This window comes from Heloderma suspectum, chromosome 4 (assembly GCF_057233095.1).
Source record: "Heloderma suspectum isolate Gila_16-S chromosome 4, 16-S_ref, whole genome shotgun sequence".
Lineage (NCBI taxonomy): Eukaryota > Metazoa > Chordata > Lepidosauria > Squamata > Helodermatidae > Heloderma > Heloderma suspectum.
The window spans coordinates 278,426,718-278,570,896 of record NC_139461.1 but is presented as its reverse complement, the minus strand read 5'-3'; positions in this window follow the sequence as shown (position 1 = coordinate 278,570,896).

Sequence of the window (144,179 nt, the reverse complement as noted above, 5' to 3'; positions counted from 1 at the left end):
AGCTCCGCGGAGCAGCCGGCCAAGCCCAGCCCAGTCCAGAGCCGTCCGCAGCCAGATTTCCGGTCAAGGAGGGCTCTGGGGGGGGAAAAAAACGCGTACGCAAATGGCGGCGGCTACAGCTGCTGCCATTTGTGTTCCTTATTTTTGGCCATCTGAATCTATGTAAATATTTACGTAGACTATGACGTAGGGATGGACGAAAGTCCCTTACCTGGTCCCGCAGCTTGCTTCGCGGTGGGGGGGAGGTGCTCCATCCCTCCCCCCAAAATTCTGGGTGGGGGGGAGGCGCCCTGTCCCTCCGGCCGAAATTCTGGCCGGGGGGGAGGCGCCCCATCCCTCCAGCCGCGAAACCTCTTCTCCTGCCGTAGCTGCCGCCATTTGCGTCCCTGCAGTCAGCCGTGATAGGCTACGTAAATGTTTACGTAGCCTATCACGGCTGACTTTGGAAAAAAGAAAAAAAGCACATATGCAAATGGTGGTGCCCATGGGCGCCGCCATTTGCGTTCCTTATTTGGGCACGTGTAGTCTACATAAACATTTACATAGCGTTGCCCTTATTTTCGCTGTAGTCTACGTAAATGTATGTAGATGGGCGCCGCCATTTCCCATGGGCGCCGCCATTTGCGTATGCGCTTTCCCCCCCCCAAAGTCAGTCGTGATAGGCTACGTAAACATTTACGTAGCCTATCACAGTGTTTTTTGAAAATCTAGCCGTGATAGGCTACGTAAATCTTTATGTAGCCTATCACATTTGTTGTTGTTTTGTTTTTTTTACTTGGAAATGGTGGCGGCAGCAGCCAATCGGAAGACTGGCCGCCGCCGCCACACCGCCACCACACCGCTGCTGCACCGCCACCGGGAGCTGCCGCCGCCAGGGACATTTGCACAAGGTAAGTCCCATCCCAGGGGGGTAGTGGGGGGGTGGCGGACCATTTCTCCACCAATTTCGGGGTGCCGAATGCATTGGCATTCGGCCTCCCAGAGATTCGTGGAGAAATTCTCCGACATCCCTACTATGACGGTGAAAATAAAGGGGAACGCAAATAGCGTAGTGGGCGTTGTTTGCATCCCTTTTTGTTTTGCCATTTTAGCCTACAAAAATCTTTACGTAGGCTAAAATGGTTAATCAAAAAGGGACGCAAATAGTGCCCACTATGCTATTTGCGTTCCCCTTTATTTTCACTGTCATAGTCTACGTAAATATTTACGTAGACTAAGAAGGCCAAAAATAAGGAATGCAAATGGTGGCGCTGTAGCTGCAGCCATTTGTGTATGTGGTTTTTTTTTTAAAACCACCCAGCCATGATAGGCTACATAAATCTTTACGTAGCCTATCATGTCGTGTTCTCTTTTTTTTAAACTCAGCCACGATAGGCTACGTAAATCTTTATGTAGCCTATCACGTCTTTTTTTTTTTTTTAACAGACTGGAAATGACGGTGGCAGCAGCAGGTCAGAAGACCAGCCGCCGCCGCTGAAGCCGCCGCTGGAGCTGCCGCTGCCCGGAAGATCTGCCCCAGGTAAGTCTTGTCCCGGGGGGGATCCGCGGGGGGGTGGCAGGCCGTTCTGCCACAGAGTTCGGGGGGCCAAATGCACTGGCATTTGGCCTCACTGAGATCCATGGCGGAATTCTCTGTAAGATAGATAGATAGATAGATAGATAGATAGATAGATAGATGATAGATAGAGTATATATTAGGAGTGCTCGAAAGTCACTTACCTCGTCTCGCAGCTTGCTTCGCGGTGGGGGGGAGGCGCTTCGCTTCTCCCCCCGAAATTCAGGCCGGGGGGGGAGGCGCCTCGCCCGGCTGAAATTCAGGCTGGGGGGGAGGCGCCTCGCTTCGCCTGGCCGAAATTCAGGCCAGGGAGGAGGCGCCTCACCTCGCCCGGCCGCGAAATAAAAAGTAAAAAACAAAACAAAAATGCCCCCATGATAGGCTACGTGACGATTTACGTAGCCTATCATGGCTAGATCTGCAAAGTTAGCCGTGATAGGCTACGTTAATCATCACGTAGCCTATCACAGGGGCGTTTTTTTTTTTTTTGTTACTTTTCTTGGAATGGTGGCGGCAGCAGCAGGTCGAAAGACTGGCTGCTGCCCCCGCCCCTGTCGAAGCCCTGCCAAACCGCCGCTGGGACCCACCACCGGAAGCAACATTCGGGAAAGGTAAGTCCCATCCCAGGGGGGGCAGGGGGCGGAGAATTTCTCCCCGAACCTACTTCGGGGGGCCGAATGCGTTGGTACTCGGCCCCCCGAAGTTTCGGCAAGAAATTCTCTGACACCCCTAGTATATATATGCACACAGAGAGACAGACACAGACACAATCATTAGTGATACTAAACATTTTATTAATTTGGGTAGGGATGGACGAAAGTCCCTTACCTGGTCCCACAGCTTTTTTCGGGGGGGGGAGGCGCTCCATTTCTCCCCCCGAAATTCTTGGTGGGTGGGGAGGTGCCCTATCCCTCCCCGCCGAGATTCTGGCCGGGGGGGAGCGCCCCACCTCTCCGCCCGTGAAAGAAAAAAGTAAAGTAAAAAACCCCCCACAAACGTGATAGGCTACGTAAATATTTACGTAGCCTATCACGGCTAGATTTTCAAAAAACATCGTGATAGGCTACGTAAATCTTTACATAGCCTATCATGGCTGACTTTGAAAAAAAAAAAAAGCGTGTACGCAAATGTGTTTCTTATTTTGTGTTTGTGTTTCTTATTTTGGCACGGGTAGTCTACGTAAAGATTTATGTAGACTACGGCGAAAATAAGGGCAACGCTATTTGCGTTGCCCTTATTTTCGCCGTAGTCTACGTAAATCTTTACCTAGACTACCCGTGCCTAAATAAGGAATGCAAATGGTGGCGCCCATGGGTGCCGCCATGTGCGTACGTGCTTTTTCCCCCCCCCAAAGTCAGCGGTGATAGGCTACGTAAAGATTTACATAGCCTATCAAGGTGTTTTTTGAAAATCTAGCCATGATAGGCTACGTAAATCTTTACGTAGCCTATCACTTTTTTTTTTTTTTACTTTACTTGGAAATGGCGGCGGCGGCAGCTGGTCGGAAGACCGGCCACTGCCGCACTGCCGCTGCACCGCCGCTGGGACCCACCGCCGCAAGGGACATTCGCATGAGGTAAGTCCCATCGCGGGGGGGGGGGGGCGGACCATTTATCCACCAATTTCGGGGGGCCGAATGCGTTGGCATTCGGCTTCCCGGAGATTCGTGGAGAAATTCTCCGACATCCCTAAATTTGGGTGTGTTTATGTTAGGGATGTCACAGAAATCTGTAACAGATTGAAATGCATTTGGATTTCTATGAATATGACCTGCAAATTCTGCAGCAGTGTGGCTTTGTCCAAGTTATACAGTTTCTGCAGACTTGTGGACCATTTTTTCTAACGAGGTGGGGGAAATTCGCCCAAATGCGCATTTGCAAACAGGAACAAATTTCTCATACCACCTAAAAACAGCCGGATTATGGAACGAAAGATACTAGACAATCTGCAAAATGCCGACAAAATGGATTCAACAAAATCCATACATCCCATGTGTGTGTGTGTAAGTCCTTTGTATTTGTGTTGATTTGTCAGTATTTTATTGTAATACTTCGTATTTTTTAAATTATTTATCCCTATCAGACCAAGTCAAGTTTGGTCTGATAGATAAAAATGTAAAGCTGAAGCTGGAGTCTTGTATTCAAATTACATCCTTCTGAGAGTTATACTGGTGGATTTGTAAATTGGTGAGCAAATTACACATTAGGAGAGAATCAGTTCACCCATCACTGGTCACAACCAGCAGGAATTATTTGCTGCTTTTCAGCCCAGGCAAATCCTCCATGTGTACAAGTTGCAGCTAGGGATGCTGGAGGAACTTGAGGCAGACTAAAATGAGTTTGGAATTCCAAGAATCTGACCTATAGAATCCACTGCAGACCGGCCTCCTCAGGACATGTGGGGTCTGTGGACTTTCAGATCTTAAAAAAAAACAAAAAAACATTTCCCCAAAATTTACACAAATTCATTCATAGGAAAATATGTAAATTTCTGCTGAGGCTGAAAACTATACCCAGGGAAAAGTTGAATGGAATGGGGGACAATACACTAAATGTTACATACTAACGTAAATTATGTAAATTGTTGCAAACCCCCTTACAGAATTATTTGTGTATTTTTTCACATTAAAAAAAATCTGTCTGACTGTGAACAGATACTGGAACAAACCACACAGCACAATCCACAAAACATGCATGGGATGGATTTCATAAAATCTGGGCATCCCTACTTCCAGCCATATCAATGGAATGATGGGTGGTCATCTCTCTGGGAGTCCTTTCCAGTTTAGATTCCATCCATTTTAGCCTGGGAGATTGAGACCTCCTGATTTTTAATTTCTGCAGAGTTGGAATAGCATTGATATTTGCTTAATTATAAGTACAAATGTCTGTAGATACAATGTTTCTCTTTAACATTATAAGAAAGTAAAGAGTCCAAGGCAAATATAATACCAGGTGCTATGGTATTATGGTAAGTGGATGGCCAGCTAATCAAATATGGGCTCAAATTATCATACTGGTTTTTGGAGTTCTTTTAATGTTATAATTTAGTCAGTTTTAACTTCACTGAAGTTGATGCAAATCGTGCCCATTTACGGAATCAAAAGTCATGGCCTAAGAAATGAAGGGCTGGGGGAGAGTTCATAGAGCAAAAAGAACGCAAAGGAATCATTTCAACATCCCCTAGATAGTATGCACCTTCCTAATAACCTTTGAACTTTATCGATGCTTTTATAATGGATATCCAAGACCACAGGATCAAAAGGAATATGTGAGTGTTATTGCTTTCGACCATTCCAAGTTGATCTGGGCTTTTAAGTTAAGAAGCTTCAGAGCGATGGCTTTTGTTTATTTTCCATTTCACCTAATCATATGGTGAGCAATAAGAAGGTGAACCAAGATCTCAGTCTCTGTCTTTCTTAGAATACATTTCTTAGAATAGAATTCTTAGCTGGATTTTTGACTGGTTCTCTGGAAGGGTCACATACACAGAGGCTACAGGTGTTTCTGGGCTCACCAGTTTTCTCCAAGCCCCTAGCTCAGCTTTCATTTGTGAGCCAAGCCAGGGGCTTTACCCCCAAATCTAGAAACTTTCGCATTTTTTTCCTCCTCTAAAAAATTGGCATTTACTAAGGCTGTGCACTGCTACAGTCTGAAGCTCAAATAACAAGTTGAAACGGGCTGCTTTGAGGTGCCTTCGTGTGATATGAGGCAGAGCAGAACAGCGACGAGGTGCCCCAAAGTGAAGCAGTTTGTATATAGGGATGTCGGAGAATTTCTCCATGAATCTCCGGGAGGGCGAATGCCAACGCATTCAGCCCCTCGAAATTGGTGGAGAAATGGTCCGCCAACCCCCCGCCACCCCCGGAATGGGACTTACCTTTGTCGAATGTCCCTGGCGCTGGCGGCTCCCAGCGGCGGTTCGGTGGCGGTTCGGCGGTGGCGGCAGCGGCGGCGGCCGATCTTCCGACCAGCTGCCGCCGCCGCCATTTCCAAGTAAAACAACAACAACAAATGTGATAGGCTACGTAAAGATTTACGTAGCCTATCATGGCTAGATTTTCAAAAAACACCGTGATAGGCTACGTAAATGTTTACGTAGCCTATCACGGCTGACTTTGGGGGGAAAAAAGCCCGTATGCAAATGGCGGCGCCCATGGGCGCCGCCATTTGCATTCCTTATTTGGGCACGTGTAGTCTATATAAACATTTACGTAGACTATGGCGAAAATAAGGGCAACGCAAATAGCGTTGCCCTTATTTTCGCCATAGTCTACGTAAATGTTTATGTAGACTACACGTGCCCAAAAAAGGAATGCAAATGGCGGCGCCCATGGGCGCTGCCATTTGCGTACGCGCTTCCCCCCCCCAAAGTCAGCCGTGATAGGTTACGTAAGGATTTACGTAGCCTATCACGGCTGACTACAGGGACGCAAACAGCGGCGGCTACGGCTGCCGCCATTTGCGTCCCAGCAGGAGACGAGATTAGCGGCTGGAGGGATGGGGTGCCTCCCCCCCGGCCAGAATTTCAGCCGGAGGGACGGGGTGCCTCCCCCCCAGAATTTCAGGGGAGGGACGGAGCGCCTCCCCCCCACCGCGAAGCAAGCTGCGGGATCAGGTAAGGGACTTTTGTCGATCCCTACTTGTATACAAAGCACTTCGTCTGACTCGGCTATTAGTTCTGAGCAGCCCAGACAGCCTGGTGCCAAAAGTATCAACTTGAGAAAGTTCAGTGAGGGGTTGAAGAGGAGAGAGGGGGGAAGGGAGGTGGCAGCGGAGGAGGAGGAGGAGAAGGGAGCTTTGGTGAATAGAAACTCTAGTTGCCAAATCAGGGCTGAACATAACCCAGCAATCGCCAAACAGTGACAGTGGTGGATGGGGGGGGGGGACCGAATTACTGGAGAAAAACAACTGCATTTCAGAGACAGGGATGATTCTGGTGATGTTACTTAGGGATGTGAGAACCCGCCCCCCATCTGGGTTCTCCAGATGCCCACCCAGCCAGCCCCTGCTCCACTTGTCAGTCCCTCTGCCTCTGCCATGATTTTATATGGTGGGTTGTACATTGCCCAGAGTGGCTGGGTGACCAGTCAGATGGGCGATTAATAAATTTAATACATAAATAAATAAATAAATAAATAAATATGCAAAAAGTGCCATGAATCTTGAGTACACAGGCAATTCACAGCACTTTTTGCATTTAAGTCAATGTGCGCACATAGATTTATCTGCAAAAAGCACCGTGAATCGCCCAACAGGGGGAAGAAGTGCAACACATGCAGCAGCCACTACCCACCTCATCCTTGAGAGCAGGAGATGGCTAGCGGTGGGGCCTGAGCTGTGCCTACTTGGGTGGCTGTCAAGGGCAGCTGATCAGCAGTGTGGCACCCTCCCCAGCCTCTAGCTAGCTATCTCCTCCTCATAAGCAGGAGATGACTAGGACTCCTGGACAGCCAAGCAAGCAGGGAGGAGTGGAGGGAGGTGTGGGGCTGAGAGTAGGGATGTCAGAGAATTTCACCATGAATCTCAGGGAGGCCGAATGCCAGTGCATTCGGCCCCCCGAAATTGGTGGCGAAACAGTCTGCCCCCCCCGGGACGGGACTTACCTTGGGCGAATCCTCCTGGTGGCGGCGGCTGCGGCGGCGGTTTGGCAGTGGTTTGGTGGCAGCGGCTGCGGTGGCCGGTCTTCCGACCGGCAGCTACCGCCACCATTTCCAGTAAAAAAAAACCAAAACGTGATAGGCTACGTAAAGATTTACATAGCCTATAACAGCTAGATTTTTAAAAAATACCGTGATAGGCTACGTAAATGTTTACATAGCCTATCACGACTGATTTAAAGGGAAAAAAACCGCGCGTACGCAAATGGCGCCGCCATTTGCATTCCTTATTTTGACATGTCTTAGTCTACGTAAACTTTTACGTAGACTAAGACGGCGAAAATAAGGGGAACGCAAATAGCGTAGATGCTATGCTATTTGTGTTCCCCTTATTTTCGCTGTAGTCTACATAAATGTTTACGTAGACTAAGACGTGTCAAAATAAGGAACACAAATGGCGGCGTCCATGGATATGTTTTTTTTTCTTTTAAATCAGCCGTGATAGGCTACGTAAACATTTACATAGCCTATCACGGCTGACTGCAGGGACGCAAACGGCTGCGGCTATGGCTGCCGCCATTTGTGCACCTGGCTGGCCAGGATTCGGGGGGGGAGGGACGGAGCGCCTCCCCCTCGGCCAGAATTTTGGGGGGAGGGACGGAGCATGTCCCCCCCACCTCGAATCGAATTTCGTTAAACGTAAGTCACTTTCGTACATCCCTAGCTGAGAGGTACAGCTCTTTGCTTTGAGAGTTTTTCTGGGAAAAAAATCATATATATATATATATATATAGTACATAGATACATTTGTTGTTGTTTATTTGGTCAGTCGCTTCCGACTCTTCATGACTTCATGGACCAGCCCACAACAGAGCTTCCTGTCAGCCGTCACCACCCCCAGCTCCCCCAAGGCCGAGTTCGTCACCTCCAGAATATCATCCCTCCATCTTGCCCTTGGTTGGCCCCTCTTCCTTTTGCCTTCCACTTTCCCTAGCATCAGTTTCTTCTCCAGGGTATCCTGTCTTCTCATGATGTGGCCAAAGTACTTCAGTTTTGCCTGAATACATGCATGCATACATATATATTGCTGCACCTAGCACAAAAAAGTACATACCAAACTGCCTGAAATTTGGCAGGTGGGATCCCCTCTATTAGGGCAGAGAGGCTGCCTGGTTTCATGTATTTTTCATGAAACTGAAAAATGTATGGCCATTTGTGTTTTCCCATGCAAGTCAATGGGAAAATGCCCAAACTGAGTGATCTGGATATCCTAATCTCGCTTTTGATCCAGATCCGAGTAGAAGCAGAGGGGGAGCTAAATCAGTCTGAGTCAAAGTGGGGCTGATTTGGATAGGGGTGTACGAAACCCCACTTACCTGGCTCCACTGGGTTCTGTGGGGGGGGAGGAGATCCAGTCCCCCCCCCCGAATCCTGCCTGGTCGGCTCCGCTCCGCAGCCAGTCCGCAGAACCACCAGCTGGGCCGATCTGCAGCGGGGCCTCCATCTGCTGCTGGGCTGCTGCAGCCACAAATGGCATCCTGTGTAAAAAAATATTTGCGTAGCCTATCACGGCTAAAGCGGGGATGCAACTGGCAGCTGCTAAGCCATTTGCGTCCCTGTCTTTTGCTGTGATAGGCTACATAGATACTTGCGTAGCCTATCACGGCAAAAGTGGGGACTCAAATGGCATAGCGGCTGCCATTTGCGTCCCCGCTTTAGCCATGATAGGCTACGTAAATATGTACATAGCCTATCACGGCCTAGTGTAGGGATGCAAATGGCGTCCCCTATGCCGGACACCATTTGCAGCCGCAGCAGTCCAGAAGACGACCCAGAGCCGCCGCTGCCACCAGGTAGGCTCTGTCCTGGGGGGATTCCATGGGGTGGTGGTGGGGATTGCCCTGTTCTGCCACGGACTTCGGGGGGCCAGATTCTAAAGAATCTGGCCTCACTGGAGTCCGTGGCAGAATTCTCCAACATCCCTAGATTTGGAGGGTCTGAAACGGTATCCGAAGCCAAGTGGGGGATCCATGCACAGCCCTAGCATTTTCACAAATTGTGGCTGCAAGTGGTAAAAATTATGCAAATTTCGGCTGTAAATATGCTTAACATGCGCCGATTGCACCTGCAATTTGCTCAACTTGGAGGTGCGATTTGTGCAAGTTAAGCATATTTATGCATAATTTGCACAAATTACAGCCAAAATCTGTATAATTTACACAGTTTTGAGAAAACAAAAAACCCACCTGAAAATCTGCGAGTTTACCTGACTCAATACAGATCAGTTCAGACCAGCTCATGAGTAAGCGCATTGCAGTCCGGCGGGCAGGGGCTGAGCAGCTAAAACCTTAGCATTCCTGATCCCCCAGTCTGATTTATCTGACATCCCTAGTTGGCTGGTACGGACCTGGAGGGAAGTTGAGCAATATCTTGGTAATGAGAGTTCAGAGACTCCTATAGAGGAGTTTCCCCAGATCAGATGTTTCAGTTTGGAGACAAGGTGGCTTGCCCTACCTCTTCCCAGCTAGTGTAGATTAGGGTTGAACAAAAAAAAAGAAGAAAAGGAGAAGAGCTCATTGAGGTTGTTTGAATCCCTGGTTTCCACTCTTGTCCATATCAGATTATTAGTTTTGTTTGTTGCACAAAAATTCATGTGTATTTTGTGCACATTTTCCCAAAGGTACACAACATTTGTGTAGTTTTGAAATATGCATGTTTTGTTTAATTGATTCCATGGTTGTGTGCAATTTTCAAATGTATACATTTTTTAAAGAACATATTTTTTTAAGAAATTCTGTGAACTGCATCAGAAGCTTGGAAATGTATAGGCTTCAACTGCAGATTGTGTTTCCATCTGCATTCAGGGGAGTGCACAGTGGGTAAATTCTGGTTCAGTTCAAAAATGAACTGAAACAAATTTCTCATGCCTCCCTACTTTAGATGCTTCCTGCTTCTCTCTTGGACTCACTTTCAGCTCTGCCTGTACTCTGCCTCTCCCAGTATCCTGACACTGCTCTTTCTATGGGGGTTCTTGTTGTGTGTGGAGGTGCCAAATGATCCACAGCTGCATAACATCTTATATAGGAATACAAAAGTGAAGGATTAAAAACACTTCGTGCAATCAAATGCATAAGAACATAAGGAGAGCCTTGCTGGAATCAGATCAAGGGTCCTTCTAGGCCAGCATTCTATTCACACAGTAGCCAAGCAGCTGCCTGTAGGAAACCCACAAGTAGGACATGAGTGCAATAGAGTGTATGTATAGGATTACCGCCACAGTAGTGAACTGCTGTGTGGGGCTTTTGTGCAGTTTGATCTCAGAAACGGGTGCAAACTAGATGGGTAATTTCCAAGAGAATTTATTGCATTTCATAGTGTCTAGGAAGTGTGGGCTCCTGGAAATAAATATTGTGTTCAGAAAGATATGGACACTTGCATTACTTCGTTTCATCTTCTATCATTGCTGCTGTTGTTGTTATTTAGCCTTTATGCCATAGATTAATTTCCTTTAAAAACTAGATTTTTAGTGCTGCACAGTGTTGAATGTTCTCTATTCTGGGGAAATCCTGACTCTTTCAAAAATAGGGATGTCAGAGAATTCCGCCATGGATCTCGGTAAGGCCGAATGCCAGTGCATTCAGCCCCCCGAAATCTGTGGTGGAACAAAGCCCCCCCGCCCCCACCCCATGAAATGGGCCCTGAATGGAGCACCTACCTGCTGCCGTCCATGCTGACGTGAGAATGGTGGCCGCATCTGCGGCCACCATTCGCTTCTTCCATGTAGCTGTGATAGGCTACGTAAATACTTACGTAGCCTATCACGGCTAATGCAGGGATGCCATTTGCATCCCTGTGGAAGCTATGATAGGCTATGTAAGTATTTATGTAGCCTATCATGGCAAAACTAAGGGAACACAAATGGCGGCGGCTACGGTGGCCACTATTTGCGTAGCCTTTTTTTTTTTTTGCCGTTTTAGCCTACGTAAATATTTACATAGGCTATTATGGCAAAAAAAAAAAAAGTGGTGTAGTGGCTGCCATTTGCGTTCCTTTTTTTTTTTTTCCGTAATAGCCTACGTAAATATTTACGTAGGCTAAAACGGCAAAAAAAAGGGAATGCAAATTGCGGCTGCCGTAGCTGCCGCCATTTGCGTTCGCTGTTTTGTTTTGTTTTTTGTCGTGATTGGCTACGTAAATATTTATGTAGCCTATCATGGCAAAATACAGGGACACAAATGGTGGTGGCTATGGCAGCCGCCATTTGCATCCCTGCAGGCTGCCCAGTGGCCGGATGTCCGGCTGCGGGTGGCCCCGGTCGGCGGTGCCACAGAATCTCCACAGAGTGGAGCCGGCTGGAGAGAATTTCGGATGTCACCCTTCGAAAAGGTACGTAACTTTCGTACATCCCTATTCAAAAATAGCACCAGCAGTCAAATGAGTTCCAGTAGCACTGGTAAATGATTTACCATTTGCCTGTTAGGAACTAACTAGTTCTGCATACACTGTTGCAATCTCACACTGTGGGCCGATCTACATTGCACCCGCCATCGCAATGAATTGGGTGTCCCATTGGGTTAAACACTCTTGCATTAAAACATGATTATTCACACTCACCCATTTTCCCCATTGCAGTGCTTCATTGAATGCGCAAGCTCAGTTCACACTCAAGCGCTGTGCTGTTTTCCTGTGCGCGCTTGTCTGATCTCGGATGCTAAGCGGGGTCAGCCCCGGTCAGTAGTTGGATGGGCGACCACCTGGGAATCAAGCTTCCTGCATTGAGCAGGGAGTTGTTTTATCCCTTCAAATGAGACTACGTTTTACCCCCTCCTATCCCCTGCTCCGGATGTTTTTTTTAAAAATTAAGGCATTATCCTCGCAGAATCAGGGCTTTTCCGCGATTTTTTTTCTAATTCAGGCATGATCTTCGAAGCTTTGAAGTTGTGAAGCTTCACAACTTCGAAGCTTCGAAGATCATGCCTGAATTAGAAAAAAAAAAAACATTGCGGAGAAGCCCTGATACCTGAAGTGGCCAACCCCACTTAGCATCCGAGATCAGACAAGCGTGTGCACATCCAGCCCTTTGCTTGTTGCTGAAGAAATGGGGGCTGCTGAGGAAGCTATGCAATCAGTAGCCAGGAGAAGACATGGGGCCGTCGAGAGCTGTGATTGGACAGGAGGGAAATACAAACACTGCCGCATATGGACAGGCGGGGGAGGGGACTACGACTGGATATGATAGTGAAGGCAGAAAATCAGAGCACATTAAGGGGAAATACCGGGATATTAGGGTATTGAAAGCGGGAGCATGGAAGTGGGAAATTCTGGTTCCAGTTCGAGGTGGCCACTGCGTAGTGTAAAAGGCAGGCGGTGAAACCTCATTGAAAGTGAAAAAAGGCGGTAAGTGTAGATCCAGCCTGTGGCTTTAGGCCTCAAGCAGTTGAAACAGTGTGGTGCAGTAGAATGTTGGTTTTAGGCATAGGTATTGTTATGGTCTCCACACTTCCCTGAGTGGTTCAGACTGAGTTCTACAGGCAGCACTGTCTGGATTTGTATAGCATAGTATAGCACAGGCGACAAGCAGCAGCATACACACTCTGACCAGGCAGCAGATCTCCTACCTCACTTGATCTCTAAAGAGAGGCATCCCTCACCACAACATAGTTCCAGCTTTTTTGCCAGCTCTCTGCTACCACGATGTCTCTCTTTGTTGTAAACCAAAACTGCTTCTTTTTGTTACTTTACACACTTAGCCCCAAACATTCCAGAAGGAGTCTCTAACTCCCAAACATTAACTCCCATTAAGGAAACATGTAACAAGCACGATGAGCCATTAACAAGCAATCTCCCGAAACAAGCCAAAGCTGCCTGGTCACTGTAACAGTATTTTTTCACTGGAAACAGAAAGTATGAGCTGATGGTTTCACTCCCCTAAACCATCACATCACCATAATGGAACTCTCATATTAGATGGCCATGTCAAGATTTACTGTAATCTTGGTAGGGGTGGATGAAAGTCACTTACCTTTCGTCGAAGCTTGTTCGCGGTGGGGGGGAGGGGCTTCGCTGCTCCCCCCGCGAAGTTCAGGCCGGGGGGGAGGCTTCCCGCCTCGCCCCGGCCGAAATTCAGGCTGGGGGGGGGAGGCTTCCCGCCTCGCCCCGGCAGAAATTCAGGCTGGGGAGGAGGCTTCCCGCCTCGCCCGGCCGCGAACTCGGAAGTTTTTTTTTTAAAAAAAAACGCCCCCGTTATAGGCTACGTGACGATTAACGTAGCCTATCAAGGCTAGATCTGCAAAGTTAGCCATGATAGGCTACGTCAATCGTCACGTAGCCTATCACGGGGGCTTTTTTTTTTCTTTTCGTGGAATGGCGGCGGCGGCAGCCAGTCGAAAGACCGGCTGCCGCTCCCGCCCCGCACGAACACCCGCCGAACTGCCGCTGGACCCGCCGCCGGGAGGGACATTCGGCGAAGGTAAGTCCCATCCCGGGGGGGTGCGGGGGGCGGGGGGGTCCAGAGGATTTCTCCCTGAAACTTGTTCGGGGGGCTGAACACGTTGGTGCTCGGCCCCCCAAAGTTTCGGGGAGAAATTCTCCGCCATCCCTAAATCTTGGATGTGTCCATGAGAGAGATTCTGCAAGCATGCAGGCTATTTGGCTTTGCTTGGTCACTGACTAGTCAAAGGTCACATTAACAAAAGATTTGAAAAGACCATGGAAACGAAGTGAAATCTTGTTTCTCATTGTTTTCTCATCAAAGGACAAAGCCCTGGTATGGGAGAAAATCAGCTTCACTGACGACGATCGACCATGGACTTGCAGAGGCCCACAGTGAGCTCCCCACCCAGTTAGGGAGGCATCGGTGGTAAGGACCCAAGATGGAAGGAGTTGCAGAAAAGGAATGCCTTGATTGAGGTTGTTGGGATACATCCATCAGTGAAGAGATTGGGCAATGTAGTCCGGAATCCTGAATCGGGTACGACGAGCATTGATCTTGTTGTGGAAAACACAGATGAACCAGTTTTGTATGGGCTGCAATCTCAGTTGGGCCCACTTCACTACAGACACCGTTGTTGCCATATGTCCTAATAGGCATTGGATGTTGTATGTGGAAACAAGTCTTTTTTGGCACAGAGTGCTTGTCAATTCTACTAACTGAACTACACGGTCCCGAGGGAGATAAGCACAGCCCATAGTGGCATCCAAGAGTGCCCCTATGAATTTTATAGTTTGAGTAGGGAATAAGCTCAATTTTTCTTCATTGAGGAAAAGTCCCAGGGCATCCAGAAGACTCCAAACAAAAATGACAGAATGACCCATGGCCTCTTTGGAAGTGTCATCCAGGAGCCAGTAGTCTAAATATGGGTAAACTTTGATGCCCTTGAGCCAGAGGTATGTACAGACTACTGCCACGCATTTGTAAATACCCTCGGTGCTGTTGCAAGGCCAAAAGGTAGCACAGAGAACTGAAATCATCCTTCCCCAACCTAGTGCTATCCAAATGTTTTGGACTACAGCTCTCAGCATAACTGGCCAGAGGCCATGCTGCCTGGGACTGGGAAAAAGGGAGAAGGGGAAGCTAAATTTGTGTGGCATGAGATTGGTGACAAAATCAGGATCTTCACAGTGGCTGCAAAACAAGGGTGGAATTGAAAGTTGTGGACGAGCCTTAGTGGAAGACTTGAAGCTGATTTTCTTTTTTTCTTTTTCTTTTAGGAGACAAAATTGCTGTCCTAGGTTTGAGGAAAGGCCTGTTTTTATTATTTCTCAAGAACAAAGGAAGTGCTGAAAGTTGCACTTGGAAAGTATTCAAACAAACTGAGGGTTAGCAACAGTTCTATGCCAGTGAGATCATATTTGCATAACGCTGCCAAAAACCTACCTTATGAGAGGTTTGGTTTTTTTTAAAAAAAAAAAAATAACAAGACATGATTAGGTGAACAGGCAGGGGAAGATCTACAAACACCTTGGGTGCAATGAGGCAGAAGGTCAAAGACCAATTGTATTTTGCAACCCGAAAGTTCATAAACTGTAAATTTACAGAATGCCTTAACTCCCTGGGGTGGGGTAAGTGGAGTGGGGGTGAGGGGTTTCCATTCAGAAAACAGTGAGCTGAAGAGGCAAGGTAAAAGGGGAATTTGTGTAAAAAGCGGTGGGGGGAGTTCTTAAAAAGTGAGTTCTTAAAAAGAAAATGAAAAAAAAAGTACTAATTAAAGTAAGATGTTTTATAAAAAGAGAGAGCCACAGGTTTAAGGACCAGGATCAGCTGACTGATTAAGTGTGTTCTGAGTGTCTGGCCACCAATTGGCAAACAAGCAGCCGTTACTCTATAAAAAAACCTATTTCAGGAACACTTTGAAAGCATTGCCCAATGGTATTCAGCTCACTTGGGATTCATTATAATCTCATTAGGCAGGATTATATCATTTGGTTTAATGTCAATTGCCTTTCCATATCGTGTCCGGTGGTTTTATGGTGCGGACAAATATTCCTCTCAGGACTATGCTGAGGTCATCAAACTTTTCCTGAGTCACACTTGGCAGGGGTCCCCTTCTCAACAAGGCATCCAGCTTTCAAAATTCTCCTTTGGAAGCAAATGGGGAATAAATGCAGTGGAGCAGACACAACTTTACACCATCCTAACTGATTGTTCCAACAGTGATTTGTCTTCAAGAGTAATCAAAACCTGACCTCTTAAGCATCTGAGTCAAGTGCAAAACCATCCCTTGTGTTACTTTCAATCAAGGCAGTGTATTCTTTGCACTGGAGCACATACCCAGGTAATTCCTACAATAGTCAGACCAATATGGAAATTACTACTTTGAAAAAGGAAAAGAAAAAAACAACAACAATAAGGGGGGATTTTGTAGTGGTGGAAAAGTCCCACTGCCATTGGCTGAGCAGCTCTGATGGTAATAGAGGGTTTAGGGAAGAAACACCAGAGGAAGGTGAGGCCTAGGAATGTACGAAAGTCACTTACCTTTTCGCAGGGGTGCTTCGCAGTGGGGGGGAGGCACTTCGCTTCTCCCCCCAAAGTTCAGGCGAGGGGGGGGAGGCTTCTTGCCTCGCCCGGCCAAAATTAAGGCCGGGGAGAAGCGCCCCGTCTCCCCGACCGTGAAACAAAGTGTAAAAAACAAAACAAAAAAACAAAAAAACCGTGATAGGCTACGTAACGATTAACGTAGCCTATCACGGCTAGATTTCCAAAGTCAGCCGTGATAGGCTACGTAAATCGTTACGTAGCCTATCATGGGTGACTTTGAGGGAAAAAAAAGCGCGTACGCCCATAGGGCGCCGCCATTTGTGTTCCTTATTTGGTCCTGGTAGTCTACGTAAAGATTTAAAGAATCGTTACGTAGACTACCGGGACCAAATAAGGAACGCAAATGGAGGCACCCATAGGGCGCTGCCATTTGCGTACGCGCTTTTTTTTTTTCAAAGTCACCCGTGATAGGCTACGTAACGATTTACGTAGCCTATCACGGCTGACTTTGGAAATCTAGCCGTGATAGGCTACGTTAATCGTTACGTAGCCTATCACGTTTTTTTTTTTTTTACACTTTGTAATGGCGGCTGCTGCCCCCGCCCCCGCTGAAAGGCTGACGAACCGCCGCCGGGACTCAATGCCGGGAGGGACATTCGCCAAAGGTAAGTCCCATCCCGGGGGGGGGGCAGGGGGGCGGAGAATTTCACCGCCGATTTTGGGGGGCCGAATGCGTTGGCACTCGGCCCCCCGAAGATTCGGGGAGAAATTCTCCGCCATCCCTAGTGAGGCCTAGGAAATGAGGAGGCGGCAAGCTGAGACCTGAAAAAGGAGTGGTCAACAGCACAGCAATGAAATAAAGGAGTAGGGATTAGGGTGACATTCATTCAGTTTGCATTTTGTGCTTTCAAACTACTATGTGAACAGAAACTCAGCTTGTTTTTTGTTTGTTTTTGTAATTTGCACTTCTCTGAATTTTGTACTGGAGTTCTCCAATCAAAAACTCTATACAAAAATACATATATTAGGAGAAATAACATTAAAATGCATTATACTATGAACACTGGTTGTTAAAATGTGCATAATAGGCAAAATGCATATAAAATATATATATTAGGAGTAAGATGTACAAAAATGCTTATGAGTTCTCATGCAAACTTAAAAAAAAAAGAAATTTCAAAGTTCGAAATTAACCAGACACGAGACTGCAAAGTTGAGAAACTGAGAGAAACTGGAACTGAAAGATGAAGATGATGATGTTGATGATGCTTTATTCAATTTATAACCAACATATATACAAAATACTCAAGGCACTGTACAAAGTTAAAAATAATTTAACAAAAAAACCAACAATAAAAATAATACAGCATGAAAACAGTATATAACCTAGAGTTTTTAATTTCTGCTTAAAAACCTTCAAGGAGGTCAGCAGGCACATTTCAACCAGCAAGTCATTCCACAGCTGAGGGTTGGCAAAGAAAAAGGACCTCTTGTGCATGGCTGCCAGTCTCACATTAGGAAGCCGCAGCAGATAGCTCTCAGAAGACCTTAGGTGGCAGACTGGGACGTAGGGGAGGAGGCGCTCCCTAAGGTGCCTTGGACCTAGACCATGTAAGGCCTTAAGATTCATTCATCCCTAGAAAGGAATCTGTTGGGTGATTGAAACTGGTGGTAACTGTAGTCTTAGGTCTTTAGAACTAGCATATTACATTGAACTATAAGCATCTCAACCCTTTTAAAGAGGTAATTCTGCATGTTGGACATGATTTGTAGCTTTGTGTACCTTCTATTTAAAGGACTATTTTGTTCACCAGTTCTTCATATCAGCTTCTCTTTTGTTGGTTGGCTTGCAAGAGTTAATACGTTCAATTGAGCTTTTGCAATCTATAAACTTCTTAATGTGACAGATGGAAATAATATAGCTAAATTAGTCACAAGTCACATTTAATTATTTGGTGGGTGTCATGTGGATGGTGACAATTCAGAACATGGGATAGCAATCTTGATTTCAGTATTATGGGCTAGACACTTCCCTGCCCTCCTACTTAGAGAATAGATTCAGCCCAGTCAAATGTAAAGAGCTCTCATGTATTTACTTACTTCATCAATCCTTTCTATTACCTGGGCAATTAACATGATTGCTCCTGAGCATCTGCTCTCCACTCATACAGCTAAGATAATGAAACTGGTGGGGAGACAACTAGAACAAGAATAGAGGGAGACTTGCAATTAATTTGATCAACCTGGACTAGAACTCATTTTTGGAACAACTCCATGGTGCTGATGGTGTTGAAGAAAGCTTACTTCTCTTCTACCATTGCATCCATACAGAGTCACCCAGTGGAGTTTGCCAGGTGTCCCATGGTCTTTTACATCAAGGTCTCCAGGAGTTGGAGGATATCTTGGTTAGGAATGGCGGAGAATTCCGCCACGGATTTCAGTGAGGCCGAATGCACTGGCATTCAGCCCCCCGAAATCTGTGGTGGAACGGCCTGCCCCCCCCTGCCCCCTGCAGATTCCCCCCGGGACGAGACTTACCTGGGATAGATGTTCTGGACAGCGGCAGCTCCAGCGGCGGCTTTGGTGGCGGTGGCAGTGGTGGCTGGTCTTCTGACCGCCACCGCCATTTGCAGTCTGGTCTTTTTTTTGTTTTACATAGATGTGATAGGCTACGTAAAGACTTACGTAGGCTATCATGTCTGGGTTAAAAACAAAACAAAACATGTGTACGCAAATGGTGGCGGCTATGGCAGCTGCCATTTGCGTTCCTTATTTTTCCCTGTCTTAGTCTATGTAAATATTTACATAGACTATTACGGCGAAAATATTTACATAGGCTAAAATGGCGAAAAATAAGAAACGCAAATGGCGGCTGCTGTAGCTGCCGCCATTTGCATGCGCGTGGTTGTTGTTGTTGTTGTTGTTAACCCAGACGTGATAGGCTACATAAATATTTACGTAGCCTATCACGGTTGAATACAGGGACGCAAATGGCGGCAGCTATGGCAGCCACCATTTGCATCCCTGCTACCCAGCGGCCGGATGTCTGGCTGCTGGCGGAGCCGGCCAGGCAGGACTCCAGGGGGAGGGACGGAGTGCCTCCCCCCCATCGAGGATTCCGGGGGGAGGGACGGAGTGCCTCCCTTCCATTGAGGATTCCGGGGGTAGGGACGGAGCGCCTCCCCCCCCCCACTGCGAAGCAGATCCATGAAATGGCAAGTAACTTTCGTACATCCCTAAACTTGGTTAGGGATGGATGGACTCACCTCCACCCAGGGTGCGGGGGAGCTCAACAAACTGCCCCCCCACTTGTGTGCCTTGCCTCTGCTCACTGAGCCCCCCTGCTTGCCCTGCTCCCACCTGCCGAGCCGTACAAGCCACCCCTTCTCTGTGCACCAAGGACTCCAGCAGTCAAGCCCTTATGCTTTATGTGCACAAGGGCTTGACTGCTGGAGTCCTTGGTGCCACGCATGCCCCAAGCATCGAGGCCTCGTCCTGCCCCAGCCAGTTGTTAATGGCTTCCTTGACAGCCAGCAGAAACAGGATGAGGCCTCAGCACCACACATGCCCAGGTGCTCTAGCCATCTCCTCCTCACAAGGAGCAGATAGTGGGAGTGGTTGGAGCATGCTCAATGACAACTCCAGGCTGCTACCAGCCATTCACTGAGCTCCAGGGCCCTCGCTGGGTGAGTCCATCAGCACCCTATGGCTTGGAGTGCAGGGGCTGGGGGGCCAGGGGTGGGGGAGTCTGCCGGACCCCTGGACCAACCCAAGCGAACATGACATCCACAATCTTGGTAGCCCACTGTGACCAGTTTGCGAGGCACTTTGTGAATAAAACTGCTTGCATCCATTCTAACTTAGACACTCCATATTAACAGAGTCAGATGGTGTGCCTTCTGCAACTGTTGTCCAAGTGGTTAGGGATCCTTTTCAGTATGTGCAACCAGAGGTAGACCTGCTGATTGGGTGGTGCAAATTGTCAACTCTTCTTTATGTGAGGGTTCTGTTCCATCCTGCCTAAAAATTGCAGTAATTCATCCCCTGTTAAAGATGTCATATTTGGATCCCACTGTTATAAATAATTATAAGCCAGGGTCAAATACTTCAATTTAAGGGTAAGGTGCATAGAGGCATTCCAGTTCTAAGAATTCCTGGATGAAAATGATCATCTGGATGTATTTCAGTTTGGCTTCAGGCCGAGGACTAATTTTGGGATGGAAATGGATTTGGTAGATGATTTTTGCTGGGACTAGACAGGAATACTTTGTTCCTGTTTATTCGGCTGGAACTCTCAGCAACTTTTGATACCATCAGCCATGGTATCCTTCTCGGCTTCCTTGCGGGAATGGGGATGTGGGGGCTGTTTTGTGGTGGCTCCAGTCACTCCTTGTGGGTAAGCTTCAGAAGTGGATGTTAGGGGACTTGTACTTGACTTTCTGGCCTTTGGCCTATCTAATTCCATTTTTTGGGTGGGGGGTTCCCTATATTCTTCAACATTACATGAAACAGCTAGAAGAGATAATCCAAGGGGTGGGTTTTTTTCATCAGTAAGCTGATGATACTGAGTCTATACTTCCTTTTCAACATATTCTGAGGGAGCTGTGGATGTTCTGAATTGTTGTTAGGAGTCAATGATGAACTAGATGAGGGTAAACAAATTGAAATTAAATCCAGACCAGACAGAGGTGTTATTGGCTAGATAAGCTACCAGCCCATGGATACAATATCAGCCTGTTCTGTATGAGGTTGCACTCCCCTTAAAAAAACAGGCCTGTAACTTGGGAGTTCTTCTGGCTCTGGCCCTGTTATTAGATGGTCAGGTGTCAGCTGTTGCCAGGAGTGCTTTTATCCATCTTTAGTTGGTGTTCCAGTTGCATCCATTTTGGGTATGTATGGTCAGACCTGGCCATGGTCCTACATAGATTAGTTACTTCTCAATTAGGATGGAGTGTATATGGGGGCGGATGCGGAGGCTCTGGTGGCGGCAGTGGCGGATGCAGCGGCGGATGCGGTGGCTCCAGCAGCTCTGGCTGGTTTCCCATCCACTGCCGGGCTGCTGAAGCTGCAAATGCGTGGCTGCAGCTGCAAATGCGTGGCAAATGCAAACACAGTTTGCATGGCTGCCTTTGTTCTTGATAGCTACGTAAATAGTAGCCTATCATGGCAAAGAGCAGGGGCGCAAATGGTGGCTGCTACGCCATTTGTGCCCCTACTCTTTGCCGTAATAGGCTATGTAAGTATTTACATAGCCTATCATGGCAAAAGACAGCCACACAAATGTAGGGATGGATGAAAGTCCCTTACCTTATCCCGCAGCTTGCTTTGTGGTGGGGGGGAGGCGCTCCATCCCTCCGGCCGCGAATCTCATCTCCTGCTGGGACGCAAATGGCGGTGGCCGTAGCTGCCGCTGTTTGCGTCCCTGCAGTCACCCATGATAGGCTACGTAAATCCTTACGTAGCCTATCATGGCTGACTTTGGGGGGAAAAAAAAAGCGCATACGCAAATGGCGGCGCCCATGGGCGCCGCCATTTGCTTTCCTTATTTGGACATGTGTAGTCTACGTAAACGTTTATGTAGACTACGGCGAAAATAAGGGCAACGCTATGTAAATGTTTACGTAGACTACACGTGCCCAAATAAGGAACGCAAATGGCAGCGCCCATGGGCGCCGCCATTTGCGTACGCACTTTCCCCCCCCCCAAAGTCAGCCGTGATAGGCTACGTAAGGATTTACGTAGCCTATCATGGTGTTTTTTGAAAATCTAGCCATGATAAGCTACGTAAATCTTTACATAGCCTATCACATTTGTTGTTGTTGTTGTTGTTTTACTTGGAAATGGCGGCGGCGGCAGCCGGTCAGAAGACTGGCTGCCGCCGCCAAACTTGCGCCGAACCACCGCCAAAGGTAAGTCCCATTCCCGGGAGGGTGGGGGGGTGGCAGACCATTTCTCCACCAATTTTTGGGGGCTAAATGCGTTGGCATTCGGCCTCCCGGAGATTCGTGGAGAAATTCTCTGCCATCCCTACACAAATGGCGTAGCGGCCGCCATTTGCATCCCTGCCTTTTGCCGTGGTAGGCTATGTAAATACTTACTGCAAGGATGCAAGTGGTGGCCGCTATGATGGCCGCCATTTGAGGCCGCAGAAGCCCGACAAGCTGGAACTCCGGCTGTGGCTGGCCCAGGAGGATTCCGGGGGGAGGGACAGAGCACCTCCCCCCCACCACGAATGCCTTGGACCAGACGGGTGAGTGAGATTCATACATCCCAGTATTATCATATCAGTAGCACTGGCTGGTAGTTCATTTGCAACCGCAATTCAAGCAACTTGTTCTTACCTTTAAACCCTTAGTTTGAATTGTCTGTGAATTTTTCCTGCTGGCTCCTTGACCAGATTATTTTAAGTTGACTGGTTGTTTTGTATTAATTTTACATTTTTTTTAATGCTTTTGTTACTCACTGTTTGTGCCAAAAGCTGCAGCAAAAATCTAAAACAAACAAATAAGGGTATGGCCCAATCAAAGTTAAGCATTTCAGTGTGAGTGCTTAGGGCGGCAATTGTACACACAGTTGGCTGTGGGTCAGCCCAGGCTGAACTCAGCGAGACTTACTTCTGAGTAGACATGTATAGGATTGCACTGCATCCTTTCAAGTATTTAGGTTTGGCCAGATCATGCCCTAAATAAATAAAAGCTCTCTCCATGTGATCACTCTAGCTCATAACAATGGGCTCAAATTGCTTTTGAGCATGAATTTTAGTATTAAATCATTTAGGCACTTCTGAAAAGAGAGAGAGAGAGAGAGACAGAAAGAGAGATTTTCCTCACAATGACCCTTTGGGATCCTAATTGAGACAGCTTTGTAAATGTCAGCTACATTATAAATAAAATGCATGTGAAAATAACACATCTGAAGGAAACGGGATTATTTCCCACATGGGAAAGGCTTTAGGTTTCTTTTAACCTTACAGTCATGTTATTTGAGAACCATGTTGGTTTTCAGCCACACTCCAGCATTTCTTGTTGGTTGAAATTGCCATAAAGTACTTGAGAGAAAACACAAGTTAAGAAAAAAAAACTAAGTAAGTACAAAGGAACATGATTATTTAAAAAATCAATTCTCTGTGCGTGCCTGTGTGCACGCCTGTGTATCAGCATATGTGTGTTATATTATATTACACACACACACATACACACACTGTGATTATTACTCATCTTCCAAACATGCCTGTATTTAATTTGCAGATATTTTCTTATATGTACAATGAACATATGCATTAAACAGGCATCTCATACATTCTGTGGTTAAATGTCTCTTGCAATGAAGTCAGGTGTTAGAGCATTTGTTCTTGATTATATAATAATTGCATTCAAGATGATAAACATATGAGGAAAAATATGAAACTGTGAAATGTGAGGTTTCTAATAGAACTATGGAAAAGCCCTTGCATTATTTTAAATGTACAATGTGTTCCTTTGTCATCTCCACTGTAGTCTCTGAATGAATGGTTCCAAGAAATTTGGCAGATAATTTTATGTGCAAGTAAAATTGGATTTGGGAGGAAAGCTATGGCAAACCTAGACAGCATAGTAAGAAGCAGAGACATCACCTTGCCGACAAAGGTCCATCTAATCAAAGCTATGGTTTTCCCAGTAGTAATGTATGGCTGTGAGAGCTGGACTCTAAGGAAGGCTGAACGCCGAAGAACTGATGCTTTTGAACTGTGGTGCTGGAGAAGACTCTTACAAGTCCCCTGGACTGCAAGGAGGTCAAATCAGTCCATCCTAAAGGAAATCAACCCTGAGTGCTCATTGGAAGGACAGAGACTGAAACTGAAGCTCAAATATTTTGGCCACCTAATGCGAAGAGAAAACTCTCTGGAAAAGACCCTGATGCTGGGCAAGACTGAAGGCAAAAGGAGAAGGGGACAGCAGAGGATGAGATGGCTAGATAGCATCACTGATGCAATAAATATGGACTTGAGCACACTCCGGGAGAGAGCGGAGGACAGGAAGGCCTGGCGTGCTATGGCCCATGGGGTCACGAAGAGTTGGACATGACTGAATGACTGAACAACAAACAAATGGATTCTCACTTAGCTTGTGCAGTTCTGTATGAAAGTGAGGAATGCACTCATTATTTAGAACAGTAGGGAAAGTGGGTTACCTCTAAAGTGGGCCACTTTACCCTAATTTCTCAGGTTGGCAAGTGAATTCAGACAAAAGCAATCAACTTTGGATACAATGTTTTGTCTAGTGTACTTCTCATAAAAATTTTCTGGTTGGCGTTGGCCTTCTCAAGAGGTTTTCATGAGTTCTCATAAGCTGCACTCATGCACTGCTGCAAGCAAAAGTTTGGCAGACCTCATGACTAGGGATGTACGAAACCCACTTGCCTTTTCACAAAATCTTTCATGGTGGGGGGGGATGGGGAAGGTGATCTGGTCCTCCCCCCTAGAATCCTCGATGGCCGGCTCCGCTCCGCGGCCAGGCGGTGGAGCAGCCGGCCAGGGCCGTCCGCAGCCGGATTTCCAGCCGCGGACGGGCTGCTGTGAATGCAAATGGCAGCTGCCATAGCGGCTGCCATTTGCGTCCAGCCAGGCAGCCGTGATAGGCTACATAAGAATTTACATAGCCTATAACGGCTGCAAGGATGGCAATGGTGGCGGCAGCAGCCGGGCCGCGGCTGGCCAGGAGACCAGCCACCGCCGCCACCGGAGCCGCCGCATCTACCACATCTGCCCCAGGTAAGTGCCATCCCGGGGGGATTCCGCAGGGGGACAGGGGGCAGGAGGCCATTCCGCCACGGATTTCGGGGGGCTTAATGCACTGGCATTCGGCCTCACTGAAATCCGTGGTGGAATTCTCCGCTATCCCTACTCAGGAGAGCAATGAGCTATAAGTTGCCCACTATTGCTTCAGTGCAGTGGCTATCGAATTGTGGCAGTGATGTGTCTAGCGTTGCCATGTGTCCTGCTTTACAGAAGACAGTCTTCTATTTGAAGGATTTGATGGCATCCTCTATTTGAAGGGCTGCCCAGTCCAAGAGCAGTTTAAAGATAAAGAACTCTAAGAAGGGTGAGCCCAAGGTCCCCAAGTGCCCCATCAACAGTTAGCATGGACACCAGCCTGGGCACGCACATAGATCACCTGGTCACAGTCTTTCCCACTATGGTGAGATGAGATGTCCCAATTTCTATTTAAATTACAGGCATTCGTTCTAAATTTGCAGCTACACTTACTAATACATATAAATACCAGTATTTCTCCTCTACTGTCCTCTTTTTTGGTTGTGCTTGTCCTCTTTCTTTGGTATTGTGTAAGTGGCCACCCTAGTGATGACTTATGAGGGTAGGGTAAATTGCCATAATGAGGCATTTTGTGAAGTACAGAATCATAGAATCATAGAATAGTAGGGTTTGAAGGGGCTGACAAGGCCATCGAGTCCAACCCTCTGCTCAATGCAGGAATCCATGTCAGAACATCCCTGACAGGTGGCTGTCCAGCCACGTCTTGAATGCCTCCAGTGTGGGAGAGCCCACCACCTCCCTAGGAACCATTGTCCTATTGCTCTGACAGTCAGGACATTTTTCCTGATGTTCAGCCAGAATCTGGCTTCCTGTCACTTGAGCCCATTATTCCGTGTCCTGCACTCTGGGATGATCGAGAAGAGGTGCTTTCCTTCCTCTCTGTGACAACCTTTCAAGTACTTGAAGAGCGCTATCACATCTCCCCTCAGTCTTCTCTTCTCAAGGCTAAATATGCTCAGTTCTTTCAGTCTCTCCTCATAGGGCTTTGTTTCCAGTCCCCTGATCATCTTCGTTGCCTTCCTCTGAACCCTCTCCAGTTTGTCTGCATCCTTCTTAAAGTGAGGTGCCCAGAACTGGACAGAATACTCCAGATGAGGCCTAACCAGTGCTGAGTAGAGGGGAACTAGTACTTCCTGGGATTTGGAAGCTATGCTTCTATTAATGCAGTATTTGGACCTAGGATATTTCCTGGTTCAGCACAGCAAGTAGATACAATCAGGCAAAACAGAAGAAAAAGTGGGCATACCCTTGTCCATATGATGCTCTGCACTGTTAGTGGAAGAGGTATTGTCTACCAAAGCACATGTCAGGTCTCTTTGAAAAGGGTACTAGATCCACTGTGATTCTGAAAGCAAAGATCAGCAATAATGCATGTGATGTTTTCATTAAGTGTCATTAAATGTTTTTATTTATAAAAAGAGAAATATAGCTGTTTCTAGGAAGCACGGGCTAAAAATAAGCAAACAATAAATCCAATATACTACTTTTTATAGTAAATAGCACTAAATTATATTTTAACTTTTCTCAAACAATCATTCCATGGTATAATTACAAACAGTGGTTACACTCCGGGTAAAACTCTTGTGTTTTGAGAGGTGGCGGGGGTCGGTGGGTCTGATTTTGTTGGCTAAGGGCAAAATCCTATGCATGCTCAGACAGAAAAAAGTCCTACAACTCCCAACATTCCCCAGCGAGCACTCCAAAGTATGTTGTTGCTGGGAAAATGAATTTTTTCACTCTTGGAAAATGGAAGTAGGGATGGTTAGTTTCACTTTCTCCTGCATTCAGATTTTGAAAAATCTCAAGTTCTTTCTCTTCCAGTAATGAAGAACTTTGCAAATTTTGGTACATTCTTATAAAAAATGAACTGAAACAAAATTCTCACCCCTCTGCTCTTAGGTTTAGCATTTTCCCACTTGTTTTTACTTAGAGCTGTGCTGAACATTTCTCTCCACATCTGCCCCCACCATTCTCATTCAGTTTGATAGAGAAGAAATTTCTTTCAAAAATAAATTCAAAGGAAAATAAAATTTCAGAGAAATTCTCATGGGCTGGGTTCAAGTTTCTTGTGCTTACCTTACTTAGGACCTGGCCAAGAAGTGTGAGGGAGTGTCCTGTCTTTCATTGTACAATCATCTCCCCAGCAGCCTATAGCCTCCTCAATTTCCCACACAGGGGAACAAATAAGAAGAACTTTGCAAAAAACAAAACTTTGCAAACTGTTCCAGTTTGACACAGGAAACTGTGTCAGCTTTGTTCTTTGGTCTGTCAAATCCTTCCAAGCCCAGGTTTTAGCTAGACTTTGCACTGAGTTGATGGAGTTTGGGAAAGATTGATTTAGGATTGAATTTGTTATTCTTGTCTTAAATTAAATGTAAAATACCTTCACATTTTTAAAAATTTGTCTTAATAACATAGTGAATTTCTCTGATTAAAGGGGATATCCAAACATTTCTATTTGCCAGTGCGACCCTCCCCCCCCGCCCCCACAGCAAAATTCTGAGGCAAATTTGGATGATCCTGAACAGGGAAAAAATAAACCATCTGCAGACATTTTGAGGAAACTCAAATTTAAATAAACTGGATAATTTTAACAAAATAGTATGTTTCACTCATTTCTGCTGTGCAAGATAAGCAAAGCCTTATGTCCTGTTTAAAGGTATGACACTGGGACATTTTTAAGTTTTCAAAATCTCAGTACACTTCAGGGTGGCTCAAATATTTTAGTTAAAACTTGGGCTTGGAAGGACTCAACAGACCCAAAGAACAAAGCTGACTCAGTTTCCTTTATGATGCTAAGCATTGGCTTCAGAATGAAAGCAGTGTAATGCAATATCTACATGTGGAAAGAATGAAGAGATGTGCCATTAATTCCTGGCAGTGTCAAATAGAGAAGCCAAAAAATTGAAAGTGAGTCACTGCCATCACCTCTCACCTAACAGACAGATCATACAATGGAAGGAGCTGGAGTAGTGGAGAAAGTTTGTGACCAAACCAGAAGTACTGAGATGAGACAGAGACACATGTTAACTAGGTTAAGTAGGGCCCCATGTTTATTTAACTTTAATACAGTAGGAACTGCAACAGTTAGACTGTGCAGGAAACTCCCAAAGCAGGAACATTCTAGCAGTTATCCCTGTCTTGGCATAGGGCAGCTGGTTGGCCACTGGGTGAACAGAATGCTGGACTAGATGGACCCTGGGTCTGATCTAGCATGGGTCTCCTTATGTTCTTATGCTCTGAAATTGTGGCTCTCCAGATGTTTTGGCCTAAAACTCCCATCATCCCTCAACATTGGCTATTCTGACTAGTATTGTTGGGAGTTGAAGACCAAAACATCTGGAGGATCAAAAGTTGCCTGCCCTGATTTAGAGTGAACAGCACCCGGCCATGAGTTGGAAGAAGTATGATAACCACCACCACCCCTAGGTGGCCCTTGTTCCACAAAACTGAGCGGCTCTGAGTGGCAGGTCTTGGGAATCCTCAGTCACTTTAAAAGTGCCTTGGAGTGCTTGCCAATGTTCTCACATGTCTGTGTTACTTTTCAAGTACAACCTCGTCACCATGACTGAATAACTTAGAGGCATGCATGAAAGGGCTTTCGCCTGTGTCACTCCCAAATTTTGGAATGTGGTCCCCAAGAACTACAATTGGCCCCCACTGTCCTGGCTTCTAGAGGGAGTGAGAAGGCACATCCTTTTCATTTACCCTTTTAAATTATGTAATTTTGATGTTTTAATCCCTTACTGTGTTTAATGTTCTTTATTTGTTTTAAATTATTTTAAAATGTTATTGTTTTAAAGAGGCTATTCAGACAATTGCAGGGGGGAAAGAAGCCATTGTGGCTTCCCACCCCCCACCCCCATGCATGCCACACACATGCCTGTCATTTACATAATTTCCTGTGCTACAGCGTGGGTTAGTGTGTCATCCGAACCTAGTGCATGATGTGGTGGGGATAGCTTCATACCCACCCTACAACACCTAATGCAAGTCGTGGGTTATAGGGGAGGTATGAAGCTACCCCTGCCATGCTGCACGCTGGGTTCAGATGACACCCCAACCCACAACAGCAAGTAATTATGTAAAGAACAGGTGCATGTGCAGCACACATGGGGATAGGGGGAGAAGCCATAGTGGCTCCTCCACCCCCATGATCATCCGAACCCATTCAAACTGTTGTGTGCAACCTTGATGACTTCTTCTCCTTCTCCTTCTCCTTCTCCTTCTCCTTCTCCTTCTCCTTCGTGAATAAGGTGGTATATAAATGTTAAGAATAGTAATAAAAAATAATAAAGAATTTAGACAAGCATAATTCCCTAATTGTCACCCGTCCCCTTTGCTGGGCAGCATAGAGAGACTAAAAAATCTGCTGCCCTATGCCAATCTGTACAATAGGCAAAGATTAGTACTTGACCCTGAAGTGACTGTAGGCTAAGCTTACAGTGTAACCTGAGGGTTTTGCTGACACAGGTAAAGAGCCCTTGCTTGGGGTGGAGCAGACCTAAATAGCCTGCCTAGGCTTTGTGCAAAGGCCTTTATTGGGATGGAGTGTTCAGCCACACATGGGCTCCCTCATGTGCCCCACATCTATCTATGGCTGGCTGCAAACCCACCTGAGGCTGAAGGTATCTGGGTTGGGCTATAGGAGAAGCAAGCAATTGGATGATATTGCTCATTTTGTAGCTACTATGGGGAAGCATGGCAAGATAGCCTGTGTTGTGAAGAAATGTGATGTATATAAACAACCCTTTACATGGTGTAATGTTTGGATGCTTTGTGCGGCCTCTGAGAGGCTATAATGTATCTTAGTAGTCCTGGTGGGGCCTAGAGTTGTTGTTTTGTCAAAGTAAAGTGCAGGAGTAGTGCTTGATGAAAAGTTCTGAAGGGGAGAAAGAGACAACCATTTTTAATATTTATAGATTGGGGGCTGGATCAGGAATTTCAATTTTGATTGGTCTCATAAACATCAGATTCTAATTGGCTAGTGGTTATAGCTAGATGAAAAAGAGCAGTTGGGAAATGACAGTTGACAGTTAAAGAGTGGACACTTAGTCAGTTAGTGGAGTTAGAGAGAGGCTATGGGTTGGTGTGTGCTTTCCAGGGACCCTAGGATTGCTCTCTAATGGCATAACCCTATGCATATTTAGACGGAAAAAGATCTACAACTCACAGCATTCCCCAGCCAGCCATGTAGGACTTTTTTCTGTCTAACCATGCATAGGACTGTACCCTAGGAGGCTTGTATTAGAAGCTGGGTCTCCTGAGTCCTTAAGAAGTGTCAGAAAGCATTCTTTTGAAAACCCCAGAATAAATATTCCCTTATGTGTGAAATATCCCTGTAGTAAACCAACTTGGGAATTTAGGGATGTACGAAAGTCACTTACCTTTTACGAAATTTGATTCACGGTGGGGGGGAGGCGCTCCGTCCCTCCCCCCCAAATTCTGGCTGGGGGGGAGGCATCCTGTCCCTCCCCCCAAAAATTGTGGCTGGGGGGGAGGCACCCCATCCCTCCCCCTTGAAATTCTGGCTGGGGGAGAGGCGCCCCGTCCCTCCCGCTCCAAATCCTGGCTGGCCGGGTCTGCAAATGGTGGCGTCTGTAGCCGCCGCCGTTTGCGTCCCTGCAGTCAGCTGTGATAGGCTACGTAAATGTTTATGTAGCCTATCACGGCTGAGTTAAAAAAAACAAACCACGCGTACGCAAATGCATTTTAAAATGCAAAATGCCTTTGCATACGCGCGGGTTTGTTTTTTTTTAACTCAGCCGTAATAGGCTACGTAAAGATTTACATAGTCTATCACGGTACTTTTTAAAAATCTTTACGTAGCCTATCACATTTTTTTTTTTTTAACTTGGAAATGGCGGTGGTGGGAGCCGGTTGGAAGACCGGCTGCCGCCGCCGCACCACTGCCGAACTGCCGCCGCCGCTGCCGCTGCCGCCACCGCCAGGGAAATTTGCCCAAGGTAAGTCCCATCCCGGGAGGGGGGGGCTGGGGGGGCAGACCGTTTCGCCACTGATTTCAGAGGGCTGAATGCGCTGGCATTCGGCCTCCCCGAGATTCGTGGCGAAATTCTCTGACATCCCTAGGTATGATAAAAAATGGGTATGATCAAAAACAAAGATGGAAAGGGCCTAACAGAAGCAGAAGAGATCAAGAAAAGGTGGCAAGAATATACGGAAGATCTGTATAGGAAGGATAATAATATCGGGGATAGATTTGACGGCGTGGTCAGTGAGTTCGAGCCAGACATCCTGAAGAGTGAAGTTCAATGGGCCTTAAGAATCATTGCTAATAACAAGGCAGGAGGAGATGACGGTATCTCAGCTGAACTGTTTAAAATCTTGCAAGATGATGCTGGCAAGGTGATGCATGCCATATGCCAGCAAATTTGGAAAACACAAGAATGGCCAACAGATTGGAAAAGATCAAGTTATATCCCCATACCGAAAAAGGGAAGCACCAAAGAATGTTCAAACTATCGAACCGTGGCACTTCTTTCACATGCCAGTAAGGTAATGCTCAAGATCTTGCAAGGTAGACTCCAGCAATTCATGGAACGAGAATTGCCAGATGTACAAGCTGGGTTTAGAAAAGGCAGAGGAACTAGAGACCAAATTGCCAATATCCGCTGGATAATGGAGAAAGCCAGGGAGTTTCAGAAAAACATCTATTTCTGTTTTATTGACTATTCTAAAGCCTTTGACTGTGTGGATCATCACAAATTGTGGCAAGTTCTTGGTAGTATGGGGATACCAAGTCATCTTGTCTGCCTCCTGAGGAATCTGTTTAACGACCAAGTAGCAATGGTGAGAACAGACCATGGAACAATGGACTGGTTTAAGATTGGGAAAGGAGTACAGGGTATGGCAGGGTTGTATACTCTCACCCTACCTATTCAACCTGTACGTAGAACACATCATGCGATGTGCTGGGCTTGATGAAGCCAAGGCTGGAGTTAAAATCGCTGGAAGAAACATTAACAATCTCCGATATGCAGATGGTACCACTTTGAAGGCTGAAAGCGAAGAGGAGCTGAGGAACCTCATGACAAAGGTGAAAGAAGAAAGTGCAAAAGCTGGGTTGCAGTTAAACCTCAAAAAAACCAAGATTATGGCAACCAGTTTGATTGATAACTGGCAAATAGAGGGAGAAAACGTGGAGGCAGTGACAGACTTTGTCTTTCTAGGTGCAAAGATTACTGCAGATGCTGACTGCAGCCAGGAAATCAGAAGACATTTACTTCTTGGGAGGACAGCAATGACAAATCTTGATAAAATAGTTAAGGGCAGAGACATCACACTGACAACAAAGGTCCACATAGTTAAAGCAATGGTCTTCCCCATAGTAACCTATGGCTGTGAGAGCTGGACCATAAGGAAGGCTGAGCGAAGGAAGATAGATGCTTTTGAACTGTGGTGCTGGAGGAAAATTGTGAGAGTGCCTTGGACTGCAAGAAGATCAAACCAGTCCATACTCCAGGAAATAAAGCCAGACTGCTCACTTGAGGGAAGGATATTAAAGGCAAAACTGAAGTACTTTGGCCACATAATGAGAAGACAGGATACCCTGGAGAAGATGCTGATGCTAGGGAAAGTGGAAGGCAAAAGCAAGAGGGGCTGACCAAGGGCAAGATGGATGGATGATATTCTGGAGGTGATGGACTCGACCTTGGGGGAGCTGGGGGTGGCAATGGCCGACAGGAGGCTCTGGCGTGGGTTGGTCCATGAAGTCACAAAGAGTCGGAAGCGACTGAATGAATAAACAACAACAACAAACCAACTTGTTTAATAGTTCATCTTGTAGTTCAACCTCTCCTTTTGCATTCAAGGCCACAGGAATAGGTAAAGTGTCATTTACATGTTAGGTAAATGACACTTGATTCCAATGATATATCTGAGCAAGCTGGATAAATTCATATTCCAAGCCAGGGTATTACACACTTTGGCAATGTAAGCCAGAATCTATCCTCTCTGATATAATCCCTAGGCTTCTGGTATCAGCGTAGTTTCCTGTCATCCCGAAAATTCAAGGAAGAGTGATGGGGGTTTGGTTAGGGCTCAAAGTTCGATGATTTTTTGCCAGCTTGGCCCTCCGAATGCCAGTCCACAGATCCCCATGCTTGCCCAACTCCGCATGCACCAAGTTGGGCAAGCACGGAGATCTCAATCCCTTGCCAAACTGCCATTTAGCATAGAAATGGTGGTTCGGCCTTTCATGGAAAGGCTTATTTTGCATGATTGGCAGCCATAGAGCCCATTTACACAAATTTACAGGTGTAAATGGTCTATTTAGACCATGTAAACCTGTAATTTTGCGTAAATGGGCCTCTGCACCATTTGTACAAAATCAACCTTTCTGTAAAAGGTCAAGCCAACATTTTCATGCAAAATGGCAGTTTGGCGAGGGTGTGGGAGGCTGTAGACTGCTAGCTGGGCATCCATGGACTGCCCGGTGGCTCACCATTTGCGATGAGCAGGATCAGGCAGCCAGCAGGGGTCTGGCAAGTAGGGATGTACGAATCCCTAACCTTGCTCCACTGAGGGGCACCTACGGTGGGGGGGAGGTGCTCCGTCCCTCCTCCCGGAATCCTGCCTGGCCGGCTCCACTCCGCGGCCAAGCCGCAGAGCTGCTGGCCAGCTCCAGCCACCTGCAGCTGGACATCCAGCCGCTGGGCAGCCCTGCAGGGACGCAAATGGTGGCTGTCGTAGCTGCCGCCATTTGCGTCCCTGTATTGAGCTGTGATAGGCTACGTAAATATTTACGTAGCCTATCATGGCGGGGGGGGGGAACCCAGCCTACACAAATGGCAGTGGCTACCACCATTTGCGTTACCTGGGTCCCCCCTGCCCCCGCTGTGATGGGCTACATAAGTATTTACATAGCCGATCATGGCAGGGGGGAAAAAAATCCAGCGTACGCAAATGGCGGTAGCCGCCACCATTTGCGTATGCTGGGTTCCCCCCCCCCCGCTGTGATAGGTTACGTAAATACTTATGTAGCCTATCACGGCCTCTGCAGGGACACAAATGGCATCCCTGCATTAGCCGTGATAGGCTATGTAAGTATTTACATAGCCTATCACAGCTTGAAGAGGAGGAAGCAAATGGCGGCCGCAGGATGGCCGCCATTCACAAAGCAGCGTGGATGGGAGCAGGTAAGTGCTCTGTTTCACGCACCTTTCGTGGGATGGGGGTGGCGGGGACTTGGTCCCGCGTGCCTTTTATGGGTTGGGGGGGCGGGGCTTCGTTCCATGATGGATTTCGGGGGACCAAATGCACTGGCATTTGGCCTCACTGAGATCCGTCGCAGAATTCTCTGACATCCCTACTGGTCTGGCAAGCAGCGCATGAGGTAGGATAAGGTGAGTTTGCCCATCTCTAATGTTGCTAGGTATGGCTAAGAATTCCATTAAGTCTGGGTTGTTTTAGAACTTAATTCATGAATTTCTTCATAAATGGGATGGGAAGAACTTGATTTAAAAAAATATGAATGTGGGAGGAAGTGATATGGTCAGGTTCATCCATCTAGGCAGAGGGTTTTGAGTGCTTTAGGACCTAGGTGCATTGGCCTCTGTTAGTGGCTTTGCCAGTTTCAAAAGGAGCGTTGGGGTAATTTCACATCATTCTTTCACTTTTAGCATGTGAAGGTGAATTTGGCCCTTAGTCTTTGCTTTTTTTGTGTAATTGACCTGATTTAACAGAACTTACTGAAAAGTGCTAATTCGCTGTTATTCTAACAGTGCTGAATCATACAAGGAATGGTAGGTGAACTCCCCCCCACCCATTACACACACACACACACACACACACACACACACTGGAGCTCCTCTTAAAGGCAAATACTATCTCAGAATAGCCTGAAGTATGCTTTCTTTGTGAATTTCCTCCAGCTGGTCTGATGCCAATAATTTCTTACTTGAGAAACAAACAGCCAATGAATCTTCCCAGATCAGTACATTCAGCTAATCAAAATGTATGTAATTGATATTTTATAACTATACAGAGAATGGTTTTCTTTAAGGACTTTAATGGTATTGATTGGATGAGAGAAGCCAGAGAGATGTTTCTCGGCTTCAGTGCGAGAGCTCTAAAGTGCCTTTGGATCAAGAAATGTACACTGGTTTAAAATTTGCCACAAATTTCCATGCCATTTGCAGGTTTTTAATGCCATTTCACAACCTGACAATTAATAATGGATCCACTCCAGTCAACTGACTCTCTTATTTCTGATCAATTATCAGTGTCAAGACCTCTCATTGTTAATACTGATTGGTATCAGGGCTATTGAAAGCATTAGGAAAAGAATCCAGGAGGATGTTTTCAGTGCATGCAACTCCAGTTTCTCTTCAGTTCCAAGGTTTTCCAGTCATGTGCATCAACTACAGTTGTCAGGTGGTATGGAATTTGAGATTTATTCTTATTAATGGGTTTTTACAAAGAAGCACATTTTTCAACATGTAAGGTTTAGGGGTGGACAAAAGTCACTTACCTTTTCTCAAAGCTTGTTCGCGGTGGGGGGGAGGCGCTTCGCTGCTCCCCCCGCGAAGTTCAGGCCGGGGGGGGAGGCTTCCCGCCTCGCCCAGCCGAAATTCAGGCCGGGGGGGAGGCTTCCCGCCTCGCCCGGCCGAAATTCAGGCCGGGGAGGAGGCTTCCCGCCTCGCCCAGCCGCGAACGCGAAAGTTAAACAAAAACAAAAACCCGCCCCCTGATAGGCTACGTGACGATTCACGTAGCCTATCACGGCTAGATCTGTAAAGTCAGCCGTGATAGGCTACGTCAATCATCACGTAGCCTATCACGGGTGACTTTAAAAAAAAAAAAAAGCACGTACGCTAATGGCGGCCCCCATAGGGAGCCGCCATTCACGTTCCTTATTTAGTTGATGTAGTCTACGTAAATGTTTACGTAGACTACAGTGAAAATAAGGGCAACGCATAGCATTGGGAATGTAATGGGTAATGAGTAATGGGAACGTGACAGAGCAGGCGGGGCCAGTGAATGTGGGCCCACTCTTCCCAACATGCATTTCTAGTTGTGTGAAGAGTGAACACCTGAACAGGGCTATGGTAGACACTTAAACATGTAAGGTTCACTATGGAGGAGGTGGATTGCCTGATCTGGAACTCATCCCTGTTGTACCTTTGATGGGCACTATATTACATGCACAGTTCTTGATAAAATATTGTGAACTGAAGTGATGCTAAATGCATCTTTAGCAACAACAGCAACAACAACAAGTGTGGAGGGTGATTTTTAGAGATGGATAAATCTGTTAGCTTCACTTTGTCCTGCATCAAATTTTTTAAATCTTAAATTATTTCAATCTCAAATATGAAGAAATGTGTGAATTTTGGTAAATGCTTAGAAAAAACAGACCAAACTTAAATTCTCACCCATCTGTACCAGCGGCTCCATGTACATGGAGAGGGTTATGTTGCACCTGTCTCTCATATAGCTGTTAAAGCTGAGGAGCCTGTCAGAAAAAAGTGGTGGCAACCCTAATTCAGCACTAACATGGTTGAATACACAAGGATTCAAACCCAGACTATTTATTTATTTATTAATTACATTTCTATACTGCCCGACAGGCTGTCTGGGCAGTTCACAACAATTAAAACCATAAAGTACAACATGATGAAGGGGATAGTGGGCTTACCTAGGGAGGTGGGCTCTCCCACACTGGAGGCGTTCAAGACGAGGCTGGACAACCATCTGTCAGGGATGCTCTGACTTGGATTCCTGCATTGAGCAGGGGGTTGGTCTCAATGGCCTTGTAGGCCCCTTCCAACCCTACTATTCTATGATTCTATGATTCTATAAAACGAAATATAAAACTTAAAAGTTTAAAAGTAGCATGTAAAACCAAAGTAAAACCCAACAGCAGTTATAGCCCAGGGAAAGCCTGGGTGAATAGCTGTGTTTTTAGGAGATGTTTGAAGGATGCCACATTTTCTGTCTCCCAAATTCCACAGGGAAGGGTTTTCCAGAGGTGGGTGACACTACAGACAAGGCCCGCTGTCGGGGTTCTTCATGATGACATTCCTTCATTTTGGAATGACCAGCAAGGCCTCCTCTGATTAACTTAAATGTTGCCTGGGTATATATACAGGATGGTGGTCTGCTAAATTTCCTGGTCTCAAGTTGTTTAGGGTTTCATATGACAATAACATACAAAACATACCCTTGTATATGGCTTGGAAACTAATTGAAAAGCACTCAAAGCCCCAGGGCTAGATGGACGAGTCTGTCAATTCCAGTTTTCCAACATTCATTTTTTTTTTTTTTTAAGATCTCTAGTTCTTTCTAATCCAAATATGAAGAAATTTGTAAATTTTGGTAAATTCTAGACAAGAATGAACTGAAACAGAATTCTCACTGTTTTTTTTTCCCCTTGTAATGTTTGAAGATCCAAGTTCAGTATATGGACCAATCTTGCCCATCATCAACTGCTGATGTTCTTCACCAGTGAATGTATAATGTGTCTTCTCCTAAAATGAAAACAGTAGTTTTTTCTCTCATAATAATATGGTCCACTTCAGGCATCAGAAGCCACAATGACATTTTTTGTATGATGCAAGTCAACATGGGGTTTCAGAAATGTGCATGTCTGCCCTTACTTGAATGACATCATGTGTGGACTAGGTGAATTGATGTCCAATGTGCATGAACCTTCTGCCCTTCCCAAAGGGTCAGAAGGATCACACAGGTTGGGGGAACTGCATTCTGACCAGCTCACACATGGCCTCATTTACATGGGGCTTAAATGCATAAGACTGCTGAGAACTGGTTTTTGTCCCCATCATGTTCCTGCAGTTCTGAATATCTATGACAGATAAGACATTGTTCACGTGGTACCAGGCATCATGCTCCTGAAGCCTGAAGTGGGTGTAACTCCTTTCAAGGTTCATTGCTCTAGGATAGGGATGGACAACTTGTAGGCCTCCAGATGTTTTGACTTACAACTCCCTCACCATTGGCTATGCTGGCTAGGGCTGATGGGAATTGTAGGCTAGAACATCTGGAGGGCCACAAGTTGCCGACCCCTGCTCTAAGATACCTCATGTGAACAGTCCTCCAAAAAAGCAAGCCAACTGATGCCTAATGCAGTGTTGTGACTGCTGGCTCATGTCTTAAAGGTACATGTGAAAACAGTAACAACATATCAGTTTTCAAGAGCACTCTACAAGTATGAATGGCTGTTCTGACCATCTTACCCAACAGATGTTGAACTGTTGGGTAAGAACAAAATAATGTACAAAGAATTTTAACACATATTGTTTGTTTTGGTAATGAGTTCCAGAAGTCAATTGTGTACTATGAGAAAATAAACTTTTTGCCTTGTTAATGTGATTGGATAAACACCTGTTCCCCTGTTACATTTTCCAAGCCTGGAATAGTTTTATATTTTTCATAGCCCATCCTAAGTTTTCCTCTTTTTTTAGGCCATTGAGATACTGGGGGTGGGGGGTGGGGGGTGTCTTCTAATATGAAACACTTTCAGTGCCTAGGAATATTTTATAGAGTTTTCTTCTGTACTTTCTCCAATTCTACTCTTTTTTTCCCTTTGCGGGGGATTGTTTGTAAAAGATGAGGTGACCAGAAGTGAACATGATACTCAAGGTTTAGATACACTGGTGATTTATAAAGGGACATAAAGATAATTCCTTACATTCTGTTTATGTTTTTGATGCCTTCCCAGTGATGACACTGGTTTTCCAAAGTTCAAAGGGACTCTTAATGTTGACTGTTCCTGTCCATTAAATCACATTATGAATAAAAAGAGAGAGTTTCTAATAGCCAGTTTCACTGTTGTTAATTTTGTGTCTTCATTAAAAGGCTCCAGATACAGATCAGTAAGATTTACACATTGTTTAGTCTTTCATCTGCCCTGAACTGAGAACATAGGATGACTTTGATAAGTAGATGGAATGATGTCTGGTTTCAATAGACCTTCCACCATATGTATTCATGAGGTGAATGAATCTTCATTTTCTTTCAGCACAGCTTTCATGGTAGGTGGCAACTAGCGATGCCTGAGGAATTTGTTCTTTGTGAACTCCAATATGAAATTACCTGAACCACTCCCCTAGACTAATGTGCAGAGGAGGATGCACCAGTTATCCTTCAGAGTTTGCACTGCTCTGAATTTTGTGATGCACTTCTCAGCTCAAAAAAAAAAAAAAAAGTACTAAAATTCCCCATGCCGGCCGGGGAATGCTGGGAGTTGTAGGATTTTTTTCTGTTTAAACATGCATAGGATTGTGCCCTTAGAAATGCACATTTTGAGAGAAAATATGTTTAGAAATTTATATTTCACAAGGAAATGCATTCAAAAATGCACATCTAAATATAAATTTGTGTGCAGATTTTTTAAAAATCACAGATTAATGTGGGAATGGGATGGAACTGCCTGATGAATGATCACATTCAAAACTGACATGGGCCAGAAATAGACTGAAAAGTTCATCCCTCATTAGTGGGACATGAGTCTGACAAGGGATTATCCTATGCAGGACTCAATGAGCACGCCACTTGTAGCAGAGAGTGGGTCAAATGAGTTATATGCAGGGCTGTGTGTAGGGAAGGCGGAGAATTCCGCCACGGATTTCAGTGAGGCCAAATGCACTGGCATTCGGCCCCCCCAAATCTGTGGTGGAATGGCCTGCCCCCCCCGCCCCCCAGCGAATTCCTCCTGGGACGGATTATGCAGACTGGGCGGATGTTCCAGATGGCGGCAGCTCCAGTGGTGGCTGCAGCGGTGGCAGCAGCGGCGGCTGGTCTTTCAACTGGCTGCCGTGGCCGCCATTTGCATTCTGGTCTTTGCCATCATAGGCTATGTAAGTATTTGCGTATAGCCAAGCAAAAAACAAACAAACGGTGTACGCAAATGGCAGTGGCTACGGCGGCCGCCATTTGCATTCCCTATTTTTTGCTGTTTTATCCTATGTAAATATTTATGTAGGTAATTATGGTGAAAAAAAAGGGAACTGCAAATAGTGTAGTGGGCACTATTTGCGTTCTTTTTTCCCCCACCGTTTTATCCTACGTAAATATTTATGTAGGCTTTTACGGCGAAAAAAAGAAAGAAACGGAAATAGTGCCCACTACGCTATTTGCGGTTCCCTTTTTTTTCGCCGTAATTGCCTACATAAATATTTACGTAGGATAAAATGGCGAACAATAGGGAATGCAAATGGCGGCTGCCGTAGTCGTCGCCATTTGCATACACCGTTTTTTTTTGGGGGGTTGGGCATGCCATGATAGGCTACATAAATACTTACGTAGCCTATCACAGCAGCCTGGAAGGACACAAATGGCGGCCGCTACGGCGGCCGCCATTTGTGTCTGTAGCAGCCCGCCCGTGGCCGGAACTTCGGCTGCGGATGGCCCTGGCCAGCTGCTCCGCGGAGCCACTGCGGAGCAGAGCCGGCCGGGCAGGATTTTGGGGGGGAGGACCGGATCGCCTCCCCCCCGTCGAGGATTCCAGGGCGATGGACGGAGCACCTCCCCCCCCAGCAGATGCCCTGACCGGAACCAGGTAAGAGATTTGTACATCCCTAGCTGTGTGTGTCTCATGGTCCTTCATGAGCACAGCATGTGATAGAGGATACAGAATTTAGCTTCCTAAGAATCTCCACCTTCATTTTTTTAAGAAGTAAGTTTCTAGCTCTTATGGCTGTGAAGACATGCTTGTAGGTGTGTGGGCAATGCTTGCTAAAGCCAGAGGTGGCTGAATAAGATTGTCAGGGTTTGCCCCTGTCATGACTAGCAAAACTAGAAAAAAATATGCAAAACATCAAGAACTGAATAATAAATTATGTGAGTGTGCTCAATTCCATCCTTTATACAGATTGCAGATTTCTTTTAAGATAGCGTTTTATGTACATGTCTTGGTTTCTTGATTTTTATTACTTTTCATGCCATGCCTGATCTTTGAGTTACGTTATGCAGACTTGTTGCTGGGAAACATTTGTTTACACATTGCTGAGTTATTTAAAAATATAGCACATTATTTGCACCCCACAGTATCTCTCTATTACAAACGGTGATGCTAAATGGAACATTCCCTCCTCCTTCCTTTGATTAAATAATATTAAATATCACCCTGTATGGCAAAAGAAGCAAAGAATGCAGTAATATCTGAACTGCTAGCTAATTTATTGTAGCATATGCTTTCATAGGCAATAGCCTACGTCATCACATGAATGGAGTGGACCACTCACACCAATAATCAGTATATCACAAATTCGATCACATGTTGTAAGTTTGATGTGGGGGAAAAGTCTTCTTACTACTTGGTAGGATGATATAAATGAGTGAACATATGCCGGTGCAGTATGGCTGTTTGTATGAGCTCTAGGTGGCATTGATGCATTCCTTTAAGTCCCTTTAAGTTCATTAATATCCCATCTTCCTTCCATAATGGAAAATGAAGCAGTGTACATGGGGTTCTTGGGTGGTCTCCTATGCAGGCATTGACCAGATCCTAATCTACTTAGTTTCAGCAGGTGGCTACACATGGGTAGAAGACAAACGTGTTTTACAAGGTGAGACTAACAACAAAAGTGGCACATCCTCATAGAAGAATTCCAATGTGTGTGATACAGTCAACTGGAGTCAAAGAGCAGAGGAGAGTAAAGCACACTTGCAACCAGATGACAAGTATGCAATTTCTTGGCCCCCTATTTTAAAAGAAAATGCACACACGCACACACAAACACACACCAGAGTAACATCAAAAGGACAGATGTTAGAGCCAGTTTCCATTAGATAATAAATAGCTATTCATAAAATGAAGAGGGGGAGCTTGGGGGAGTGTTCAGTCCCTAAACACAAATGAAACTCCATCCACAAAACATCTGGGACTGGGAGGAAAAGAGATGAACCTACAGCAGCTGCTGCTCGAAATCTGAAAAGCATTATGGAATTAGCATCAAAATATCCACCCACTTCCCTTTTCCATAAACTGATGAACCCATGTAGACCCCCCAATGTATTATGCAATTTACTGACAGTCCACCAATTTGACCTGAGACATTCTTAGGTGTGTTAATGCCATTTTTCTACTGTACTGTAAAGTTTATGGTGATTGAAGTTGCTGATTTTTTTAAGGGCTCAGTTGCTCTGTTTTAACAGCTTAATGTGCAGAAATGTAGCAGAAATGTAAAGTTTTCACCACCACTTTAGCTCCATGTAGTGTGTGTGTGTGTGTGTGGGGGGGGTGTTGTTTGGGGTCTCTTTCCTAGAGAGATCCCAAAACACTGCATTCTCCTTAAGATCAAACATGTATTCTGAGAAGATATGTTTAGAAATGCATATTTTGAGGGTAGATACAAATATTCACGTGGGTTAAAAATAATTTGCAGATTAATGCAGCAATAAGACAGAACAGACTTATGGGGAAAACATATGGAAATATGGCAGGGGCTGGAAATAGGCTCAGATTGCAATCCTATGCATGTTTATACTGAAAAAAAGTTGTACCACTCCCAGCATTCTCCAGCCAACCATGAGTTTTTCAGTCTAAACAGGCATAGGATTTCTCCCTAATTTCCCTATCGCTACTCTTCGCACATTACATTGTTCATATACATTGTACTCCTTCTGTCACCAGATGAAGACCTTTTTATTCTCCCACTATTTTAGCATTTTAGGTTCCTAGTCTTTTAGCTTTGGTATTTTAAATCTATATTTTAAATCTCTGCATCGCTGCTAGTTTTTATTCTGGCTGTGAAATCAATAGGCCCAAAACAATAGGCCCCCACACAGGGCCTTTTCTGCTCTGGCACCCCAGCTGTAGAATGAGCTCCCTAGAGAGGTTCACCTGGCACCTACATTGTACTCCTTCTGGTACCAGGTGAAGACTTTTTTTTATTCTCCCAGTATTTTAGCATTTTAGCTTCCTAGTCTTTTAGCTTTGGTGCTTTAAATCTGCATTTTAAATCTTTGCATTGCTCCTAGGTTTTAATCTGGTTGCACTGTTATATTGTGGTTTTAAGCTTTCATGTTTTATATTGTTTTATGCTGCGCTTTGTGGTTTTGATTTTTGTGAATTGCTCAGAGAGCTTCGGCTATTGGGTAATAAATAAATAAACAAACAAACAAACAAATAAATAAATGCCAGAGTTGGGGAAACTCAGCCCCAGGGCCCAAATCTAGGCCAATCTGGCCCTCTGTGGTTCCCTAGATGGCCACCCCCTTTCTTCTGGCCCCACACCTTTCCTCCAACCACCGATTGGTGGTTTCCTGGCTCTTGTGCAGTTTTTTCCCCTATTCTGAAAGGTTGAAATGCTTTTAAGGCTCAGTTGCCTGCAGTAAGAGCTTGAAGCTACCATATGCTGGTAGCATGGGTAGTTTTGATCCTGTCCCTTTTGTCTTCAGCCCCACCCACCACTGGGATGCACCTCCCCAAAGCTTCTCTAGAATTGACTTTGGCCCTCAGGCTGAAATGGGTTCCCCCACTCCTAATATATGCACTGAAGATGTTTTTATGCATGCACATGGAAGTACAAAGTGTAAATGAGACAAGCACATTTGTTAACACACATATCGTACAGGTAGACTTTGGGGGGAAATGTGAGTGGCTGCAGCTCGTGGTTTGTCTCACCATAATGGATGGGATCTAGATTTCAGTGCACACAACTGGGCTGGGGAGAGCAGACCTCCCCACCTCCTCCTCCCCATGGTGGCCTCTCCAGCCCCCTGATGATGCTAGACAGAGAGTCAGGAGGTACTGCTGTATGGGTTTTGCTGCGCTGTGCGGTAGGGAGGGGGATTCCTGAAGATCGGGTGGTGGCACCTTCTGTGAGCTGAGCCCTTCCAGCGATGGAAGGCAAATCCTGGATCTAACCCATTGTGTGCAATGGGTCTGGGAATCTTTGATCACCAAAAATCTCCAACTGAACTGTGGCTGGGAGCCTAACTATTTTTCCAGAAATAGAAAAGGTTCTTCTGTACACATATAGGCTTTTTTTGATCCAGTGGAGGCTCCCATCGATGGAAGGTGAGGAGGGGATTTTTGATGATTACTCCCTTCACTGCAGCCACCATCATGAACCTTGCATGGTTATGGATGGATGAGGAGAGACTGAAAGAACTGGGCATGTTTAGCCTTGAGAAGAGAAGACTGAGGGGAGATAGGATAGTGCTCTTCAAGTACTTGAAAGCTTTCCACAGAGAGGAAGGCCAGGATCTCTTCTCGATCATCCCAGAATGCAGGACATGGAATAATGGGCTCAAGTTACAGGAAGCCAGATTCTGGCTGAACATCAGGGAAAATGTCCTGACTGTTAGAGCAATACGGCAATGGAAACAATTACCTAGGGAGGTGGTGGGCTCTTCCACACCAGAGGCATTCAAGATGAGGCTGGACAGCCATCTGTCAGGGATGCTTTGACTTGGATTCCTGCATTGAGCAGGGGGTTGGACTCAATGGTCTTATAAACCCCTTCCAACCCTATTATTCTATGACTCCCAACCTTCATTACAAGATTTTTGGGGGTGCAGGGAGAAGGGGTAATTGGCAAAAAAAAAAACCAAACCATATCTCCACCCTTCTGCTGGTGGGAGTGTCCCAAGAGAAGAGTCCTACTCATGGGAACTCATGATCCAAGCTTGTATTATTTATGTTAACAAATGTGACAAAGTCCTATAGTTGCATTTTTATATTTAAAAAATCTTGCATAGCAATCTCATACATATGTTACAATTTCCTTTTCATAAAGAAGAACAAATGCAAGTTTCTAAGTTCCCCTACCCTTCAAAAGGCTAGTTTGGGGGGCTAATTTTAGACTTGGCATCTCCACCCATGAACGTCCCACATGTGGTTAACGTTACAAGCCAGGTCCTGCCACCAGCTGGAGTTACCAGAAACAGTAGGCAAAAAAATAAAATTAAATTAGAAACATTCCAGTAGAACAGAAAAAAGAGCTGCAGCAGTTCCTGTTCTTCTGCCAGGGTATTTAATTTGCAAATATTATTAGACTTGCCAGCTCTCTTTAGGCAGAGAAAGAATACAGGGGGCTATGAAGGGGTAGGAGGGGAAATTTACTAGTCCAGAAAGGCTGTGTATGTCTAAGTCAGCTCAACTACCTTGCTATTAGCTGCTCTATTATCTAGACAGATGTTCCTTTTAAACAATAACCTATCTTCCTTTCTTTCCACTTCTGCTGTTCAGACCTTTGCAAGCATCATTATTAATTCATTAACCTCATTAAGCAATGATAATCAAAATATAATTGCATGTATCTTAGTAAAACACCAAGGCCTCCAAGACCTCTACTAAAACGATGTTCTGAAATAATTCTAGGGTATTTTGAGGTTCAGAACTTTTGCTTGCATAGTTCTGCCAGCAATGCAGATCCCCAGAAAGTAGAGTCACAGTGCCATCCTATGTATGTGTACTCAGAGGTAAGTTCTACTGCATTCAATGGGTCGTGCTTCCAGGTAGGATTGCAATGTTTAGGATTGCAGCTTTAAGGGCTGCAATCGAGCTCTATGCATGCACAGCAGCCAGGGCAGGATGCACTTAACTTGACAGCAATATATACTCAGAATATTCATATATTGCTGAGCATCATTCTGCTATGGAGGACAGTGCAGGAAAGGCAGATTATATCCAAATCCTCATCCCAAAACAGCTGATTGGTGCTATTCAAACTGGATCTACAGCCCCTAATGGTGGATGGGCTAGTTTAGCTTTCCCAACCTGGTGTGCTTCAGATGTCTGGGACTACAAGTCTGAGCATTCCTGAACATTGGCCATGATGGTTGGGAGTGGTGGTACATAACGTCCAAAACATCTGGAGGGCACCAAGTTGGAGAAGGCTGGGCTGGGGCATCTGTTATTTGCATGTGCAATTCCCCATCTAACAGGGATACCCATTCAGAAGTGTACTTCTATGTACACGTTGTCCCTACCACCATTACTGTTCATTTCTTGTGTTAAATGACTTACCACATTGCCATTCACATGTAGACCTAGTTGAGTTACAGATATGAAGGCAAACTATAGCTATGGAAGTACGAATTTTGTTAAATCAGTTCCGTCTGTGTTTTGCAGATTGTCAGGAATCTTTTGTTCGGTAGCCCGCTCATCACCGGAATCAGATTTTTTTTAAAAATATGAGAATTTCATTCCTGTTTCAAATCCCCACCAAAAATAACAACAACAACAACAAGTCCGCAAGTCTGTGGAATTCACGCAACTTGGAAAAATCCAGTCCACTGAAAAATCTGCAGGTTGGATTAATAGAAATCTAAACTTATTTGAATCCATTGCGGAATTCTCCAGACTCCCTAATTACACCTTTATCCTTTTAAATATGATCTTATTGTCATGTTTAGGAAGTTACTGTGGTTTTAGACCCATGTTCAGAACAATGTGCTTTAAATAAATCTTGGAATGCAACAGAGGAAAAACAAAGTAACCGGGGGGGGGGGGAGTTGGCTTAGGTGGATTGGCAGAGATATGCTGCTGTGTAAAGAAAGGAAGGGAGCAAGAGGTCTGTTAAAACAGAATTATTTCGGTCAATGTACTCTTTCACATGTGATCACTCAAACTAAAGCACCACTCAGTTCAATCAATGCAACATGCTCTTAAATAAGAAGTTCTGGTCCAAGACATTTTGCTGCTTAAGGCAGAGCCCTAATGTCCCTTTCCTCGTACAGCTAGGGCCACCTTTAAAAAGTCTTGTTGCTGCACCAGTTCCTGCTTTCATCTCTCCCCGCTCATGGTGCCACCTGAAGCAGCCAAGCAGGTCACTTCACCCCTGCTGCATGGCAGGCCTGGCCCTGTAAGTAAGGCCAACAAATACATTACTTTAAATGTGTGTCAAGCAGCTAGGTCTCTTCCCCTCTTTTCATTCTAGAATAGGTGCAGGGCCCCCAGTCAGGATCTTAAAAGCCCCCTACTTCCCACACTAGGGTCCTAGTCTAGATTGTGGGCTCTGTGCCAGCACTAGAGTAAAAACAATTTTAAAAGATGCAGATGCTAGCCACATATTAAATTAATGGCTGTTTTGACCCTAAGTGGATGTAGGAGTATAGGCTTACAGCTCAATACTATGCTTTACTCAGACATTAGTCCCCCTTGAGTTCAATGGGATTTATTCCCAAGTAAATGGGCATAGGATTTCAGTCTTGGGATGCATTCAAATAATCATCCAAACTAAGGTCTGGATGATTCAGAATTAGACACAGGCTCAAACACTGCCTCCTCTCCCTTTCTCTTCCCCTCAATGGTGTGGATTAATGGCATCCTTCCTGGTTTGATCAAACCATCATTTGCCATACTTTCTGCACTGGCAAACTATGGTTTGAGTTGGTGGGGTGCAGATGACTGCCCCATCCATTGAAAGAACACCTGCAGGGGGGGGGCATGGGGATGTTCAAGGTAGCCCCACTGCTAACAGGCTCAGTGGCCATCCCATCACCACATTCACATTTGGAACACCTTGAAAGGTGCTCTGCACATATACCAATATACATGTATGTAAAGCTTTTTCATGCAAGAGGGAGCTCTGACTGGGACACGCCCTCCCCTCACATGGAGAAGCTATACATATGTACACTCATAGAACCTCTTTCATGGCACTTCAAATGTGTGGATGGTGACATAGTAGCAGGATGTGTCAGCAGCTGGGAGTAGGATCAGCCTATGCAGCTCCATGATCCTCTTCTCACATTATTTCAATGTGTGGGGTGAGGGACTTCTACCCTCACCCCCCACCCCTGTGAGGCCTTCACCAGGATCGCAAACCATAATTTTCAATCCTGGTTTGTCAAAAATAGTTTGTCTATTTGCGTAGACAAACTATTTGTCTACCCAAATAGCGTAGACAAATAGTCTATGCTATTTGCGTTCCCCTTATTTTCGCCGTAGTCTACGTAAATGTTTACATAGACTAGACGTGCCAAAATAAGGAACGCAAATGGTGGCGCCCATGGGTGCTGCCATTTGCGTACGCACAGGGTTTTTTTGTTTTTTTTTTACTCAGCCATGATAGGCTACGTAAACATTTATGTAGCCTATCACGGCTGACTGCAGAGATGCAAACGGCAGCGGCTACGGCCGCCGCCATTTGCAGACTTGGCCGGCCAGGATTCGCAGCGGGAGGGACGGGGAGCCTCCCCCCCAGACAGAATTTTGGGGGGGAGGGACAGGGCGCCTCCCCCTCACCTCGAATCACATTTCGTCAAAACGTAAGTGACTTTTGTACATCCCTAGTTCAATTAAAGCAGGAGGTAATCTATTAAGCCATGCATAAGCAGGGAGGAGGAAAGCCCAGGGGGTGGATGGAGAATTGTCTGAATGCAGCCCAAGGCTGTAATCCTAAGCACACTTACCTAGGAGTAAGTTTGGAGTGGATGAATCTATTAAGTACAATTCTGATCAGTTTCTGATTTTTCTAACATGAAGTTTGTTCCAACCCATTTCTACATCAGGTTGTGAATTTCTTTCATGCACATTTCTCCTAATATATCCATGTTTGTATGCCATTCTCCTAATGTACACACTTTTGCAAGCAAGATTGCCTTATATAATGCATTTTGTGTGCATTTTTCCTTAATATACACAATTTTGATTTGCATTGCAAAATGTGTGTAGGTTCAACTGGAGTGAATGTGGGAAATACACATCAAAATGTGAACCGAATGAATTTCTCACCCATCCCTAGGAGTAAATCCCATTGAAATTAGTGGGGCTTCCTTTGGAGTATGCATGTTTAGGACTGTGTTGCCAGGCTTTATAAGCAATATTCAAATTATTCAGTTTGCTATTAATGTAATAACACCCAGCTCTACCTCTCTTTCTCATCAAAACCAGGTGAGGCAGTGGCTGTTTTGAATCAGTGCCTGGGCACGGTAATGGACTGGATGAGGGCCAATAAACTGAAACTCAATCCAGACAAGACAGAGGTACTGTTAGTGGGTGGTTCGTCTGCCCGGCTAGGTGATAGTCAACCTGTTCTGGAGGGGGTTGCATTCCCCCTAAAGGATCAGGTTCTTAGTTTGGGGGTGCTCTTGGATCCAGAACTGTCACTTGAGGCACAGGTGAACTCATTGGCACGGAGCACTTTTTATCAGCTTAGTCTGGTATACCAACTACGCCCTTATCTGGACAGAGATAGCCTAGCTACAGTGATCCGTGCTCTGATAACTTCTCGTCTGGATTACTGCAATGCGTTATATGTGGGGCTGCCTTTGAAAACGGTCTGAAAACTTCAGCTGGTCCAAAATAGGGCAGCAAGATTGTTAACAGGGACTGGCCTGCGAGCTCATATTACGCCAGTACTTTTCCAGCTGCACTGGCTGCCAGTCCATTTCCGGGCCCGATTCAAAGTGCTGGTGTTAACATTCAAAGCCCTTAACGGCTTGGGGCCAGGTTACCTGAAGGATCACCTCCTCCCATATGTGCCTGCCCGGACCTTAAGATCATCATCAGCGGCTCTTCTCCGTGAGCCCCTGCCAAAGGAAGTGAGGCGGGTGGCTACTAGGAGGAGGGCTTTTTCTGCTGTGGCACCCCGGCTCTGGAATGAGCTCCCTAGTGAGGTTCGCCTGGTGCCTACATTGTATTCCTTTCGGCTCCAGGTGAAGACCTTTTTATTTTCCCAGGCATTTTAGCTTTCTAAATTTTTATCTTTGCTGTTTTGAATCTGTAATTTAAACTCCTGCACTGCTGCTAGATTTTATTGTGGTTGTATTGTGTGTTTGGTTTTAATTTTTGTGAACCGCCCAGAGAGCTTCGGCTATTGGGTGGTATATAAATAAATAAATAAATAAATAAATAAATAAATAAATAATGATACTTCCCATACATTGAGAAAAGCTGTGCACACTGTCATGTGAGAATATTGCAGGACTGTCTAGTTTGCTGTGATTACACATGTCTGGAAGCCTTGTTGCAATGTCCCTTTTCTGACCTCTGAATGAACTATAAGACCAAAAGATGAGCAAGTCTATGCAAGCAGTTTTATGATTCTTACACATCTCAGCATTCAGTCACAGCCAGTTCATCACCTGACAGTTCGGCCATCAGAAAAACAATGAAGGCACAAGATTTTACAGCCTGGATTATATTGTATTTTAATAAAAAGTTCAAGTTTTTATCTTATAATGTCTTTGGCATGTATCGACTAACCTAAAACACACACATACACACACCCTCGAATTTGTGTGTTTCTGTTTTTCTCAGTTAATGTATTCCATTTGTTTATGTGACTAATGTCAGAGAAGGAATTTAGAAGTATAAGATCCTGTCTGCAAATACAAAATAATGAGGAATAATGAACAATAAAGCCAGCTTAATGAGAAAGAGAAAAGGCAATGTGTGCTTTCAACCTTGGTCCCATCAACTGGGACCACAATGGGAGGAAAGGCACATGGCATGCCATCTAAGGGGCCAAATGTCGGAAAACACAGTCCTGAACATGTGGTCTCTGGCTGAGCAAATTGTCAAAGTGTCTGAGCATTACAATCATGTAACAAAAATAAGGATTGTTAGCTGGTTGCAGTGTTTTGCTATGCAGTGCTTATGCTTGCCTGGTTTTTGTTAGCTTAGAGTTGTTTACATGGTTGAAATTTAGATACAGCTGCAGCAGTAGATATAGCCCCCTTGTCCAATCTAAACAGGGTAATGACCGGCCCTTAAACTGAATCTCTGACCACAGTTCAGTGTATATTTCTAGTCCTGAGTTGAGCACTCTCAATCAAACATTTTTAGTATGAAAAGAAGGGAGGGTCAGAGTTCAAAGGTTTCCTAAGCTACAGTTCTTCATTGAAAAATAAGAACATAATAAGAGCCATGTTGGATCAGACCAAGGGTCCATCCAGTCCAGCATTCTGTTCACATAGTGGCCAACCCACAAGCAGGACATGAGTGCAACAGCACCATCCCATCCATGTTTCCCACCAATTGGTGTATGCAGGCATCCTGCCTCTGATACTGGAGACAGCATAGAGCCATCAGGAGTAGTATCCATTGACAGCCTTCTCCTGCAGGAATTTGTCTAACCCCTAACCCCTCCATGGATCACTGCCTTGTTGTGGCGAAGGGGCTTGTGTAACTCAGTGAAGCCATAAGCTATGCTGTGCAGGGCCACCCAAGACAGACAGGTCATGGTGGAGAGTTCTGACAAAATGTGGTCCACTGGAGAAGGAAATGGCAACCCACTCCAGTATTCTTTCCAAGAAAATCCCATGGAACTAATTACAAGACTAAAAGATAGGATGCTGGAAGATGAGCCCTTCAGGTCGGAAGGTGTCCAATATACTACTGGGGAAGAGCAGAGGGTATTTCCAAGTAGCGCCAGGAAGAGTGAAGCGGCTGGGCCAAAGCCGAAAGGACGTTCAGCTGTGGATATGTCTGGTGGTGAAAAGAAAATCCGATGCTGTAAAGAACAATATTGTTTAGGAACCTGGAATGTCAGATCAATGAATCAAGATAAGCTGGAGGTGGTCAAACATGAGATGGCAAGATTGAACATTGACATCTTGGGAATCAGCAAACTAAAATGGACAGGCATGGGCGAATTGAATTCAGGTGACCATCATATCTACTACTGTGGGCAAGAATCCCTTAGAAGAAATGGAGTAGCACTCATAGTCAACAAAAGGGTGGGAAAAGCAGTACTGGGGTACAATCTCAAAAATGATAGAATGATCTCAGGATGAATCCAAGGCAAACCATTCAACATCACAGTAATTCAAGTCTATGCCCCAACCACTGAGGCCGAAGAAGCTGAGGTTGATCAGTTCTATGAAGACCTAACACCTTCTAGAACTAATACCAAAAAAAGATGTCCTCTTCATCCTAGGGGACTGGAATGCTAAAGCAGGAAATCAAGAAATCACCGGGATAACAGGCAAGCATGGCCTTGGTGTACGAAATGAAGCAGGACAAAGGCTAATAGAGTTTTGCCAAGAGAACACGCTGCTCGTAGCAAACACTCTTTTCCAAAAGCACAAGAGGCGACTCTACACATGGACATCACCAGATGGTCAATATCGAAATCAGATTGATTATGTACTTTGCAGTCAAAGATGGAGAAGCTCTATACAGTCAATAAAAACAAGACCTGGAGCTGACTGTGGCTCAGATCATGAGCTTCTTATTGCAAAATTTTGGCTTAAATTGAAGAACGTAAGGAAAACCACTAAACCATTCAGGTATGACCTAAATCATATCCCTTATGAATATACAGTGGAGGTGAGCAATAGATTTCAGGGATTAGACCTGATAGACAGAGTGCCTGAGGAACTATGGACAGAGGTCTGTAACATTGTTCAGGAGGCAGCAACGAAATCCATCCCAAAGAAAAAGAAATGCAAGAAAGCAAAGTGGCTGCCTGATGAGGCTATACAAGTAGGTGAGGAAATAAGGGAAGCAAAAAGCAAGGAAGAAAGGGGAAGACATACCCAACTGAATGCAGATTTCCAGAGAATAGCAAGGAGAGCAAAGAAGGCCTTCTTAAATGAACAATGCAAAGAAATTGAGGAAAACAACAGAATGGGAAAGACTAGAGATCTCTTCAAGAAAATTGGAGATCTCAAGGGAACGTTTTGTGCAAAGACAGGCATGATAAAGGACAAAGAAGGCAGGGACCTAACAGAAGCAGATGAGATTAAGTAGAGGTGGAAAGAATACATGGAAGAACTATACAGGAAAGATCTTAATGACCCTGATAGCCATGATAGTGTAGTCACTGAACTTGAGCCAGACATCCTAGAGAGTGAAGTCAAGTGGGCCTTAGGAAGCATTACTAACAACAAAGCTAGTGGAGATGACAGTATTCCAGCTGAGCTATTTAAAATCCTCAAAGATGCTGCTGCTAAAGTGCTGCACTCAATATGCCAACACATTTGGAACACTCAACAGTGGCCACAAGACTGGAAAAGGTCAGTTTACATTCCAATTCCAAAGAAGGGCAATGCCAAAGAGTGTTCAAACTACCGTACAGTTGTGCTCATTTCACATGGCAGCAAGGTTAGGCTCAAAATCCTACAAGCTAGGCTTCAGCAGTATGCGAACCGAGAACTACCGGAAGTACAGGCAGGGTTTCGAAGAGGCAGAGGAACTAGAGATCAAATCACCAACATTCGCTGGATCATGGAGAAAGCAAGAGAATTCCAGAAAAACGTCTGGAATTCTGCTTCATTGACTACGCTAAAGCCTTTAATTGTGTGGATCACAACAAACTGTGGCAAATTCTGAAAGAGGTGGGAGTACCAGACCACCTTACCTGTCTCCTGAGAAACCTGTACGAGGGTCAAGAAGCAACAGTAAGAACCAGAGATGGAACAACCGATTGGTTCAAAATTGGGAAAGGAGTATGACAAGGCTCCATATTGTCACCCTGCTTATTTAACTTATATGCAGAGTACATCATGAGCAATGCCAGGTTGGATGAATCACAGGTCAGAATTAAGATTGCCGGGAGAATTATCAACAACCTCAGATACGCAGATGACACCACCCTAATGGCAGAAGGCGAAGAAGATATAAAAAGTCTCTTGTTGCGGGTGAAAGTGGAGAGTGCAAAAGCTGGTTTGAAACTCAACATTAAAAAACACTAAGATTATGGCATCTGACCCCATCACTTCCTGGCATATAGAAGGGGAAGAAATGGAAGCAGTGACAGATTTTATTTTCTTGGGCTCCAAGATCATTGCAGACGGTGACTGTAGCCATGAAATTAAAAGACGCTTGCTCCTGGGGAGGAAAGCTATGGCAAACCTAGACAGCATAGTAAGAAGCAGAGACATCACCTTGCCGACAAAGGTCCATCTAATCAAAGCTATGGTTTTCCCATTAGTAATGTATGGCTGTGAGAGCTGGACTATAAGGAAGGCTGAGCACCAAAGAATTGATGCTTTTGAACTGTGGTTCTGGAGAAGACTCTTATGAGTCCCCTGGACTGCAAGGAGGTCAAATCAGTCCATCCTAAAGGAAATCAACCCTGAGTGCTCATTGGAAGGACAGATACTGAAGCTGAAGCTCAAATATTTTGGCCACCTAATGCAAAGAGAAAACTCCCTGGAAAAGCCCCTGATGCTGGGAAAGATTGAAGGCAAAAGGAGAAGGGGATGGCAGAGGATGAGATGGCTAGATAGCATCACCAATGCAATGAATATGAACTTGACCACACTCTGGGAGAGAGCAGAGGACAGGAAGGCCTGGTGTGCTATGGTCCATGGGGTCACGAAAAGTCGGACATGACTTAACTACTGAAAAACAACAAACTTTAAAGCCATCCAAATTGGTGGCCATCACTACATCAATATAGACATAGCCTAGGAATAGGATAGCCTTTTTTCTTAGCAACAGCAATGACCTCACACAACCAGTCAGATCTGGCTATGTGTCAACAACCTCAGCATAATTTGGGCATTATCCCTCATGCAATCATTAGTCCTACTTACATGAGAGGGCGAGTCCAGCTGCACTCACTGTCTCTGCCCCACCATCCACATGTTGGATGGTATGTTTATAGCATGGAGCCTTCTCCACATCCATAGCCCCTCCACCCCAGTTTATAATTCTGCAAGATCAGGGTGCTAAATCATGGGGAAAGTCTATGTGCCCACAGCAGATTCACTGCTACCAATGTGCGTAGGGATGTACAAATTGTGTAAAATCCATTCTGTCTGTGTTTCACAGATTGTCAGGCACCTTTCATTCTGTTGTTCACCCATCGATGGGATCAGATCTTTTTATTTTCAGAATTTGTGCAAATTCTCACATGCAAAAATGCACAAATTCCCTCAAAATGTGCAAATTCCCCCCGGCACATTTTCATCAATATATTCAAAATATTCTTCAGCCTATGGGGGAAATGCACATTTTTGGCTGTTTTTTTAAAAATTTTGCATATTTTTCTATGACAAAATGTGCATACAATTCTGGAAAGTTAACAAAGAAATAAAGTTCCTCAAGTCTGTGGCATCCTCCCGATGGGGAAAAGCCGGTCCCTTGCAGAATCTGTGGGTTGGATTCATAACAATCCGAACTTATCTGGTTCCATTGCAGATTTCTCAGACATCCCCAGATGTGCCCCCTGAATGCATGGGTGGTGGTTCTGGTGGTGGTGGTGGTGGTAGTGGTGGTGGTGGTGGTGGTGGTGTGTGTGTGTAGTTTGCTACTGGTGGAGATAGAATGATAGGGATGGGATGAGTAGGGTTGGTCCCATTCTTCCCCTCCTGTGACTTTAAAAGGTGAATTTGAAGAGGCTGGATGAGTTTTAGGAAGCTCTTAACTTTGCCATTTGTATCCTCTTGGCATGAGGAAAATACAGCTCACATTGCTGTTCCCTGAAAGCAGGATTATTCCGTGGCATAGCTCCACGTCTGACGAAGCAGTTGAGAAGCTGCATGAGTCTTGTTTGCAAAAGAAAACATAAATTTTTGTGTCAAGTCTGCCATTTCTTTCTTTTTTGGATATTTTCTGTGGCTGACGCCAAGTTTGGAAGAAGATCACAGAAGGAAGTGTAGAAACTGAGGTCAACTGCCCTTGGAACCTGTTTGTGACTAATACATTAATGAGTTTCTTTGGAGGAAATCCAAAACCATTTTCATGTCTACACCTGAGCATGGTCAGACTGCAGCAGAAAGCTGAGTGCCTTCAAAGCAGATAACTTTTCACATGTTCAAAAAAACACAACCCCCCAACTTGCAACACATTAAACTTTTATGCTCAAAAAGTAATGGCACTGAGTGACATCTATTATACGTGCAGCCAATGTAATGTTGGCTACAGACAGGAAGTAATTGCCCATCAAAAGAACTTATTATTATTGAAAAGCTTTTCTAAAACACTTAAGGGTATTGGTATCATGCTTGAAATATTTTATGTAGACAGTTTCTCCTGACCTCTCCACTCCCCAAAGTCCATCAAACCAGAGCCAAGGCCTTTCCAAGCTGCCCCTGCAACATCTGGGCTACTTCTGTATCCATCAGTTTAAATCTTTGAATAATATCTTAGGGTCCATCTGTCAAAAAAAGAGAAAAGAAAAGGCAGGAAGGGAGCACAGGAAATCATTGTTAGTTTTCTTTTGCAGTGGATGTTTCCTGAAAAATAAAATACTTTACACCAGGGGTGCTGAACCTAAGGCCCATGGGCCAAATACAACATTCCTGGGGTCCTATTCTGGCATTCTGGGGTTCACCACCACCTTCCTTTGGCCTCACCCCTTCCCCCTGACAACAATAATGTTGTTGTTTCCTGGCTTCTGCATGGTTTTATCTCCATTTTAAAAGGTTGAAATTAGTGCTGTGCCGAAAATTTCTCCCACATTTTTTTTGTTTACCATTCTCATGCAATTTGATAGAAAAGAATTTGCTTTCGAAAAGAAATTCAAAGAAGGAGAAATTTCAGAGAAATGCTCATGGGTTGGGTTTGGGGTTCTTGTGCTTACCTTATTTACAAGGTGGCTGAGGAGCTTGTGCAAGTGTCCTGTCTCTCATTGTAGAGTCATCTCTGTGGCAGGCAGGCTGTAGTCTCCTCAGCTTCCCTCACTTTGGTTAAAGCCATCATGAGGAAGACGTCATGAGGCAATTCCTCCCATGTTGCCACTTACAGAAGCAATGCAATAAACCAAAAACCCTTAAGAAAAAAGAAGAGACCTGTGCTACAACCCCTTCCAATAGTGAGCCCTATCTGTGAGAAACTGTTGGAGAATTTCTCCTCCCCTAGGAGAAACTGAACATGTGCTTGCATTTGCTTTGTGCAAATTTCCCAAATTCATGCAAATTTTCCCCATAATCTGAATCAGCCCGACTTTAATCTATGGAGGAAATTTAGGGAGTTTGCATGAATTTAGGAAATTTGCACAAATTGGACAAGGGACAGTTATGCAAATTTCATATTGAATTGCTGCTTGATTTGAACATTTCCCCCATTCACGCAGGATGAGCAGTGATAGCAAATGTGAATTGAGCATGAGACGAGCTCATGATGTTCGCCCATTCCTATGAATGAAAAATGACTCATTCATTGCACCTGTTGTGGGGTTATGATGTCACTGACTGGTGCCCCACCAAAACTGTTAGTTAATCCCCAGGAGCAGTGACTGCACCATGCAGCCTGTTACAGTTTCATCCTACCCCTGCCTTAGCCACTCCCATGATACATTTTGGTAATGGCAACTCCCCACCTACTGACTCAGTTTGCCCATATGTTCTGTCTCTCCCTCTCTATATATAATAGCAGGCATCTCTCCACCTCGCCCCAGAGCCCCTTCCCAGTATTACAGCATCCATCATAAAAGATGAAGCAGTCACACAGGAAACTCTGCACAAAGGGTGGTGTTGTAAAGGCCAAAGCGTGTAATACACATAAGCGCTAAACAGAAAACTATCAGAGTCCTTTAATTTTGTCTATTATGAGAGATTTGGAGGTGAAGTGATTTGAAACAGGACTGCAACAGCATTGTTGGACCTGCATTCCCCCACCCCCTGCCCCAGGGGGAAAGTCTTACTCCTGCAATTCTGCTTCAGTCATGCTGGGTTAGATTAGGATGTATGAGAATGTCGTTTCTGTTCACAAATCATGCAAACATGTCCCATTTGCAATTCAAATGCAGACTCAAGTCGGAGTGCTTTTTGGGGGTAGGGAGAAATGTTCTCAAATTCCCGAATATGCAATTGTGTTAGAAAATTGTGCATTTTTTTTTAAATGCACTTTTTGAAAAGAGAAATATTCAAAAAGTATACATTTTTACTTTTGAGTATCCGGGAGAAATGTGCACACTTTTGAAAGACATGTACAAAAATGCACACTTTTGACTTTTTCCCATTCAAAATTCACATTTTCCCAGTTCGAATGAGCCAAAGAAACAGGCCAAAAATGGGAGTGAGCTGAAAGAAGCATCAAAGTAGTTTGGGGAGAATTTTGGTGAGTTCAAACATCACTGGTTCTCCCATCCCAAAGTTCCATGTACATGTTTTATCCTGATCTCATGTGAGCCTGGGAGGCATTCCTCTGACATCATTTTTTGCCTGAGGTTAGAATTCTGCTACCACAACTGTGGGAAAGTGGGAGGTCCTATATCAATTTTCCATGTCAGGCACTGAGCTATCTTGGGCTGCCCCTGGTTAAAAAAGAAAGAAAAAAGCTGGCTTAACAGTGAAACATCCAGACTGGAAGAGCGTGTGGATATTTATTTCTTAAATTATATTTATTGCATCTATATGCCAGGAATGTCAGAGAAATCTGCAAGGGAACAAAACAAGTTCAGATTTTTATGAATCTGACCACAGATCCTGCAGGAGAATGGCTTCCCCCCTCTCTGGTGGATTCTGCAGACTTGCAGACTGGTTTTCTAACTTTCCCAAATTTTGTGCAAATTTCATCGTTGAAAAATGCACCTAATAAAAAACAGGCCAAAATGTGCATTTCTCCCATAGGCTAAAGTGTGAAAATGTGCGTGTTGGGGGAATGTGTGCATTTTTGCATGTGCAAATTTGCAGAAATTCGGAAATAGAAAAATCTGATTCTGTTGATGGGTGGATGGCAGAACGAAAGGCGCCTGACAATCCACAAAACAGAGACGGAACAGATCTTACACATCCCTACTATATACTGTCTTTCTGCCAAGGTAACCATATGGTTTACAATTTAAAATTCTAACACAAAAAATAAAAGTTGCAAACTTTTTAAAAACACACACATCACATTTGTCTTAGACCTTTATTGGTCTCTCCCAAAGCTGATGGCCTAGCTCAGCCTTACCAAACCTGGTGCCCTGTAGAACTACGTGACTGCAACTCCCATCATTCCTATGATGAATGGACATGATAGGAATTGTAGTCCAACACATTTGGAGGACACCAGTTCAGGGAAGACTGCCTAGGGTTGTCCTCTTCTGCCTTCCCCTGAGGATGCACCAATCTTAAGTACCTTCAAAGAAGGTGGGTGAGAGGATGCCCCTATACCTCTCTCAGGCCACTGGTAGAGAGCTCCTTGGCCTGGACGTCACCTCTTCTGTCTTTTATCAGCCATTTTAACCTGATTTAAAGAAGACAACGTAGGATGGATTAAAATAAAAAAAGGAAAAAAAAAAAGAATTGGCTATTGTATGCACCAGAACTATGTTTGTGGCTTATAGGGATGGTGTGGGCACCCGATCCAGTCTGGGAATCCAGCAGAACCGCCCCTGCCTGCACCACCAAGCCCTGCTCACTGAGCCCCTCCCCTGCTCGCTCCCTGCCCATGCTTGATGAATGGCTTGCACTCACCCCAGTGGCCTAGTCATGATTTTAGAAATTAAATGGTGATTGCAAAAATGTGCATATTTGCGCCAATGTGAAAATGCGCATTTTCATGCATGTGCATATTTGCTCATAAATGAAAATGTGCATTTTTCAAAAAATGTGCATTTTTGCACACACACAAATGTGCGCTTCCACAGAAATGCATTTTTGCATATGTGAATATGTGCATTCGCATTAATGCGCATTTTTGTGCATACAAAAAGTGCACATTTTTGTGATCGTCATTTTATTGTTCAAAAAAGCGGTGACTGCAGAGTTCGACAAGGCTGCTGGGGTGAGTGCAGGCTGCTCACTGAGCATGGGAGGGGCTCAAGCACCACCCATGGACTGGTGAGCGGGGGCAGGGGCCAGGCGGGTGCCCAGAGAACCCAGACAGGGGTGAGTTTGCACATCCCTAGTGGCTTAGCCTTGAACTTAGGTGTCTCCTCATACCCTAACCCAGTGTTCTGTTTACTGAAGCTCCTTGAACTGTCCGCTTCTTGAACAAGCACAAAGACTAGAAAATAAGATAGGGAAGACAATAATAAAGCAAATGAGCCTTAAATTGCTGCTTTGGGTCCTTGCTGGTGAATTTTTCAAGGCCCTCAAGTTCCAAAGAAGAGCATCATCCATGCAGTATTTAATGGAAGGGTAAATTGTCACTGTGCCAGCCTCTTGAATGATGGATAGCTGATCTTCATTTCAGCCTTTCAAGCCTCCCCCCTGGACTTGGGAAGGGAGAGGAGGGTGTGTGAGTGAGATGAGGTGGAGGTGGGGGAAAGAGCTGGAGAAGAGAGATGAATTCCCCTGGGCCCGTTCCATGGAATCTTAATAATGTGCTAAGTTATTGTGCAGTGAAGGAATGCAATTAGCACAGCGGCCAAAATCCTCCTCCAGCAGGTCATTACTGCATTAGTAAATGGAGGCTGTTAAAGCGTACACCATCCCTAAACATACCAGAGAGGCCACCAGCCCAACAGGACTCAGGATTGATGAGAAAACTCCCACTGCCCCCTTGCTCACTCCACTTTTCATTATTGCTTTTCTGATCATGCCTACAACCACATCTCCCCCCTTCCCCCTCCCTTTCCATGTTCTACATCCTTTCTCAAGAGTCTGTTACTGAAAATCAAGTCTCAACCCACAGAGAGGAATCAGCAGCATACAGGAAAGCAACTTCCAGCTGTGACAAAAACACTTCACCCAGATGGCAGTGGGCTTTGTTGGCGGAGGCTGCTCTGAGAAGCTGATGTGTGTGAAGGAGGGGCAAGAAGATCAGAGGGCCATGGGGGAAATACACCCTTCCAGTTGCCCGTAGAACAATGCATTCATTTACCTGTGCATGGACAACAAGGATCCTTGTATGCTAATCAGCCACATGGGTTATATGAGAACACCCATGAAGTGAATGGAACAAAATCAAAGACCTACTAGTTGGTAATTTATACTGCTCGGGAGAAATACATAGAGAAGAAGAAATGCAAAATCTGAAAAATACCGACAACAGATCCTAATTCTATTTCAGGGAGAGATAGAAAGCATCCTGTGCAGCTACCAACTATTTGCATATTCTTTTTTTCTTTTCTTTTCTTTTTTTAAAGGATGCAAACTTTAATTGATCCATTTTAATTTATCAGACATTTTCCAATTATGGGTGTGTTCCCCAACTTTACTCACAGACCTATATAATTCTAAAAGCATTTTGACATTCAGGATTTCATAAAGTTTGTAGCCAGAAGGGACCTTTATATTTAGCTTCTGTTCTAGAAGAAGCATGTGTGTGTGTGTGGGGAGGGAGGTGTGTGTGTGAGTATGATTTTCAGGGAATCAAAGGGTGCAGTTTGTGGATTTAATTGTTCCCTCCCCACCCTACCATTTCCCCCATAACTGGAGTCCTGAGCTAATAAGGTGTGTGTGTTTTCAGTTTATACATTTGAATCTCTTTATCTATTTGATTTGTACCCTGCCTTTCTACCAAAAATTGGCACTCATTGTAGAGTGCAATCTAACAATACAATCCTATACAGAAATTCCTATCCATTTCTACTCGGAACTAAGTTCCATTTATTTCAATGAGGATTACTCTGAGATAAGAGGGTTTAAGACTTCAGCCTCATGGTGCAATCCTATGCATGTCTATTCAGAAGTAAATCTCACAGTGTTCAATGAGACTGACTTGCAGGTAAGTGTGTACAGGATTGCAGCTTTAATGGATTATTTCCTTCAAAAGGGATAAGACTAGATCTAGTTATGGGTTATACAAATCAGTGAGGGCCATTAGGAAACCATTAGAAAACAAGCCAAATTTCGGATGTTTCTCTCAGTGAGCGAATCTGGAGAGGTATAAAATTAGCTCTTCTGAGAATCTGTCTGCTTATATTGATGACGAAGCAGACGGCAGGCTCTTTTTTAAAAATGTGTGATCCCATTGTCTAATTAATGTTTTAATTAACATTATAATTAATTGCTTTTATGCTTCTTTCCTCTTGATGTTCACATCTACAGGGTTTGTGAGCATGACATAATTTTAGTCCACTTATAGTTGCCTGTATATCTCATGGATCTCAGTTTCATGTGAAGCTGGGCTCTTAGGCCTTTGTGGGTACCAAATATATTCTTAAGGAACCCCCTCCCCCATTTTCTGTTATTAGAACATTATTGTGCAGTGCAAACTTATGCACATTTGCCTTGGAGTAAAGTAAATCCATTTAAAATAATGGGGGTTACTTCTAAGTTCTAAGTAGACATGTATAGCATCATACTGTAAGTTTCAAATTCTTACATTAGTAGAGAAGGGAATTCCATTGCATTCCATGTAAAGAAGAGGTCCTGTGTTCCAGACCAGTGTCTTTATTCATACTACTAATTAGTGCTGTGCAGGAACCCCCTGAAGCTTCATGGCTTTAGAGGTGGGCCTGATTCAGCTCGGGCTCATTTGCCCCCCCCCCAACTAGGTCCCAAACCTGAAGTGGCCATCCACTTCAGGTTCAGCCATCCCAATCCTATTTGGGGGCTCCCTGACACCCCTGCACAACCCCCCAGCTCCTTACCTGGGCCACCGCCTCCTTCTCCATTGCTGCCACCACCTCCTCCAGCATCGCCTCCTCTGCTGCTGCTGCCCTACTAATACTAGTGTGCAGCCATACTGCTAACACAATACTGTCTTTGTTTAGCAGCAACAGTTTGGGGGCCATGTGCAGAATATAAAAATGCCCCTGTACCAGTTCAGTCTACATCAATACTGCTATAGAAGGATAACTCTAAGAGCTGCTACTGAAACTGGAGAGAGACATGACACTCACAAACTACCAAAGAAAGGAAAGGGATCCTCATTTTCTAAGCAGTAAGTTGGGGGAAGGGCTGTCGCTCAATGGTAGAGGTCATGTTTTGTATTTAGAAGGTCCCTGGTTCAATCCCCCATATCTCCAGGTAGGGCTGGGAAAAGCCCTTGCCTGAAACCCTGGAGAGCCACTCTCAGTCAGTCTAGACAGTGCTGAACTAGATGGATCAATGATCTTACCTGGTATAAGGCAGCTTCCTGTGTTTATCTTGAGTGGCTGCCCTAAACTCCAAAAAGTGATAATGTAGTAAGAGAGCCTGGGAGAGCTAGGCAGATGGATACCAGAGGTGAAAACTCAACTGTCATAAAGACCAGACACCACTGAAAGGCTCAAAGTCTATTTACATATTCAAAGATCCTCTGTTCCCCCATTGGAACAGACCAGACCCCGGCATACAGCTACATGTAATGGACAAAGCCAGCCAAGTGAGAGTAAATGTCTCAAACCCATAACTACTTAGTCGTGTCAGCCCAATAAAGTATGAGCCTATCCGGACCCTAACATCATCCTCAGAGGTTCTTCTCCAGGTGTCCCCACCAAGTGAGATAGGGTGGGTGACTACTGGAGAAAGGGGCTTTTTGGTGGCAGCACATGGCTGTGGAATACTGTCCCCAAGGCTCACGTGGCACAAAATTCATGGTTCTTTTGACACCAGGCGAAAAAGCTTTCAGTTTCCTAGGCCTTTTTGAATTATTAGGGTAGGATCCAGATTTATGCTGGATCAACTGAACCCCCTTCATCCCACAGCAGCCCCTCCAGCCCCCTGAAAACAATACACAGAAAATCAGAAGAGGACCCTGCTGAATGGGGTGAGCTGTGATGGAAGGACCTTCCCAAGGTCCTTGTGGAAGGCCTCTCATGGAAGGCAGATCCTGGATCAAACCCATACATTTTAAATCTTAAATTTATTTCTTGTTACCCTCTGTCAATAATTAGATTTAAATCCAGTGTGTGTATTTATTCATTCCTCTTTCTGTTGGTTTGCTTAATTTTGTTCTGGAATTTTTTTAAAATAACTATTAAATTTTAAAAAATGGATTTCTTGTTGTTGCTAAGAGTTTTTTGTTGTACTTATTTTACATTTTATTGTTTTTAGTCATATTTTATCATTTTATTGTTATTATAGGCTGCCCGAAGAGGTGTGTGACATATAGATATTGTTAATGAAGTAATAAAAATATTTCATTATGGTTGAAATATCAACTTCTTCCATGTTTTGACATAGCGGCATACGACGGGTTTCCATCTGCTTTGGATGAAGCCTGAACACTGAACTGAAGCAGCCTGCTTCAGAAGTATTCACATTGCCTCTGAAGGGATGTGGCTCTTGTCCAAAGTGATGCAGGCTGTCCCTGAAGCTTCAGGGGATAATTAGGTTGAATTGTGTAAGCCCAAAATGTATACAAGTTTAAGCCTCCCACAAGCAAGCATTCCATAAAAATAAAAATGCTGGGCAGGAGGACAGAAGGAGAGGACAGGGTGTAGTTTTTTTGACTGATCGGTCTAGAGTCTAATCATGGAATGACTTTAGGGCTCACCAATCACAGTAGATTTGGGAGGGACATTGACGTAACATATCAGAAGTTGTTCTAGTGTTTTCAGTGTTCTTGCAAGTTGATCCTGCACTTGTTTGGAAGTTGAAATCCTTCATCTATTGTTCTAGTGTTTTCAGTGTTTTTGCAAGTTGATCCTGCACTTATTTGGAAGTTGAAATCCTTCATCTATTCTTTGGAAGTTTTGCAAGGAACTTAATTAGGGGCACCTACATGTTGTATGTCATGCTCATGAAATTTGCCCCCATTATCACAGAGGAGGTAGAGCACCCCTTTACTTACACACACACACACACACACACACACACACACCTTTAAAGGCCTCTTGCAAAAGATCCCCATTTGTATGAATGTTGGTGGCCTTCATCCCCTCAGAAAGGGCTGCTTTGCCTTTGCCTGCAAATTTTATCTAATTCTGCCAAAATAAAAATGGAAAAGGTATAAGTGTCCCCTTTTAAAAAGCTGAAGAAATGTGACTACAAGTGGTAGGGTTTCTGCATTAGCAGAATCAAGTGTTACATCCGCTTTCAGGGCCAAACTAAACATTCTGCTAATCTAAACAAACAAACTAAACATTAGCTATGCTATGCATAGACCTATGCATACCATAGTAGAGCTATGTGTGATTGGCTTACTTTCTTGAGTCTAAGTACAAATAGGGACCATGGCAATTTGAATTTAAGCTTCCCATTCCCATTTTTGTCCTGAAATTCCACTCCCCTGTAAGGGGGGGGGGGTTAAAAAAAGAGAAAAAAAATCAATCAATGGAGATGACCATCAATGGGGCAGGGTGGAATTTCAGGGAGTTTGGTCCTCAGACAATAAAAATCCACCCCAGTCTTTCTATAAATTAATTGTTTCTATAGATTAATTGTTCAGTTATTATGCATCCCATTATAGATATTATCACAGTTCACATGATTGGAGAAGTTACACTGCATTGGCAGGGATACCTTTGACTATAGCTATCAATTTTTGGATCTCCGTTGTGTAAAGAAAATCCTTCCCCACCACTGCCAGGCCAGCTTCCTGAAGATGAGTCAGGGAATCCTGACCAGTGTAGCCCTATAAAGGCAGTGCATGTATTGCTAGAGCCAGTGTGATGTAGTGGTTACAGTGTTGGACAGGGACCTGGGGGATCTGGGTTCTAGTCCCCACTCATCCATGAAGCTCACTGGGTGACTTTGGGTCAGTCATTGACTCTCAGCCTAACCTACCTCAAAGGGTTGTTGTGAGGATAAAATGGAGAGGAGGAGGATTATGTACGCCACCTTGAGTTCCTTGAAAGAGGAAAAAAAGGCAAGATATAAATATAATAATAAATGAGTAAATAAACTCCATGTGTTCCACTATTTTGGTGATATAATAATATCTAGTTTTTTTCTGGATCTGCTCAATAACTAATACGGTGTGAATCTCCTTCCCCATTGCCGATCTTCGGTTCTGTTTTTTCCATGCATGAGCAATACGTGGGAAATCTTTTCTTTCTTTTTGTAGAGCTGTCTTCCAGTCATTAAAACCACTGACAGAGAAAGGTGGTTCCCAGTCTTCCTCCTTCACATATATTCTGCAAGAGTGGCAGAAAATCTTGTCACTAGAAACCAAGTATTTCAATCAGAAAGCCCCAGTGAATGCAGTAGGACTTAAGCGTGCTGTTAGTACTCATGTGCATTAAAGGAACACCTGTAGCCAGAAAGAGAGAAGGGCGCTACAGGGACATAGGTAGGTCAGCCAACCCCCAACCAAAGTAGCACTGGGAATGATGTGATTGCGTTATTTGTATAAGAATAACATTTAATAAATAAAATGAATACCCAGACCTTGTCAGTTCTCCTTCATGGTTAAAACAAGGGAAGGTGGCAACATGTTTACTTCTTACTGAGGAAACTGGGTAGAGTAGAGCCTCCACACTCTTCTCCATTGTCACAACTAAAAAAGCTAGGAGACCATTTTAAGGAATGAAATCAAAACCAGAGAAGGAACTCCAATGTGCCTGAGGGCCAGATGCTGTCATCTCTCCCCTCCCTGATGTAGCTATGATGCTACTGAGAGGCAAGATTCATATTCACTCCACACCTAGAACTTGAACTTCAATAAACCCAAGAGTGGGGGTCAAAAGCACACTAAGAAGCATCACCAAAAGTCTCCCCAAGGGCAAAAATAAGAACAGTGATTTATCAGGGACACAAGCACCAGAAAATAAGTTCTATTCCTAGTACACAGGGAGACCTGCCTCATAGGTTGGTGCCCCTCAAAGCAATTGTCCTCATACAAGGATAGCCCCAATTTCTGAGAAATGAATTGTGAATAGGGATGTTTGAGAATTTCATTTCAGTTCCCAAATTATCCAGACTTGTCCCATTCACAACCGCAAACACACATTCATGAACTTGCAACTGCATTAGAAAAATTCACTTTTTTTAAAAAAAAATGTGCACTTTGAAATGTGCATTTCCCTCCAAATACACATTTTCATGTTTGAGTCAATGGAGTGGAAAGTGTGCACTTTTGAATAACGAGCATAGAAATGCAGTTTTCCTCTTCGAAACGCACAATTTTCTTGCTCAAACCAAAATAACAGGTCACAAATGAAAAGGGGAGCAAGGCAAACTGAGCTTCAAAGTGAAGTTCAGAGAATTTTGGCAAGGTCAAACATCCCGGGTTCTCCCATCCCTAATTATGAGAAAGTGAACAGGGGTCTTCACAAAGGTCAAAAGTCCTTGCTTTATTACAGAGAATCAGGAAGGGGAAGCACAGCCCACCTTGATCAGCTTCCCTGCCCTGATTCTGCTTGAATACCCTGCAGTTTGGGAAGGGATGGTTTTAAAGGCTGGAATCATGCAGGTTATCTCAAGCAGTACTTTCAAAACTAGGGATATCCCGGGTGTCTGGCTGGGGCTTGAGACCCGGCGAGAAATCACCAGCTTGGCTCCCTGGATGCCAGTCCATGGATCCCAAACTTGCCTGACTCGCTGCGTGTCCAGTCTGGCAAATGCAGGGAATCCCGATGCCGAGCCGAGCCGCAAAATGGCATCTCAGCCTTTTCTATAATGCCCGATTTCATGCAAATGATGGCTGTAAAGTGGCCATTTACCCAAGATTACAGGCGGCTGGGTGAGGTATTGGGTGGCCAGTGGGGGTCTGGTGAGTGGCGTGCAACCCAGACTGTGGTAAGTTCACCCATCCATATTCAAAACTCAATCTCCCCCCCCCATGTGTGTGTTGATATTTGGGCTGTTCTATGTGGCCTGATTCATTTCTGGAGTAAGCAGCCTTCTGCTTCTCTAATCAGGAGAACTTTCTGACCATGTTTATTACTATTAGTTTATCTTGTAACTTGCAGTCACCTAGTAAAGTATAAATGCTCCTTCCATGCAAATTATAATAGAGAGCATGTACTTATAATTTAATCATTGCTTTAAATGTTTAAAGCTGTAGCTCTGTTTTTTTGTGTGTGTGTTTTTAAATCATAGCACCATTTCCCGCTTTTCAGCATTATGGACCATGTTTATATTGCTATGCAAATTATTCCTTGTAGAGAGTTTACAAATTTCCCCTTTCATTATTAATAGTGTTGCGAGGTCCTCCTTCGCCCCCCATCCCTTTCTATCTATATTGCTTTGCATAATACATAATTAATGCTAACTGCCGTGCATTGGTCTCTGTGCCAGTTTACATTAGGATATTTTTTCCTTGTGTTCTGTCTCTGGAAGATGGAAATTGGTATTTGGCGTGACTGAAAATGGTTGGACTTCTTTGTCCTACCCTTCCCAGTTCTTCCATTTTCTTGACAGAAGAGGCACCTGGGGATTTACTCAGCAGCTCTTTGTGTTTGAGGATCCAAGCTCAATAGATGCCAATGTATTTTTGCCGTTTTCTTTGGGGCTAGAACTGGGCTTATGATGAGTATAGACAAACTGGAAAGCATCCAGCACAGATCCATGGAGAGAGAACACATCTCAAGATCCTGGAAAAGATTACTTTATTTATAATAACTGCCAGTTATTAAATTGAAGAGATATATCTTTCAGAGTTCTCTGAAGGCGATTTTAAAGCTTCCCCTGAAGAAGGCCCCTAAAAACATCAGGGCCGAAATACATTGGCCATTATTATAAATAAAGTAATATTTTCTAGCATCTTGACATGTGTTGTTTCTCTGTGAATCTAGAACTGGGCTTAGCCAACCCCTGGATTTGTGACAGGGGGATAATGAGGTAGCAACATAAGAAGCTGCAGTACACTGGGTCAGACCATTGGTCCATCAAACCCAATATGGTCAACACTGACTGGCAGCAGCTTCAAGGTTTCAGGCAGGCTTCTTTCCTAGCCTACCTGGAGATGCCAGGGATAGAAACTAGGAATGGCAGAGAATTCTGCCATGGACCCCAATGAGGCTGGATTTCAAAGAATCCGGCCTCCGGAGTCCATGGCAGAACAGAGCACTTACCTCTGCCTCCCTCCGGAATCCAGTCTGAGCCGGCTCCTCCATGCGGCGATTAACCTAAATGGCTGCATTTAGGTTAATCTAACAGCTTTACGGCCGCAAATGGTGTTCACTACGCCATTTGCATCCGGAGTTAGCCCTCACTCAGCCAGCCAGCGATGCGGAGCTGGCGGCCGGCTCTGCAGGATCGTGGCAGAGCGGATCTGGCTTCTGAGGATTCTGGGGGGAGGGACAGATCGCCTCCCCCCCACGGGCGGATTCCCACCTGGACCAGCAGGTAGGGAATCCGCCCATCCCTAATAGAAACTGGGACCTTCTGCATGCAAAGCAGGTGCTCTGCCACTAAGCTATGCCCCACCCCTACGGCCCCTCCCCCTAGTGGCAGAATGGCTTAGAACATGAAGACCGTTAGGGGTCAGATTTGGAAATGAGGGGTAGGAGTTAGGCTGCAACTGGCTCCTCCCTCAAGGACAGAAACTGCTTTGGGCAACAGTGGCAAGTGGAGTGGTTCACTAAGAGGACCCTCCAGGTGGCACTGCAGGGTGATCAAAAGGGAAGGGGAATTCTCACCTTTACATGTAACTAGCAATCGGTGAGAATTTCATTTGGTTTGTTTTTTTTATAAGATCTTACGAACATTTATTTATTACATTCATATCCCTTTCTTCCATCATGGAACTCATGGTGGCTACATGTGGTTCTCAGGTAGTCTCCCTTCTGAGCACTGATCAGACCCAGACCTGCTTAGCTTCAGCAAGGTGGCTGCCTCACGTGCCTTCAGGGTTTTTTTTTTTAACTCAGCTTTTTTTAAAAAAAACTTCAGTGCAGGACGTAAATGGCGTCCGCTACGCTGGATGCCATTTGTGGATGAAGACTGGCCGCAGCCGGAAGTCTGGCAGTGGCCGGCCCTGGCCAGCAGCTCTGCGGACTCGTCATGGAGTGGAGCCGGCTGGGGAGGATTCCGGGGGGGGAGGACTGGATTGCCTCCCCCCCCCCGTGGACCCCCCAGCTGACCCAGGTAAGTGGGGTCCGTATACCCCTAATCAACAGAAAGGGAAGAACTTAAGATGATGATGATGATGTTTTTAAAAAAACCTGAATCTAAGAGTAAGCAAAAATGACAGATTCACCCACCCCTACCTGTAACCATGCTCATGTGGATTGGGCCCCTGTGCCTAATCTAGAGACATAGCTACTGTGGGTTTAAGAAATGTCAGTTTGACCCCGAGTGGTGGCCTGGTGCAGATTGCTGATATCAGATGGAGGTGGGGTGGGTGACCCACCCGTTATCATCTGCGCAGTTGGCCAGCGCTGACTGAGGCAGGATCTGCCTCTGCTTCTGCCTCTCAAGTCTCAGGGCGGCATTATCCCTCATCAAGTGCATTACTTCAGTCATGAAGCACACAACTATTTTCCCCCCTGCTTTCCCCCAGCCATCATTCCTTACTGTATTATTGCCTCTACATTCCTGATACATTACAACAACAACAAAACTATGCAACTACCCTGTATATCCTCTGAGCATGTGCAGTTTTTAAACTAGGGATAGATGGACTCACCCCCCCCCCAGCTCTCCAGGCCACGTAAGCCCCAGAGGGCTTGGCAAGTGGTCTGGGAATGTCCCGCAGCCACCCTCTCCTCGCTGGGGGCTGCCATTTTTACACACGATGGGGGTCCGTCATTTCCATATATTTAATGCTGTGCACATTGGTGGGCCATACAGGACCATTTCCACAATATTAGAGGCATAAGGGTCCCTTTACACCTATAATGTTGTGGAGATGGCCCTGTACGGCCCCCACTGTGCACAAAATTAAATATATGGAGATGACGGAGCCTCCAACTTGCATAAAAATGGTGGCTGTCATCAAAGAGTGGGTGGCTGCAGGGAGCTTTTGGGTTGCATGGTGCTGCTTGCTGAACATGCGCTGGAGCCCCTCGTGGCTTGGCAAGTGGGGCCAGGGGGCCAGGCATGAGGGAGTCTGCCGGATTCCCAGACCCAGTTGGGTGCTTGCAACATCTCTATTTTAAACTCACTGAAGCCATAATGCCATCATGACTACAGGAATTCAATGGAGTTTGTTTCTGCTGTTCTCATCACCTGCTGTTCTCTGGTTGGTCATTGGGGGGGTGCTGTAGGGCCCTGGACTTTGGCCCCATTTTCCCCCCCTATCTGCACTAATGTTTGGATCTGTTTGTATCATATACACTTTCCTGGTAGGTGCTGTGGCATGTGCTCATTCTCCAAGCTTATGAACTGCAGGCAGTGTCGAGTCATGAGATACAGCTGGGAGCACTTCAGAGCAGCATCAGTGTAGAATTGTCATTTCTACTTAAACAGGAATCTGCCATTTCTCCATAAACAGGAAAAGTGTGTTGGGCTCCCATTCCTCTCACTTTGGCTAAAAAGTGTGGCAGTGACATGCCCCAAAGGGCAAATAGTGATGTGTACGGAAATTCTATGGTGTGACTGCATATATTGTCCCTGCAGCCTGTTGCATAATGTATCTAGGAAAATCTCATGATTTGCAGATAGAGATGGACAAATTTGATAATTTTGGTTATCTCAATCTCTCTTCAATCCAATCTTAAATGTGGTTCATACCTAACTTTTTTCCAGTCTTAAGTTCAGTTCATCCCAAACATGTTTTTAAAAGGTTCAATGAAAGTTTGCCAACATTTTTTACCTGCTCCTGGCTCATGTAATGGGAAAGGCTGGGAAAAAACAGCACACACATTTTGCTGTAATGTTCACCGACATGGATCTGCTTAGCCTAGGGTTTAAGATGTGGTTCCCCTTAAATATTGTTGCTAATGAGCTTGGAGAAAACATGGCTGAATGGTCAGCCAGCATTGCCATTGGATGACTCAATTCCTGGTATTTTTAAAAATCAGTTGCTAAGAGGACATTTATGAGTCCCCGTTCTCTGACCTTGCTACATTGAGTATTAGGAAGTAAAGAAAAATGGTTTGAGCATCCCCCAAGTATAGCTAGACTAAAATAAAGACAGTTTGCTTACTGGCACTGATGCATGTCCCACACTTAGGAGCAGAAGGAGAGGGAGCAGTGTTGTATGCTTTAAAATAATTGAGTCATATCCTAGGCCCTAGGATTCATACCTCAATGCCTTCTGATTGTCAGAACCAGCCCTTTTTTCTTTGGATCATTTTGGATCTGAGTTGCTTCAGATCTCAAGTGGTCAAAGTATCTCCAAAATGGACCACTTTACCTTGGATCCATGCTTCATCTGAAGTGAATGCATAGCCCAACTGTTAACAAAAGGCCTTTTAGGTAACATTATATACTTGTAATATTATCTTTTGCCAACTAAGCCAACAAAACCTTAAGTGGGCTCAAGGGGATCACATTCCCTATAATGGACTTTATTTAGCTAAGGATCCATCCCAAATCTTGGATTATCCATGGGCATGACCACCAAATATGTAACTATGTTCCTCTGTTGCCACACCTTTTCCAACACCTATTCAGATATTCTTGTTAATATAATACATTTTTACTGGGGTATGATACCCTACTGCCATTCCTTCAAAAGTGATTTCCCTGATGGTGGATGGTGAAGATAGGATGGATGCATCCCAAATCTTCATTCTGATGCCCTGTTCGCTTCACATCTTTGCTTATCCCAGTAGTGTGATCCCAGAAATTTGTACATACATTCACTTTTGAAGTAAGTATGCCTTCTAGCTAGGAGGGAAGTTGAAGGGAGGGGGAAGCATGAATATGAGGGCTCTGCCTTAGGACTTAATGTGATTGGGGTCATACAAGACCACATTTACCATTCTTCTATAAATGTAGCCTTGTAATATAAAACTAATGATTAATACATTTAATATGTGTATATTAAATTGGAGTAACTGTCAGGTATATTTTATCTTTGTTTAAACTGCCTCTAACCTCGGTATTTGTTTTATAAATTGTGTGTGTGTGTGTGTGTAATTCAGAGGAAGGCTAAGTACAAACATCTGCAACTATTTGAATTAAAGTTCTTCCTTTGTATAAATCATGCCATGATGTTGTGGGCAAGGTAAAAGTCCCAAATGTGACATGGTTCACAAGTAGTGTGTTGTGCCAAATATTCCTGATGCAAGGAATAATGCAGAACTCCTGTTATCAACACAGCCAGTTTCACTGTCGCTCCCTCTTAAAGTCTCTGTCTTGTTTTGCTCAATTTACTACAAAACAAGTGTTTCCACTTCCTACCCTGAAGGGTCAAGTGAGCTCATAAGAAATCTGTCTGTCTCCCTGCATCATCACTAAGAGTGCCCATCAGGCCAAACTCAGAGCTTGTTTCCTGCTGCCTAGCAATTGGAGATGATGTCTAAACTAGACAGGAGACAGACAGAGGTTAATCCCACAGGGCTGAGCGAGGGTTAGTGACATGTTTGAACTAGTAAAGAAGAACACATGCAGTTTGGATGTGTTGTGAGTCAAGGTAAATGTCTGTATTTCTGTGTACAACAACCACATGTTTGTGAGAGAGGCAGACATACCATCTACAAAATCATTCAGGAGCATTTAAGCCCACAAAAAAGATTGGCAGTAGGATTTCAAGTACCCTAAAGAAACCAGTCCCCATTTAAACTGGTGTAGGTAAGTACAGCATTTTGGTAAATGAAACTGGAGAGCTAAAGGGAAGCACATTCTGGTCCCATCCATTCCTCTGCGTCCCAGGAAGAACACCTCAGCACAGGGAAGATGGGTCTGGCCCTTCATTCAACTGGATCCCCTCCCTCCCTGCTTGCCCTGCAGTGTTCAGAGATACAAAACTAGTTGGATGCTGGTTGGACATAAAGTCTGTGGTTGTGTACCATATCCAAAACACAAGTCAGTAATAAAACTTCATTCTGGAGTGGCTTCAGTTATGTTGGCTTGAGAGGGAAGCCTACTTCACCTTGGTACCCGACAGAACTGGACTGAAGTGGCCTGATTCTGTGTGAGCTTTAGAGTTCATCTGGATCTGATGCACACACCCTAGGAGAAACCATGTATGCCACATTAAGCATTTTGGAGAAAAGGTGGGATGAAAATGAAATAAACAACTAACAACCCCTTCAGTATTCCACAGCATCATCAGCAGGAGATGCTTTTTAACAGAAAAGTGGTACTGCTTAATTATTCCTCTACCGGCCACTTCCCCCCCTAAACTCCCCCCAGCTGACTCCCACATTGGTCACACACCCATGATACCAATGTTGGATCCAGATTTTTTTGGGGGGGACCCTTAGGCAAATTGCCCACAGTGGCCTCCCTCCATGCATGGATCCACTCCCCTGCCATTCTCACCAGGCAAAGTGGGAGGGCAGGAAAATTAGGAGCAACAGCAAAGAGGAAGAGAACCAAGGTGCATTGAGGGTCAGCAGTGTCCTCACCCACCAGGATGTGAGGCTCATCAAATGTCCAACAATGCCAGCCCTGACTCTGCATGGTACACACAGGTCTGGAATACTGTGTGTTGGGGGAAGGAGTCTGGGGGAGTTAAGGGGAAGGGATAACTGTACCCTTTCCCCCACCCTTTCTCTATTGCATAGTGTCCCCCCCCCAGGGGCACTGTGCAATGGAAAATGGGCATTCAGACAAAAATTGCATGCAGTTGCAGTATAATGTGGAAAAGTTTGCCAAATTGTTTTGCTCAAAATTCACTGTATCACTTTACACTGCTCTCACAAAACATTATGCAAGAACAAGGGTTGGAAAGCTAGAAGCACAGCAAAAATGAGGATAGGCAGACAAGGCCTGTCCCATCTGTATAAGTGTGACATATAAGTTGCTCATGAAACTCCCATAGTACCATATCACCATCCCTCTGTGCTTAAGTCAGTGCTGGCTATCCTGAAGTCTCATGAGGAGGCCTGTTATGGAGGTGGATGAATGGGGTCTGGTTATATCAGATCTTCTAGATCAGGGATAGCCAACTTCTGTGTTCTGAGGGAGTTGGGGCTACTTTACTCTGAACACAATAGTCGGGAGGAGGACCAGCAGTCTATTTAGCCATACAAATTGACTTCCACATGTTTCCCAGGCTCTATAATAAAGTTGGTTTCACTTAGAAGGGAGTAAATGCTTCACAGTTATGGAATACTCCCAGGGCCAAACTAAACGGTCTTATTTATTTGCTTCTTTAGTTCAGTGTAAGTGTGATTTGGATTGGGACTGTGACACTCCAGCAGGGGATGATTTAAGCTTCCTCCACCATTTTCATCCCAAACTTTCACACACACACACATGTGCACCCCATGTTGTGGGAGGGGGAGAAAAAACCTCTCCACCGATTCCAGTGGAGACATATTTCTCTCTCTTTTTTTAATCCTTCACCACTGCCACCACACACACAGGGGGTGGAATTTCGGGATGATAATGGGGAAAGCTTAAATTCCCCCTCCTGGAGCACCATTGTCTTGATCTGAATAGGGGCCATGTGCATTTACACTGAAGCAAATAAGCCAATCATACATAACTCTGCTATGCATCATTTGAAAAATGTTTAATTTGGCCCCCATTCAGGCCTAGCTGGGATCAGCTGTTTCCCGCCTCCCAGCTGAGCAGAGCAGAGCAGAGCAAGCTGCTCCAGCTGGTCCAGGGACTACAGAAGCAAGCAAGCTCCCAGAGAGTGAGCGACCAGAGCGAGCGAACAGGGGAAGCAAACAGGAGTTGGCCAGGGGAGTTGCAGTGGTTGAAGAGACAAAGGAGACAAAGGAGACAAAGGAGACAGAGGCTAAGAGGAAAGTGGGCTGCAGGAAGCCCAGGGGGCTGCCGTTTATCCTTGTGATTGGCTGTGAGCTCACCAGGTCCTTCTGAGAGCTCCAACTGAATTGGGTGTTTGTGGCCTGAGTACTCCCAGCAGCTGAGTGGGTGGGAAGCTTCAGTCTGTTTCCCACCTCCCAGCTGAGCAGAGCAGAGCAGAGCAAGCTGCTCCAGCTGGTCCAGGGGCTAAAGAAGCAAGCAAGCTCCCAGAGAGCAAGCGACCAGAGCGAGCGAGCAGGGGGAGCAAACAGGAGTTGGCCAGGGGAGTTCTGCAGGGGAGGTCAAGGGGGAGGCCCCTAACATTTTTTTTCATTTTTCATTTTATTTTATTTTTAACTAACTTTTTCCCATTTATTTGTCTTGTAACACACACTTTCACACAGGTGGGACTCTGCTTTTAATCTCTACTGAGTACAGGAACAGGCACAGGCTAGTCTAGAACAATCACAAAGCTAGACACCAAAAGGAAATAGAGGCTATGGAAGGACAAGACTCTCCAGTGGTGGTGACCTGCAAGGTGTGTGCAATGTTTGTGTTCTTGCCTGAGAACAACATGGCCTACACCTGCAACAAGTGCAAGTTGATCATGCTGCTGGAAGAAAAAGTAAGTGGACTGGAGCGGCGACTGTCGACCCTCCGGGGAATAAGAGAACACGAAGAGTTCTTGGACAGAATGGGGGAACTACAACAGCAAAAGGAAGACCAGAAGCTTGAAGAGCAACAGCAAGATGAGACAGAAGTGGGAAATGCTGAGGAGAAGAAAAATGGAGAAGAGGATACTCCTTGGAAAAGGGTGACAGTTAGGAGAAGAAGAACTAGATGCCACTATGCACCAGTGGAAGCAGTGGAGCTGTGGAACCGATTCCAGGTACTTGCGGATGAGACTGGAGGACAGCCTGCAGAGGAAGAATCACAGGGGAACCTGCATGAGAGTGAGCAAGAGGCTGAAGGTCAGTCAAACAGAGGCAATGAAACCCAGGCCTACAACAAGAAGAGAGGAGTGGTAGTAGTGGGAGACTCCTTGCTGCGTGGGATCGAGACCCAAGTATGTCGGAAAGACCCGTGGACTCGCCAGGTATGTTTTCTCCCGGGAGGATGGATTAGAGACGTGACTGAAAGGTTGCCTGCACTCATAAAGCCCACTGACAGGTATCCCTTTCTTCTCATCCATGTGGGAACAAATGATACTGCCAAGCGGAGCTACGAAGAAATCATGTCAGACTTTGAAGCTTTGAGCAGGAAACTCAAGAACTTTGGGGCCCAGATAGTTTTCTCATCCATCCTTCCAGTAGTTAGAAGAGGGATAGAAAGGGAACGAAAAATACTCTGGGTGAATGACTGGCTACGAAGGTGGTGCCGACGAGAGAGATTTGGATTCTGGGACCATGGGCTATACTTCCTGGAAGATGGGCTGCTGGCAAGGGACGGGCTGCACCTCATAAAGGATGGGAAGACTGTGTTTGGCCACAGCCTGAAGAACTTCATCAGGAGGGCTTTAAACTGAAGCCTACGGGGAAGGGAGATGTAAAGTTGGAGGTAACAATGGATGTAGGCTCATGTACTGCAACAGAGAGAACAGCTCTGATAGCGCCCAATAATAGTCTTCAGACACATGTAGGAAGAAAGCCAGACTATGAAGCACATGGTCTTCGATGTCTGTATACTAATGCCCAGAGTATGGGAAACAAACAGAACAAACTTGAACTCTTAATACAGGAGGGAAATTATGACTTGATAGGTATAACTGAGACTTGGTGGGATGACTCTCATGACTGGAATACAGCACTTGAAGGATATAACTTGTTCAAAAAGAACAGGAGGAACAGAAAGGGAGGTGGGGTTGCACTGTATGTGAAAAATACATATCTCTGCACAGAAATACAGGAGGAGGAGCTTGGTAGCCCCATCGAGAGCATCTGGATCAAAATAAATGGAGCAAAGAATAAAAGGAACCTGGTGGTCGGAGTCTACTACCGGCCACCCAACCAAGGAGAAGACGAGGATGAAACTTTTGAAAAGCGAATAGCCAATGTTTTAAGGAAGCATGATGTAGTAGTAATAGGGGACTTCAATTTCCCCGATATTTGTTGGGAGACAAATTCTGCAAAACATGGCCCCTCCAGGAAATTCCTGACTTGTGTGGAGGATAACTTCCTCCTACAGAAAGTAGAGGAAGGAACTAGTGGATCGGCTATCCTTGACTTGATCCTAACCAACAGAGATGACTTAGTGGATAAAGTAGCAGTTACAGGAACTCTGGGGGAAAGCGACCATGTTGCACTTGAATTCTTGGTTCTAAGGGAAGCAAAAGCCAAGTCTAGTCAAACGCGTATCCTGGATTTTAGGAAAGGTGATTTTAATAAACTCAGAACAATGATCAGTAAGGTCCCATGGCAAGCGATGCTAATGAGAAAAGGAGTCCAAGATGGGTGGGAGCTTTTAAAAAAGGAAATTCTCAAGGCACAATCACAAACAATTCCAACAAGAAGAAAAGGTGGAAGACAACAGAAGAAGCCAATGTGGCTTCACAAAAAGCTTAGGGATGACCTGAAAACAAAAAAGGACACATATAGGAAGTGGAAAGAAGGCCAAGTAACAAAGGAAGAGTACAGGCAGGTAGCACAGAATTGCAGGGATGGTGTCAGGAAGGCTAAAGCTGAGAACGAGCTGAGGCTAGCGAGGGATGCTAAAAACAACAAAAAGGCCTTCTTCAGCAGCTACGTGCCTAGTAAAAGGCAGAGGAAAGAAATGGTTGTTCAGCTATTAAATAAGGATGGCAAAATGATAACAGATGACAAAGAAAAGGCAGAGGTGCTCAATTCCTACTTTGGCTCAGTCTTCTCCCAAAAGAGGGTCTATGACCCCCCTGGCAAAGGCGAAGCGCAGGCTGAAGGGGCAGGATTGCAGCTTGAGATCAATAGGCATACAGTCAAGGAACACTTAATTACTTTGAATGAGTTCAAATCTCCAGGGCTGGATGAACTGCATCCTAGAGTAATAAAGGAACTGGCAGAAGAACTCTCAGAACCGCTGTCTATTCTCTTTGAGAAATCATGGAGGACGGGGGAAGTGCCAGATGACTGGAGGAGGGCTAATGTTGTCCCTATCTTCAAAAAGGGTAAAAAGGAGGAACCTGAGAACTACAGACCAGCCAGTCTGACATCAATCCCTGGGAAAATTCTGGAGCAGATGATAAAGCAATACATCTGTAAGCACCTTGAAAACAATGCAGTGATTACTCGAAGCCAACATGGATTTGTCAAAAACAAGTCCTGCCAGACAAATCTGATCTCATTTTTTGATCAAGTAACCTCTCTTGTAGACCGTGGGAATGCTGTAGACATCATATACCTTGACTTCAGCAAAGCTTTCGACAAAGTGCCCCATGATATCCTGATGAGCAAACTAGCTCAAAGTGGGCAAGATGAAACAACGATCCGGTGGATCCACAGATGGCTACAGAATCAGACTCAAAGAATGCTTATCAATGGGACCTTCTCAAACTGGGGAGAGGTAACAAGTAGGGTACCGCAGGGCTCAGTCCTGGGCCCAGTGCTCTTCAACATTTGTATTAATGACTTGGAGGAGGAGGTGCAGGGAATGCTGATCAAATTTGCAGATGACACAAAATTGGGCGGGATAGCTAATACTTTGGAAGACAGAAACAAAATTCAAAGTGATCTGGATAGACTGGAGCGCTGGGCAGAAAACAACAGAGTGATATTTAATAGGGATAAATGCCAAGTTCTGCACCTAGGAAAAAGAAACCAAATGCACAGTTACAAGATGGGGGATACGTGGCTCAACAACACTACAAGCGAGAAAGATCTTGGAATTGTTGTCGATCACAAGCTGAATATGAGCCAACAATGTGATGTGGCTGCAAAAAAGGCAAAGGCTCTTTTGGGCTGCATTAATAGAAGCATCGCTTCCAAATCCCCAGAAGTACTAGTTCCCCTCTACTCAGCACTGGTTAGGCCTCATCTGGAGTGCTGTGTCCAGTTCCGGGTAGGGATGTACGAAAGTCACTTACCTTTTAGCGAAATTGATTCGAGGTGTGGGGGGGAGGCGCTCCGTCCCTCCCCCCCAAATTCTGGCCAGCGGGGAGGCGCTCCATCCCTCCCCCCAAAAAATTCTGACTGGCCGGCTCCACTCCGCTGGGATTCTGCGGAGCTGCCGGCCGGCTCCACCAGGGGCTGGACATCCAGCCGCTGGCTAGCAGGGACGCAAATGGTGGCGGCCATAGCCGCCGCCGTTTGCATCCCTGCAGTCAGCTGTGATAGGCTACGTAAATGTTTATGTAGCCTATCACGGCTGATTTAAAACAAAAACAAAAATGTGCGTACGCAAAAATGCGCATTGCGTACGCAAAACAACTATCACGGTGTTTTTTAAAAATCTAGCCATGATAGGCTACGTAAATCTTTACGTAAGCTATCATGTTGTGTTTTTTTTTACTGGAAATGGCGGCGGCGGCAGCCGGTCGGAAGACCGGCCGCTGCCGAACCGCCGCGAACCACCGCTGAACCGCCACCGAACCGCTGCCGAACCGCCGCTGAACCGCCGCTGGAGCTGCCGCCACCAGGAAGATCTGCCCAAGGTAAGTCCCGTCCCGGGGGGGCAGGGGGTGGCAGACCGTTCCGCCACCAATTTCGGGGGGCCGAATGCGCTGGCATTCGGCCTCCCTGAGATCCGTGGCGAAATTCTCTGACATCCCTAGTCCTGGGCACCACACTTTAAGGATGCAGACAAACTGGAGAGGGTTCAGAGGAGGGCAACAAAGATGATCAGAGGACTGGAAACAAAGCCCTATGAGGAGAGACTGAAAGAATTGGGCATGTGTAGCCTTGAGAAGAGAAGACTGAGGGGAGATATGATAGCACTCTTCTAGTACAGAGAAGAAGGCCAGGATCTCTTTTTCATCATCCCAGAGTGCAGGACACGGAATAATGGGCTCAAGTTACAGGAAGCCAGATTCCGGCAGAAAATCAGGAAAAATAGAGCAATACGACAATGGAACCAATTACCTGGGGAGGTGGTGGGCTCTCCCACACTGGAGGTGTTCAAGACGAGGCTGGACAGCCATCTGTCAGGGATGCTCTGACTTGGGTTCCTGCATTGAGCTGGGGGTCGGACTTGATGGCCTTGTGGGCCCCTTCCAACCCTACTATTCTATGATTCTATGATTATATATAGAAAATCCAAAGATACATGCAATATGAAAGTATAGCATATTGTTGTCTCTGGCAATTAGAACATATTTTTTCCATTCCTTATGAGTGAAACTGTCGGCAAGCTTTGACCATACCTTTATTAAAAGCGTGATAGGACCATGCACTGTTGCCCACCATGGTCAGTGTTGGGAACTATACCTCCCAAGGGGCAATACTATCATGTGCATGTATGTGCACATGAACCAAAATTACAAGCTAGGAGAGAACTCTTGGAAAATTCACCAGGGACAGCAAGTAGGTCCTCCCATGGAAGCCTCCTCTTTGTGGCTGCAGGCCTTTATGGCTGCAACCTCCTCTTTATTGCTCCTGCCCTGTTGAAACTCCAGTGGCAGAAAGGTCCAAGAGGAGGCATTCTGCAGATAGACTCTAAGGAGGTTTTGGATCCACAGGATCCAAAGGCTGCCAATTCCCCTGACACTCACCCAGAATGAAGACAAAATTACTCAAGCACAGAAGCTGGTGCCATTTCTGTCCTTCCCATTGGGATCAATGGAACAGAAAAATACAGACCCCACCCACCCACAGACACACACACAAGGAGAACCCCCCCACACACACACTTTCTGCCCTGCTGACACGGTCCCAACAGGGCATAAGAAATTTTGCTTCATGTGTTACTTTTTCTCCTTGTCCTGTCCTGTTGGATTGGTCTGCCTGTCAATTCCAAACCAAAGGAAGAGGAATTTCTCCACCCCTAATTGAGTGTGTGATGAGAAGAGAGAAGCGATCTTCTGGCACATTGTAGAGTGACGAGGAAGGTTGTGTGTTGGAGCAATCATATTGCTATTACATGGACAGTCGTAGCATGCTCTGAGATCCCCAGAGGCTGTCACATGATATGTGCTTATGTTCCCCCTACACACCCCTTTATTCTCTTTCCTTGTGTTTATCTCATCTCCAGATTCTGCTCTCTTTGATGATTCATTTTGTTCTCCCTGTCTGACCTCTTTCATTTTCGTTCTTCTGCCTGTCATCCTTGTACTCGAGTGACCTATTCTTGCAAGTTCTTTTTTTAAAAAGTATTGATTAATACAGTGCTATTAGAAATTCAAGCCATTTTGATGAATTACAGGAGCTCATTTGATTTGCATGGTACTGACAAAGCTTTTCTGGATAATAGACTGAAGAAACGTGGGGTGCTCCTTTATGTTCAAAAGCAGCATACCTTAAATTGAAGAACAATCCATTCATCACCTTGTTTGTTTTTCTTTTCTCTAGCATGCATGGTAGGGATGGCACAGGAACCCAATTCAGTCTGGGAATCTGGTGGAACTGCCCCTGCCCACACTCCCAAGCCCAGCTCACCGCGCCCCTGCCCCTGCTTGCCCCCTGACAACACTCGGTGAGTGGCCTGCAGTCACCCCAGCAACCTTGTGAAGCTTCGCGGTCGCAGTTTTTTGAGAAATAAAATGGCAATTGCAAAAATGTGCATATTTGTGCACATGCAAAAATGCGCATTTTGCGAATACACATATTCATGTATGCGAGGATCTGCATTTTGCAAATGTGTATATTTGCATATGTGCAAAAATGCGCATATTAAAAATGTGCATTTTGCACACACACAAATATGCACCTTTGCAAAAATGTGCATTTTGCACATGAGAATATGCGCATTTACAGAAATGTGCATTTTTGAGCATACAAAAACATGTGCATTTTTGTGATCACCATTTTATTTTTCAAAAAAATGGTGACCGCAGAGCTCGATGAGGCCTCTGGGGTGAGTGCGGGCTGCTAGCTGAGCATGGCAGAGGCTCAAGTGCAGTCCAGGGACCGGCAAGCAGGGGCAGGGGCTGAGCCGGTGTTCGGAAGTTCAGACATGCCTAATTCATGATCACCAGCAAGATAAGAGAATGATTTGAGTAAAAGCAAGAAGTTGAAATGGTATAGAAAATGTGGAGTAGTGTGAGATAATGAAAAACTAATGGGCAGTATCCAGTGCTGCCTATGAGTGGGGTCGACTACCTCTTCCATTTTGCAAATGGCCAGCCCCCCAAATTCCCTTCTACAAGTGGTGCCCACTGCTTGTGGAATGGACTTTTAGTGCTTCAAGCCTCCTTACGTGAGCTCTGCCGGCCCACCCCTTTCCAGAAATGAGCATTTCCTCTTGTACCAGGTTGCTCCCAGAAGTGCTAAATCTCTGTTCCACAAGCGGTGGGTGCCAACTGTGGAAGGGAACTGGTGGGCTTGGCCATTCGCAGGCAGTCTCCATTGGATACTGCCCAATGTTATCTCCTCTTCCACATTCCCCGTCTCTCAGCTACTACCTAGAGATGGAGGGAGGGGGTACATTTCTTCAATTTTAATTTTAATGTGAACATATCTGGTTTTGCACTTTCAAACCATTATGTGAACCAAAACTCAGCTATCCTTCAAAATTCGCACTACTCCCAATTTTGCCAATGGAGTTTTCTAATCAAAAACTGTGTGCAAAGATGCATTTATTATGGAAAATAACATTAAAAAATGCATTGTACTAGGGCAATTGCTTGAAGAAAATGTGTGTATTAGGCAAAAATGTGTACAGAAATACATGCATCATAAAAAATCTATACAAAAATGTGTATGGATTTTCATGCAAACTTAAAAAAAATCAAAGTTTAGGACAAACTGAATTTATGACTGGAGAAATTTTCAAAATTGAACGTTAAGTAAGATTGCAAAAAATGAGAAACTGAAACTGGCAGATTCATCCACCTCTATTCCCACAGGGGGAATAGGGAGTGATTTTATAAAATAAAACTAAAAAATAGAAAGAACACCCCTCAAGAATTGCCTACATTTAAAAAGGTATGTGAAAACCCTTTTCCCTTCCCCATAGGGATGGCGGAGAATATCTCCCCGAATCTTCGGGGGCCCGAGCACCAACGCATTCAGCCCTCCGAAATCGGCGGTGAAATTCTCCACCACCACCTCGCCCCCCCAGGATGGGACTTACCTTTGGCGAATGTCCCTCCCAGTGGCGGGTCCTGGCGGCGGTTCATCGGCCTTTTGGTGGGGGCGGGGGCGGCAGCCGGTCTTCCGACCGGCCGCCGCCATTACAAAGTAAAGTGTTAAAAAAAAACACCCCGTGATAGGCTACGTAACGATTAACGTAGCCTATCACGGCTAGATTTCCAAAGTCAGCCGTGATAGGCTACGTAAATCGTTACGTAGCCTATCACGGGTGACTTTGGAAAAAAATAAAAGCGCGTACGCAAATGGCGGCGCCCTATGGGCACTGCCATTTGCGTTCCTTATTTGGTCCCGGTAGTCTACGTAAAGATTTTTAAAAAATCTTTACGTAGACTACTGGGACCAAATAAAGAACGCAATTTGCGTACGTGCTTTTTTTTTTTCAAAGTCACACGTGATAGGCTACGTAACGATTTACGTAGCCTATCATGGCTGACTTTGGAAATCTAGCCATGATAGGCTACGTTAATCGTTACGTAGCCTATCACGGGGTTTGTTTGTTTTTTAACACTTTGTTTCGCGGCCGGGGAGACGGGGCGCTTCTCCTCAGCCTGAATTTTGGCTGGGCGAGGCAGGAAGCCTCCCCCCCGGCCTGAATTTCGGCCGGGCGAGGCAGGACTGCTCCCCCCCCTCGCCTGAACATCGGGGGGAGCAGTGAAGCGCCTCCCCCCCACCGCGAAACACCCCTGAGAAAAGGTAAGTGACTTTCGTACATCCCTACTTCCCCAAGAGAGAATTCTCTGAAATTCTCACCTCTCTCAACCTCTTTCTCCAGAGTTTTTGTCCCCCACCCCAACCCTGAAATGCCAAACATAGAAGAGTCCACATTTTTGGCACAGCACTAATTCATAGTAATTATTTCTGCATTTTCATATACACATACAAATTAGTATACACATATTGTATGGGACTCTGTGCCTTCTTCTGGCTTCTTTTTTGGTGATGAACAATTGGCCACCCCAAATCTCTCTCAACCTAAGTTATCCATCAGGAACAGGAATGTGCAACTTGTGGCCCTCCAGATATTGCTGTCTTATAACTCGCATGATCCCTCACCATTAGCTATGCTGGCTAGGCCTGATGGGAGTTGCAGTCCAATAAGTTACCCACTCCTGATATATAGTATTACCCACTATCCATTCTAGTTTGTGGAAAGGATTTGGTGATATAAAAACATTGCAGTAGATCCTTACGCCTAAATGGAGTTCTCCTGTTCAGAGTTTTAGCCAGCCTGGAACAGGAACTTTGAAGTCTGTTCAGGCCTGGCCAGAGGATGGAGAGTTTCAGGAGAGAGGAAGGGGGAATGGACCCATTCCTCCTACCCCATGTCCTTCCCCTGCTGTGCTATGTAGTGCTAAGCTCCTTGAGGACTGGAACTGCCAAGCATTGTATAGCTATATACCTTTTGGAGTGTGGAGTGGTTATAATGAGTGGGAAAGGGGAAAGGTGTTAATTTTCCTTTCCTGTGTTGAAACATCCCTGCATAGTCCAGGGCGGGGAATTTTTCCAACTTCACAAGACACATCCTTCAACCTTAATCCCCTTCCAGGATACTGATTATAAATTGTTAGGCAGGGACTTCAGCAGGCCGATTCCCACTTGCTCCCTTCCACCTACAGTTTCCCTTCATCTGACATGTCAACATTCTGCATATCCTGGAAGCTCACATGTCAGACCATTTTAGGTGCCAAATAAGGAAGTCGGACAAATCTGCAAAGGATTCAAATGAGTTCAGATTTCTAAGAAACTGACCTGCAGATTCCAGCTTTTCTTGAGTTGCATGGATTTCATGGACTTGCAGACCATTTTTTTACTTTCCAGAATTTGACACAAATTTAGTGGTAGAAAAATATGATTTTTTTTAAAACAGACTGAAAATGTGCATTTGCCCCCATAGGCTAGCATATGAAAATGTGCATTTTGGAGGGATGTGCATGTTTTGGGGGATTTGTGCATTTTCGGAAGTGTAGATTTGTGCAAGTGCACATTTGCACATGAGCACATGAATGCAAGTTCGGGAAATAGAAAAAACAATCTGATTTTATCAATGAGCGGATGATGGAAACAAACGCACCTGACGATCCATGAGATGCAGATGGAACAGATTTAACAAAACCCATGCATCCACAGTTCTAACAACACTCTTTTCCATATAATGTACAAACTTATATACTTCAACATAACTGGGGAATCCCCTGGGTATGTAGAAACGACCTTGGCTGGCCCTGTTTTCAGCCAGTCAAGTTTGCTGTTAGGGGGACCTTTGCATATATAATAGGGATGTATGAAAATTCCCCCACGGAACTTGGAGAGGCCAAATGCCAGTGCATTTGGCCCCCTGAAATTGGTGGCGGAACGCCCCCCCCCCCGGGACGAGACTTACCTTGGGCAGATCTACCTGGCGGTAGCGGCGGCAATGGCGGTTCAGCAGCGGTTTGGCAGTGGTGGCTGCGGCGGCTGGTCTTCCAACCAGCTGCCACCACCGCCATTTCCAATTTAAAAAAAAAAAAGTAATAGGCTACGTAAAGATTTACGTAGCCTATCACGGCTAGGTTTTTTTAAAAAAAGTGATAGGCTACGTAAATGTTTACGTAGCCTATCACGGCAGACTTAAAAACAACAACAACAATGCACGTACGCAAATGGCGGCGCCCATGGGCACCGCCATTTGCATTCCTTATTTTGGCACGTCTTAGTCTACATAAACATTTACGTAGACTAAGACGGCGAAAATAAGGGGAACACAAATAGCGTAGAATCTACGCTATTTGCGTTCCCCTTATTTTCGCCATCTTAGTCTACATAAATGTTTACGTAGACTAAGATGTGCCAAAACAAGGAATGCAAATGGCGGCGGCCGTGGCCGCCGCCATTTGCATACGCGCGTGTTTTTTTTTTTTTAAGTGAGCTGTGATAGGCTACGTAAAGATTTACGTAGCCTATCACGGCTGACTGCAGGGACGCAAACTGCGGCGGCTATGGCCACTGCCATTTGTGTCCCTGAGGAGCACAGCCGGCCAGCCAGGATTCCGGGGGAGGAGGAATGGAGCGCCTCCCCCCTGGCAAGGATTCTGGGGGGAGGGACGGAATGCCTCCCCCCAAGCCATAAACATAATCCGTGAAAGGTAAGTACCTTTCGTACATCCCTAATATATAGGAGGGATGTACGAAAGTCACTTACCTTTTCGAAGGGTGACATTCGCGGTGGGGGGGAGGCGCTCCATCCCTCCCCCAGAAATTCTGGCCGGGGGGGAGGCGCTCCGTCCCTCCCCCCCGAATCCTGGCTGGCTGGCTCCGCAAATGGCAGTGGCCGTAGCCGCCGCCATTTGCATCCCTTCAGTCAGCCATGATAGGCTACATAAATGTTTACGTAGCCTATCATGGCTGATTTAAAAGAAAAAAAACCCCGCGCTTACGCAAATGGCGGCGCCCATGGGCGCCGCCATTTGCGTTCCTTATTTTCGCCATCTTAGTCTACGTAAATGTTCATATAGACTAAGACGTGCCAAAATAAGGAATGCAAATGGCGGTGCCCATGGGCACCGCCATTTGCGTACATGCAGGGTTTTTTTCCCTTTTAAATCAGCCGTTATAGGCTACGTAAACATTTATGCAGCCTATCACGGTGTTTTTTAAAAATCTAGCCGTGATAGCCTCCGTAAATCTTTACGTAGCCTATCACAGTTGTTTTTTTTTTTACTGGAAATGGCGGCGGCGGCAGCCGGTCAGAAGACCGGCTGCCGCTGCCGCTGCTGCTGAACCGCTGCTGAACTGCCGCCGGAGCCACCGCCAGGAAGATTCGCCGAAGGTAAGTCCTGTCCCGGGGAGGTGGGGGGGGGCTGACCGTTCCGCCACTGATTTCAGGGGGCTGAATGTGCTGGCATTCGGCCTCCCAGAGAATCGTGGCAAAATTCTCTGACATCTCTAATATATAGGGATGTACTAAAATCACTTACCTTTCAGGGATTATGCTGATGGTGCGGGGGGAGGCGTTCCATCCCTCCCCCCGGAATCCTCGCCGGGGGGGGAGGCGCTCCGTTCCTCCCCACCTGGAATCCTGGCCAGCTGGCTCCGCTCCGCAGGGATTCTGCAGAGCCGCCGTCCGGCTCCACCAGCAGCCGGACATCCGGCCACTGGCTAGCAGGGACACAAATGGCAGTGGCCATAGCTGCTGCCGTTTGTGTCCCTGCAGTCAGCCGTGATAGGCTACGTAAATCTTTACATAGCCTATCACGGCTGAGGAAAACAACAACAACAACAACGTGCGTATGCAAATGGCGGTGCCCATGGTCACCGCCATTTGCGTTCCTTATTTTGGCACGTCTTAGTCTACGTAAACATTTACGTAGACTAAGACGGCGAAAATAAGGGGAACACAAATAGCGTAGACGCTATGCTATTTGTGTTCCCTTTATTTTCACCGTCTTAGTCTACGTAAATGTTTACGTAGACTAAGACGTGCCAAAATAAGGAATGCAAATGGCGGCAGCCATGGCCGCCGCCATTTGTGTACGCACGTTGTTGTTGGTTTTTTTAAGTCAGCTATGATAGGCTACGTAAACATTTACGTTGCCTATCATGGTGTTTTTTAAAAATCTAGCCGTGATAGGCTACGTGAATCTTTACATAGCCTATCACTTTTTTTTTTTTTTTTACTGGAAATGGTGGCGGCGGCAGCCGGTCGGAAGACCATCTGCCACTGCTGCTGCCGCCGAACCACCACTGGAGCCGCCGCCGGAGCCGCTGCTGCCAGGAAGTTCCGCCCCAGTTAAGTCTCGTCCCGGGGGGGCGGGGGGGCAGACCGTTCCACCACCGATTTCGGGGAGCCGAGTGCGCTGGCATTTGGCCTCCCCGAGATCCGAGGCGGAATTCTCTGACATCCCTACTAATATATCATGCTTAGAATGCTTGAGCACTTCACATACATCATCATATGATGCTTTTGACAACCCTATAGGTCCTATAGTATAGATATCTCAATATTATTCTATATTGCAGCTGGATGATTGAGGCTGAGAAAGATTGGCTTGCGTAATCATAGTAGTGACAAGATTCTAACCAGGGGCATCCTGATTCATAACTCATTCTTTTCGCCACTACAATAGTGAGGAATTCAAAGATTGGTTCTTCACATGTTCCTTAAAATTAATCAGATAATGTATAGAAAGTGCTTAGGACAGGGCTGGGCAATTTGTGGCCCTTCACATGTTTGGTCTACAACTCTCATCAGCCCTATCTAGCATAGTCAATGGTGAGGGATGATGGAAGTTGTAGGACAAAACATCTGGAGGACCAGAAGTTGCCCAGCTCTACCTTAGGAAAACTGGACATAAATATAATGTACTGTTATGAACAAATATAATCAATAACCAGCACTAATGATGTCTGAGAAATTTGTTTCTGTTCACATTTGATCAGAATCCATTTCAGATACAACTGAACATAGATGCAGACCCAATCTGTGGTCAAAATCCGTAAATTTCTGAGCTTGCAGTGTGATTCACAGACAAACAACAACAAAAAAGCCTTTGACAGCATGTGTACATTGAAAAATGTGCATGAAAAAAATGTGGACTTTTGAACAGTACACACAAATATGCTTTAATCAGTGGGGGAAGAATGTGTACATTTAAAAAATGCACATGGTTGATGGTATATTTGGAAAAATGCACATTCAAATATGCACGGATTTTCACATGAAAAGACAAAAATGAAGCCACAATCTGATACAGACTCGAGCTGGAACGAGCTTTGAGATGGAATTTGAGCTTTGGTGAGCTCAAGTTTTGCTGATTCGCACATCCCTAAGTCCAGCACAGAACCAAAACAGAAAGTCATAGCTTTCAAACTCTAAAATCACTTGTAGATGATGTGCTGAGTGTATGACACCCAAATGCTCATTGACGTAAACACAAGGGAAGGATCATTAATTATGTGTCAAGATGTTATGTAATAAGCTTAATGTTGTGTAAAAAATATCTCAGCAACGGTGCAATGTACAGGAATTAATTACAACATCATCTTGAGTTGGCAAAATAGGGAGGGAGAGGGGCTTTCGATTTTATTTTCCATTTAAACTGATGGGGGGTAGGTGGAGGAGTCTGAAGATTAATGAATAGTCATTCTTGTGCAATCTGTGGAACATCATAGGGGATGCCATAGTTTGCAGCTGGTATTGCCACCTTTTAATGCTCAGAGTGGACCATCTCGATGGTGACACCAATGGCTGTAGGTTGTGTTAGCTGGGAATGATGTGAGTTGCATTCCAACACAGCTGGAGGGCACCAGGTTGGTGAAGGCTGCTGCAGGGAGTTGGCTGATCACATGGAGAGTCTTTTTTGTTTCTTGTTCCTCAGAACTGTTGTACTAAGAGTAAGGAAACAATGCTATCACTTCTTCACTTTTAAAACAAGTGGATTGCTTTGGGGAAACACAAGCTGCAGGTGTAGGGGCCCTGATCCAGATTGGGCCCACTGTGGGGGCAAAGGGTTAAAGCCCTGCTACCTTCCATGCTATGGTCAGAATCTGGATTGGCCTCTGCACTTGCATTAGTCTAAAAAATAAAGGAAAAAAGATGTAGCTTTGGGTCAGATAGTTCTTGTGATGACCAACTGGAACAGAAAGAGTTCAAGGACGGAAGGAGCCAAAGGTTGCTGGTCTCTCAGCAGGGCTGATCCTGCTGAGAGGATCCCTTCTTCCTTCCTCATCTCAGGGTCAAACTATGTGTTAGTTTAATTGTGTAGCATGCTGCTGATGCTTGTCTTTTGTTTGTACTCTAGAGCAAAGTGTGTGCAGCCTGAGTATGGATCAGCGATACTGCACACAAGAAGGGGAGGGTTAAATCTTACTCCAACCTACCATTTGCTTCCTGAAATTCCCCCTTCCCATGTGGGGGTTAAAAAAAAAATCCTACACTGATGCCAATGGGTTTCCCCCCCTCTTTTTTTCCCATGTGAGGGAGCAATTTCCATAAGCAAACAGTAGGGATGTATGAGAATTTTATTCACGTTCACAGGTGATCTGGAAATTTCATGTTCACAATCCTGAACACAAGTGCAAGCTGCAAAATCTTTTTTTGAGAAAGGTTCACAAATGCTGTCTTTTTTCTTTTTTCTTCTTCTCCTCCTCAAAATTCTCAAAAAACGTAGTTGCATTTGAGAAATCTTCACATTTAGTGCTTTAGTCAATGGGAGAAGAGTGCACTGACTATTTTGAAAAAAAATATACATAGAAATGCACATTTTCCCCATTCAAAAGGTGCACTTTCTACGTTCGAATGAGCTGAAAAATAGATTGAAAACAAAAACAGGAGTGAGGTGAAACAAGCTTGAAACTTCAGTTTGGAAATTTTTTGACAAGCACAGAAATCACTGGTTTATCCATCTCTAGCAAAGAGAGGGAAGGTTTAATCTTCCCTTCCCAGTGTGCAGTGGTCCCAATCCAAATCAGGGCCACATACATTTACTGTAGAATAAAAACAAAATTTTCATTCATTTCTTCTATTACATTTCTATACCGAAGCTCTCTGGGTGGTTTAGAAAGATTAAAACCTTAAAGATACATTATAAACACCATAGACATACAAACATATACACAGACTAGGGATGGCTTGAGAATCCGAGGATGGAGTGGAGTCCAGTGGACTCCCCCCCGCAGCCACCCAGATCCTGCACACCAGGCTGCGGGGGTCTTGCTTGCTTGCTTGGCGACTGGCGGGAAGTGCTGTGGGGCCATCCGTCCCCTTACCAAGTTGGCCTTGTAAGCAGAAATCACAGCTCAGTTACTGGGCCCTTTAAGCCTGTAATGTTGAGTCATGGCCCCTTTAAGGCAGCCACAAACACAACATTAGATTTGCAGAAATAACTGAGCAGTGCTTCCTGGGTGGTTGCCAAGCCATCCCGTAGCTCCAGTGGTGCGGCTCATGCAGGCAGGTGGTGATAGCAGCTCATGGATTGCTCGATTGGACCAGAGGGAGATGAATCCGTTCATCCCTAACACAGACAGTACACACAGAGACACATATATCTAAAACAATTTTAAACAATCAACAATAAGAAAAATCCAGGACCTGATTAAAACTTCATCATATGCTGTTTTAACCCGCTGCTGAAAAGATAATGAAGTTGGTTCCAGGTGGGCCTTGTCAGGGAGATCACCCCAGAACTGGGGGGCCACCTCCAAGAAGGCCCTGTCCCTTGTCCCTGAAATACGTCTCAGTTACACCCTGTGCAAATAACATAAGGCTGCTGTCAGGTGACAGTTGATGGAGGGAGGAGCCTGACAGAGCTTCCTTCTCTGTAGCTGAGATGGCGGTCTTGCTTCCCTGTCTATCTAGCTGCAGCCAGATGGCAGTGTGTTTAAACATGTCCAGATGCCCAGGTGCTGGAGGGTTTTTTCCCCCTCTGCTGCACCTTTTCACACTCTTAAGTCCAGACCCCAAGGAGTGATCCATGTAGAGAAATCTTCCCACATGGTGGTCATTTTGGGTGGATTGGGGAAGCATACCTGTTCTCCTTAAATTACTATACAAAAAACATGCCCACCCTGAATTAGATTTTATTCTCCTGTGTACAGTCCTTCCTTTCTACATGAATATCCTTGAAGCAACAGATCTTATCGCTCCCTGAATCCAGATGTGTATATACAGGTGTCTCCTTGCATATGAATGTAACTGAGGTGATTTTGGTTTCTGGCCACTGCTATTAAGTGGACGTTCTAAATGATTATACGCAGCCTCTCCCCTCCCAACGCCTGCAAAGTATTTTGGTTCTATTGATACAAGGTGTCTCCATCAAGTGAACTGCCATGGGATGGAAAGGCATATGGAAAGGACACTTTCCTGATCATTTTCAGAGATAAAACAGGATCACTATTTTGAGTTGCTCAAGAAAGTCAAGGCAAAGTTGTTTTTGGCACTTCCTTATGGAAAGCTGTGGATTTTGTTTTGCCACATATGTTCCCTGGAGTAGCTTTTGATTTAGACAGAGTTGTTCAGCCATGCTTTGGAGAAAGAAGAGCAGAGGAAGGCTGTATTTGGAATATTGTATTCCAAAAATACATTTTCATAGTCGATATGGGTTCTCCCTTCTGGACCCTAAACAAGTATTTCCAGCAAAAGTGTGTGTAGTATATGTATATATAATATATACTCACCAGCCCAGAGTCCAAATAAAGTGATTTGTTTTGCAGATGTTGAAAGAAATATATTGTTGAAAGAAATATGTATCTGCGCTGAGAATCCGGAAGGTAAGGAGTTAGAAGAAGTACGTATCAGATTTCCTCCAAATTAACAAAGAGTTATATTAATTAATACTGTCAGCTTTGAAAGTCTCTTGTGGCTGTAGCAAAATAGAAAAAAAGAGTAGATGGTTGCTCCGTAATTTATTTATAACTCACTGGCTCTTTGAGACTAGGGGTTTCAGACTTAGGAAGCCAACACTGATGTGTCACACATCAAGAATTTTACATAGATAGTTTGTTGAAATCCAGCCCACAGATCCAACTTAAAACTAGAATATTTTTTTAACAGAGGTTTTAGATTTCACTGTATTTTTGCATTGTACAAACAGCAGTATGATTTTGTTATTAATATGAATTTCTCTTTTGGTTCTAAATAACTGTTGTTGAGTAAAACACATGTAGCAGCTATGTTTAAGGAACTGTAATGTTTATGGGTAATTACAGGTTTGAATTTTCAAAACTCTTATTATCTAGTCTTGCTTAGGTCTTCTGGAGCATGCACAAACACAGACATACAGACTGGATAGCATATTCACAAAAAAGCTTTTTCAGATACACCCCTAATATTGCAACTTTCACAATATCACATGAATTACCATTACCATTAGCACCCTTTCTGTGCATTCAGGTCACTCCATATTGCTGTAATATGAGGTCTAAAATTAGAACTTACTTCCTCTGTTATGGGTCCTGAGCATCTAAATGTGAAGGCCAGACTTCAGGATGACTATTTCTGTATGCCATTTTACCCAGCCTGGCACCTTCCAGATGTGTTGCACTGCAAATCCTGTAATTCCCAGCCAAGACCATGCTGTTCGGGAATTATTCTGTGTCCTGCACTCTGGGATGATCGAGAAGAAATCCTGGCCTTCCTCTCTGTGACAACCTTTCACGGTTCCATAACAATTTACATGATTTACCTTGGTACATAACATGTAGCATACTGTCTCCCATTCCATTCAACTTTTCCTCAGCAGAAACATGTGTATTTTCCTATGAATAAATATGCATAAATTTCGAAGAAGTTAAAAAAATAATGTCCAAAGGCCATGGACTCCATGTGGCCTGAGGGGGTCACTCCACAGCGGATTCCACAGGTCTGATTCATAGAAATCTGAGCTCATTTTAGTCTGTCTCAAATTTATCCTGCAACTTTAGGAGGATCAGCTTGCCCTGTGATCTCCCCCACGCCCTGCTGCTTTGCTGACTGGGAAACATCTAAGCAGTGGGAAAGAAGGAACTATTCTGTGGGGAACTGCTGCCTCAGAACATTCCAGGTGCTTTGATGTGGCAACTCATAATGGACCAGGCTTCCCTCCTCACCTTTCCTAATGAGAGAAGCCTTTGGTAACTACTGCTTCAAGGCACTTCATGCATCTTGAAGTGGCATCTAACCAAGCCTTCTTCCCTTTCCCCTGGCCTTTCCTGAGAGGCAGAGCTTCAGGAAGAAGGCCTTGGAGGGCTGGATGAGGAGGCCTGGATGACTGCTAGAGGTTTCCCACTGCTGGTTATGGGAACAATCAAGAACCTTATTTCCTTGCACACTGTCCCAGTGGGCCACTCACCTTCTCCTGCCAGAAAGGTTGCCTTCACTACCATCTTGTTTTTAATGTTAACACATACATATGTGCACCTGCATGGATGTCAAATGAAGGCTGCAGTAGGACAATGTAGCAGCAGACTGGAGTAGGAATGGCAGCATCAGAAGCCGCTGTGACAGCAGCAGTGGCAGTTATGAGTTCTAGTCTTGCCTTGGGCTCGATGTTGGATCTGAGGATTAAAGAGGCCTGATTGTATTGCTTTGAGTCTTTCCTGAAGTGACATAGCTAACCCCACTGTATGTCTGGCCCTGGGTACTTTTTAGATTTCTGGGACATAAGACCTAAAGTTGGTAAACAGACAACACAAGGATATAGTTTCCCATTCATTTCAGCCTGACCCTTAGCAAAGTGCTATTTCCCCCCTCAGTGCTGTCAGCGTGTGTCGGGGTGGGGAAGAGTTTGTGTAGTCTTGCTTTTTGTTTCAAAAGTCTCTTTTCTTTTTCAAAATCCAAATCCTGTTCTCCTCTTCCCCCCTTCTTTTCCTCCCACTATGTCATTCTTACCCCTGCTCCATATCAAACTTCTTTTCAACAAGTCAGCCATAGAAACATTCACCTAGTCACAAACAGTGTTTTCAGGACTCTCTGGGATGGTTTTGCTGATAAATGAGCAGTTCTGCTGTTGAATGAACAATTACAGTAATGCAGCATTAATCTGGGGGACCTTGGTATGTCAGAAGAGAACTGGGGATTGCGGGGCAGGGGGCAGGGCAGTGACTTCATTTTATGAAGAGGTGCTGAGAGGAGATTCTTTGTGCTCTTTTTAGATAACCACATAGCATGCCCTGATAGGACTTCCCTGAGATGTTATGGACTGTATGTGTTTATAAAAGCTTTCCTTCAGAAATGCCTGCTCTCTACAGATAATGTCAGTGTTTTGGGGTGGGGGTGGGGGTGGGGGGAATATGAAAGCATGTTCTTGCCACTTCTCTAGCCCTTGCTACCACAATTGTTGTTCCTTTCGTTTCAGATTTTTTTAAAAAAAATCCACGTTGCTGATAGTCTTATAGCTAGGGATACACACACACACACACACACACACACGAGTCTACTCATGTTCCAAAATGGGACATTGGCTGTCTTTTTAAAAAATTACAAGTAAAATTCTGTAATACTAAACAATATAAAAAACTAGAGAAAAAAATCCAGGATACAACATTCACAAATAGATTAAAGCTGAAATCCTATACACATTTACCCAGGAGTAAGCCCCACTGAACTCAGGGGTGAGTACTGGGCAGATGCACATTGGATTGCACTGTAAGAGGCATAAAAGTCCTGGGCAGATGAAAAACAAAACAAAATGCTCTCAATATGCATGGATGTTTAATGCAAAACAACAACAACAATGCTTTTCATCTGATATGGACTTGAGTTGGAACAAGCTTCTTTGAGGAGGAATTCAGAGAACTTTGGTGAATTCGAGTTTTGCTGATTCTCACATCCCTACTCTAATTCCAAAGACAGGTGTCTGAAAAGACCCTATCTCTGGTCACCACCTGCTTCACCACAGAAGACCTGAAGCCTTGAACCAGGGCCTCAGAGGTTGTTTCCAAAACCCAGGCAGGCTCATATGTCCAAAGGCAGCCCTTTAAGTATCCTGGTTCCAAGCAAACTAGAACTTGATATGTCAAAACCAGGATTATGAACTGTGGTTGGAAGTTGGTGAGATAAATTCCGTAAAGCTGGCCCCAGTCGATAGGCATGCTGCTGTTTTTTGCACTCAGTGTAGCTTCCAAGCAACCCTCAAAGACAGCCCTATGCGCAATGTATTGCAATAGTCTAAACTAGGGATGGACTGACCCTCCCACACCTGCACCTGCACTGCTCGCCAAACCCCCTCTCCTTACCCGACCCCAGCGAGCATGTGGGGCAAGCTGCCCGATGGTCTGCGGGTGCTCAGTACAGCTCATGGCTGCTCGTGAGCCTGCCCTGCAACCTGTCAGTCAGCCCCTCATGCTCACTTTGCAAGGAAGAGCACAAGGGGTCACTGCCACCAAGCAACTGTGCCTCCCCCTGCCTGTTCCCAGCAGAGAGAGGCGAGGTTGCTCAATAGTGGCGAAGGCGGAAATGGCAGGCGTGGCAGGATGGGAACTTCTCGGCTCCCATTCTGCTGCTGCAAGCAACTACACCTCTCTCTGCCAGGCACCTGCCGAGGGAGGCACAGTTTCTCAGTGGCGGTGGCACCCCATTGTTTTGCAGAAACCTTTCTTTCTTTCTGAAGCAGCCCCTTCAGGGACAAGGAAACATTTCCGCAAAATGACTGGCATGGACAATTGGGCGCTGGCCATTAGTCAGAAGTGTTTCCTTCTCCCTGAAGGGCCCCTTTTAGGGAAAAGGAAGCTCTTGTGCCAAACATCTCGCACGCAATTGGCTGCAGTAGTGGGGATGAGAAAGGGAGAAGAGAGTGCCACTTCCCTCTACTCCTCCTGTCCCTGCTACTGTGGCAGCAGCAATGGGGACAGACTTACATAAGTGTCAGACAGTTACGTAAAATAGCTGGGGCCTATCCCTGCTGCTGCCACAGTAGCAGGGATGGAGGAGGACAGGAAAGGTGTTTCCTCTCTCCTCCTCCTGTCCTCATTACTGCAGTGGTGGCAGTAGGGACAGGCAGCTCGGGGAGGAAGCAGGTAGTAGCACGCTTGCCCAACTGGGCGCAAGCTGAATTGGGCAAGCATGGGCAGCCGTGAACTGGTGTCTAGGGGGCCAAGCCAGCAAGATATTTCTGGGCTTCGAGACCCAAACCAATGTCTGTGTCATCCCTAGTCTAAACAAGGAGTTGCAAGTGCATGGTTAACTGCGGCTAAGGTTTTTCAGTTCAGGTAGTATGTTCACCGCCAACATATTACCCTCAGGTGGCGAAAGGTGCTTTGCAGCACAGCCAGAGAGCACTTGGGCTTCTAAAGAGAGGGCTACATGAAATAGCATGCACAGACAGTGCCCTTGTTCCACATCATGTTGAAATGTCCTCTGTATAATTTGTAAGCCCTTTATAGACATTATAGCAATGTAGAACAAACACATGTAGAGCATCATGTTCCACCCCACAACGGTGCATATTTCTTTAATCATTAGAAGCCTTTGCATGTACACTTATGTTTATAGGCTTTCTTCCAATTAGGGATGCGCATGGACCCCCTTCCAATTTGACTTGGACAACAATTTGGTGCTTCAGAAAATGGCCCACTTCTGCTCAGACCAGTAAGGCTTCAACTCAGTACCAAACCCAAGCTGAAGTTCAGAAATCTGATGCTTCAGGCTTCCCATCAACTATCATGGGGAATTCAAAAATGCCCAGCTATAACCCCCTTTTTTTCTCTTAGTAAGAATTGGATGATATTTGCAGGCATAGTAGCCTCTCAGGAGAGGATTACTCTGCCAAATGTCAAAGAAATAGTTGCTGGGGGCAGGGGGGGTTGTGCTGTGTGCCTTTATATTTTGATTTTTTTTTAAGGGAACTGCTGATAACTTATTTTTCTGATCAGAATTGGATGTACATTTCAGTGATAGTTGCCCCTTCTGAAGGGATTAAACCTGCCAAATGTCAGAATAAGAGCTTAAAGGTTTTTGGTGCAAGAGCAGTTTTTACATTTTGAGGAGGATGTGCTTGACCCACTAAGTTTCTTGTGAACCACTGTCCTGAAAATGACAGGTAGCCTTGAGGTGGCCCAAAGTTTGAGAAGGGTGGGTGCAGTGGTTCATGTGGAAGGGGAGCTCTCCAACTGGGGAAGGGGGTTGGTTCACTTCCCCTTTCCTCCCCCTCCGCATGTTTTTTGGGGGCAGTTTGTATGACAATGCCACCCATCATAGAGGTGTCCCCAGGCAAGAAACTTGAAAAGTTTCAGAAGGATAGGTGCAGGGGCTAGGGAGCATCCTTGCCCTCTCCCCAAAGTGATTGGAGCCCCTACTGAAACATGCCCTAGGATTAGAAGGTGGACCTTTCACTCAGCCACTACACTCCCTCCTCACTCCCCCTGCAGCATGTAGAGAAACAAAAGCAAGAGATGTGCTTGGAGATACAAAGTCTGGCATATCTCTGAAAAACAAGATGCTCATAAAGCTTCATTCTGGGGAAGTTTAAGATCTGTTGACTTTGGAGGAAAACCTGTTTCACCTTGGGAATCAATAGAACTGAAATAAAGTGATCCTCTGCTCAGGTGTCAGACTTGCTTTGAATCTGATGGATATCCTTACTCCTGATGTTCAAGCAAATGTATCTGTCATCCCAGTGCCACATTCCTCTATGTGCATACTATACCATTAAGAACGTCTGTGAAGGGCTCTTGCTCTTCTTTTAAAAACACCATCTTTGTTTTCCATTGCTGGTGGCACTTCTTCAAACCCTAACAGGCCTGTGGTTATGGGGTGAAACGGTTTTCTTTTTTTTAGGTAATTTCTTTTTGGGGTTGCCAATTTACACAGTCTTTGTTTACATATTGAAGTGAGTGTGAGTTAACTTTCTCTATGATTCTGGTAAGATGAACAAATCTTGTGGAAGCTTCAATGGATGTCCATCCAGATTCTGATTCACCACATCCCCAACCATCTTTGAGAAGTGGATTGAATGACATATACTGAGGCATCCATAAAAGTAGTTTAACTCACCCCAAATCACTGATACCAGGGTGGTTGATGTAATGGTGTTCCAAGCACCTGAAACGGAGAGAACAAGAATATTGGGGCGGGGGGAGAGAGCGCTCCCGGCCATTGGCATTGACACAGCCTGGGCAGTAAGGAAAAGGGTAGTTCTTCTCTGGCTCTGATACAATTTGATTTAGAGAAGGGGACAGCTCAGTTAAGAATACTGGAGTGCTTTAGGAGCCAAATTCACATTTCAAACACCAAATTCACATTTCAAACTGGGGGTTGGATCCCGGATATACCTTCCATGAGAGGAAGGGACCATCCATAGGGATGGCATGGGTGCCCGATTCTGTCAGGGAATCTGATGGAATGTCCCCTGCCTGCTTGTGCTCAGCTAGTGGCCCATACTCATCCCGGTGGCCTCATTGAGCTCTGTGGTCTCCATTTTTTGAAAAACAAAATGGTGATTACAAAAATGCACCTTTTGGATATGCGCGAAAATGCACCTTTTGCGAATGCCCATATCTGAGCATGCGAAAATGCACATATTTACACATGTGCAAATGTGTAATTTGGAAAATGCACATATTCACACATACTCAAATATGTGCATTCACAAAATGTGCAAATTCACACATATGCAAATATGTGCATTTTTGCGATCGTCATTTTATTTTTCAAAAAACGGTGACCACAGAGTTCAACAAGGCCACTGGGGTGAGTGCAGGCTGCTTGCCAAGTGCAGGAGGGCTTGAATGTGGTCTGGGGACAGGTGAACAGGGGCAAGGGCAGGGTGGGTGCCTGGAGAACCCAGACGGGAGTGGGTTCACATGTCTCTAACCTTCCACGAGGGTCAGCATCACAGGTAGGCATAGTTGGGAACCTACCGAGGACCCACACCTCAGCAGGGGTGCACTGATAGAAGTCCCCTGAACTTGCTCCTCCTCTTCACTATTGCAACCTGCTTGTCCACCGGCCTCTCCTTCTGGCCCAGACAATGGTAGTGGTAAGAAAGAGAAACAGCAGATGCTACTGCCCACTAGGGATGTACAAATTGTGTTCCTTCCATGCTGCTTAACTTCCGCAGTTTGTGTCCAGTGTTCCATTCTGCTGCTCACTAGGGATGGGGGAGAATTTCTCCCCAAAACTTTGGGGGGCTGAGTGCCAACGTATTCGGTCCCCCGAAGTAGTTTCGGGGACAAATTCTCTGCACCCCCCACCCCCCGCCCCCTCCCCGGGATGGGACTTACCTTTCCCGAATGTCGCTCCCGGTGGTGGGTCGCAGCGGCAGTTTGGCAGGGCTTCGACAGGGGCAGGGGCGGTAGCCGGTCTTTCGACCAGCTGCCGCCGCTGCCATTCCAAGAAAAGTAAAAAAAAAACAAACACGCCCCCGTGATAGGCTACGTGATGATTAATGTAGCCTATCACGGCTAGATTTGCAAAGTCAGCCATGATAGGCTATGTAAATTGTCACGTAGCCTATCACGGGTGACTTAAAAAAAAAAAAGCACGTACGGCTAATGGCAGCCCCCATAGGGAGCCGCCATTCGCTTTCCTTATTTGGTCGCTGTAGTCTACGTAAAGATTACGTAGACTACGGCGAAAATAAGGGCAACGCTATTTGCGTTGCCCTTATTTTCGCCGTAGTCTACGTAAAGATTTACTAGACTACAGCGACCAAATAAGGAACGCGAATGGCGGCTCCCTATGGGGGCCACCATTTGCGTACGTGCTTTTTTTTTTTTAAAAAAGTCACCCGTGATAGGCTACGTGATGATTAACGTAGCCTATCACAGCTGACTTTGCAGATCTAGCCATGATAGGCTACGTAAATCGTCACGTAGCCTATCACGGGGGCATGTTTTTTTTTTAACTTTTTGTTTCACGGCCGGGTGAGACGAGGCGCCTCCTCCCCGGCCTGAATTTCGGCCGGGCGAGGCAGGAAGCCTCCCCCCTGGCCTGAATTTCGGCCGGGCGAGGAGGGAAGCCTCCCTCCCTGGCCTGAACTTCGGGGGGAGCAGCAAAGCGCCTCCCCCCCACCGCGAAGCAAGCTGCGAGACCAGGTAAGTGACTTTCGTGCACCCCTACTGCTCACAAGCCCCTGGAATTCTCCTCTTTTTTTTCCACTCTGAAAATTACGTAGATAAATATGTACCAACTGTAAATTCAGTCCCTTTTAACCTCAGAACCTGCACCAAATTGGTCTGAAGCACCCCAGTGCATAACCAGGCAAATCCCCACAGGTGAACATCACCACAGAACATCACTACAGATGAGATTGTAACTTGAAACCATATTTATGGCTTTATTGCTGAAAATTCAGGAGTAATACAAAACAAAGAAAATAGCATGGTGGCTATATGAGCATTAGAAATTCTCTCTTCTATTACAGGGAAAGTGAATGCAACAAAAACAGGAGATAAATCAAAAGAATTGCAATTGCCAAAGCTGGTACTATGAACTTGGCCAATAAGATAACGGCTTGAGCATCGAACATTGTTATGACTCCTCTTTCCAACTTACTCCTGTTTACTACTTGCAGTTCAAAGCTAAATGAAAACAATTCAACCTATGTGTTAACCCTCCTGTTACCTCCTCCTGCTTCTTTCTTGAATATAAAAACTTATGCTGAAGCATTACTAAGTTCCTCTAGGCATAGGAAGAGTAGAGGAAGAAGATGGAGTGAACAGAAAACTCAAGACTTAGGAATAATTCCAGTTGTCACCTCTGAAGATGGGATTCCAAATCCCCTCCTCCAAGTCCCAAACTCAGAAATCACTCCAAGTCCCACAGTCTAAGAGTCTAAAGAGGTCTATAGTTACCTAAATCCATGGGTCTGGTGGCACGGCAGAAAGAGGGAAGTGGAGCAGCAGCAGGAACAAAAAACCCCACACCGGAGCTCTCATTCCCTGGGCTTTTATAACCCTGCTCTAGTCAAAGGTGGGGCCCAAGGAGCAATGAGACAATCAGCCTCCAATAGGAAATGGGGTTCACGTTAGAGCATTTGCTCACCAATCAGAAACAAGGTGTCCCCATCTATCTCCCATAATTTCATGTGTCTGGGGAATGTGTCTGGCACCATTACAAATGGGCTACTTTGAAATGTCCCAACATATGACCCAAAGTATACCATCTGGGCATGCTATCTTGATTGACGCATTTCTCTTTGGTATATCTTCTTTAAACTCCCAGTCATCTTTGTCCATTTTTGGTCATATCCGCCCAAATGCCTCCTCCTAGTTGTCACTCGTGCTCAGGGCTACACTTCCCCGCCCAACTAGCATCGAGTAGGAACATTCTCTTATCAGCAAGTGTACACAATGAGAAGTCAAAATAGTACTTTTCCTCCTCTCTGTAGGCATCTGAGCATGCTCAGTTCTGCTGTTCATCTCACTTAGACACTCTGCCAGCACATCATGGCCTTGATCAAGCTCTGTGAAACAGCTTGTAAAGACAGCTGCATTTTTTTCCCCTTCTTCAAAGACAGTCCTGAAAAATCTCAGTTAGAGTCTCAGTTAGTAAATAACATCATTTAATATAGAATCAAATTTCACGGTCTTCTCGCCCAGGGGTCAAGAGTCTGGAATATAAAGCTGGTTATGAGTCTGGGGTCTTCTAGGGTCTCTTTTTGTAGGCCTCTCCCAGATTAAATCAGCCATTTTTACTCTTAGTTAACCCTTTTCAGTAGGGATGGTGGAGAAATCCGCCACAGACTCCAGTGAGGCTGGATTCTTTAGAATCTGGTCCCCTGGAGTCCATGGCAGAATGGACTACCCCCCCACCCCGTGGAATTCCCCCCCCCCCCGGACAGACCCTACCTGGTTGTTGGCTGTTCGGTCCATCCTCAGCTGCCTCAGCCATCCGCTGCCCCATCTGCGGATACAAATGGCGGCTGGCGTGGTGGCTGCCATTTGTGTCCCTGCCTTAGGCCATGATAGGCTACATAAGTATTTATGTAGCCTATCACGGCAAAAAGCAGGGGCGCAAATGGCGCCCGCTATGCCATTTGCATCCCTGCTCTTTTCGTAGCCTATCACTTACGTAGCCTATCACTGCCTAAGGCAGGGACGCAAATGGTGGCTGCTACGCCAGCTGCCATTTGCGGCCACAGCCCAGCAGTGGCCAGAAGTCCAGCTGTGGCCAGCCCCAGTTGGCGGCTCTGCACCACTGCCATGTAGCGGAGCCAGCTGGGGAGGATTCTGGGGGGGAGGGACAGATTGCCTCCCCTCCCGGCAGATTGGCGAGTGGGGTTCATACACCCCTACTTTTCAGTACCAGATTAACACCGACAAACGTAATTCCTGTGCCCAGCCGTCTCCGTGAGTCTGCATAACTTCCATAAGAATTGCTATTTTTCATAAATATTTATGTATTTTTCCCCCTGCCCTGACGTGCAGTCATTACTTCAGCCAAAACACTTCCTCTTCCTTGTATGGGCTTCCCAAAAGAAGGCTGTCTTAGGTGTGCCTGAGAGATAAACTATTTGTTTAAAGCAACACTGTTTTAAAGAAAGACAAAACTGTTTAAAATGACCACACCAGTCCTGGAGTTTAGTGGGTAGAATAATACATCATCAGGGCTCTGGGACCTTTTTCTTTCTTTAAAACAGCATAGCTTTAAACAAATAGTTTATCTCTCAGGCACACCTAAGACAGCCTTCTTTTGGGAAGCCCCTACAAGGAAGAGGAAGTGTTTTGACTGAAAGTAAACTCCCCAACGGAGGAGGATTTCAATTTAAAAAGAACACCCACAAACAAGGCGGTAAGTAAGCACAATTCATTTTTAAAAAAACCGTACGTATTTATTATCGTAATATTACTTAGGGATGTACAAAAGTCACTTACCTTTTCACAGGGATGATTCGCGGTGGGGGGGAGGCGCTCCGTACCTCCCCCCGAAATTCTAACCCGGCCAGCTCTCAGAAACATGGAGCTGGCCTGCCTTCTGCAAGAGGAAAGGCTTCTCATCTGGAAGGTCCCTGCACCCAATTTTCAGAGGTCCCCCTTCCACCATCCCCACACAGCACACCCTGTACAGCAGGGTCTCCTGACTCTGTGCAGCATTTTTCAGGAGGTAGGTGGGGCTATCATGGGAAGAAGGCAGTGGGAAAGTCTGCTTCTGCCAGCACAGTTGATGCAGCTTACATCTGTATCCAGCCCTGGGTCATTACAAACTTCAGCAGCAGCATTAGTGGAAAACTGCCATCCTGTTCAATTAATGCCTAATTATATATAGGGATGTCAGAGAATTCTGCCACGGACTCCAGTGAGGCTGGATTCTTTAGAATCCGCCCCCCCTGGAATCCATGGCGGAATGGCGTCCCCCCACCACCACCCCGCAGAATCTAGGGATGGACGAAAGTCACTTACCGGTCCTTGAAGCTTGTTCGCGGTGGGGGGGAGGCGCTTCGCTGCTCCCCCCGCGAAGTTCAGGCCGGGGGGGAGGCTTCCCGCCTCGCCCAGCCGAAATTCAGGCTGGGGGGGAGGCTTCCCGCCTTGCCCGGCCGAAATTCAGGCTGGGGAGGACGCGCCTCGCCTCGCCTGACTGCGAACTAAGAAGTTTAAAAAAAAAACAAAAAAAAAACGCCCCCGTGATAGGCTACGTGTCGATTAACGTAGCCTATCACGGCTAGATCTGCAAAGTCAGCCGTGATAGGCTACGTTAATCGTCACGTAGCCTATCACGGGTGACTTAAAAAAAAAAAAAGTGCGTACGCTAATGGCGGCCCCCATAGGGAGCTGCCATTCGCGTTCCTTATTTGGTCGCTGTAGTCTACGTAAATCTTTACGTAGACTACAGTGACCAAATAAGGAACGGGAATGGCGGCTCCCTATGGGGGCCGCCATTATCCGTACGCGCTTTTTTTTTTCAAGTCACCCGTGATAGGCTACGTGACGATTTACGTAGCCTATCACGGCTGACTTTGCAAATCTAGCCGTGATAGGCTACGTTAATCGTCACATAGCCTATCACGGGGGTGTTTTTGTTTTTTTTTCTTTGATTGGAATGGCGGCGGCGGCGGCAGCCGGTCGAAAGACTGGCTGCTGCTCTCGCCCCGGGCGAACACCCGCCGAACCGCTGGCTGGACCCGCCGCCAGGAGGGACATTCGGCAAAGGTAAGTCCCGTCCCGGGGGGGGGGGTTCGGGGCGCAGGGGGGGTGCGGAGAATTTCTCCCCGAAACTTGTTCGGGGGGCCGAACACGTTGGCGCTCGCCCCCCCGAAGTTTCGGGGAGAAATTCTCCGCCAACCCTAGCAGAATCCCCCCGGAACGGAGCTTTCCTAGCGGCGAATGTGGTGGCGGTGGATGCGGCAGCGGTGGATGCGGCGGCGGCAGCTCCGGCTGGTCTCCCGGCCACTGCTGGGTTGCTGCAGCTGCAAATGGTGGCTGTCGTAGTGGCCGCCATTTGCGTGGCTTCCTTTTGCCATGATAGGCTATGTAAATATTTACGTAGCCTACCATGGCTTGGCAGCCATGCATAGTAGCCACCATTTGCGGCTGCAGCAGCCTGGCCGCTCCATGGAGTCACCGTGGAGTGGAGCCGGCCAGGGAGGATTCCGGGGAGAGGGACGGAGTGCCTCCCCACCACCACCGATGCCCCGGAGCGGACGGGTGAGTGGGATTCATACATCCCTAATCATATAGCAAGTTAGTTTCTGTCAATATAAAACCTTTGGTACTTTGCAGAAGGTGAATCCCCGCCCATCTTTTACAGTTGTGTCATAATTGGGAATTTATCTCTGAACATCATTGGACATGGAGGGGTGGGAAGCAGTTAGAAGAGATGCTCATGGCATTGTCAGTTTCACCTCTCTGACACTGAGGGTTTGGGCTGGTCTTATTTCTTCCTGCAACCTCAAACTGAGATGAAAGCCAGATTCATGTCAAGTGTCCCACAGCTAACCTCTACACTAATTTTTTATTGCCTCAACAAGAGGGATTGAGAAAAAATATATATTTATAGGTCCTGGAAGAACAGTAAAAAGTTTGCAAGCATTTAGGGCTTTTACTCAATAAACCTTTACGTGCCCTTCACGCACCCGTTCTTGAGAAAAATAAAATGAAATAAAATAACACAGGGATCTTGTACACTGACAGTAAGCCAAGCATCCCATAAATTCCACTCTAAGCTTAAGTCCATGAGTTCTTTGAACTAGTGCTCAACTGAAACATGGCTTTGTGTTTCACATATGTTTCCACCCATTGTGAAATGAGCCTCCCCATTTGGAAATGTTTGACCTCCTTTTACAAAAGGGTGCAAAAGCATGCATAGTCTCAGAGGCAGGCATCAGAGGGAGGAGGGAATAAGTTCCCATCACTAATGCAATCACATCAATGCTCCCTTGCATTGCAATACGTATGGGATAAGTGCTGGGATACATATGGAATAACTTTGTAGGTATGTGAGGCTTGACGAGTGACTGGGAATCTTCACCTCCCCAGGTGAGAGTATGGAAGGAAGTATGAGAAGAGACACAGGTGAGAGCTGAGAGTGGGGATGTCATGGGAGTCTGAGAGGGGGCTGGAGTCCAGTGGATCCCCCCCCCCCACTCAGCCTCCTGGATTCCAGTGCATGGACTGCCATGCTTGCCCAACTCAGTGGGTGCCGAGTCAAGCAAGCACAGCAGTCCCTGCTGGTCCACCAAGCCACCATTTTGCATAAAAATGGAAACTCATTATTTTACATAAAGGGCCTTTTATGCAAATGGCAGCCATAAAGCAGCCATTTACATAAGATTACAGATGTAAATGGTCCATTTATGCCTGCAGTCTTGAGTAAATGGCCGCTTTATGGCCGCCATTTGCGTAAAAGGCCCTTTATTTAAAAGAACGAATTGCCATTTTTACGCAAAATGGCAGCTCACTGAGGGATTGGATGTGTGCCACTTGCCGGGTGCCAATAGACCCCCTGGTGACTTGCTGCACACAGCAAACAGGGGCAGACCGCCTGCAGGAGTCTGGTGCGTGGCATATGAGATGAACTTGGGTGAGTCCGTCCTAGATGGGAGGTTGGAAGTATGTCACAAGTGAGAGGTGTGGCTGCCAACCTGAGCTTGTTGGCTACTTATGGAGAACCCTCATGTGGAATGTAGATTTATTGATATATGTTTTAAATGTCTGTATTGTGCTTTATTCTCTCTCCTGTTTAGTGCTCAGTTGTGGGATTAGTTAGGAATGTCAGAGAATTCCGCCACGGATTTCAGTGAGGCTGAATGCCAGTGCATTCGGCCCCCCAAAATCCATGGTGGAATGGCCTGCCACCCCCCCGCGGATCCCCCCTGGGACGAGACTTACCTGGGGTGGATGTTTCAGATGGCGGCGGCTCCAGCGGAAGCTTCGGCGGCGGGTGGTCTTCCAACCGGCTGCCACCACTGCCATTTGCAGTCTTGTCTTTTTCTTTTTTTTTTACATAGATGTGATAGGCTACGTAAAGACTTACGTAGCCTATCATGTCTGGGTTAAAAAAAAAAACGTGTACGGAAATGGCGGCGGCTACGGCCGCCGCCATTTGCGTTCCTTATTTTTGGCCGTCTTAGTCTACGTAAATATATACGAAGACTAAGATGGTGAAAATAAAGGGGAACGCAAATAGCGCCCACTACGCTATTTGTGTTTCCCCTTATTTTTGCAGTCTTAGTTTACGTAGATATTTACGTAGACTAAGACGGCCAAAAATCAGGAACGCAAATGGCAGCGGCCGTAGCCGCCGCCATTTGTGTACGCTTTTTTTTTTTTTTAATCCAGCTGTGATAGGCTACGTAAGTCTTTATGTAGTCTATCACGGCTGAATACAGGGACGCAAATGGCGGCGGCTATGGCAGAGCGGAGCCGGCCGTCGATGATTCCTGGGGGGAGGGACGGAGTGCCTCCCCCCCCCAGTGGATGCCCCGACTGGAACAGATAAGTGATTTGTACATCCCTAGGATTAGTGTAGTTTATTTCTACTGTTTCATTGAATATTGTATATATTGATATTTCTACTATATATTTATCTGCCACCATTATTGTCATTTGTAACTGTTTCCATTTACTTTGCTGAATATTTTTATATTCATTTTATATGTATTGTTCATTTTTTATGTTGTGAGCCACTTTGGACACAGTATTTTTTTAAAAAGCGGCATAGAAATAAATAGATGATGATGGTGTTGATGGTGATAATGATAAAGTAAGGCAGCAGACAAACAATATGTGCTCATCTGGATGCACATCTGAATGTGCATGCAAATATGGATGCCATTCCTCAGAACTGCATAGCTTTCAGTGGAAAATGTATTTGGATGTGTATGCCAATGAGGGATGTACGAATTCCTTACCTGGCTCCACGCAGGGACATCCGTGGTGGGAGGGAGGTGCTCCGTCCCTCCTCCCGGAATCCTGCCTGGCTGGCTCTGCTCCGCAGCCAAGCCACAGAGCCGCCGGCCAACTCCAGCCACCCACAGCCGGACATCTGGCTGCTGGGCAGCCCTGTAGAGACGCAAATGGTGGCTGTCATAGCCGCCATTTGCGTCCCTGTATTGAGCCATGATAGGCTACATAAATATTTACATAGCCTATCATGGCAGAGGGAAAAACCCCAGCATACACAAATGGCGGTAGCTGCCACCATTTGCGTACGCTGGGTTCCCCCCCCCCCCACCGTGATAGGCTACGTAAGTATTTACGTAGCCTATCATGGCAGGGGAAAAAAAAACCCAGCGTACGCAAATGGCGGTAGCTGCCGCCATTTGCGTATGCTGGGTTCCCCCCCCCCGTCATGATAGGCTACGTAAATACTTACGTAGCCTATCACAGCCTCCGCGGGGACGCAAATGGTGTCCCTGTGTTAGCCGTGATAGGCTACGTAAGAATTTACGTAGCCTACCACGGCTATTGAGAGGAGGAAGTGAATGGCGGCTGCAGGACGGCCGCCATTCGCAAAGCAGCGCGGACGGGGGCAGGTAAGTGCTCCGTCTCGTGCGCCTTTTGTGGGGAGGGGGTGGCAGGGACTTTGTCCCACATGCCTTTCGTGGGTTGGGGGGCGGGGGCTTCGTTCTGCGATGGATTTCGGGGGGCCAAATGCACTGGCATTCGGCCTCACCGAGATCCGTCATGGAATTCTCTGACATCCCTAATGCCAATGCAAGGCAACATCAGCTCAGAAATTAGTTTTCTCACCATAAGCAGCAGAGTTCAGGGGAAGAATGGTTGAAAACAGTTCTGAAAAAATCATGAAGCCATGAAGGCAGGACCTAGGGATATGTCAATGAGCAAAACCTGAGCTCGTCGAAGTTCTCCAAATTCAACCACAAAGCTGGTTCTAACTTGTGCCCCTCCCCCTATCAGATTGTGAGCTTTGGTGTTTGGTGGGGGGTACGAAAATTATGCATAGTTTCATGCATATTTCTCCAAATATAGGCATCAATAGTGCACATTTTTTGGAAATGTACACATCTGTAATCCGTTGATTGTGTGTGTGAATTTTTCAGAAATATGCATTTTTTCATTTGCATTTTTCAGATGAACTTGTCTTCTTCTTCTTCTTCTTCTTCTTCTTCTTCTTCTTCTTCTTCTTCTTCTTCTTCTTCTTCTTCTACAAATTGCATCACAAGTTGAGATGTACTTGGTCTGCGGATTGCATTTGGTTCCACGTTCAGTTCTGGGAGGTGTGGACTAGATAACTCTAATTGAAAGCCTGGCTGTTATCACCCCTCTTCTGCCAAAAAGACAGCTACACAATTGGAGACTGGATATAGTTCCCGACAAAATTTGAGGAAAGTTTTTATCAAGGAAAACATGTTATGCTTCCTAATAAAAACTGTTTGGGACAAACCTCCTGCTACAGCACATGGATGCCTTTTACGAGGACCTGAAATTCATTTCTGAGTGAGGGATGGTTAGGGAGTCCGGTTAGGGTCTTGAGCTCAGTAGATTACTGCCAGCTTGGCCCCCCCAGACTGAAGTCTACAGACCACCATGCTTGGCCAACTCAGCAGGTGCCAAGTCGAGCAAGCGCAGTAGGCCCTGCTGCTGCACCGAGCTGCCAATCTAAGGAAAATGGTGGCTCTGCCTTTTCTGTAAAGGTCAATTGTACATAAATGGCGGCTGTAAAAAGACCCGGCCACTCATGTTTGTAATGTTGCATTAATGGGCCTCTTTACAGCTGACATTTATGCAGAATCAGCCTTTACAGAAAAGGTTGATCTGCCTTTTTGTGCAGAATGGCAGCTCAGGGGAGGAACAGGACGCTGCGCACCACACACCATTTGCCAAGCACCCATGGTCCACATGGTGAGCAAGGTTGAGCAGCCAGTGCCAGTCTGGCAAGTAGTGCATGATGCGGATGGGGTGAGTTCGCCCATCACTATCCTTAGTCCAAGCTTGGAAAACTATGCTGGCATTCCACTGTTGGCTTCTTTTGAAGTCAAGTATCCTTTTCTCTAAAAGTAAAACTTTTCAACTATAAGTGATGAGGGTAAGGATGCTGGAGAAATTCGAGATGGTCTAAAATGAGATCGGATTTCCAAAATTTCAACATGCGGAATCCGCTGTGGAGCGACCCCCTCAGGCAGCATGGAGTCCATGGACTTCTGGATGATTTTTCACTTTCCCGAAATTTACACATATAAATTCATAGGAAAATAGTAAGTTTCTGCTGAGGAAACATTGAATGGAATGGGGGACAATACACTAAATGTTACGTAGTGAGGTAAATTATGTAAATACTTATATAAATATTTACTTAATTATTTCCATATTTTTTTCCGCATGTCGAAAAAAAAATCCCATCCGTCTGTGGTAGGGATGTACGAAACACTTACCTGGTTTCGTCCAGGGACATCTGCGGTGGGGGGGAGGTGCTCAGTCCCTCCCCCCGAAATCCTCGACAGGGGGGGAGGCGATCCGTTCCTCCCCCCCGGAATCCTGCCTGGCCAGCTCCGCTCTGCGGCCAGGCCAACCCGCAGCAGGGCTTCCAGCTGCTGCTGGGCTGCTCAGGATGCAAATGGCATCCTGAGTAGGGGACACCATTTGCGTCCCTATGGTAGCCCATGATAGGCTACGTAAATATTTACGTAGCTTATCATGGCTAAAGCGGGGATGCAAATGGCGTCCCCTACGCCATTTGTGTTTCCATTTTCTTTGTGATAGGCTATGTAAATATTTATGTAGCCTATCACTGAGAAAACGGGAACCTAAATGGCATAGAGGACACCATTTGTGTACCCGCTTTAGCTGTCATAGGCTACGTAAATATTTATGTAGCCTATCACGGGCTACCATAGGGACGCAAATGGCATCCACTACTCAGGATGCCATTTGTGTCCGCAGCAGCCCGGCAGTGGCTGGAGCCGCCACCACCACCGCCGCTGGAGCCACTGCCAGAGCCGAAGCCACAGCCGGAGCTGCCGCCAGGTAGGCTCCGTTCTGGGGGGCCTTTGCGTGGTGGTGGGGCAGGTTGCTCCTTTCCGCCATGGATCCCGGGGGGCCGAATTCACTGGAATTCAGCCCCCCTGGGATCCGTGGCGGAATTCTCTAACATCCCTAGTCTGCGGGCGGACAATGGAACAAAAGGCACCTGACAATCTGCAAAACACAGATTTTACACAGTCCGTACATCCCTAGATAAGAGTCCTTCTAATTATAATGTACATACAATGTAGTAAACTAGTGAAAAATATTTGGTGTTCAATATTGCCATTTGCTCCAATTCCTAGGCAGAAATGCTTATTTTATTTATTTGCATCTTAGCTTTATCATTTCCATTTATCATTGGCAGTAAATAATAAGTTTCAGTTTTGATTACTTGATTTTAAAAAAATGAAACAAAAACAAGATTTTTGAGGCATAGGGATACTGAAATGAGATGAAGATGCTGAACATGTATTGCACATTGAGGAAATTGCAACCAAGTTGGTATGTGGCAAGCTGCCAACCTGTAGGTATTATTTATATACATTTCCTGACCTGTGTGGTCGAGTCTTTGCACAGATAATGGATATCCCACGCAGCAAGTTCTGAGTAATCCACCTCTGAGAGTGGTGCCAAGAGGAGTAGGTATAAAGCATTACTATCACACTCCTATCACCTAGAAAGGGGCTGTAGCATACAGCTTCTTGGGGAAACTATGTCTGCTTTTGCTGCTGCTTTAAAAGTATCTTTAAAAAAAGGTAAAGGTGTCCCCAACCAGTTGTCTCCGACTCTAGGGTGTGGTGCTCATCCCCGTTTCTAAGCCGAAGAGCCAGCACTGTCCAAAGACACTTCCATGGTCATGTGGCCGGCATGACTGAACACCGAGGCGCACGGAACGCTGTTACCTTTCCCGCCGAGGCAGTACCTATTTATCTACTTGCAATTTCTTGCTTTCGAACTGCTAGGTTGGCAGAAGCTGGGACTGAAGACGGGAGCTCATTCCGTCACGCGGCACTCGGGTCTCGAACGGCTGACCTGCCGACCTTCCAGTCTGCAGTTCAGTGTCTTAACCACTAAGCCACCGCGGTCACTTTAAAGTATCTTTAGCTATTGATAACTGCTTCTCTATACACATTTAAGCTGCTTCCAGAAAGATACTCTGATGCAACCATGGAAATCCACATTTGCATTCACATCATAGTGCTCATCTGGGCCCTACTGATTTGACAGGGTGCATATTCTGACATTAATAGGAAAATGCATCCCCAGGCAGGGACACTACTTATTGGGCAGGGCTAGTTGTACCAACTAGAGCTTGATCAGGGCTGGGTTTGTTTGTTGTAATTGTTACAGTGCTTTTGTTGTTGTTTATTCATTCAGTCGCTTCCGACTCTTTGTGGCTTCATGGACCAGAAGCTTCAGACCATGCCAGAGCTTCCTGTCGGCCATCGCTACCCCCAGCTCCCCCAAGGTCAGGACCATCATCTCCAGAATATCATCCATCGATCTTGCCCTTGGTCGGCCCCTCTTCCTTTTGCCTTCCACTTTCCCTACCATCTGCAAAGTGAAGTCTAATTTAATAATGGGAGGACGGCACTCCACACATCCTCAGAGATCCTAATTTATTTCTTATTTCCATTGTTCCAGAGCTCAGCATGAATCTGAAGACAAGTCATAAGGCTGTGTTAGGAACAGAGAATGCTGAATTATACTGGGTGAGACCACGGTCCATCTAGCTTAGTATTATCTACACTAATTGGTTGGATTTCTCCAGGGCCAGATTTATACCTTGTGTCACGTGGATACAATCCCATCATGATGACGCTATATGCCTCTTGCACATTTATGCCTCTTGCACATTTATACCTCAGAACACAAACAATGTCATCTGTTGCGGTATTTTGGATAATATGGAATAAAAAGCAGGACATAATGCTAGAAAAATGGTATATGGAATACCTAATGAGCCCCAACAGTTATCAGCACACTTCGATACTGATAAAAAGCACTAGGGTAGATCTAGCCCAGGGTTTCAGACTGGGGGGTTTCCTCAGCCCTATCTAGTGTTGTTGACAAATGAACCTGGGCCCTTCTGTATGTGAAGCATTTGCTCCACCACAGAGCTGCAAACTAATGGAGGGAGCAATCCTATGGCTGCTAGACAACAGCTAGATGGCCATAGGATATCTCATTTTCCAGGCACTGACCTCGGAGCCCACACTCCGAGGTTGGTTCCCAGAGAACCAACCTCATCCCACTTCTGCACTGCCTCCAAGGCAGCGTGGAACAGCCCCATCCTCCGTGCTTGCAAGAGGAGCGTGGAGCGGCCTTAAAGGGGCGTGTCTGGGGGTGTTCTGGGGCAGGGAGGGTGGGAATGCCTGTATAACACATCCAATGTGTCGTACAGCAGCCTCCTCCCCCACTCAGCCCTCCCGCAATTGGCTGTCTAGCCAAAAATGCAGGGCAGGAGAAGTGTGGAGGGAATGATCCCCTCCATGCTTCTCCTGCCCTGCTTTGAATAGGAAGTCGCCTCCAAATTTGGAGGCGGCTGCCTATCTGGATAGGATTTCACCCGTAGTGTTCTAACAACTTCTACCTCAAATCCAGTTTTAGCCATTCAGTAGAAGTAGGCAGCAGCTGAGTTACTATGGTCTGAGGAAAATGGTTATATATCTGTGTCCTGCATAAACAACAGCAACTGCTTCTATAAGCATGCTATGTACCTGGTGGTATGTGCATTCCTATCCCTCAAGTGGATATCCCTCTCTTTGAACTAGGGACCCACCCTCAAAAAAATTCTCCTCAAAATTCTCCTCTGCAAATGTTGATATTGAATATCCTCAAATAAGTGAATATTTGACCAGTGTTTGGGACACAGTTCTTCTTCACGCAAGCCCACATGCAGGGCCGCTTATCAGTTTTATAAGAGCCTTCATTTCTCCCTCTTCCCTTTGGCACAAGTACACTGCACATGCAGTGCACCAGACCAGCCAAGGAACTGAAGGCCTGTCTGCACCTCCCATACAAACATGCAACCCTCCCAGCGCAGCAACTTACTGAAGCTCTGAAGTTTCGGTATCTTGACTGAAAGCAGGGAGAGGGCTGGATGGCAATAAGGAAGGCATATGCAGCCCACTCCCGCCCCAATTCCCTGTAATAACCAAGTAGTTGCACTGATGTGCATGTGCCAATTTTTTTTTTTTAAGAAGACTTTATCGAGACCCATGGGCACCTGCCTCCATCTGCAGGCATGGTGCTCTTGTGGGAAAAATTGTGCCTTTCATACTTGACATCAGTATTTTAATTCAGCAGTATTTGATACTGACAGTTTATACCTGATCGTACGTGAGAGTTGTAGCTGAAATGAGGAAGAGGCAGTATTTCACTACTCCCATTAAAGAACAGTGAGCATTTGACAGTGTCTGATATGCGGTATAGCATAGCAACAACCACCTATATTAGACAGCAGACATGCAATAGCAGTCCACATTTTACAACTGCCATGCTGTCAAGTTGTGTGGGTAGTCTCAGACAGTGATTTGGCCCATCAGGAAACATTCTCTCGAACAGTTGATGGGGAAAGGGTGCGTGTTGAATTTTCAAGTCAAATTTCCAAATTCTAAACCAAACAATGGATATGCCGATGGATATTAATAGAGAATTTTTGGAAATGTTCATTTCAGAACTAGCTAGAATTAGGCCAGAGTAAAAACAGCTAGCAATCTGCAAATAATCTTCAGCAGCAGCATTCAGTACAAATGCAGTTTGTAGCCCAGTACTGCCCAGTACTGCCCACACTGACTGGCAGCAGTTCTGCAGGGTTGGATGCCAGGAATTGAACCTGGGACCTTCTGCATGTAAATCATGTGCTGTACTGTACTACTGAACACTGCTGTTCTGCTTTCTAAGATAGGAATGTAAGGAAGTTGCTGTATAGGTCTGACTATGTGTCCACCTTTTCTAGTAGAGGCCTTGGAAAGCTACTGCCAGTAGGGATGGTGAAGGAGTATGAGGAGAGGGTGGACTCTGACAGACTCCCCCCCCCATCCAGCATCCCAGAACCCACTCATTAATCCGTGGGGCACTGATGGACTTGGCCACCGAGTGCCCCAGAGGTCAATGAGCAGCTGGGAGCAGCAATGAGGACTTGTCCAACCTCCACTGGCAGTCAAGGAAGCCCTTGACAGTGGGGTGGGAGGGGCCTCAGCAGTGTCCAAGCACTCTAGCTCTGTCCTCCTCAGGAAGAGAAGGCAGGCTAGAGTTCTTGGGGAGCACACAGCACCGAGGACTCCAGCAGTCAAGCCCTTGTGCTCATAAAGCACAAGGGCTTGACTGCCAGAGTCCTTGGTGCACAGAGGAGGGGAGCAGGGCAAGCAGTGGGGGTGGGGCAAGCGGGAGGCTCACCAAGAGGGTCTGGGCTGTGCAAGCAGGGGGGTCAGCTCATTGAATTCCCCCACGCCCCAGATGGAGATGAGTCCATCCATCCCTAACTGCCAGGAATATCTTTCCTATTACCTGATCCCTTAACTGGAGATGGCGGCAGTTGAACCTGGGACCTCCTGCGTGCAAAGCATAAGCTCTTCCAACAAGCTATGGTGCCTCTCAAAGGGGAATCCCTTGTTGGCCTACTCTGACAATCCTAATTAAAAGCCTTCCCACACCCAAAGAGTGCACTCATTGGAAGGCTGTGTGCATGCCTAAGGCCATGCATACAGGGTTTGACTGGATCGACTCCCAGAAGTATCTATCTCTGGTTTGGGCAAGACATGGTCTGCAAGCTGCATGCAGCAATCCTGGCCTCCCCCTGCCCACCCATCACCAAATCTGTTGCTAGACTGGCAGCAAAGGCCAAAAATGTCACAATTTTTCTTGAAAATAAGGCAACGTGAAGAGCAAGCCCCTTGTTTTTGAGCAGAATCGCATTCCCAGAAGTTTCTTGGGAATGCAATTTTGCTTTCAAGTGAGGCATGTGCTCTACATGTAGGGATGGCGGAGAATTTCTCCCCGAAACTTCGGGGGGCCGAGCGCCAACGTATTTGGCCCCCCAAACAATTTTTGGGGAGAAATCCTCCGCACCCCCCTGCACACCGCAACCCCCGGGATGGGACTTACCTTTGCCGAATGTCCCTCCCGGCGGTGGGTCCGGCCGGCGGTTCGGCGGGTGTTCGTGCGGGGCAGGAGCGGCAGCCAGTCTTTCGACTGGCTGCCACCACCGCCATTGCAATAAAAGAAAAAAAAACAAAAACGCCCCCGTGATAGGCTACGTGACGATTAACGTAGCCTATCACGGCTAGATTTGCAAAGTCAGCTGTGATAGGCTACGTTAATCGTCACGTAGCCTATCACGGGTGACTTTAAAAAAAAAAAAAGCGCGTACGGATAATGGCGGCCCCCATAGGGAGCTGCCATTCCCATTCCTTATTTGGTCGCTGTAGTCTACGTAAAGATTTACGTAGACTACAGCGACCAAATAAGGAACGCGAATAAGCAGCGAAGCGCCTCCCCCCCACCGCGAACAAGCTTCGATGACAGGTAAGTGACTTTCGTCCACCCCTATCTACATGTGCTTTGTTTTCAAGAAAAAATCACTGCTCTATTATGCTGCAGTGCTACACTGCCAAATTTCAGCAGCAAATGTGGTAGTGTGGCATAGGTGCAGTGTAGGTCAAGACCCTGGTGCAGTCTGTGCGGGGGGGGGGCTACCTCTGACCCACAGAATTTGCCCATTCCTGATCTATCTTCTATTTCACCATTTCAAAATTTGTTGTTGTTGTTGTTCAGTTGTTAAGTCGTGTCCGACTCTTCGTGACCCCATGGACCATAGCACGCCAGGCCTTCCTGTCCTCCGCTCCCTCCCGGAGAGTGCTCAAGTTCATATTCATTGCATCGGTGATGCTATCTAGCCATCTCATCCTCTGCCGTCCCCTTCTCCTTTTCCCTTCAGTCTTTCCCAGCATGAAGGTCTTTTCCAGTGAGTTTTCTCTTCGCATTAGGTGGCCAAAATATTTGAGTTTCAGTTTCAGTATCTGTCCTTCCAATGAGCAGTCAGGGTTGATTTCAAAATAATAACCTATATTTCTTGTGCAGGCTCAATCAACCTGCAACATTACCATAGCCAGTGTGGTTGCACTTATAAATGGCACCACTTTGCTTCTTCTTTTCATGTGCTTCATGATTTGCCTGAAGCGTAGAATATTTGCAAAGTCCCAGAGGCAGGAGAGTGAAAGAGTGTCACCTGCTATCTGCAATCAATCTTTGCCTAGTGTCAAAAGTGACCTCACTCAGGGTCACTCAGCAAGGTAGATCCATTGCTCTCTGTTTGTCAGGGGAAGGTACGCTTCATTGCCAGCCATAAAGGGGTCATTGACAAACGTTGGCAATAATTTCCATCCAGGTATATAGGAGGGTGTGGGGAGCAGAGAGGAGGAAGGAGATAGGAGCTTGAGGCAGTACTTGCTTCAATAAATACTTACAGGGGGTTTCTTTGTTTTCTTCTTTTAAAGGAGTACAGCTTTGGACTGTGCTGTGCATTAGTGCACTGTGGGGCCTGTGGGATAACGTTCATGCAATATAGTAAGTACCTATATCATTAGAGTGAGTTGCTGTACTGAATGTCAAAGCTGGCTGAGTTGCATTTAGGAATTGAAAAAGTACATATTGCACATTTAATCTATCTCTTGCATGCAGATTGTTAGGCCAGATCAGCACTATTGGGGTTATACATGGAAGGAAATGGATAAATGTCAAAGGAAAATAAAGGGAAAATGACAACACAACACCATAAATTGCACCAGTTCAAAATAAATGCATCCCTCATGACAGATTATTTATGACTGTATCATGGTAATATATTTAGGCATGGTAAGGAGAAAGGTGATTTTCGTTTCATGCCGTATGAACCTCTGGTTGCAATGTACTCTTGAGTTTTGTTTACTACAAGATAGCCTTATGGCAACTGAAGGAAAGCACAGTTAATTAAATTAACTAGCCAAACTCTACATGCCTCACAGCATCTATGTTAATCACACTGCTGACCCCAGTAGGGTCAACTTTGCTGGTAAAGTCCACATAATGCAGACTTCCCCAACCTGGTACCCTCCAAATGTTTTGAACCCAAACTGCCAGCATTCCTGACCATTGGCCTTGCTGGCTGGGGCTGTTGGGATTTGAACTCCAAGTCTGGAGGGTGCCAGGTTGGGGAAGGCTGGCATAGGCACAAAATTCCATGCCACATGGGCCTGCCTGTATTAGGATGCCACTTTGGACACATTCATTCACATGCACACTTGCAGTCTGGGAATCTATGGGAACCATTTGTCCACCATGGCTCCATGGTTTAACACGTTGTGTTAAGGACTCTCCATGTTAACTCAAACTCCAAAATGCTAGGAAATTACTGCTGTTAAAGGCCACACCCTTAACAGATGTGTTATTTAGGCAATATGGATATACTATGGTATTCTATGCTGTGGTTAGTTCCAGTTTCACCACTACTTTGGCTCTGGATGGCTGCCAGTGGCAGAGTGGTGGGCCTAAGTAAGGAGGTATGAGAAATTCAGTTTTGCTCACAAAACATGTGAGCATGTCTCGTTCGAAGCCTTGAATGCAAGTGTGAGCACGAACACATGCTCGTGTTCATCTCGTTCCTGATTCCAAGTTCTATTTGTGCAATTTCCTGATCTCTCATTGGATCACTGCTCAATTTGCACAAATCTCTCATTCACACAAAATGAGTGGAGATCACAAATTTGAATGGGAATGAGGCATGAGGCATGCAGTGAGATGATGTTCAGAGAATCCTAGCGATCTCGAACATCACTTGTTTGCCAATTTCTAGACTGAAGCCCCAGATTTGTCTGTTCACTGAAATAGACACTTGAAGTCTAACGAACTGAAGCTATCAAGAAACTGAAGCTACCATTCTGCATTAGAAGTACCCAACATGCAAGCAATACCATCCACATAGAATGATAGTGTTGGAAAGGACCCAGTGCAATATCCTGGGTCCAAAGCAGCCACACAAGCACTTCTTGAAGGTGTTCCATCCATTGTGAACAAGACAACAAGATATGCCTCCAGGAAACATGGGCCGGCTGTGTGAAAATCAACACTTTAGTGCTTGTGAAGTGAAGTGAGCTGGGGCTGTGAGGACAGGAGCCATAATGATGCCGGCTTGCTCTTGTACTTTCTCATGCATGCCACCCAAATGACCTTAGTTTGTACCTGGTGAACACAGCTGGGGAATTCAACTCAAGACATGTCTCTCAGGTGTTTCATTGTGCCTCTCATTGTGAGGGTAATCCTGCATTGGGTAATGTCTTCAGTATGTTAGAAAGTAATTGTTTTCATTCTCAACCACCTGGCAAAATGTGGCCAACCTATTTTAGCTACGTTGTCAAAACATTTCTAATATAGAGCAGGCATCAACTCCTCAGATTGACTTTTATGCCTGGATTTTGAAATCTATGAACCAGGAGAGGATGACTTAAACTATGAACCAGGAAAGGATGCTTTAAACCTTTTCTTCAAAATGTATGAAGTATTTTACTTTTTCTTAAAAGATAAAATAAAATCTTAAGGCTGCAATCCTAAGCACACATACTTGGGAGTAAGCGCCATTGAACACAATGGGCCTTACTTCTCAGTAAACATGCACAGGATCGCACTAGATCTCAGTAATACAAAAGCCCATGTGATCCACATTCTTCTCAGTTTACTAATGGCGATCTGAGTCTGAGAACATATCTGTACTGCAAATAAAAGCAAACACACTGGTTTATCTGCCATGGCTGCCCTGAGGAATGTTGGAAATTGTAGCTTATAAGGGTCTTGAGAATTTAGCATTAGACAGCCTTAGAATTCCTAAAGGTGCTTTGGAGGAAGTCAAGAAAGTCGAGCCAGTTGAACTTGGTAGTCTAAACAAGGCTCCACCTCCACCAGTTTACCCAGGCTACCCAGAAAAGACTGGGTCTCCCAACTGTTTCACCCTTTGGCAGCCATAGTTTTACAGTAATTTCTATCCATGCTGTGACATACTGAGACAGTCTGGTGAAGCCTGTGGTAGTTTCAGAGGGAAGCCTTCAAGAGCTAAACAATAGAAGTAGTGATGGGGAAACACAGGAGGGTTACAAGTGGAAGCAGACATCATCTGGACACATAAATTCCCATGGTAAAAATCAGTGAATGAAGCAGGGCAATTGCATGAGAAAAGTCTTGTCTAGCACACCCCTAATGCTATGTGTTGATCTCAGTGTGGATTGGATTTTGATAACTGATAGCAAACATTAATTTACTGGTCAAACTAAAATTAATTCTTTTGGAACAACCCAAACACTGGCCACCAGAATGCTTTTTAAATCGTATGCAGTTTGATCCTATATCCATATATCAGGTGCATTGAACCTCAAGCCCACAAGCCAAACCCATCCTGCCTGAGGTCCCAATCTGGCCTTCTGGGGTTCCCCAGATGTCCATGCTGTCTTCCATTGACCTGACCTTTCCCTAACCACCAAATGGTCAAGTGGTGTCTTGGCTTTGTTTCCATTTTTAAAGGGTTGCAATGCCTTTCTCCTGCAGCTTAGATGCTGGCAGTAAGCGCTAGTTTAACTTAAAATATGCTGTTATGTTGACTCCATCCCCTTTGTCTTTGGCTCTACTCCCTTGGCCTTCCGCTCCACCCACCACTGGAATCTGGTCCCCAAGAGCTTCTCCCGAATTGAATTTGGCCCTTGGCTGAAAGGGCGTCAATTCGCCTGCTCTGTACTCAGGAACATACCACTGATTTCAGTTGGGACTTATGACTGAGTAAATTTCAGTGTTAGTCTCACAGAATTAAATGGGTTTAAGTGAAAGCCCACAATTTTAATCAGTTTACATATTTCCACTCCTGACTTTGGCTTGCACAAGCTGAATTCACTGTGTACTTGTTTTAACTGTGCAGCTGGAACCCTTTAATTACATGCACCACAAAGCTGCACTTCCAAGATCTCACTGATGCCAAATTATACAGTTTTAAACTTTTAAATGTGCTATTTATTCTCTCTATCCCTTTATTATAACTGCAGCAAGGGTAGTGCTTTAAAACCATGCACATACTCAGAGCACAAATGAGTGGTGCACATGGCTTTGGAGATACAGTGTCATGCTATTTCATTAAACAATATCGCCATGATGTCATTTACATTCACGAATGAGCATAGAGAGGACTTGGCTGACTTATCTCTCCATCTTCGTGAGTGAAGGAAGATTAATGCCAGGAGTGATCAGAAATCATGTATTATATATACACACATGATGTGTATTATTTTGATCTTTCGTGTTCTCCAGGAATAAAACATTATTTAGCAGGTTATAGGGAATAGGTGGGTCTGAATGCTGTCAGATTTTGAATATACAATGTGATGAGTTACTGCATCACAGAAAAATGATAACAATACACACATGTGTTGGTGTCTTCTTCTTTAAAGAGAGATATGGTGGTGGTGGGGGGGAAAGCATCTGATGATTGTTCTACATGAAGACCATCAGGCATCATGCAGTATATACATAGATTGATCTCAGCCCTCATCTGTGAGTTTGCACTTTCTTGACAGGAGAGAGGGGTGTTGCTAAAGGATGTGGGGTCCAGGATCATAGGATGCTGATCTCCATAAAATCTGCATAATTTATATCTATATACGCACATTTAGGAATTATAGTAAGGGTTTATTTAAGTCACAGGAAGCAAAGCCAGACAATTAATTTGTCACCCAAATCTTCTCAAATAAGAATAATTCTTCAATTAATAATTCTTCAATGGGTGACCAGCCAGATGGGCGATTAATAAATTTAATAATTAATTAATTAATTAATTAATTTGCACCCTACACCAGGTCCAATGGGAAAAAAATTTCTTCCTCAGCTTAATTGCAATGCAAGGGAAGGGGGGGCATTGCAGCAATTGGAGAAAGGAGAGTTGATCCTTCCCTCCCCAGCTGCAATCTCCCTTGAAAATTGCACTCTGCATGGTAATTAAAATGACAAAAAAATGTTTCTGTTGTTGGCACCAATGTACATGTAGGATTCTGAAATAAATCTGGGGTCCTGAGAAATAGATTTGGGGTGAGGATGCACCCAGGCTTTACAATCCCCTGCTTGGGAAGCAAAATATCAAAATTGCTATTTTAAAAAATTGTTTTTGATTATGTGATTTCATTTTTTCTATCGGTGATAGCAGGTAGATCTCTTGGACACCAATGCACTGATTTTCTCCAAATGAGGACAAGGGAGGAGGCCCACAGCCAAGCTAGATGTGATACAGGAGATCTATTTATATATATTCTATGGTTGTAAAAGAAATTGAACAGCAACGATGTGGTATCTGCATCTATTTATTTAAAATTACTTTTTAAGGGTGGAACCCTTCCAGCACAGTGTGCATAATAAAATAAACAGTACAAAACAGTTTTAAAAAAACAAAAAACCCAACAACCCATAAATCATCAGTCTATCATGATAAAAAGTTGAAATGTGCCTGTCTGACCATTTGTCTGTGGGTGCCATCGTGCTGATACACTTGAAACTTGGCATGCCTACTAAGGGGACCCTATGGGTGAGCATCTCAGTGTTATTTTTTTTTAATGCAGAAATATTTTTTATGAATTAAATGTGCCCGTGTGGTTCAAGCCTGCAGTAAAACCTTCAGTCAGTCACTAGGGGCAGACCTGCATAACCAGCACATAGCTTTGCAATCCATATGGTTGGAACCCTAAGGAGATTCGTAGGCTGAGGGACAGAGCTATACTCCTGCCCCTTCCCCCCTGCTGTGGGGCAGTCCTTTAGGGGAATGGAGTGGACAGATCCCTTCTTCAGTGGGCTATAGGAGTGCACCATGGCAGGGATGATCCCTTGAGGTGCCAGTGGGCTTGGTGTCACTCAGACAGGTGGACACAATGTGTCCAACTTTGACAGCTGCATGCATTCACTTGAAGGCTTTGCTCTATCAAAGTAATGGCTATTCTCACCTGTGCAAAGCCAGTTCCGTTTGCTAGTTACAAATAAAACCAGCAGCAAAAAAAATACAGTTAAGAAATAGCCAAAGAGAACAACTGGGTCTTCAGAGTCTGTAAAGATGGGGCGTGATGAATCCCCAATAGGAACTCATTCTAGAGATGTGGGACCAATACCAAAAAGGTCCTCTCCTTTCAACCCACCAACCTAACCACATTTGGTGGTAGGCAAGCGTGAAGGGCTTCTGCTAATGACCTCAGAGCATGGACAGGTTGGTAGGTGTGAACGTGGTTCTTCAAATAACTTGGCACCAATCCATCTAAGCCTTTAAGGAGGGATGGTCAAATTCAGGAGGTCCAGATGCCATTTTTGTCCCTGGAACCCTGATGAACTGCACCCCCCCACACACACCCAATGGGCGCAAAAAAAGAAAAGAAAAAGAAAGTGTCCATAGTAGGTATAGAGTGCCAAAGGGTTAAGATTAGCTTGATTGCATCTTTGACCAGATGTATTCCTCTGTACAGATTAGTTGGTTTCCCTATTTACAGTACCTCCGTGTTGTCTGGATCAAGTCACAGTTTGCTTGTCTTTACCCATTCCAAACACTGGTTCAAGAGTTCATTAGTTTCCTTAGGATCATTAAATGGAAATGAGAGATGGAGCTGAATGTCACCCATATTCAGAGGACCTCTGACTGACTTTCCCCAGTACTTTCATGTAGAGATGTCAGAGGAATCCATCTGGGGGTGTGTGTGTGAAGTTCACTGGGCTTTCAGCAGCTCAGCCCCCTGGGCTCCAGTTTGCATACCTGCGAGCTGGCCCAACTCAATCTGTATCGAGACAGGCCAGCTTGGGGATTCCCCCCCCTTAAATCACCATTTACACAATGTGTGCATTTACATAATTTATGCAATTTTCGGCCGTAATTTGTATAATTTGCGCAAATTGAAGGTGCAATTTGTGCAAAATTAAGCATATTATGTCTGCAATCTACACAAATCAAGAAAATTATGGCCAAAATTTGTGCAAATTACAGAAATTGCAGCCACAATTTGCACTGACAATTTAAGGATGAAAAATCTGAGAAAGTTCCTGGATTTGAGGAAAAAGCTCACGGTTCAGCTTGCAAATACAAGCTAAACCAGGGGCTCCAGGGAAATCCAGTAATCCCAAAAAGGGCTGGATTTCCTGACGATGGCCATCCTTAATTTCATGTCGATGTTGAAAAACATAGATGAGAAGATGGAACCTCATGGAACCCCACAGACCAATGGCCATGGGGTGGAGCAGAAGTCCCCAAGCACTACTTTCTGAGAGCATTCATCCAGAAAGGACCAGAATCATTGTTAACACCATGCTCCTACATCCATCCTGGATAAACAACCCAGAAGGATACCATAGTGGATGGTACTGAAAGCTGCTGAGAGGGCCAGGAGAACCAACAGGGTTGCATCTCCTTCCATGGGGTAAGTTATATTTCAGGAGTGGCATGCTCATCAGCAAAATGGCACTGCCTGAAAGGGTAAACTAACCCCCAGTCCAAATTGGGCCATTCTGCAGTGGGGGGAAAAACAACCACAGGACAGCCTGTTCATAGATCTCCTGAGTCATGTTTAATTACATTCACAATCTCCTGAGTCATGTCTAGTGATACTTTCTACCATGAGATGCAGACATATTTCAGAGTCTGAGAGCTAACAAGCAAACCCACTATTAGTACACAGTAAGTTTGCCACTCTTAGTCCAGGATCCTGTGCCTGCCTTTCACAGACTCTGAACTGCTGCAGCTTTCTTAGGCATGGAGGTACCATGATATGAAAAACTTCATTTAAAAAATCAAATCAACTTGTCCTACAGCTATTAAAGGAATAGGAACTTGGGCAGAAAAGAAAGGTGGCACCTCCCAAGCTATTGCTCACTGTCCTTACCTCTGACAGTGGATATATGTATAAGGAATATACTCAATGTCACTTTATGTGCGTGAGTGAGTTACCATCTAAATGTCTTGCCACATTCGCAAGCAGAGAAGCTTAAGGGTGGTAAAAAGATTTCTCCCACACTTTCTGTGTATCTTATAAATGAACAGATTCATCCACAGAGGAAGAGGCACAACCTCTATAGCTATAAACATCTATTATAGATATGACGACATCACGCACGCACACGCGCGCACACACTGCTGTTTTACCACTAATTCTGCAGATCAAACACGAACTCACACATTTATTTGCTTAGATTTGCCAGCCTGCTCGAGCCTGAAGACTGAGAGCAGGCTATAGCATGTTCAAAACTAAAACACTTCAATGTAACAGCTGCTAAAATGAGGGTGGGAACCCTCATTTAGTCCACTTCTCCATGAATCAATCCTATAAAGTAGGGCTGTGCACTGCTTCATCCTGAAGCACAAACTCTGAGCTGAAATGGGGCACTTCATGTCGCTTCAAAGGAAGGGTGGGGTGACACGAAGTGGCAGGAAGTGGGTTGGGTCACTCCAAAGTGCTTCAGCGTGCTTCTGGGCAATCCAGAAGCCCAGCTGCACTTTTGCCATCGCTGCCCAGCCTCCCAGCCCCCAGTTCCTTACCTGGGCCCTTGGGATGCACACCAGCAGCCATCTTCTTCTTCCAGGAAGTCAGCATTTTTAAAATGGTGACTTTCTGTATTTCTGGAAATAGATTCTATGCAAATTATGCAACATTAATGTAACTTACTTGGTGGCTTGGCAGCCGCCATTTGAGCAGGATCTATTTCCTGAAATACAGGGAGTTGCCATGGCAACTTCCTGGAGCAAGAAGATGGCTGCTGGTGCATGTCCTGAGGGCCCAGGTAAGGAGTTGGGGGCTTGCGTGGCAGGGGTGTCCAGGGGGCAGGGGGAGCAGGATTTGGATATCTGAATCCTGCTTCAGTTCTGAGGGCTGAAACAGGTGGGGAGCCCTCAAATTGGCCCAAAGTGGGTTGGGCTCAAATTAGAAGCCCTGAAGCAGCCTCCAAGGTGGGTCAGGAGGTCCTGAGGGCCCAGCCGTACTATTCCAGTTCCCATTATCCCCTGCAACCTGGCCAATGTTCAGAATGGGAGGTGATTCAGTGGGAGTGGTGGTCCAGCAACATCTGGAAGACCACATGTTCCTCACCCTTTCTGTAAAGTCTCAGATTCCCTTTACCTAGGAAAAATAGACCTCATCACTTGGTTTGGCAATGGGCTTATTACCTGTGAACCTGCAGATTGATAGGCCTTGACTGGCACTGGACATTTATTTATTTATTTCTCTCTCTCTCTCTCTCTCTCTCTCTCACACACACACACACACACACACACAATAGCTAAAGCTCTGTGTTTAAAGTTCACACAATACAGAATGCACATGAAAAGTCCACTTTTGTTCTCCAGGCCTGTGTTACAGTTTCTTGAAAACATGCAAGCAGATTCAATAGTTTGATGCAAAAATTAATGACCTCCAGTTGTTCAGTATGACTGATCCTCCTCCTCCTGACCCTGTGTTTTATTTTAATGGAGTTTTTTCATTTAATGCAGGAAATGTGTTTCATTTTAATGCATTTTAATCAAGATTAGAAGTGAGGAATATCTGCAGTGTTGTTGATGTTCAGTCGTTAAGTCGTGTCCGACTCTTTGTGACCCCATGGACCATTGCACGACAGGCCTTCCTGTCCTCTGCTCTCTCCCAGAGTGTGCAGTGTTGACTGGTGTGCTTTTCTACATGCAGTCTGCTTCACACTCAGAGCAGGAGTGAAGGGGTGGCAATGACATGGCAATACTGAAAAATCTGCACTGTTTGCCAGTTGCTTTATGGGTTCAGTTCAAAACACTGGTTTTAACCTTTAAAGCTCTAAATGGCTCAGGAGTTGGCTATATGAGGGACCGCCTATTTCATTATGAAACTGCTCGGCAACAGCCCTTGCGGCCCGCTTGTTGTGGGGAAGGACTTTCTCCTGTGTTGCTCCCAAAGTCTGGAAGTCTTTGGAACTGTGATTGTTCCTCACTGTTTCTGCATTCAGGATGCATCTTTTAAGTTGGCTTTTTTAAAATTATTGTGATGGGTTTTAAAGTTGTTTTTAAGGTTTTACTGTCTTTATTTGTTTGCAATGTGTGTGTTTTTCTTAAACCATCTTGGCTGCTTTTCCAGAAAGGCAGTATAGAATTATTTTAAATGAATGAATGGATAAATACATATCATAACAATTCCATTATATGCAAGACAACTTCCTGAGTGTTTAGGAAAGTTTAATAGATAAGGAACTGTAGCACCTCTGTCTATTCCCGTACCCTTTGAAACCAGTATCATGCCAATGTTTACTGTCGTGCCATATATGTACATTTTCAAGTGGTGGGAGACAAGCCCCCCTCTCCAGAAGTTAATGGGAATTGCTCAGGCAGGAGGGGTTAGAGGCTGTGACCACTTTTCCTATGTGAAATTAATTGAGCTCCCAGGGTCAGTAGGTTACAGGCACGCTCATTATGACAAATGATTTCTGTTTGAGTAAGACCTTTGGGGTCATTTCAGATTTTCCCCTAAATTTTGTAATTATGTCTGCCTGAGGCCTTAAGCAAACAAAAACATGTGGAACAGAGGCCGCCTGGAGACTAAGGACTGGTGGGGGCGGGGAGACCAAAGCGGCCTTGCCTAGTAGAACAGGTTTTAGGCTGAGGCTGTATTAAACAAGATTTCTAAAAAAGAAGCGGGGGGAAAAAGAACAGTCAGTGAGGATTACTAACCTCTAGATGAGTATGCAGCTTGGCAAAGAACAATTACTACCTTATCCTGTGGTGCTTTCCTTCAGTGAGAGAGGGAGGAGAGAGAGAGAGAGAGAGAGAGAGAGAGAGGAAGGGAGACAGGTTTAGCATCATTTCTGACAAGTGCTGTGTTCTGTGCCAAGTCAAACATTCATATTGTGCTATGAACAGTGAGGAGTCTCCTGTCATGGTGTGCACTCTATGACTGAAGAGAATGAAAGCATGCTTTAACAAAGCAATGGGGACTGGGGATCCAAAACAGGGTATCACCCTGAAGCATTTCAAAATTTTATCATGGCATGAGTTTTCATACTACATCCGATGCATGAAACAGCCTACAGAATCTCACAACACAAATAATAATCTCACAACACAAATAGTGTTCATATTTGAGGTGCCACATGATTCTTGGTTGTTTTGGCTAAAACAGAATAACAAGGGCTCTGTTAGGACATGTCCGCCATTCAAGCCAATAACCTGGGGTTATATGCCTGACCCTCACAAGCATCCTAGTAGCTGCACCAGTCAAAGTTTCTAAACTGCCTTTAAAGGCAGCCTCAGGTAGAATGCATTACAGTAGTCTTCTCTGGATGTGACCAGGGTATGTCTAACTGATGCAAAGTCCACTTTATCTAGACAGAGTTGCAGCTAGTGGTAGAACTGAGTCCAGGAGAACCCCCAAACATTGAACTCGATCTTTCAGGGTGAGTGCAATTGTGTCCAAAACTAGTTGCATAGAGATCACCAGACTTCCCAATCTGCAGTATTTAACTTATTTATTTGATTTGATTTGTACACTGCCTGCCTACCCAAAAAATAGTACTCAGAGTGGCTTACACAATTAAAATTGATTAAAACAATACATGAAAATACAATAAAAACGTAACAATTACAGAAAAAAATAAGAATTACAAACAGCACCCAACCCAAAGGCGAAAAGCCTTCTTGAATAAAGTGGTCTTGGCCTGTCGGCGGAAGGACAGCAGGGAGGAAATAAACCTAGCTTCCCTTGGAAAGGAGTTCCACAGTCTGGGAGCAGCCACCAAAAAGTCCCTTGCTCATGTCACCACCAAACACACCTCTGAAGGCATACTTCTACCTTATCTGGGTTAAGCTCACGTCCATCCTAAAACCAGTCCAGGTTTTCCTCAGCCTTCCTGGGACTAACAGGTAGAAAAGAGAGGTAATGCTACATGTCATCCACATACTGAAAACACTTTAGCCCAACACTCTTGATGACTTCTCCTAATTGTTTCTATTAAAAAGCATGCGAGACAAGATGGAGCCTTGAAACACCCCAAAAGCCAATGACCATGAGTTGGAACAAAAGTCCTCCAGTACCACTTTCTAAGTCTTATCTCTTCAGAGAGGACCAGATTGTGATTTTGGCCATCCATTTGCCCTAGCGATCTCCTGGCTTACAAATCTCACCTCCTTCCTTGGCAGCAGTATAGCAAATGGTCTCATAAAAGCTCAGAATCAGAGAACTCACTGATATCTCTCCTCATCTTAAACTTAAAAAAGCTTTCACAGTAAAATTCCATCTTTTAAGATTCCTTGTCAAGCTTGCCCCAAAGTTCTGATGACACTCAAAACTTTTCTGTGGTGGCCCCATCCTTATGGAATGGTGAGCCACGGGGTGTGTATGTGGCTCCCTCCTTACATCTTCCAGTCTTCTTTCAAATGAACGTATGCACATTTTTTTTTCATAATTGTAAATTTTCATCGCTGCTATTTTAAACATTTAGGCTGCTGCTTTAGTTAACTGTATTTATATTTTACTGTTTTAATTTTTTGCTTTGTCAATGGCCTTGAGGAGGCTTTACTTTGAAAGGTGGCATAAAACATATTTTAAATAAATAAATAATATTTCTTTAGGTCAGCTGATCAAATCATGTGAGGCTCCTGCAGCCCTTCTGGCTGCCTGACTGAGTCACATAGCTGCAACACAGTAGGATCCAGCAGGGCACATGATACATATATACTCTGGGCAGAATCCATGGGGCACTTACACCCCTGGGCAATTTCTTTCCACCCCATTGACTTCCTTCCACAAGCAGTGGGTCCGGCCAATTCTATTCCACTGCTTAGACAAGGGAGATTTAGCACTTCCTGGAGGAAGCCCCCAAATGAGCGGAAACACGGTGGGGGTGCTTGCACAACAGAATTGGTGGGGCACAAGTAGGGATGTACGAAAATCACTTACCTTTCGGGGATTATGCTGATGGTGGGGGGGGGAGGCGCTCCATTCCTCCCCCCCTGGAATCCTGGCCGGCTGGCTGCCGAACCACCACCGGAGCTGCCGCTGGAGCTGCCGCCGCCAGGAAGATCCGCCCAAGGTAAGTCCCATCCCGGGGGGATGGCGGGGGGGGTGGCGGGCCTTTCCGCCACTGATTTCAGGGGGCCGAATGCGCTGGCATTCGGCCTCCCCAAGATCCATGGCGGAACTTTCGTACATCCCTAGGCACAAGAGAATCAGTGGAGGCAGAAACTCCTCTTTGGATTCTGCCCTCTGTGCACATCACAGATGATTGATACATAGGGAACATGGGAACATAGAAAGTTGCCTTACAGTGAGAGATGGCCATTGATCCAACAAGCTCAGTATTATGTTCACTAATCAGGTGAAATCTCCAAGATTTCAGACAGAAGTTATTGGAGTTTTGATTACCTTTGTAGTGCAGCAGACTCTACACCCTGCCAAAATGTGAGCTTTGGAGAACTTTAAAATACAATTTGCCTCAGCTGCTGAACTGAAAGGATAGCAAAAAAAAGGGGGGAGGGGAGGGGGAGGCAAAATAAGGTCAGAATTCAAATGTGCAAAGACATGAATTGCAGCCCAAAACAATTATTTGCACTAAATGAATTTTAGACTTTATTTGAACTGCCATCATCACCACCACCATCACTGCCATAAACAATAACAGTCACTACCACACCAATCAGGAACATTTTGGTTCTAGCTTCAGTTTGAGATAATACTATTTATTTCCTATCTCATTCACCATCAGAAGAATAGGCACACTGTGCACTATGAAGAAACAGCCACTGAGTTATTTTGAAACTTGTGATTTGAAGGACTGTTGAGGTCCATGAATGTCCTACAAATGTGCCAGCATGTCCCCCCACCCCCTTAAATAAAGATGATGTCAGTTGGTATAGAGTTTCATGGGGAATGTATTATATGTCAGGCTTCTAGCTATTTCTATTGCCCTTCCAGTGACATTCTTTGAGATCAGATGATACCAAAAAGAGACTGCTTTCATGCTGAACTGAAAATTCAGATGTGATGAGAAGGTAATTTGAGGGAAAACATTCATGGTATTAATGTCCAAGTTGCAGAATTATTATTTGCTCTACAAATTCATCTAAAACAGGACTGCACAACCTTTTTGGCCCTGATGGCCACACTGAGTTTCTTCATGCACATACATGCACGGACATTTACATACAACATACAACTCACACATGCACCACTCACTCACAAAAGTAGTTTTGAGATGAAATATCTGAGAACTTTGATTTGCAAGGTCTTATGGGGGGGAAATTAACATGTAAAGATGTTGTCAGACAGGCAGATTTTATTGCATCACCTGCCACATATTATCCACCTGTTGACAGGAGGAATACAATGAATGCTTTAAAATAATTTTATAAAAACATAGGTATGGAATACAGCTCTATATGTGATGCTAGGGCAATAGGTAAATGGAAAACTGACATTTTTGAAATGTCATGTTGGAGAAGAATGTACATAGTGAGTTAAATAGAAAGAAATCATATTGGAGAGGATTGGAGAGCAAGGACTATTGCCAAGTGTGAAGAAGGGGTGATCAGTTAGCAAGTTCTAAGGAACGAGATCTGTCATTTATTTTGAAGTCTTCCTTCTTCCTTTGTTTCTTTGCAAGATTAAATAAGTTCTCAGACCCACTTTGTTAATGTTTCTTCTTTACTTAAACAAAAGTCCTTCCCTATTTGACTTCATGGTGTCAGCTTCTGGTGTTCTGAATACACACACACACACCGCCCCCCCCCCCCCCGGAATGTCAGAAAAATCCAAAATGGTTTCAAATGACTTTGTATTTCTATGCATTTGACCTGAAGATTCTGCAGTGGGCTGGCATCTTTCAAGTTGCACAGATTCCACCAACTTGCGTGCCATTTTTTTTAACTTTCCAGAAATGTACACAAATTCAGTCATACAAAAATATGAAAGTTGCTGGAAAATAAATCTCTCTGCTCTTCAGCCTCCACTATGTAGCAATCTTTTTTTGTGCACTCTGCTAATTGATTGAATGCTGAACTAAGAAAAATATGCAAACTGTTACATGGCAGTGAAAGTTATATAAATTGTGGCTCAGCTTCTTTCAGACCTTTCCAAATGGGGAAGAAAAAATCCAATTCCGTCAATGAACGGACAACAGAACCAAAGATGCCTGACTATCCATGAAACACGCACAGAACAGATTAAACAAAATCTGTATATCCCTAGTGACCTCTCAGCAACCCTAAGAGATTTGAGCTGGGAGATTAGGTTTGTTCATTTTGAGTTGTCCCGATTCCAAGAAAAAGAAAAGCACTGAAAAACATAGACCGGGGTGTCCCTGATGTGTCCCCAAGTTCAACACTAAGTGCACACTTGGAATCACACTTTGCATAATGCCAAGGTATGCACAGAACCATTGCCTCTGTCTGTCCTGCCCTTAATAGCTGCTGATACAATTGAAGAGAAATTAGAAAGATGAAGAGCAAGTGCAACGGCCAGGAGGAAAATGAAAAAAACAAAACAAAACCCTGCATGAAATAAATTAAAGAAAATGGGGAGACCTTGAAGTATTCAGAATTCAAACACCTTGCACAAGACAGTCACAATTTGTTTTAATTTATGGATTAAAATATAAGAATATCCATACAGGGAGACTACTTAGTCTGCACTGCATCTGTGATACATTTTGCACCTCATTTCTTTCTTTTTTTAAATAACATTTTGTACTTCACTAAAGAGATATATGTTTTTGTGACACTGGTCTGGACAGAAGACTCATGTTGTCCTTTTTCCTGGCCATTGTTCTGCCCCACCCTAATTAATTAACAGAGATCCTTTCCTTTCCTTTCTCAGCACATTAATTCAATCTCCTAATGCCTGTCAGTAGAAGCTGAACATTGCTATTTCACATTCCTTGATCCAGTTACAACACACAGTCCTGTTTCATCCTCTCTCCTCAACTAGATCATATTCATTATGGGCATATGTGTACAATTTTGCAAATTTACATTAAGAAAAAAAACACTGAGTTCTGAATTCCAAGAGAAGGATGTGTGTGTGTGTGTGTGTGTGAAACATATGAAGATTTGTTACAACTTGACAGCAAGGAACATACACATACACACAGATACATGAATAGAGAACAAATCTGGGGATATACCCTGAGCTGTATTTTTATAAAGCAAAATTAGATTGAATTATATATTTTGAGGGCTTTTTTTTTTAAATTAGCAATAGCACCAACAAGCTTCCCCACTAATGTTTTCTTAGCAATTTCTCCTTTTAGCATCTCAGCATCCTGCCTAGGTGCCAATACTTCCTTGATTGAAAGTGCATCGAAGTGCCACACACAAGAATTGATGGGTGAGATCCAGAATGTTCAATTAATGCTTTGCTGCTTGCCATTTCAAAAGAGAAAGAAAGAGAAACAAAGAAAGAAAGAAAAGAAAAAAAAAGAAAAGAAAAAAAGAAAACTACAGTAGATTTCCTTCCCATCCCAAACATTAAAAGGGATTCCTCATCTCCACCTCTTCTTTAGATTCCAACTGCCCCAGCTGAAAACCTTCTAGGCCTTTTAAAAACAGGATTAAAAAGGCAGTTTTCTGCATTAGCACAGCTCAAAAGGATAACCTCAGCTCTTTTCTCTGCCAGGCAGCTTTTTAATCCTGAATCACATGTCACTTCAAATTATGAATATGATTTTCACGTCCCCCTCGGGCCTAAATTTCACCCAAGTAAATCTTCTCATTCAGCAGCTGGAGAAATGTGTCAAAAGCAGTGATCTTCAAGTGCTGAGAGAGCTCTAGGAGAGACCAGACTGTCCCAGCCTGAACTCTCTCAGTGCAAGCCATCGTTTTCCCTCTTGCTTATCGCTGTTGACACCCCCCTTCAGTTAGAAAGGCTGAAAGGGCAAGGAGAGCTGCTGTCTGCTACTCAGAATTTCTGGGGCTGATTTCTTGCTTTCCTCCCCCACCCCCTGTTTGGGAAGAGGCTCTGCAGAGAGTGGACATCAAACAGCCTGACAGACTGCTGCATTCTTTCATCGGTTTTTACAGAGCACTAAATGGGTTCAGCCAATCCAATTAATTGAAGGGCCCAAAATCTCAAAAACATTCCGCATGCGGGTCTGGTAGAAAATCCACTGTTTTGAGAAGATGCCATCACAACAACCAGTGATCTTTTCACCATGTACAATCCTAAAACAACAACCTCTTCTTCACGCACAATATTAAAAGAGCCTTTGAACCGTTTGTGTTTGCAAGCATGTGTGGATATGGTTAATTTTATTCATTTACTTTTGATATTTATGTGTCCCTCAGTCTAGTGTGAACAGTCCACTGAAAAAGCAAGGCAACTGATGTCTATTGCCATGTTGTGATTGCTGGCTCATGTCTTAAAGTTACAAGCGAAAATAGAAATGATGCATCTGCTTGTCAGAGCACTCTACAAGTATGAATGCCTGTTCTGACCATCTTACCTGACAGATGCTGAACACTGATATTTTATATTTTTAACATAGCAAGTTTGCTGTGGTAATGAGTTCCAGAAGTCAACTGTGTACTATGAGAAAATAAACTTGTTGCTTTGTTAATGCAATTGGATACACATCTGGAGGGCCACAAGTTGCCCACCTGTCACATTTCCTTGGCCCCCTCCTTCCTCATGCGCACACACACACAAGCAGAGAGGCTTCAGCCTCACACATTTAATTCACACCTTCAATTCATCTTGAATGCCTCCAGTGTGGGAGAACCCACTACCTCCCTAGGTAATTGGTTCCATTGTTGTATTGCTCTAACAGTCAGGAAGTTTCTCCTGATGTTCAGCCGGAATCTGGCGTCCTGTATCTTGAGCCCATTATTCCTCCTGTGGCCTTCCTGATGTTTTGGATGTTGTGGATGGTTTTTGATGTTTTGGGCCTACAGCTGTGGCCATCCAGATGTTTTGACCTACAACTGCTGTCATTCTCACCATGGACTATGCTGACTAGCTATGTTGTTGGAAGTTGTAGGCCAAAATAACCGGAAGACCACAGGTTGCCCAGCCCTGCTGTCTAAGAACAGAACAAGCTCCATTTAATTCAGCATTCTGTTTTGAACAGCAGACAGATGGATGACCTTGAAAACTCAAAAGCAGGGTATAAAGGTGATGGCCATCCTTTCTGTTTATCCTCAGCACCTGGCACTCAGAAGCACACTGCCTCTGAAGACGTTTCATTTATCTGTAATGACTAAAAGCCATTGATAGACTCATTCTGCATTAATTGGTCAATTCTTTTTTCAAGCTATCTAAGAGTTCATTTTCATGACCAACTGACAGCAAGCTATCACACATGGAGGCAGCCATGTCAGGGGTCATAGCACATGCACAACCCTCCACACATAAATCATTAGTCTGCCTTTTGAATGGCCAGTATGGATAAAAAGTGATTAACTGTTTCCTATACACTTAAGGCTGATCCACATGATCAAATTTAGCTCTGGTGGCATGGCAAATTTAATGCACATTCCAACTAGCTTGGCCATCCAATTGTCATCTCTTTGTTCTCTTGCTTAGTCATATCAATTATCCATCTCTTCACACAGGTTGGGCTACTCTGCCACACTGCGAACCATAGGTTAAGGCGGCCACTTAATGTATCACCAAAACAGAGCAAATGCATCACAAAAGACAGAGCAAAAGATGACAGAGATTTGTATGAAATTTACATATGCTAACACACACACACACCCCTCCATCCATCCGTCCATCCGTCCATCCATCCATCCATCTCTGTCTAAATTTGCATGCAAATTTAGAAATGCTTACTGTCATTTAAATAGAAAGATGATACATCTCAGCATTGTGGAGAAGAGTATGACCTGGTTACCTGTGTGCCTGTGTGGTCTGCTGTCTAGATACTAACTGTTGATGGGAAAGTTAAAGGTTTTTCTTTCTTATGTTTTTTTAATCTTTAAACTGGACTTGGACTGGACAACCCTTCAAATAGATAAAACTTTCAAACAGAGGACTATTCTCTGTAAAGTAGAACACATGATCACCTTACCATAGACACACCATATCCTCCAGTGGCCAGAACCTGAGCATATATCTCAATATAGAACTTTAGTATGGCACTTGGCTGATTACTTGTGTGTAAAACCACCTCTGATTACTTGTGTGTAAATCTAGACATGGTTGGAAGAGTGACACAGGTCAGTGAGGTGACAATCTAGACTATGGTTTAATAGTGGGCTCTATGCCCTTTAATCTAGTGCTGATGACTGATGCAGATATTTCAAGGGAATTTTAATACAACAGAGCAAAAACTCTTCAGAATGAATGGCTAAAAAGAAAATATTATATAGGTATGGTTTCTAGTATGAATAGGCAGCATATTTCAAAGGGGAAAGGATTGATGGCACCATGAAGACTGCAGATCATTCAAAACTGTACTGCTCACCTGGGTAGTGACTTTCAGAATTACCATGTCCAATGGCTCCTTAGGTAATGTGTCAAAGGCATTTCCCATAAATAAAACATATTGAAATGATGTTGTTTGGTATACAGAAGAACAAACAGAGATGTGGAAATGAGGTAAGTGAACAATTCTTCTCCTCCCCTTCCTTACCACAATTGATGAACCATAGGGGTTATTACAGAATCTTCTCACTGTACACCATTTCCTGTGGTTGTGAATTAAGAGGTATACAATACACAGGGATGCAATGGAAAGTATGCCATGATATGATGCTACTGCAACAATTCAGGATACGTTATGGCATCCTTTTAATAGAAAACAATTAAATCATCAGGTATTCTAATGAACAAATAACAAAATGAAGAAGGCATTTCTCATGTCTTGAAGGTTTTCAAAAGCAAAGTTGGCTGCCCAAATTGAATCTAGGGAAGAAAGGGGTTGAATCATTTGGTGTGTTTTTTTAATCATCATAATCAAATGCATTGTGTAGCTTATAACTTGTTACATTATGACACCGTATATAATTTAAAGAACATACCCTGACACAAAACATCACATGAGTATATTATATGGTCTTTTATTTGTATATGTTGTGATATTGTAATGAGCTTATTCATTTAATGATGCATTTGATTATTTGTTCTTAACTTCTTAAACATGGGCAGAGCAATCCTACTGGTGGGTGGAGAGGCTATCCAAAGGTGGAGGAACAGCCTTATCCAAAGCTCTGTAATGCTTGCAGGACAAAAGGAAGGGAGGAGTGGTGTTTTTCTCCCTACACTGTTTTTCTTTACTTTTATGAATTTCCTCCCATTGGTTGCAATAGGAGGTGAAGTATACACCACCCCCAGGGCTGACATAAATTTCTCCCTATACCTGGGGCAGGGAGATCTGAAGCATCCTGCGGCCCATAAGACCAAATGTTTTAGAGTCTTACCTGCTCATTTCAAAATAACCAGAGACTCTCTACCAGGTGCTGCTGACTCTGGAGGTTACGTAGGGCCTTTTATAGTAGGTAGCAGGGCTGTACATCACTTCAGTTCTGAATCTGAATACCAAAGTGAATCAGTGTGCTTTGGGGGTGCCTCGGTGAGAACAGCACTGAGGTGCTCAAAAGCAAAGTGGGTCACTGCCGGGCTTGGTCCACCCCGGAGATTCAGAGCTACTCTGATGCCTTCTGAAGCCTAGACAGCCTGTCTCTAAAATGCATCAACTTGTGAAAGACCAGGGAGAGGAGGAGGAGGAGGAGGGAGTTAACTTAACTTTGGCAAATGGCAACTCTAGTTGCCAAATTAGGGCTGAACTCAACCCAGCAGTCTCCAATCAGTGACAGTGTTGGAGGAGGGGGTGGGTGGGGATACTGTATATATTAGAGAAAAGCCTGTGCTTGATTCATTGCTAGGGATGTCGAAGAAATCCTCCATGGACCACGGACCCCCCGAAGTCCGTGGAGGATTGGATCTCTTACCTCCGCCTCCCTGCAAAGTCCTCGCCGGCCGGATCCTGCCTGCTGCTGGCTCCAAAGCCCCAGCGATACGGCCACCATTACCGTATCACTGGCTGGACTGATGGACTACGGATGCAAATGGCGTCTGCTACGCCATTTCCGTCTCTGCTCTTTGATGTGATAGGCTATGCAAATCTTTATGTAGCCTATTGCGTGAAAAAACAGGGACGTAAATGGCATATTTGCGTCCCTGTTCCTTTGCACGATAGGCTACATAAAGATTTACATAGCCTATCACATCAAAGAGCAGGGATGCAAATGGCATTTGCTACGCTGGGCGCCATTTGCGTCCACAGTACGTCAGTCCAGCCAGCGATATGGCAATGGTGGCCATATCGCTGGGGCTTCGGAGCCGACTGGCGACTCTGCGGAATTGCTGTGGAGCAGAGCCAGCTGGTGAAGATTCCAGGGGGAGGGATGGATTGCCTTCCCCCCCGCAGACCCCCCCCCCACTGGAACGGCAGGTAAGTAATTCGTACATCCTTATTCATTGCGATAGAGAGAGCTGTTACATGGTGTTTACTGGAGAGAGCTGCTAGAATAATTGGTTAGTTAGTTGGCTAGATTTGTGCGGTGTGTGTGTATTATTGTACTGAAGCTTTATTCTTCTTATTCTTTCCCACTCAGCCCTTCTCAATTCAACTATTCCCTTGCTTTCTTTTCTAGATTATTCATTTTAAAAAACAAAAACATTTAGTACTTTAGTTTCCTCCTTTCCTTGCCTTGTTCCTTGGCTCCCTACCCCCATCCCGCCCTTCTGAATTATCCAACCATTCTTACTAGTTTTCTTTCTTTCTTTCTTTCTTTCTTTCTTTCTTTCTTTCTTTCTTTCTTTCTTTCAATTCTTTATAAAAATACAAGAAAAAATTAAAAAGCTGTTTAGTTTCCTTGCCTTGCCTTGTTCTTTGGTTTGTTCCCCCACCCCGCTGTTCTCAAGTCAACCCTTTCTTCGTAGTTTTCCAGCAATCAATCAATCAATCAATCAATCAATCAATGTAGTTTCCCTTCCTTGTTCTTGGCTCTCCTCCACACCACCCTTTTCAATTCCTGTATTCATTCCCTTCCCATTTTTGAACTCTGTATCTTTTTCCCCATACACGCACACACACACACACACACACACACACACTTCTTTGCTTGTAGGTAGTTCTACATTTGCTTTTCTTTTGTTTGTATGTGTGTCTCTGTGTGCGCTCATGTTGTGTAAAGCACTACACACATCCATATTTCAAAATACAGTGGGCAAAGAACTATGCACATAACAACTATTAGTGAAATAATACTACAATTTGTGGCAAAGCAAGCCCAATATGAGGCATCTTTGGAGTCTTGGCATTGGGGCTGCCTGTTGCCCAGATTTCACGCACTTCTGTGCAACCAGTGAACACTTCGCTTTGAGAGTTTTTGTTCAAAAAAGCACACAGCCTGCCTGCCAGCCTGTTTTCCCAGGTAAATTTGTGTATTCCATTCAGTCAAACAGAGCCTGAGTTCATCCACTGTGAAGTAGGGATATCAGAGAATTCCGTGATGGATCTTGGTGAGGCCGAATGCCAGTGCATTCGGCCCCCTGAAATCCATTGCGGAAAGAAGCCCCTGCCCCCGCAACCCACGAAAGGTGCGTGGGACGAAATCCCCGCCGCCTCCAACCCACAAAGTCATGTGAAACGGAGCACTTACCTGCTCCCGTCCATGCTGCTTTGCGAATGGCGGCCATCCATTCACTTCCTCTTCATAGCTGTGATAGGCTACGTAAATACGTACGTAGCCTATCACGGCTAATGAAGGGACGCCATTTGTGTCCCTGAGGAGGCTGTGATAGGCTACGTAAGTATTTACATAGGGGGAAAAAAGCCCAGTGTACGCAAATGGCGGTAGCTGCTGCCATTTGCGTTTGCTGGGGTTTTTCCCCCCTTCCATGATAGGCTACGTAAATATTTACGTAGCCTATCATGGCTAAATACAGGGACACAAATGGCGGCAGCTATGACAACCACCATTTGCATCCCTGCAGGGCTGCCCAGCGGCCGGATGTCTGGCTGCGGGTGGCTGGAGCTGGCTGGCAGCTCCGTAGATTGGCTGCAGAGCGGAGCTGGACAGGCAGAATTCTGGGGGGGAGGACCGGATCGCCTCCCCCCCATCGTGGATTCCGGTGGGAGGGATGGAGCACCTCCCTCCCCCAGCGGAAACAGAACGGAATGGAAGGTAAGTGTTCCATCCATCCCCACTGTGAAGCTGAATAGGAAAGGGGAGAGGGGTTATTTGCACTTCAAAGAAACCTGCAGCAGAGCTTAGGGATAGTGACCTCCTCATAATCATTGCTTGATCACTGAACTTCTCTAATTATCCCTTTATGATCTTTGGTTCGAGTTTCTGAGAACAGCACATTGTATCTGTGCCTAGCACAAAAACTACTGGGCCAAACTGTCTGACATTTGGCAGATGGAATCCCCTCTATGGGAGATGCAAGGTCTCTAAATTCCATATATTTATCATGAAAACTGAAAAAGTTATGGCCTTTGCTGTTTTCCAAGGCAAGTCAATGGGAACATATCAAATCCAAATAATTCAGATATCCAAATCTCGCTTCAGATCTGAATCCAAAGTGAAGAGGGTTGGGTCCAAATCAGTCCGAAGGAAAGCAGGGCTGCTTCAGAAGGTTTGAAGAGGCATCTGAAGCAAAGGGTGTGTGTGTGTGTCTGTGCACAGCCCTAGTAGATAGGGCCTGGGTGCTCCTGACTTTGGAGGTTAGGTAGGGCCTGATATCAGACCTTTTCAGTAGTCATGCCTGGCCTGTGGAATCCTCTCCACAGGGTCATTTGCCTGGCATCAACCCTGAAGAGCTACAGGCATCAGGATACGACCATTTTCTTTGCTTGTTCTTTTAGTGATTAACAGTGATGGCTTGACTGCTGATCTGAAATTTATTTCTATGTGTTTTTAGGTAATTTTTGCTGTCGTTGTATGCAGCCCTTCTTTCAGATTTGGGTCATTATTTTCTTATGTTTTCATACTGCAGATATTGTATTGTCTTATGTTGTCTACCATAAATGAAAACTGGTTGTACATTGTGATAAAAAAAAATAACATGCAAGGTATAAATATCCTAAGTCAGTAAATAAGGCTGCAATCCTATACACATTTTCTTGGGAGGAAGTCTCACTGAATTCAGTGGGACTTACTTCTTAGGAGAGAGGAGTAGGATTGCACTTTAATTCTTTTACAAGTATAAAGCTGAAACAAAGAGATGATTTGCCCAAGGCCAATTCACAATGAGTTGATGACAGAAATTAGCACAGTTCTAGATCAACTTTCCCCAACCTGATGCCTTCCAGATGCTTTGGACTTCAACTTCTATCACTCCCAGCCAGCATGGTCAATGTTTAGGAATGCTGAGAGTTGATGCCCAAAACATCGGGAGGACACCAAGTTGCAACTGAAACTCACCATGATCTTCCCACTCTGATCTTCCAAACCCTATTGATGCTCCACTTGCAACTGATGTGTCTAATAGAACCAATGAAGTAATTACTGATGAGAATGATGCTGGCCTTTCCATGGTGAAACATCCGACATTTTTTTCAGGCCATATTGTGCAACAAAATCCAATGTAGCACCTACAAATAGGCACTTTTATGTTTCGTAGAGCATCCTCCAAGAGAACTGTTTTAGCTGCTTCTGTCATAATAAGATACATCAAAATTTTGGTTTTTTAACTTGAATTTTGCTGAAATATTTTCAAGGTACAGTAACAACATAAATGAAAGAACAGGGAATTAATAGCATACAGAATTAAGGCAAAAGTAAGATACCTTGGATAACTCAAGTCATTGTACAATGACAAATTGCTTGTACCTTATTTTAAGTGAAGGTATTAGCCCAAATAAAAGTTCCAAATGAAAATGCTAAAATCCAGATTAGTGTAATACCCTTATTGTGCCAACTCACACAAAATACAGGGTAAGCTTTTGAGTTCTTCAGGACTATTGATCACACCACATGGTAAACAAAGCAATCTCTCTTCCCAGACACCACTCGTACAAACATAAGTACTTTTATGTTCTGTAGTAGAAGAGACAAATATCAACCTTTCTTTTTCTTTTTCTTTTTGCTTTTTTTCATGTCTCTGGCCACCAAAAGTGCTCAATTAATTTCTACATTATAATAGATACAAGGACCTATTAAGCCAGTGTGCCATGGATGATGCTTTTGGTTTCCAGTGCTGAGCAACACTTAGTTTGGCAGCAGCACATAGGTTCTTAAGCATATCATCGAAAGTTACAATACAGTTCCATTTCTGAGAGCCAGTCCAATGAATGAGAAAGCTGTTGTACTGTCTCCACATTCAAAGCCCGGGAGCCTTGCATTTACCATTAAGCACAAACCGTACTTGTACAACCTACCAATGTAGATCTCTTTTCTGTAAAATAATAAAGCTGTGGCCTTGTTCACCCAACATTTGTTGCTCACCTCTTTATTTCTGGGTGGGATCGCAATAAAAGTAATTGGACTATGAGACATATTACCTAGGGAATTCACCTCTGTAGAAGATGGAGATGTTATAAAATCAGCTCATGGGACATTTAGGCAGTAATTGTTTACACAATCACCTGGGGGCAAATACCACTCAATGCAATGGGCCTTACTTACATCTGAGTAGGCATGTATTTCATTGAACTGTTAAAGAGATACAGAATAAGGAGAAAGTTTGCTAAAAATCTAGCGGGTTCGACTGCCATAGAGAAGATTGGTTAGATTCAGTGATCCTTAACTATTATTATGCCCCTTCCTTATACTTGAAGCATATATTATAGGCTCTTCGAGTACTTGAAAGGTTGCCACAGAGAGGAAGGCCAGGATCTCTTCTTGATCATCCCAGAGTGCAGGATACAGAATAATGGGCTCAAGTTACAGGAAGCCAGATTCCAGCTGAACATCAGGAAAAACCTCCTGATCGTTAGAGCAATGTGACAATGGAACCAATTCCCTTGGGAGGTGGTAGGCTCTCCCACTTTGGAGGCACTCAAGATGAAGGTGGACAGCCACACGTCAGGGATGCTTTTGACTTAGATTCCTGCATTGACCAGGGGTTTGGATTTGATGTCTTATAGGCCCCTTTCAACCCTACTATTCTATGATTTCTAATCTATATAAATAAAACATAAAATATTAAAAAAAAATCGCCCTTCCTTTGTTTCTTAGGAAGTTTGCATTGGTAGAAACATGGCATGATCAACGCTAAATAATGAATTGTGTTGTGAAAGCATGAACTGTCAGTTTAAGACATGGACTCCAGTTAAACAGTAAGCAAGTAAACTTCCTAAGTTAATGGTACTGCAGCCTACACTCTTTATTTTCCATTACCATAATGCAATTACATTTCTCTAAGCTCCAGACACAACCCAGGTTATATTTATTATGATGTTCATTCCCTTCTGTTTATTCAGTTGCTATTTGCAAACTTGGCTGAGAAAATGTATGTGAACTGGGGAAATGAAGAAGTGGTTTCTTAAAAACAAAACAAAGCACAGAATGTGGTTACTAAAGTTATTTGATTTTCATGCATTTACAGTAAAATAGCTGGTAGTAGAAAGCAATTCTAGAGGGGTGGTGCTGACATCAGAAAGTAAGGCTAAAATAGGCTCCATAGCAATCCAAAACTAAATACATGCTAATGAAGCTGGGTTGATGCAGTGGCAGAGGTCATGTTTTGCATTCAGAAGATCCCAGCGTCAATCCCTGGAATTTTGAGTAGCGGCTTGAATTTTTTTCATAATTATTGGAAAACTGAACTGAAATATATATCACAAATAGGTAAGGAATGGGCTCATTATTCCATTTCCCATTCATGAGTCTTTCAGAGGTGAGTGGCTTACCTTTCTTCAGCAGAAACAGTTGGTGATTGCCTCTTGAT